The following is a 144,179-nucleotide window of genomic DNA, read 5'->3' as shown; positions in this document are numbered from 1 at the left end:
CAAGTTCCACAGCTGGTTGGTTAGGTGACCTTAAACATGCTTGCTTAAGCTCTTTGGTCATTAATTCTCATCTGCAAGAGAGGAAAGGCTACCCACTCCAGTGTTCTGGCATGGAGAATTTCATGGACAGTATAGTTCACGGGGTCACAGAGTTGGACACGACTGAATGACTTTAAATGTAAACTTCCAGGTAAGATTTTTTTCCCTCTTCCCCAAAGGAAACATTGACGTTTTCCCCCTAAAAATAAAGAAATTCTGAGACCTTCAGAAATTGACTTAACATGAATGAACTAAAGTGTAATAAACATCTGCCCACTACCTCAGAGGACTTTAAAAGAACAAATGAGAAAATACACATAAAAATGCATTTGTTACTCTGTCATGTCCATCTCTGTGACCCCATGGACTACAGCATGCCAGGCTTCCCTGTCCATCAACTCCCAGAGCTTGCTCAAATTCATGTCTGTTAAGTCAGTGATGCCATCCAACCATCTCATCCTCTGTCTTTCCCTTCTCCTGCCTTCAATCTTTCCCAGCATCAGGGTCTTTTCCAATGAGTCAGTTCTTCACATCAGGTGGCCAAATTATTGGAGTTTCAGCATCAGTCCTTCCAGCGAATATTCAGGACTGATTTCCTTTAGGTTGGGCTGGTTTGATCTCCTTGCTGTCCAAGGGACTCTCAAGTCTTCAACACCACAGTTCAAAAGCATCAGTTCTTTGACGCTCAGCCTTCTTTATGGTCCACCTCGCGCACTCAAACGGTAAAGCGTCTGTCTACAATGCGGGAGACCTGAGTTCGATCCCTGGGTTGGGAAGATCCCCTGGAGAAGGAAATGGCAATCCACTCCAGGACTATTGCCTGGAAAATCCCATGGACAGAGGAGCCTGGTAGGCTACAGTCCATGGGGTCGCAAAGAGTCAGACACAACTGAGCGACTTCATTTCACTTCTCACATCTGTACAGGACTACGGGAAAAACCATAGCTTTGACTATACGGACCTTTGTTGGCAAAGTGATGTCTCCACATTTTAATACACTCTTAAACATTCAAAGATGGCTACTTAAAAGTAAAATCCCTACTGGGCCTTCAAATATTAGTAACAATAATAGTAGTTTACATAGTGGTATCGATATCAATGAGTCTGGGTTGTACGCCAGCTTGTATGGATTAGGGAGGCAGAGTGTTAGTCCCTCCCTCAGTCATGTCCAGCTCTGGGATATGGACTGCAGCCTGCCAGGCTCCTCTGTTCATGGAATTCTCCAGGCAAGAATACTAGGGTAGCCATTCCCTTTCTCCAGGGTATCTTTCCCGCCCAAGGATCAAACTTGAGTCTTCCACATTGTAAGCAGATTATTTACCATTTGAGCCACAAATTAAGCCCAAGGCAGAGGAAGGTTGAAAATGGGAGACTCTCCAGTCCTTACCACATTCCCATTAGATTCACAGCTACTTTGTTTTAAACATGCAGCTAAACCAGAGACAACAGCTATGCATTGCTAGGTCAGATTTTTCTACCTGATGCTCCTAAAGTATGTATTAAATAGGTTCAGGATCTGGGATGTAAGGTAAACGGGCAAGAGAGGAGAAATTCTTGGCTGTGCTGTCAAATCTGTTTCAAACTTAATTACCTGGATATGCAGGCTTAATAAAATACTTCCTGGAGCCTCAGTTTTCATGTGCAAAATGAAGGTACTTGTGTCTATCTCAAGGTCATACTAGGGGTTACTTTGTCTCTCTGGGAGACATTTTCTAACAAAATCAAGATTGGTTTGCTAAGTGCATAGATTTCTCCCACGGCAACCTTGATTCCCACAGGGTGTGGTGCACTGCTGACCAATGGTGTTAGGTGAGATTACTTACAGGGGCATTTGAGCCCAGCACCTGGCTTTCCTAACCGCTTCCTCCTTCACCAAACTAGTGAGTACACAGGTCCAACTCTAAAGCAGAATGTGGCAAAGCCAAAGTTTAACCTTTAGAAACTAAGAAGAACTAATTCTCATTCTAGGTATACTACTTTCACTTTAAGTTCTAGACTTCTAGAACAAGAGAACTTGATCTTTTTGTATGTTTTGTCCTATAAAGTGCTTTTTTTTTTTTTTTACCTAAAACCCACCCACACCAAAAGGTATTGTTAATATTGAAATCTTCAGAACTTTTCTTATAAATACAAGTATATGTGATTTTAAGCTAGTCAGTATTTTTTCTTTAGCCATATGAAATTTATCTCTTTAAAAAATACATGTGTGAGAATACTAAACTGCTGTCTGTATATTCTGATATTAACTGATTATCTGATATGTGATTGGCAAATTCTCCCATTCTGTAGGTTGCCTCTTCATGTCAATTCATTTTGAGTAAATTTTTGTATATGGTATAAGGTGATTTTTGTAGATGGCTTCATTCTTTTGCCCCATGGAAAAGAAATGCAAAAAAGCCAAATGGCTGTCTGGGGAGGCCTTACAAATAGCTGTGAAAAGCAAAGGAGAAAAGGAAAGATATATAAACATCTGAATGCAGAGTTCCAAAGAATAGCAAGAAGAGATAAGAAAGCCTTCCTCAGCGATCAATGCAAAGAAATAGAGGAAAACAACAGAATGGGGAAGACTAGAGATGTCTTCAAGAAAATTAGAGATACCAAGGGAACATTTCATGCAAAGATGGGCTCGATAAAGGACAGAAATGGTATGGATCTAACAGAAGCAGAAGATATTAAGAAGAGGTGGCAAGAATACACAGAAGAACTGTACAGAAAAGATCTTCATGACCAAGATAATCACGATGGTATAATGACTCACCTAGAGCCAGACATCCTGAAATGTGAAGTCAAGTGGGCCTTAGAAAGCATCACTATGAACAAAGCTAGTGGAGGTGATGGAATTCCAGTTGAGCTATTTCAAATCCTGAAAGATGATGCTGTGAAAGTGCTGCACTCAATATGCCAGCAAATTTGGAAAACTCAGCAGTGGCCACAGGACTGGAAAAGGTCAGTTTTCATTTCAATCCCAAAGAAAGACAATGCCAAAGAATGCTCAAACTACTGCACAATTGCACTCATCTCACATGCTAGTAAAGTAATGCTCAAAATTCTCCAAGCCAGGCTTCAGCAATACGTGAACCGTGAACTTCCAGATGTTCAAGCAGGTTTTAGAAAAGGCAGAGGAAACAGAGATCAAATTGCCAACATCCTCTGGATCGTGGAAAAAGCAAAGAGAGTTCCAGAAAAACATCTATTTCTGCTTTATTGACTATGCCAAAGCCTTTGACTGTGTGGATCACAATAAAGTGTGGAAAATTCTTCAAGAGATGGGAATACCAGACCACCTGACCTGCCTCTTGAGAAATCTGTATGCAGGTCAGGAAGCAACAGTTAGAACTGGACATGGAACAACAGACTGGTTCCAAATAGGAAAAGGAGTACGTCAAGGCTGTATATTGTCACCCTGCTTATATAATTTATATGCAGATTACATCATGAGAAACGCTGGGCTGGAAGAAGCACAACCTTGAATCAAGATTGCCAGGAGAAATATCAATAACCTCAGATATGCAGATGACACCACCCTTATGCCAGAAAGTGAACAGGAACTAAAAAGCCTCTTGATGAAAGTGAAAGAGGAGAGTGAAAACGTTGGCTTAAAGCTCAACATTCAGAAAACTAAGATCATGGCATCCGGTCCCATCACTTCATGGGAAATAGATGGGGAAACAGTGGAAACAGTGTCAGACTTTATTTTTTGGGGCTCCAAAATCACTGCAGATGGTGACTGCAGCCATGAAATTAAAAGATGCTTACTCCTTGGAAGAAAAGTTATGACCAACCTAGATAGCATATTGAAAAGCAGAGAGATTACTTTGCCAAGAAAGGTCCATCTTTTCAAGGCTATGGTTTTTCCAGTGGTCATGTATGGATGTGAGAGTTGGACTGTGAAGACAGCTGAGCGCTGAAGAATTGATGCTTTTGAACTGTGGTGTTGGAGAAGACTCCTGAGAGTCCCTTGGACTGCAAGGAGATCCAACCCGTCCATTCTGAAGGAGATCAGCCCTGAGTGTTCATTGGAAGGAATGATGCTCAAGCTGAAACTCCAATACTTTGGCCACCTCATGCGGAGAGTTGACTCATTGGAAAAGACTCTGATGCTGGTAGGGATTGGGGGCAGGAGAAGAAGGGGACGACAGAGGATGAGATGGCTGGATGGCATCACCGACTCGATGGACATGAGTTTGGGTGAACTCCGGGAGTTCAGGACAGGGAGGCCTGGCCTGCTGCAATTCATGAGGTCGCAAAGAGTTGGACACGACTGAGTGACTGAACTGAACTCATTCTTTTGCAGTATATTTCTGTATTTCTCCCAACACCATTGGCTGGAAGAGACTTCTTTTCCCCAGTTGCTTGGTCTTGTCATCTTTGATGTTCAGTCTAAGTCGTCCAAATCTTTTCGACCCTATGGACTACAGCACTTCTTGTCCATAGGGTTTCCCTGTCCTTCACTATCTCCCAGAGTTTGCTCAAACTCTTTTCTATTGAGTTGGTGATGCCATCCAATTGTCTCATCCCCTTCTCCTGCCCTCAGTATTTCCCAGCTTCAGGTTTTTTTCCAATGAGTTGGCTTTTTGCATCAGGTGGCCAAACTATTGGAGCTTCAGTTTCAGCATCAGCCTTTCCAATGAATATTCAGGATTGATTTCCTTTAGGATTGACTGGCTTGATCTCCTTGCAGTTCAAGGGACTCTCGGGAGTCTTCTTCAGCACCACAATTCAGAAGCATCAGTTGGCATCCTTACTGAAGATCACTTGACCTTCAGTCAAGGCTGAAGCATCCTTGTGTTGCAGGAATAAATCCCACTTGGTCATGGTATATAATCCTTTTATCATGCTGTTGAATTTGACTTGCTAGTATTTTGTTGAGGATTGCCTCAGTGTATTCATCAGAGATAATGGTGTGAGTTTTTTTAACTGAGGGCTTCCTTGGTGGCTCAGGAGGAAAGAATCCACCTGCAATGCAGGAGGCTGCCTGAAATGTAGGAGACATGGGTTCTGGCTGGGAAAGATTCCCTGGAGGAGAGCATGGGAACTCACTCCAGTATTCTTGTCTGGGAAATCCCATGGACACAGGAGCCTGGCAGGCTACAGTCCACGGGGTCCCCAGAGTTGGACATGACTTAGTGACTAAACCAAACCACCATAATTGACATATAGCATTATATTAGTTTCAGGTGTACCATGTAATGATTTGATATTTGTATATAATCAGTAGTTTTCTTGTAGAGTTTGGTTTTAGTATTGGAATAATGCTGCCCTCACAGAATGAATTTTGAATTATTCCCACCTCTTCAGTTTTTTGTAAGAGTATGAAGAAGATTGTGGTTAGCTTTTCTTCAAATGTTTGGTAGAATTTCCCAGTGCAGCTGTCTGATCATGGACTTTTCTTTGTTGTTCTTTGTTAAAGATACTTCAATGTCCTTACTAGTTCAAATTTTTTATTTGTTCATGATTCAGTGTTAAGAGGTTCTGTATTGCTAGGAATTTATCTATTCTCGGTTATCCCATTTGTTAACATATAAGCATTTATAGTATTCTCTTATAATCCTTCTTATTTCTGTGGCATTAGTTGTAATCTCTTATATTTCAATTCTGATTTTAGTTAGTTTTTTCCTAGTTAATCTAGCTAAGAATTTGTCATTCAAAAATTCAGCTCAGTTTTATGAATTTCTCTGTTATTTCCCTATTCTCTGTTTTATCTCTGCTCTAATCTTTATTATTTTCTTCCTTCTGCTAACTTTGAGTTTAGTTTGTTCTTTTTTTAGTTCTTTGAGATGTAAAATTAGATTGTTTATTTTTCAAGAGTGTATTGTTTAATTTTCACATATTTGTGAATATTCCAATTTTTCCTTTGCTATTGAGCCCTTGTTTCATTCCATTGCAGTCATTTGGTATGTTCATTTCTTTCCTCAAATTTAGAAAAAAAAATTTTTTTTTGCTATTATTTCTTCAAGTAAGCTCTCTGCATACCCCACCCCTTCTCCTTCTGGAACGCCTATAATTATTACATTGATCTGCCTGATGGTGTCCCAGAACCCCCAAACTGTTTCACTTTTCCATTCTTTATCCTTTCTGCTCCTCTGACTTAATAATTTCAAATGATCGTCTTCAGGTCATTTGCTGATTCTTCCTTCTGCTTGATTAAGTCTGCCACTAAATCCTCCTATTGAATTTGTTAATTCAGTTATTGTATTCAGCTCCAGAATTTTTTTTAAGTATAATTTCTGTCTCTTTGTTGATATTCTTATTTTATTCATCCACTATTTTCCTGATTTTCTTTAGTTGTCTGTCTATGCTCTCTTTTAGCACATTGAGCACATTTAAAGTGGTTATTTGGATTCTGTGTCTGGTAATTCATAGACCTCTTGTTTCTTTAGGGTTGGTTTCTGGAAATTTATTTTGATCAGTTGATTGAGTAGTGTGCCCACTCCCCCGCCCCCCAGCTTTTTTTTCTTTTAAGCCATGTGATCCTTTGTTAAAATTTGGGCATGTGAAAAATGGCCATCCCTCCCAGTCTGTTGCTGTTTATTCACCAATTTGTGCCTGACTCTTGCGACCCCATGGGCTGGACTGTAGCTTCAGGCTCCTCTGTCCATGGAATTCTTCAGGCAAGAATACCAGAGTGGGTAGCCATTTCCTTCTCCAGGGGATCTTCCTGACTCAGGGGTTGAACTCGCGTCTCCCAAGTCGGTAGGCAGATTCTTTACCAATGAGCCACTAGGGAAGCCCAGTCTCTAGGGGAAGTCATCTTGGCTGGAGATTTGGGAACCTCTCATACCTTTTCTGGGGGTACGTCTCTCCGGGCTTGTGTGTATGATTTACTAGAGACAGAGACTTGCCTGTTTCCTTCTCAGGAGCCTGTAATCTCTTACTCCCTCTGGTGTCTGTCTGTGGTACTGCATTCTCTGTGGTTTCAGTTCAGTTCAGTTCAGTCGCTCATTCGTGTCCGACTCTTTGCGACCCTATGAACTGCAGCACGCCAGGCTTCCCTGTCCATCACCAACCATGGCAGCTTACTCAAACTCATGTCCATCGAGTCGGTGATGCCATCCAGCCATCTCATCCTCTGTCGTCCCTTTCTCCTCCCACCTTCAGTCTTTCCCAGCATCAGGGTCTTTTCAATATGAGTCAGTTCTTCACATCAGGTGGCCAAAGTATAACTCCAACTGAACATGCCTTTGTTCTCAATGGCCTCGAGTCTGGCAACCACACACAATATACTGCTTTCCCATCAGTGCCCTGAGTTCCAGAGACTGAAATTAGTCCCTTAGGCAGACCCCCAAAAAGCCAGGACTTTGGACTCATGTTCCACTCTATTTTCCCTTCCAAGAGAGAAGCTGGGAGCTTTCTTCTGGTCTCTGTCCTGGACGGGGGTGTGGGTGGGACCAGGGCAGGCAGAACGCAAGGAGCTTTCTTACCTACTGTGACCCTTCTTGGCTTTGTGCTCTCCTCCTGCTGCAGCCTGTTGCCTGGTTCCTGGAGGTGTCACAAAGATGCTGTGGTCTGTGTATCACTGTTAGGTTGGTGTCTGTGTTAGGAGAAGGTCTGGGGCTTCCTATTCCTCTGTGTCGCTGACATCACTCTAATGAATCTTTTTGAAATATAATCAAATATAAATAAAAATAACCTCTTAATATCCTTAAATATCCAGTAGTATTCAAGTTTCTTCAAGTACTTTTATTGTTTATTTATTTGAATAAGGATCTGATTGATGTCTCTCAAATTTCTTTTAATCTAGTGGTTCCTCTTCCATCTAAGAAATCGTTTAGGTGCAGACAAGCCTCGTTTTGAGCAGTAGCATGGGACCAGAGAAAGTAAACATGCAAGCTGAAAACTTGCAAAATGGTCTTAATAATCAACAGGAAAAATTATGGTTGTTCTGTTACCTATAAAGTTTTACAAAAAATTAAGTCTTTGCTTTCAGTTACAAATGTAAAGGAAAATATAAAATGGTAGAACTGATACTCAGTTTGTGTGTGCTGTGCTAAGTCGCTTCAGTTGTGTCTGACTGTTTGCAACCCTGTGGACTGACGCCCACCAGGCTCCCCTGTCCATGGGATTTTCCAGGCAGGAATACTGGAGTGGGTTGCCATGCCCTCCTCCAGGGGATCGTCCTGACCCAATGATCAAACCCATGTCTCATATCTCCTGCGTTGGCAGTCCATTTCTTTACTACTAGTGCCACCTGGGAAGCCTGATATTTAGTGTACTATCATCTAAAACATTAGTAATATTAAGAAAAAATTCTATGCCTTTGTTAAAAAAAAAAAAAAGAACAAAAACCCAAGCTCATCAATAGTAGTATGAACAGTGCTTGCTTTCTCATTCCATAACTTAAGGCATTTTTTTTTCCCTATGCCTTGATGAGCTGTCATATTTCTGACTTTGGTCATGAAGTATTTCTAGTTTCTTTTTAACGTCTAGCTTTTTAATGGTACCCCCCTCTAGGACATCATCACCCTTTCCATCACAGCCACGCTCGTCCTTCACCTCAGTAAGTCTGTCTTCACTGAATCCCTTTGGCTGTGCTTCTGAGTCTCAACATTGCACTGTCAACAGGCCCAGGGTCCACTGTTCGCTCCACAACCCTGTTTACGTTTGATTCAGACTTCACATCCAGCATTCTCATATTGCTTCTTCGCTGTTCTTCTGGCTTTATGCGCCAATTTCCTGTTCTTAAGTCTCCATTTTTGTAAAACAGCACGTGGGTTTATGGCTCCATGCTTTGTTGTCTCTGCTGCCTCTGTGAGGACTGAATAACATGAGCCATCACCAGACTTGGAGAGAAGTGATGTTGTTATGTGTGTGTTGATGATTTGTAGACTGAAGTGCTTGCCACAGAGTTTATCTTCTCTGCAGCTTCTCTCACAATTGATGTACTGGGGTAACTGATACAGGAACTACATCAGTGGGGGCCTAGTGGTGCAGGCCTCTGCTGTGATAACCGTGATAAAGCTCGTGCTTATCAGAACCTGGCAAAGCAAAGACCACCCACATTTGTCTTGGAATTATCTCTGATTTCTCAGGGGCAATTGTCTATTTATTTTGATTTTTTCCTTTGAAGCTATGGGGAATCTTTGGTTTCTTTTATTTGTAGTTAAGAATCGTAATTAAGCTTTTCTTTCTGGTACTGGTGGGGGGAGACCTGTTTCTCTAATAGGCTCTTCTTTACCATTTGAAGGATTTTCAAGGCCTGGAATTCCCTGTAAGGTACACGTATAGGCAGCCAGCTGCTAGACTGGGGACCCTCACAACAGACACCACTTAAATGAAGAGCAACACTCGGTCACGTTTGGTGCTTTTATCTCTTCCCAGGAGTTATTCAGGTTATAGACAGGTACAATCTCCCTCTTGTCCTTAGTGAGGCAGAAGCTTGTGGGGCAGGCTGACAGGTATAGGTGTTTCAACAACACACTCTCAGTTAAAAATTAAGCCCCCTGTTGGTAGCCTTCTTCAAATCCTGCACCCAGGGGTGCACCAGCTCCTTCCTAGCCAGAGCCCCAGGAAGGGCAGTTCCCATCACCAGCCCTACCAGGAACATATTCTAGGGCGTGCCTCCTCCATTCTGTCTCTTCTCATACATTCTGAATCCTAGAAAGCTGTTGAACTCGAAAGTCTGTCCCATTCTCTTTCTTGTTACCGATTTAATCCTTTGTTTTGCTCTACGATAGTTTCAGTGAGGTCTCTAAACAGAGGTGAGGCACCTTCCTTGGCTCAGTGTGCACTCCTGAGCTGATGTCTAGCTGATTCTTACCTGTCCGGGACACATCTCCTGAGGAAGAACAGTGGAGTAGTGTAGTAAGGAGAGTAGGGGCTCCTAGCCAGGCTGTCTGTGCTCGCAATTCAACTCTGCTCTTTTCTAGCTGAAACTTTGAGTTATTTATCCTCTTGTATCTTGCTTTTCTCATCCAGGGTTTCCCTGGTGGCTCAGATGGTAAAAATAAATCTACCTGCAATGCAGGAGACCCAGGTTCGATCTTTGGATCAGGAAGATCCCCTGGAGAAGGGGATGGCACCCCACTCCAGTATTCTTGCCTGGAGAATCCCTGTGGACAGAGAAGCCTGGCAGGCTCCATTCCATGGGGTCACAAAGAGACAGACATGACTGAACAACTAACACTTTCACTTTCTCATCAATAAAATAAGAAAATCCCCCATGGAATTGTTTGAAAATGAAGTGAGTTAATATTTTTAATGTACTTAGGACCGTGGTTAGCACAGAATAAGAACTATTTAAGTATTTGAAAATGAATAGCTTTGAATTTCAAGAGATGAAAAATGAATCTGAAAATGTGGCCCCTTTAATTTCTTGTATCCACATTTAGAACAGAGTTCCCTGAATACAAGGAGGCTTAAGAAAAATTTTTTTTCCTGCTTAAAAATCAGTTAGGTTCAGTGGTGACTGCTTTTGCAGTTAAGTAGGGACAGGGGAGCCTGGTGGGCTGCTGTCTATGGGGTCACACAGAGTCGGACACGACTGAAGTGACTTAGCAGTAGCAGCAGCAGTAGGCAGTTCATAAGAAGTGAATGTGTAAGTCTGAAGGACTAAGTGTATCCCTGACAGGACACACAGGCATCAGAGTAGCAACTGAAATGAATTAACCATACAAACAACTAACAGGGAGGAGACACAGCCTGACAAAGGAAGCTCAAAGACAGGATTCCAAACATCTGTTTGCTTCTATTTTTGGTAATCATTGCATCCTCACAATACTTCAGCCAAAGCTCGAGGAAAGCAAAAACACTACCTATTGAAAGCCCAACAAAAAGACCACAATGAAATATTCAGCAAAAGATCAAGTTCTAACAAAACTGCAATTAAAAAAAAAAAAAAGAACTGTGGACATTGTTTTCCTATGAGCATTCAACAGGTGTTTTCAATCATTTATCATTTGTTCACTTATGATTGAGCACATTTGTACATTATCAAGTCTCAGATGTTTTCATTTCTAAAAGCGTCAACACTGAGCTGGAATCTTTTCCAAATACGAATCCCATTAAACTTTGGTTTAAAGAAAATGATGGAAAACCCACAAGAACAAGAAGTAAATTGTCTCAAAAAAAAAAAAAAGTAAACTGTCTCTTTAAAATAGGAGGGAGAAATAAACAAGTATACTACGAACAGGAAGCCTCATTGATCCCAGTTCTTGTTGGGATCCCAAAACTTGTTGCTGCCATGTCAGAAAATAATGTTGACAAACATATGTTCCTTAAAGAGTCTTTCTTTTATTTTTCCTTTGTAACCACAAACTTACATAAAAGCTGTAAGAACAGTACAAAAAATATTTTGTCACCCATTTGGATAAAGATGATAACATGACACCATCATTCAAATATTTCCCTATGTGTATTTCACCCCTGCCCCCTGACAACCATAGTGCGGCCACCAAAATTAGACCAAGGATGCTAACTTTGGTCTAATCCTCATGACTCATTCAAGTTTTGTCAGCAGTCCTAACTCAGTATCAGGCTGAGTCAGGCATCGCACTGCATTAAAGTTCTGTTTTGCCTGATTTAACCCACCCATTCCTCAGTCTTCCTTTGACCTTCATGACCTTGGCACTTTGGAGGGTTACAGGCACTGTAATTTGGATACCTGCCTTACCTGCTCAGGCTGCAGCCCCACTCAGGGCTCGCTCCTGCAATCTTGCCCTTCTTCTCCACTGAGCCCTTCCCTCTCGGGCGATGTCCTGGGCTGGGCTGAGTGGCTGGTCCCACCACCTCCCCCCGCTGGGTGCTGACACCCTGCAATGAGGCCACTGCCCTCTCACTCCCTCTGGGGGTGATCACACCCATGCTGAGATGCTCAGGGAGAGAGGGATAAAGGATAAAGGGGAAATAAAAGGAAGAGGCCTCTAACAGTCTAGAGAAATACGTTTTCGCGTTGGTCTAACCGTGAACTGTAGCAGGTAAAACTTTGATCCAGTCGATGATCTGAAGTCATCTTAAGCAGAATCACAGATTTTAAACAAAATGCCTTTCCATTTATGTCATGAATCTCAGAGGAATATTTTGAGGGGTTAGGAAGTGGTCATAATTAACTATGATTATTTAAAAAATGCATACAGAGAATTCACATGGTCTTAAACATTTATGTATGTACCCCAGAATGATATTCAATCTATTTTGCCCACACTGAAAAATGGAATCAGTAAATTATTATCTAAAACATTTAAAGTAGTTAGAGGTTATTATGAAATGTGGGTTTATGTTCTGCAGTGATATGTTAGAGTTCTCCAGAGAAATAGAATCAATAATATATAGTATATATGTTGTATGAAATTTATTGAAATTATGAAATTTATTAGAAGTCATCTCACGTGATTATGAAAGTGAAGTGTTAGTAGCACAATCATGTCTGACTTTTTGCGACCCCCAACGACTCTTTGACGTCTGTGATGATTAATTTTATATGTCAGCTTGACTAGGGCATGAGATACCCAGGTATTTGACCAAACATTTTTCTGGGGGTTTCTGTGAAGTGTTTTTGGGTGAGATTAATATTTAAATCTGCAGACAGTAAAGCAAGTTGCCCTCCCTAACATGAGCAGGCTTCAGCCAATCAGCTGAAGGCCTGAGCCTGAACATGGCTTTATTCTGCCTTCAGCCTTGAGCTGAAACACTGGCTCTTCCTGGTCTCTAGCCTGTTGGCCTTCAGACTAAAGTTATTCCATAGATTTCCCTGGTTCCTAGGCCTTTGCGCTCAGTCTGGACCTAAACCGTCAGTGCTCCTGATCTCTTGCTTGTTGCCTTGTCCTGTAGGTCTGCCCACATCCATAGGGGCTTTCCTGGTGGCTCAGATGGTAAAGAATGTGGCCGCAATGCAGGAGACCTGGGTTCAATCCCTGGGTTGGGAAGATCCCCTGGGGAAATGTATGGCTACCCACTCCACTATTCTTATATGGAGAATCCCATGGACAGAGGGGCCTGGTGGGCTACAGTCCATGGGGTTGCAAAGAGTCACACACGACTTAGTGAATAAACAACAAGAGAAATTTAATCCTCTAATTTCCAAAGCGTTTTTATTATTCACTCTCAGGGGAATTCTTCTAATATGCGATATGCTGTTCCCTGCGGTATTATATAGGGTGTACCGATTATCTAGGCTTTATCTGCTAGAGGGCCATCTGAACCTCAGGTGCTAGAAAACTGTCTGTCCTCAAGGGCCGTGGCACCGTGAGGGGCTCTTGAGTTCGCTTAAGGAGCTGCTGCTCTAGTTGTTCTCCTCTTCCAGGAAAGCTTCTCAAGGCTCTCCTTCCCAGTGGCATCATGCTTACTAGAAAAGTTATCTTTCGGAAAGAGTGAGCAAGGTGCCAGAAGGCTGAGTGGAAATGGGCTGGAACACAGCTAGGTCCCTGCTTGGTCCTATAGCCACGTGATTGCATCACTTGCGCTTCTGAGGTTCCAGGAGCCTGTGTGAGGTGCTTGTTGTTTGTTGTTCAGTCACTAAGTCGTGTCTGACTCTTTGTGACCCCATGGACTGTGGCTTGCCAGGCTCCTCTGTCCATGGTATTTGCCAGGCAAGAGTACTGGAGTGGGTTGCCATTTCCTATTCCAGGGGATCCTCCTGACTCAGGAATCGAACTTGAGTCTCCTGCATTGGCAGGCTGATTCTTTACTGCTGAGCCACCTAGGAAGCCCAGTATAAGGTGACACACACCCACTGAACTCCAGAGAGAGTGCCCCTAGCCCCCATCCAGGTCTGGCTATAATGCCTTTCTCAAATTCTGTGTTATCCTATGGTGAGCTTTTCTTTAACAAAGAGCTTTTTTCCTTTCTTAGCAGCTTCGGATTGCTGGACATCTGTGGATGGACTTCAGTGAATTAACTTTGAAATTACAGACAGAATTTTGCGTGGGCTTATGCCTGACCCTTCTGGAAAGAAGATCCAACAGTGTCATTAGATTCTCAGAAGGAATGATATGGGCTGAGATATTACTCCTAAGATGGGCTGGGATCTTACTCCTAAGAAGAGGAAGTGATGAAGGGAGGTCATTAGTCTTCTGAACAGGTTTGGTCTGAGCTGAGCAGGTATAAGCAAACTGATGAGTAAATTGCCAGAGTAACCTTCGTGGATTGAGGCCCCAAGGCACCCAGGTGTGCACATGGAACTCAAATTACAGAGCTGTCTATACAAGGTCCTGGTTTCCATCACTTACATATCATAGACATCATTTTATTTTTGTTTATAGATCTGTTCTAATATTTTAAAAATAATTACATAGGCTTCCATTGTATGGCTATACTGCAATTTATTTATCTAGCACCTCATGGATAGGTATTTATGATTTTTATTCTAGTTATTTTTGGTCATAAACAGTGCTACCCTGCAGATCTTTGTACATATGATTTTGCACAACATATAACAGTATCTTTTTGCTCATTCCCTTCCAGCACAGGATATTGTGATTATCTTTTGGACATTTTCCTGAATGAAAGGTGAAACCTATGTCTTTTACTTGGTATTTATTCTCTGGAAGGTGTTCATTTACTTATGGATTATCTGTGTTTCTTCTTCTGTGAAAGGTATGTTCACATTTGCCCCATAAATACAATCTTTCTAGAGTAAGAAGTGTTACAAGTGAGAAGCCAGAGTGCTAGAGGCACAGCTTCCATTTCACCAATGGATGTGTGATTTGACCCTGCTCCAGGACAAATTGTCCATGTCTCTGTTCTCTCTTTGCAATGATTTTTTGCTGGATCTGTTAAGGTCAGCTGGAAATCTGATAGAAAAGTTAACTGCCAAAAGACTAACATTGCACTGATGCACTGAATAAAGATTTATTAATACCCAAAGTGATATTCCAGGAAATAATAGGAACAGAGCAGATTAAGAGGTCAAAACTTCTATAACATGACCCCAACTTAAGTTGACTATGAACCTACTTAAGGAAATGCTCATAGCAATCATCATAGTTTTTTTTTTTTTAGTAAAGAATGCTTTGTTGTAACCATAGATCTCATTATTATCTATAGAAAAATAATTTAATGTCCTGTAGTGAAAACTATTATAAAACTTCAAACGGGTTGTGATTTTTAAATGCAAACTTTGAGTTTTATTCCTTGAATAATCTCCCTGCAGGTTTTTGGAAGTTAGTCTATTTCTTTTAATGTGTGCTTGATCCTTTAAGAGCTTATTAGGAATTTGGCTCCATAAGAGGTGAAGGGCTGAGCTCTGTGTTGAAGGCAAGCCTTGCTAAATCATATGTTTGTCTGTAAATTTCAACATGGTTATGATAAAATCACGCTTTCAACTCAATACATATTTGTTTTATTATCTGCAAAGCTAGATGTTTCACCTAACTCAGATTTTGGGAATAAAGGTCAGAATAAACTAGATTGTGGATGGGTGCCAGAGGTAGAGGGGGTCAGGGAAGTACTAAAGAGGATGAGAACAGGTGAAGGGACATTCCAGGAACAAGGACCAGCTTGCAGCTGAGAAAGAGCATGGCATGGTAAAGGGGCTGAGAGAAGTCAGGTGTGGATGAAATACCTAGGCTGGGTTCATGTGAGGAGAGACACAGGACTGGTGATGTAAGAAGGGTTGGGTCATACTTTACCCTGTGCTAAGGAATGTAGCATTTATTTTCCAGCGAAGGGGAGAACATTGGAGTGTTTGGTCAGACGCGTAAGATGAGGGGACCTGCTATTAAGAGTGGACTGCAGGGAGGGGGAAGCCTGGAGGCTGACCGCTGATTGAAAGGGTCCAGTCGAGGCACGAATGCAGCTTGAACTAAAATAGAGGGACTGAGGATAGAGGAAGTTCTATCACTATGAGAGGTTTCAGAGGAAAATGCTACTGCAGTTGTGAGTAGGCCGAATAGGAGGAAGGGTAAATAAAGAGCAAGGCAGGATCTTGAGTGGTGAACGGCTGACAGAGCGTTTACAGAGAATTCTGAAGAAGGGTTTGTAGGGCTGGATCTGACATGTTTGAAGTGGCCGTGTGCCTTCCATGTGTAGAAACTGATAAATAGCTGGACAATGTGGATCTAAAGATTAGGAGAGGAATCTTGGGTGGGGAGGTGGACCTGGGAACCTCAGCATAAAGATGATAATCACAACCATAGTCATAGGTGAGATGGCCCAGGGAGTGTGAGACTGGTGAGCTGAGCTGGACGGAGCCCTGAGCAGACAGATCCTGAAAGGAAGGGAACCCATAAGTGGGATCAAGAAAACCAGCAGACCAGACTGAGGGGGACGCAAAAACAATATTTCAAGAATGAGGGAGGTGTTGATTGGTTCTGATTAGACACAAGTCAAGTGAGTCCGTTAGATTTAGCAAAAATTGATAAAGGACAGTTTCACAAAGGTGATGGGAATGTGAGGTAGATTACAGAGGAGAGTGAGAGAACGGAGACCCTGGAGCACAGACAAATCTGAACAGTTAGGCTCTAAAGGAGACAAAATAGACAAACAGCAAGAGTGCAGCAGCGTGTAGTCAAGAGTGGACCTTTGTGTTTCTCAGATGAACTTAAAGGATGTTTAAAGGTTTCTGGGAAGGAAGCAGTAGAGAGGTGAGAGCTGAACACACAGGACGAGGCAATGATGGTGACATCATCACGGCGGGGGCGGGGGAGATGGTGGAAACTAATACAAAGTTCTATGTTAATTATATCTCAATAAAAATACTTTTGGAATAAGATCAGCAATTTCAATTAAGCTTTGCATTTCATCAACAGAAAGACTTTAAAATCCTGCCTTCAGGGCTTCCCTAGTGGTCCAATGATTAAGAATCTACCAACATCAGTTCAGTTCAGTCGCTCAGTAGTGTCCAGCTCTTTGCAATCCCATGAATCACAGCACGCCAGGCCTCCCTGTTCATCACCATCTCCTGGAGTTCACTAAGACTCACGTCCATCAAGTCCGTGATGCCATCCTGCCATCTCATCCTCGGATGTCCCCTTCTCCTCCTGCCCCCAATCCCTCCCAGCATCAGAGTCTCTTCCAATGAGTCAACTCTTCTCTTGAGGTGGCCAAAGTACTGAAGTTTCAGCTTTAGCATCATTACTTCCAAAGAAATCCCAGGGTTGATCTCCTTCAGAATGGACTGGTTGGATCTCCTTGCAGTCCAAGGGACTCTCAAGAGTCTTCTCCAACACCACAGTTCAAACGCATCAATTCTTCGGCGCTCAGCCTTCTTCACAGTCCAACTCTCACATCCATACATGACCACAGGAAAAACCACAGCCTTGACTAGACGGACCTTAGTCGGCAAAGTAATGTCTCTGCTTTTGAATATACTATCTAGGTTGGTCATAACTTTTCTTCCAAGGAGTAAGTGTCTTTTAATTTCATGGCTGCAGTCACCATCTGCAGTGATTTTGGAGCCAAAAAAATTAAAGTCTGACACTGTTTCCACTGTTTCCCCAACTATTTCCCATGAAGGGATGGGACCGGATGCCATGATCTTCGTTTTCTGAATGTTGAGCTTTAAGCCAACTTTTTCACTCTCCTCTTTCACTTTCATCAAGAGGCTTTTTAGTTCCTGTTCACTTTCTGGCATAAGGGTGGTGTCATCTGCATATCTGAGGTTATTGATATTTCTCCTGGCCATCTTGATTCCAGCTTGTGTTTCTTCCAGCCCAGCGTTTCTCATGATGTACTCTGCATATAAGTTAAATAAGCAGGGTGACAATATACAGCCTTGCCGTACTCCTTTTCCTATTTGGAACCAGTCTGTTGTTCCATGTCCAGTTCTAACTGTTGCTTCCTGACCTGCATACAGATTTCTCAAGAGGCAGGTCAGGTGGTCTGGTATTCCCATCTCCAACATATCCTGGTTCAATCCCTAATCCAGGAAGATTCCACATGCCTCGAGGCAGCTAAGTCCCACAACTGCTGAGCCTGTGCTCTAGAGCCCGGGAGCCACCACAGTGAGAAACCTGTGCAGTGCAACTAGAGAGTACCCCCTGCTTGCCTTGCCAACTAGAGATCGCTTGCTCAGCAATGGAGAACAAAAATAAATAAATAAATAAATAAATAAATAAAAATAGAATCCTGCCTTCATACACCATATGCCTTGTCTTTATACAGAAAAAGATATATATCCAGCCACAAACATCCGTGTGAGGAAGAAATAGTTATTGACAAATTCTGTTAGAAGAATAAATGGGCTTTTATATTTATAGAGGTGGCAAAGGAAATAACACATAAAGATACCACAGTTTAAAATGGAAAGCTAACCTCTCTGCTGAGCAAGGAAAATAGCTCTCTGGCTTTTTTTTTTTTTTTAATTGAAGTATAGTTGATTTACATCCATAATTTCTGCTCTACAGCAAAGTGATTCATTTATATACATTCTTTTTCACCTATAGATAATAATACTGCAGTGGACACTTTAAAACCTGTTAAGAGGGTAGATCTCATGTAGGGTCTTTTTTTTACTATAATTAATATTACCATGTGATAGACCAAGAAACCTACAAATGAAAGGGAGGATGTGCAACAGAAAAAGATTCAGATTGTTACGTCCAGTCAGCATGAAAGGAAGCCAGAGCGCATGATGAGCCTCTCATAGCAGCAGGTGAGTTGTGACCGTGCCTACGTGCAAGCCTGCACAAAGGCAGAGCTGAAAGAGCACAGGACTTAGTACTGGGAGGGATGGGCCTCACTTCTGTTCTTCCTTCTTGTTTGCACTTGAGCAAGTGGTTTGACCTCTCTGGGACTCGGATGCCAAGTATATAAAAGTTGAGGCTAAGTGAGATCTCAGCTTTGAACTCTACAATTCTATGATTATATTAAAGAGAAATAGTTTTTTCCTGATCGTAAACAAATGTGATGCGAACTTCCTCCCATGGCTAATTACAAGAGGACTTTCTATTGCTGTAATTCTGACTAAAGATCTGAGAATACTGGCATTGATGTGCTTGGAGAAGTGCCAGGATTTTTGTTTCAAAGTGGCTACAGCAAAGAATCTAGTAACATTCAATAAAACAAGTTTTGTTGTTGTTGTTGTTTGAACGGAGTTTTAGTAAATAAGAGATGCTAACTTATTTTTCATCTTTAAATAAATGTACATAATTGGGTGCTAAGTTGCTTCAATTGTGCCCAACTCTGTGAGATCCCATGGACTGTAGCCCACCATGCTCCTCTGTCCATGGAATTCTTCAGGCAAGAATACTGGGGTGGGTTTCATCTCTTACTCCAGGGGATCTTCCAACCCAGGGACCGAACCCATGTCTCCTGTCTCCTGCATTGGCGGGCAGATTCTTTACCATGTTGCCATGTGGGAAGCCCTAAATAAATGTATGCAGTACTGAAAATCCCAGGAGATGCACAAACTTTCCCCATGTAATTAATGAAACCTCTCCCTTTTACCCCCTCAAAATATCCCAGTTTGGATGCTAAGATGGAAGGGCACCCTACTGTTAGTAGATTCTTTTCCACTTTGCTTAATTCCAAACCCACTTCAAAGATATTCTTCATCTGGTTCTCAAGTGGCTTCAGATGGGCTTTATGAAAATCAATTGCAGCCAGAAGAGTGGGTTTTTCTCTTTCTTTTTCATTTCCTAGCTGCGGGGTTATTAAGAGCATATTTCCAGTGATCCAACACGCTGATGCAGTTTCTGCTTCGACAGGTAAAGAGCTCAGACGTTGTCATTCCCTCCTGTGATAAGAAAAGCTGACCAACAGAGAATCAGAGGATTTCCCTGTACTCATCTTAGAACTGCAGCCACAGGGCACCCTCCTCCCGAACCCCACACTGAATCTGGAGGGTCTTTAACAACCAGAAAAGTCCCTGGAGCAGAAACTGGGGATCCCAAACTGGCAGAAAGATTTAAACCAGCCCTCAGGACCCTCTCTGCCCTCCCTCCCAACCCTGCTTCCTGGAGAACGTCCCTTCCATTCTCCACAATGTTCCAGAACTCACAGCCCAATATATCTTTATGTGTTTTTATTAATTCCAGGGACTCAAGATTGGCATGAAATTTATTACAGCAAATTTAAAGCATTGCACAATTTCACTGCAACTTTGAAGACATTCCCTAGGGATTTTTTTTTTTTTTTTTACTTGAAAATTTAATCAAACAACCCCTTGGTCATGAATCTGCCTGGCCAGTTGATGGGGAGTTGTGTTCACACCTGCAGTGACGTGTACTCCAGACTCGATTCAATTACAAATCTCGGTGACCTCAACTCACCTACAGATGGCACTGAATGGGCAGATCTGCTTGCTCTCTATAATTACAGTGACGTATCCAGTTCTGCAAATCAGTGAACAGCTCCTGAAATTGCTATATAGCAAAATGGTGCAGAGTTACATGAAAACTGAAATCCTACTTCGTTCAGTCAACAGGGAAAGGCTTGTATCATCTCTGATTTTCATTTGTTTTTTTTTTAAATCAACTTATAATGGCTGTAAATGGATGTTTCTCAGAGAAAATTTGACTAAGCTCACTGTCAACTACAAATAGGCACTTGCCATAGGCACTTGCCTCTACAAGGCTGAAATCATGAACCACTGCAGCTGCTGACTTTCAACACCTCCTGATAGGAGCTCAGGGTGGAGAGCAGAAATGAGGAATGCTGTGCTAGGGTAGAGGGGAGAAGGGAAAAACTGGCAGAACAGGTCTTCAGGTAGTTTGGTATTTTCAGGAGCCGATTTTATGAGCCCAATTCTTATATCTCCTCGGGTCTAGAAAAGCACTAAAACCCTTCATGGAGACCACTGCTCCTTGTGACTAGCAGAAAGTTTCTGGGAAAACTTGTGCTTGACTGCATGTACTCTCCCACCACCAAAATCACACACATACTGCCCTTCCCCCACTGTCTCTTTGGAGTGGTCTCTCACAGCTATCTGAGGTGCTGTCTCCCGGGCTGCAGTCCCCATTTTGCCCCCAATAAAACTTAACTCACAGTTCTCACGTTGTGCATTTTTTAAAGTTGACGTCACGGCCCCTTTTGCTATTGGGAGTTGCGGGGCGGGGGATGTTTCTGTTGAAACCTCACTCTCTCTGGAGAACACAGACCACTGCAATCTCTCTTCCTCCCTGAGGACCCAGCATCCTTCAAGAGACCATCTTATCACAGCCAAAGACTACTCCTTCCGAGCACCAGCCTGCTCCTCTTTGAGCTCCAGCTAGTCCTTCTGTATCTGTTGGAGATGATGGTGGCAGCTGTGCCTCTTGGTGCTTCGTCCTAGAAAAGCTGCCTCTCCTCGGCCTCCCTGGGGCTTTCCCATCCTTTCGAAGTCCCAAGACTGATGCTAAGAGATCCTTGTATGTGCTTAGTTACTCAGTTGTGTGCGACTCTTTGCAACCCCATGGATTGTAGCCCACCAGGCTCCTCTGTCCATGGGATTCTCCAGGCGAGAATACTGGAGTGGGTTGCCGTGCCCTCGGATCTTCCAGACCCTGGGATCAAACCCCGGTCTCCTGCATTGCAGGCAGTTTCCTTAGCTTCTGAGCCATCAGGGAAGCCTTTATATCTGTACATATATATGTGTATATATATATATATATATTCTTTCTCAGATTCTTTTCAGTTATGGAAGATGACTTCCTAACCAACGGACACACATCTTACAGACATAATCTCTCCAGGTGTCTATCTTAACATGCCTTGGTGGTTAGAAGACTACAAAGAGTGTCAATCAAATTAACTGAAGTGATTTTTTCCATCTATTCCACATGCCACATATATAGGAAAATATGGGGGAGGGGAATAGATTTTTGCCATTTATATTCTAGGCAATCTGCTACTTCGATTATTTGCAATTGAAATGTGCCAGTTATTTCAGCTGTGTTTCTTTTTTAATGACATATTTTGAAAAAAACATTCAGGTTTATAACCAAGATATGTTAATTAATAATTTCAATTTTTTCCCTTGAGATGTTTTAGACCATAATTGACCCCATTTTTCCTCTTTCAGTCTTTATTCTTAATAAAAGTATAACTTTATGAATAACAATCCGATATTAATATAAGCATGGACTTATTAAACAAGGGAATTTTATGTAAGTGTTAGGGTAAGGTTAAATAACACAATATTAATATATAGCTTTATGGTTTCTAGAACAGACACTTGGAATTGAGAGATCTCAATTCTGCTATCTTAGAAGGCTTAAGTTATTTCGTAACTTTTTTTTTTTTCGTAACTTTTTAAAGTGGCTCTTACTGACTTTTTCATCACTTTGTATTTCTGATGAGATCCTTTCATACACATTATTATTGGACTGAATATTTTAAATATTTAAAATATTTTATAAACAAAGATTCTAGGCCAAGCTTGTAAGTGAAACCAAGTTATCGCAATTGATGGCTCAAGTCATTTGGTATTAAAAGCACTTCTGGGGAAGGTGGGGGAAAGTGCTTCCATTTCATTTTTCTTTCAGTTTTGTATTTGGATGTAGGGTAAGGTATAGCTGATAAAGTAACCAGACCGCCTCTGGTTCACTTATGTGACAGAACACTAGATGGCACTGTCTTCCTCAGGGATTGATCAGAATCCTTTTAGTCCATTTGTCAGGGATATGTTTCTTTTGTGTTTTCCAGAAATCGGATAAAAATATTCCCGTCACTTTGTTCTTAATGAAGTGTTAACTTTGCGAATAAGCCTCTACACTTGAGACAAAGCGGACTGTTTGAATAATGTAACTGAGAAAATGCCGGGTTGGTAGCTCTTTATGGCTTCTGGGAACCAAGACTCCTGGAACTGGTTTACTTTTCCATTGCTGTTGACGCTAATGAACTTTAGAACAGTTTCAGGTTTACATAAGCATCTCAGAGCTAGTACAGGGGGCTCTCATGCACTTTGCCCCCAGGTCCCCATTATCGCTCCCTTACTTTAGTGAGGCACACTTGTCACAGCCGATGAAGTGATGTTAACTTACTATTAGCTGAGGTTCAGACCTCATCCAGTTTCCTTAGTTGTTACCTCATGTCCTTTTCCCATCCCAGGATCCCCTCCAGATGACTTCTGGACATGTTGCCACCCTGTCCCCTCGAGCTCCTCGTGATGGTTGCCAGGTTACTGACTTGGTGAGTGTCTGGTGCTCCTTTGGTTATGGATTTAGGGGAGGAAGACCACACAGGTGCCAGGCCGCCTCCTCGCCTAGTGTCAGGGTGCACAGTGTGCTCAGGCGTGTCCGACTCTGAGACCCCATGGACTGTAGCCCACCAGACCCACGGGATTTCCCAGGCAAGAATATTGGAGTGGGTTGCCATTTCCTTTTCCAGGGTGTACACTATTTAAAACATTAATTTATTTTTAATTGTAGGATAATTGCTTTACAATATTGTATTGATTTCTGCCATACATCAACATAAGTCAGCCACAGGTATATGTATGTCCCCTCCCCCTTGAACCTCTTTCCCACCTCCCAACCCATCCCACCCCTCTAGGTTGTCACAGAGCGCTGCTCCCCATGTCATTCAGCAAATTCCTACCTGCTATCTATTGGATATATGGTGATGTATATTCTTCTGTGCTGCTTTCCCAATTCATAAGTGTCCACAAGTCACACTATCGATGTGATCAATCACTGTGTCCATTGACCTTCCTCTCCCAGCTGAGGAGTGCTTGTCAGGCTTCCTGTTTCCCCACCGTCAACGTGCCTTTCCCCTCCTTTGCTATACTTTTCTCCTTGGAAGGAAGTCATTGCACAGTGAGAACTTGAGGAGGTGGGTGTGATGATTCACCTCTTGGAAAGTGAAGTATCTATTATATTAATCATCTGGAACTCTTCTGCAATGGAAAAATTTCTCTTCTCCTCCATTTATTCACTAGTTTATTTATTTATAACAGTGTAGACTCATGAATATTTATTTTACCCTCTGGGTTATAACTCAATACTACTTTATTTATTTTGTTACTCACATTTTTCCAGCTTCGGCCCTTGGGGGATCTTTCAGTTGGCTTCTGTGTACCTTTGACATACCTCCATCAATGTATTTTTTTTTTTCTTTTTAAGCAGTTCAGTCTACAAATGGGATTTCACACCATTATTCTGTGAGCATGACTTTTCCATTACTAGAGTAATATGTTAATAATGAAAACTGAAAGATAGATGAAAATAGAAAGAAAAAGAAACAGTCCACTTTGTTTAAAAAGCCTTCGTTACTTTGTCAATCTTTGTTACTATTCATGTATTCTCTGAAAGTGTTTCTTTTTTCATTATTATTTTGCATACTTTTTTCTTACATTTCCTCTTTAAAAAACAGGTTTACTCATTCTTTGTAAATAATTTCATATCCTGATCATTTCTATTTAACAATACATCTTGGATGCTTTTCCCATGTTATTACATATATTTTACTTGAAATGTCCTCCATCGAATTAACCTTTCCTTTAGAGTTGAATTGGCTCATAAGTCTCTTCAGTGTGCAATTCTGGATGCAGAACCGACCTTTAACACATAGGGACTGAATAAACTATCTCTCAAAATTATCTGTTTCAACGTTTTAGAATTATAGTGATGAAATGCGTACATTTGAGCCTACAAGTTCTTTAAGCACTTTCTCCTTATTTCACGTATTTAAGATTGCTAAGAGTTGAGATAGGTCCAAGGAGAGCAGCCATATTTTTGAAGCCCTTGATTCATGTTTGGATTTTACAAAACTGGGCAAGCTGTATGAGGGCAGCCTAGGAAAAGGAAGGGGAAGATGTCGTCCAGACTACGCAAATAAGCCAGGGATCAACAGCCAAGAAGCTAAGCAAAATGAGCTGCTTAGTAAGAAACAGGCTTTTTGTAGAAATGATGTCTAATTCAGAGCCTGGGTGCTGACCTTCTCAGCACAAATTCTTACTCCTTTACTGAGAAATTATGCAACTGACTCAATTTCACATAGTTCAAGAAAATACAGGAAGAGATGACTCCACATCCTGGGTGGTACTAGTCACCTTATCCCCTCAGGAGCTCTCCTAAGTGGGCAGAACAGTTAGAACTTGTATTTTTCCCTAAGATCTCTGCTTAATCACGCCACCATGCTATCCGAAATATTCATTAAACAGTTAACACAGGTGACTGAAAACAGAAAACACCAGAGGCTAGACTCTTAGACATTTAACCAGAGGTTGTGCATTAAAGGAATGAAATTCAATTTCTGTCATTTTTTGTTTTAAAATTATTTTTCTCTCCAAGGAGAGAGTTCAGCCCTCATTTTGTATTATGTGGCATAATAACATGGAATTTCTTTGTCGGGTTTCACATTCAGAGGTTAAACCTCACGCACATCGTCTGTGTGTCTGGCGGGGAATCCTCACTGCCCCACTCACCCCCAATTCTCCCGTGAGGAGCTCACAGGGTATTCACTTCATCTTGTCTCAGCTTTGTCCTTGGGGAGCTGGGGGTTCCTATTTTCTCATCCACAGCTCTTGTTCCAGAAATTTGTGTATGTGTGAATTCTCTTCTCAGAGGACTTCCTTGTTATACTATTGATTGATAAGAAGAAAAATATTTATTTTTTATTTGATTCTCTGGAGTTGAGGGTTTTCATCTGATTTTTAAGTTTTTCACACTCTCCTTTTCTTTATTTCCTATTACAGACTGAGCAGCTCTCTGGAATATGATTGGGATATTTTTAAAGCTGTTGACAGATGGGGAGCTGTTGTTCAGAGAGCTAAGTGACAAATAACTGTGGATGTGTGTGTGTGGCGGGGGGCATTCGTGTCGGGGTGTCCTTAGAATGAAGTGCATTCCAACCCGCCAGCACCTGGCATGCTCCCGGGCACATGCAAGTGATCCACACCTACTTGTTGACTGAATAAATGGACGAATAGCTGGTATTGTATTGTGATATGATTCCCGAGCTTGAGATCTTGTGGTTGTTGTTCAGTCACTCAGTCGTGTCCAGCTCTTTGTGACCCCATGGACTGCAGCACGCCAGGCTTCCCTGTCCTTCACTGCCTCCTGGAGTTTGCTCATGTCCATTGAGTCGATGATGCCATCCAACCATCTTGTCCTCTGTCACCTCCTTCTCCTCTCTTGGAGCCAAGGGTGGTCCCAGAGAGGGATCCCAAGAAGGGAAGATGGTGCTCTGTCCCAGAACCAGAAACTCAGGGGTGGGCCAGGAACCTGTGATGAAGAGGCGATTCCAAGGCCTCTGAGACTGAGAGTCATGCCCTAACTCTACAGTCTGGGGGCTCTGTCCTTTGATGTCCACCCCCCACTTTGCTGCCCTCCTCCCCCCTCGCTTCAGCCTCTCTCTGAAACCCCCTGAAGCCTTCTCTTCTGCTGCCAGCACCCTGTCCCTCCTCTAAGCCAATCCTGAAGGTCACTTCTTTACAAAGCCTTTTTGCTGTTTGTCCAGGTCTGTCTTTGTTACCGGCCCCACCACCTCTCCACATGAAGATCCTCTTCACCTTTCCCCCCCTTATAATCGTTTTCCTACACTTGCTTGATCATCACTGCCCTTGTCCCCTTAAAGCCGGCCACCTGAAACTGAATTCAGTGAAGCACTGTAATGAATGACCACTAGTAACTACGGAATAAGGTTCTTTCAAACTAAATACATTGACAAGAAATTAGGAGTGATGATCCACTTTGGGGAAGAAGTGCCTTACAAAGAAGGATTCAAATCCTTTGACAGGGCAAGTGTTTTAACATCTGTCACCTGTATCCCCTTGCTCACATCAGAGTGACTTCCAGGGCAGTTAGATTTGGGAGTCCACCATCAGTGATCAGAATTGACCGGAACGCCCCCTTGTGGTCTTTTGTGAAAGAGCATCTCCTTTTGCTTGCGGTCTTTGCCCGCTACTGCGCCCATTATCTATTTCAGCAACCACAGTTCACTGGCATCTTTGTGGTCACTAAAACCACTAGACATTTCTTCCTATTTGAACTTCGAAGTCCCAGGCCTCCCTGAAGTGCATTTGATCAGAGAGTGTTTTAATGACTATGTTGCTTCAGAGCTTCCCTGGTGGCTCAGACAGTAAAGAGTCCACCTGCCAAAATAGGAGACCGGGGTTTGATCCCTGGGTTGGGAAGACCCCTTGGAGGAGGAAACAGCAACCCACTCCAGTATTCTTGCCTGAGAATTCCATGGACAGAGGAGCCTGTTGGGCTACAGTTCATGGGGCCACAAAGGGTTGGACATGACAGAGCAATTAATACACAAACGTGTTGTTTCAAACAGATGCATAAATATTTTGCATCTTGCAACATAGTGGCATTAAATAAGTTTTGAGTAACCACAACCCCCATGTTGGTCAATTTGAACTGGACACTTCTCTAACACTAAGGCTATCGCCTTAGCCCCGGACGTCCAAAATACCCCAAACCATGCATATTTAAAGAACTCATTTGGTGGTAAAACCTGATCTGAAGCTATGTATAGGCTATATTCACTCCACTTCCTATGAACTCAGGCATTTTTCCTACAGAAATGTTTTATTTGTTTAGTGGTTTCTTCTCCAGTGTTCACTGAGAGAAATCCACCAAATATTAAGTATATTTATTGTATTAAGGGAAGTCGCTCAGTCGTGTCCGATTCTTTGCGACCCCATGGACAGTAGCCAACCAGGCTCCTCCATCCATGGGATTTTCCAGGCAAGAAAACTGGAGTGGGTTGCCATTTCCTCTTCCAATTTATTGTATAAGCCTTTCAAGTAAAGACAAAAAAGCAAACCTTAAATCAGAAACACATCTGACCCTGAGGTTAGCAGATGAGGGCTTAAGAACTTGTCTGAGCCCCAGCATAAAGTGTAATTTAAAAACGCACGGATTTTTTTGTTTTGTGACATGGTATTGACTTTCAGTGCTGTAAATAAAGCCACCTTTGATTCTAGAAGTTCTATATTAACAGAGCACAATGACCAATCCAGATTATCTCTGAAAAATCTTATCAGTGGCCTAGAGATGGAGGCCCAAGCCTGCCCCTATCATTTCCAGATTTAAGGGAAACATTCACGATCACTTGGTGACCATCTTGAGGACCCTGTGACATTTTTGGCACTTGCTCCTACTCCAAGTATTTAGATTCATAAGAATACAGGAAATTAAACTGGAAGGCTTCCCTCTTACACATCTCTCAGATTAGGACTTTCTGGGATAAATTTTCATCAGTTTAATACAACCTCAATGTCATGAAATGGAGTACAAATGTTATCAAAGCAATTCATTCAAAAGCATAGTTTCCATAAGTTGTCTTTTTAAAAAGAGTGAATGGTGAGTTAAATACTTGCATGACTTTTCTCCCCAAATTAAAATTTTTAGAAGACGTTTTTTCTCACATCTGTCTGGACTTCAAGTGGGGCATCTTATACCTGCTTAGAACATCTAGCCAAGTCACGAAGACGCCACTGTAAAGAAATTTCACTTGTTTTATTTTGCAAGAAAATATGAAGAGAAACCACTCTATTCCTTTTGTGGCCCTGAATGCAACTGATTTCTCAGCCGTGAATAAGCAACCCTAATGTCCAGGTATTCCAGAGTGACTGTGTGAGTTCAAGGTGATCTTTTTTTTAAAGTGCCAAAGCACTGAGTGGAGAGAATGGTGGGTGTATGGGTATCTTTGTGTACCTATAGTCATTATTGCCATCAGGAAGAAAGGCAAGGCACCCCCAGTTCATCAGAAAACCTCATATAGTCAAAGCACAGAGATAGAGAACTGATGTCTCATTCAACCAGCAGAAGTAGAAATGCAGGTACAGAATGGGGAAAAAGGTAGGTGGTGTGAGAGAATCTCTGATGGGAATTAAGCTTGGGCATGGAGAGTGGCTTTAAAATCAGAAGGGTGGGGGCTGACCCATAGGATGAGCAATTGTTTTAATTCAGTTGAATTTATTAGATGCTGGTGCTTCGCGTCCTTTTAGCTGCAGCTTGCTCGGCTATAGTTTGTTTGAGCAAAAGGAAAGCCTTCAGCACAGGCAAGATGAGAAATGAGCTCACATTTAACTTCAGTGCCCTTGATCTGTCACATTGTGTAAGCAAATATGGTCCCTCCTCTAATCAACCCTCTTCTATGCTCCTGGGTGTGGTGTGTCCCCTAAAGGCAGACCCAGATATGCTTTACTGGCGGGATTCTGACAGTACCCCAAGAAGGCTTCTAGAGGGCCTATTGAAGCACCGAGTGTCCCCTCCTCCCAGAGACACATGTCAGGGCTACGAGCTCTACTTTAGGTTCAGTGAGCTTCCTGTTTGTAAGAAAGGAAAAAGCCACACTTCCTCCTCCGTCTTCCTCCTCTACTCCTGCAGCCACCTTTGGGAAGGCAAGCCATCTAGGGAAACAGAAGGTCTTCTTCTGAGCAGATCACTTTGCAATACAGGTCAAAGCTGGGGCTGGCTCTTGAACCTGGGCATGCACTGTGCTCACCTTAGATTCCTGGGAAGCTTTTAAGTTCACTGACACCCCTGTATCTCCCCCACCCAGTGGAGAACAACAGAGTCGGGATCTTGAGGGTGGAAGTGGGGTGGCCACTCTGTTTTTCAAATTCTCAATAATGACCTGGGACATGAAGATGTAACCAGCCTGCATGTCTCTGTGGACCCCGAGATTAAATAAGTACCTGCCCAGGCCCTGGTTCTGCCAGTCAGGAACCCTAACAGTGCGTGTTGTCTGCCGAGCACCACCTAGCTGGACGCAGGTCGAGAACAAGCGAGGAAGCCCAGGTGACAGCAGAGACGCTGAAGGCAAAGGAATTCAGACGTGACCTGGATGTGGGGTGAAGGGTGGTGGGACAGTTGAATGTAAAACTGCCAGAGGAAGCAGAGTGGAGAAAAACGAGGTAAAGGTGAATTTAGTCACTTCCTAGAGATGTTGTTTTGCTTTGGGGATTCCTTATGCTCTTTCTTGATGCTGGGTCACGTGTGAGCTTCTGAAATGGAGTGTGAACAGGTGTGTGTATGTAAAAAAATGCAGCGTGGTGAGTCACGTCACCAGCTCTGCAGACATTAGATGGTGATAACAGTTCACCTTTGTGAAGGTGGCTCTTGTGAGTTGAGAATTTTAGAATACTTACAATGGACCTTTAAAAAACATTATATGGGAAAGGAAGTTAAAAGTTAGGGGAAAGCAGAATATTTCGTCCTTTTCTCCAGGCACCCAACACCTAGGCAGCACATACAAAGGGAAATTGTAATGGTGCTTGGTAGATAAGCCCGGTTTCCCTGTTGGCTCAGTGGTAAAGAATCCACCTGCCAGTGCAGGAGACACAGGAGATGTGGGTTTGATCTCTGGGTTGGGAAGATCCCCTGAAGGAGGAAACGGCAACCCAGTCCAGTATTCCTGCCTGGAGAATCCCATGGACAGAGGAGCCTGGTGGGCTGTAGTCCATGAGGTCGCACAGAGTCAGATAGGACTGAGCTACTGAGCACACACACATATACTTTACTAAGCCTATTTGAAAACAAATCCTGCTGGGCCCCCCGACAGGGATGATGGGTGTCCAGGCCACCAACTCCTCAGTTCTCCAATCTGAAAACACTCAAAGGATGGAGGCAGAACTTGTACACATTTTTCAAACGATGTAACCAATGGAATCACCTCCCAACCCCCACTCCCCCACCAACTGGTACCCATTTTTATATTGACAGTTGGAAATGTTAAACATCAGTGAAAAACTTGAGATGTTACTGACCCAGGTGTATTAAAATAAGATCAAAAATAGAAATATTAGGTATATACACAAACAGCATAGGTGAAATGTGATATGACATAGCCTTTTCCATTCAAGCTACAGTAGAAAAATTTAACAAACAAAACCTCTATCTAATTGCTCCAGTGATTCAGAAAAGCCTCCTCACTCATTTAGTTTCCAGCATAGCCTCATATAAATAGACTCACACAGACCACACAAAATTTAGAAAAGATTGCTGAATCACAAAAATAGCCCCTGAATACGGCATTTTTACTTCCTAGAGTACAACTAAAATGAATACTTGATCAATAAAATAATGTTCAGAATCATTTGAAGCAGTAAAGAAAGCTCTGATGTTTTGTAAGGCCCTAGAAGTTCCGCAGAGATTAAAATCATCTTGTTCGTCCAAACTACAAGGTCCAAAGAAGTCTGGATACAGGAAATTGTGGAATTGAAAAGCTGGACTGTTCAAAAACATTCCTTCTATTGGGAGAGCAGTTCCTGAAGCTCCCTTCCAGGGGAGCTGGGCAAACCTGGGTGGCTGGGGAATCTGCGTGGCTTAACACGGTGGCCCTGCCTGCTTGCTGATGACCCTTTCAAGGAAAGAGATTCCTCTGCCCAGCTGGGGTTCTGAGTGATCTCCACGGAAGGAAGTGCTGACCAGTCCAGATTTCAGGGGGTGGGAGGTCACAGAAATCTGGGAAGGACATGGAAGCATCTGACTTCACCTGCAAAATCTAACAGGTTGGATTAGTAGATTTTTTTTTTTTGTTTAAATTAGCTCAAGCACAGAGAACATACAAGGAAGTGCAATGAAGACATCTGGTTATTTCAGTTGTGCTCCTGTCTGTGATCTACTGAAATGGCCTCCAAACCTCTGAGTCACATGCCCCCTTGTAAACAAGAGGCCGATGTGGGTGCACTTTGGTGGGATAGGTGTTTTCTTCTCAGAAACCCATGTCCAGGTGTTGGACTCGCAGAGCCAGTGTGCCTGCTGGGTGCAGGCTGGTGGACATATTGCCCTTGAGAGGAGACTCCTTTCCTGTGGAAGAAGTCCTTCCTGAGTTTTATCCCTGTGTGAAGGAAGCAAGGACAGCCGGGGAAGCCAGCCCAGGAAATAACTAGTGACCGGGGATTGTTGTTTTTCCCTTTGGAGGGAGGCGGCGGTCCCGTGCACGGCTTGAGTCCTCGGCACTACGGCTGCTGCTGGTACTGGCCCTCGGTGGCCGTGTAGAAGTCGTCCAGCACGCTCTGTAGGTAGTCGAACGTCGGCCTCTCCTCTGCCTTTTCCTTCCAGCACATCTTCATGATGTCATAGAGCTCATCTGGGCAGTTCTCCATGCGGGGCATCCTGTAGCCCTGCGACAGGGCGGTCATCACGTCCGCGTTAGTTCTCCCTGGAGGCGAAAAACCCACAGGTACTGTTTAGAAGCCTGACCGAGGGTCACGCGATGCAGTGGTACCCACCTCCGTCATCCCTGGTTGGAGCGAGTGTCGGAGGATGCTGTGGGCTGAACTGTGTTCCCACAGTCCCCGCTCTCCTGGAAATTCCTATACTGAAGACCTAGCCCCCAGGACCTCAGAATGGAACTGTGTTTAGACATAAGGCCTGTAAAGAGGTGAACAAGCCTTTAGGGTGGGACTAAGCCCCATCTGACTGGTGTCTTTATAAGAAGAAGTGATTAGAACTCGGGGATGCAGAGAAAAGCCAGAGAAAAGACAGATGGAGATGTTGTCTCAAGGGCCGAGGATGAGCCTTGGAGAAAGCAATCCCGTCAACACCTTCATCTTGGACCCCTAGCCTGAAGAACTGCGAGAAAATACATTTCTGTTGTATAAGCGATTCAGTTTGTGGTATTTTGTTACAGCTGCTCTCAAAACTGGTAGAGGGGCTAAGGACATTTCTGTAAGCAACGTAATCCTATAAAGGAGGGCAGTACAAAGAGGCTCTAGGCAGCATTCAGCTGCCAAAGTAAAAACCAGTGAACGTGATAAGCAGAAGACAGAGCGAGTTCTCTTTAACGACAAAAGGATGTTGGACCGGACAGATCTTGTGAATAAACAAGCCCAATTCTAACATTTCATCTCACTGTCTTTTGCACGATTTTTTCCCCCCAGCTTCTACTGGTAATTAATTTAAAAAACAAAACAAAACATCATTTTCTCACCCATTATCTCCCAATACTTTTTCAAAATCAGCTTTTCATTGCAAGTTTACTTAAAGAAGTCAGGATCCTTAAGTGAGCTAGACCAACTGTTTCATTTCCACTCCTCAAATTGTCCTCAGGACAAGAAGAGGCAGAGCTTGCAGGCTCTGGGGAGGGAACCAGCGTGCCTGCGTGCTATGTCACTTCAGTTGTGTCCGACTCTTTGAGACTCCATGGACTGTAGCCCACCAGGCTCCTCTGTCCATAGGATTCTCCAGAATACTGGAGTGGGTTGCCATTTCCTTCTCCATGGGATCTTTCTGACTTAGGGATCCATCCTGTGTCTCTTAAACATCTCCTGCACTGGCAGATGAGTTCTTTATAACTAGCTCCACCTGGAAGCCCAGGGCACCCACTATTCCTGCCGGGCTCTGCAGGATTGCTGACTGTGGAGGATGGCTTTTACTCTAATCACTTGTCTCAGGTTAGCTCAGACACTGAACTGTCCATCTTTGACACTGAGAAGAGCTTTAAGGGGAAAAAAAAAAGGTCATTTTAATAGTATTTTTCTCCATCATTAAAATGGGATAATAAAACATGCTAATTCAGCCATTTTAGCAGCCTTCCCTGGTGGCTCAGTGGTAAAGAATCCGCCTGCAATACAGGAGACCTGGGTTTGATGCCTTGGTTGGGAAGATCCCCTGGAGAAGGGGATGGCAACCCACTCCGGTATTTTTGCCTGGAGTACCCATGGACAGAGGAGCCTGGCAGGCTACCGTCCATGGGGTTGCAAAGAGTTGGACACAACTGAATGAATAAACAACAACAACAACAACAGGGGCTGGAGGTGGGTAGGTGGGTCGGGGAGTTAGGGTCTAATGGGTACAGTATCAATTTGGGAAGATGAAGACGTTCTGGAAATGAATGATGGTGATAAGTCCAGCGGGTGAGGGCAAGGTGGCCAGGATTCCGTAGGAGCCAGTGATGCAGCTCTGGGCCAGAATCTCCTTCTCTGAGCCCCAGAGCTTTGTCCACACATCACTGTGGAGCGTGCAATACCTACCACACAACACTTGTGAGGTTGTATGTTTATTGATCAGGTGTCATATATAGGCAAAGTATATAATCTTTCTCTATAGCTTGTAGATTATAGATAGATATCTGGGCTGATTCAGAAATACCGTCCCCATTTTGCGGTGGTTTTATTCATTAACTTCGGTGTCTAGAGCAGAGCAGCCATCAGAATATGAAATCTGGCACCGGAGGGTTTCACGGGACCGTCAGCCCACTGTGTAGGCCCCAACCAAAGGCTTCCCCCTCCCGCCAGCCCTCCAGGCCCAACAGCAGCAAAGGTGACTAGGAGCCTGGAGGCCACATCACTGCTCCGCCCCAAAGTCTCCCATCTCTTGCAAAGTCAGAGGTGAAGCCCCTGGGCAGCCTCTGAGGCTCACATCCGCTCCACATCATCCCCACACCTCCTGCCCCTGCTCGGAACCGGTGCTCTGGCTGTTTCCTCCATGGGACACCCAGCCCCGGACAGCCCCTGGGGCTCTCTGCCAAGGCACTGAGTCCCTGCTGCTACTGGATCGCTTTTAGAACCTGCAACCCACCCCCCCCACCCCAATCCCTAAACCATCATACCCTCCCCCAACAGCATACTTCCCATCCTACATACAGTCCTTATTATCAGTGATTATTATAAATGATTGTAATCAATACTCAACTATTAGCTCTCAAGGGAGGAGCTGGGACTGCTCCATCCAGCACCTTGGGAGTGCTTAGCACCCTCAGATTTTTGAATGAGGGAATGATTTAAACACTAAAGGTTTACTTTTAAACTGGCCATATCCATTGATTTTGTGAAAAGCCCAACATTAACAAGAAAGAGAAGGCTTTGGGGAAAAGTCCCTCTGCTTCCATGTTCTGGAAAAGAGAGAGCTGGCAGAATCTGGCTGGGAAGATGTTAGGCATCTGGAAATACTGAATGACGTCCCCACAGCCAGTAAGTTGAGGATGTGAAGAATCATTTGTTTGCAGACAGAGGTGGTTGTCTCTTGAAGTGGCAGAGACTCCAAAGTACATTATACAAATCTCTGTTTCAGAACTGACCAAGCAAGAGTCACACAGCATCATTTCTATGTCCGTCTCCTCCACCATCCGGTGCGAGGCTCGGGAGGAGCCCCGTGTCTAGTCCTCCAGCCACGTTGCTTCAGCATTATCTGTGACCGCGCCAGGCACATTCTAGGCTGTTAGTGGTGGAATTCATTAGTGGAGCGAAAGATATCCACTCAGACACGAAGGCGGAGAAGTGTCTAAGCATATTTTACAATACCTTCCACTAAAGACAAAGTTATCACACCCTTGTCTTTCCTCTGGATATTTGTTCATCTTTTTTATGTCTCATACCACCCGGCTTTTTTCTCATATATATCCTGCAAATGGAAATTGGTAAGTAAGCAGTACCTGGGTAGGGAATTTTCCCATAGGTGACAATTTCGTACAGGAGAATCCCAAAGGACCACACATCAGACTTGATGGTGAAACATCCGAAGTTGATTGCCTCTGGAGCTGTCCACTTAATGGGGAACTTAGCACCTAGGGGAGAAAACACAGGGGCTTTACTTGGGTCTCTGAGCTGAAACGAAAAAGTCACAGGCATGTGACTCTCACACTTTCCTTCTTTGAGGGGGAAAGTTTTGATGATTTATTTTGAATGGGTAACACATGCATATCCCAGGTGGCTCAGTGATAAAGAAGCCGAATGTCAATGCAGGAGACCCAGGTTCAATCCCTGGGTCAAAAAGATCCCCTGGAGAAGGAAATGGGAACCCACTCCAATATTCTTGCCTGGGAAATCCCATGGATAAGAGGAGCCTAGCAGGCTACAGTCCATGGGATCACAAAGAGTCAGACATGACTGAAGCTGCTGAGCACACAAACACACAGAGGCCTGTCAAATTCTACAAAACCAATAAAATAAATTGATCTCCTGGGTCTGAATCCTGGCTCTCCCACTTACTATATGGCTTCAGAAGCTTCTGAGCCTCTCCTTTCTCCTCATCTACAAGAAGGAAACAATACACTACTTATCATATAGGGTTACTGTAGAGATAAATGAGGTAATGTATGAAAGGCACTTAGAACAGCAGCTGCCTCACTGCCTGCTGTTGTTGACTGCTGGTGCTGTTGTTCAGCTGCTCAGTTGTGTCTGGCTATCTGCGACCCCATAGACCGCAGCACACCAGGTTTCCCTGTCCTTCACTACCTCCCAGAGTTTGCTCAAACTCATGTCCATTGAATAGGTGGTGCTATCTCACCATCTCCTCCTTTGTCACTCCCTTCTCCTCCTGCCCTCAATCTTTCTCTGCATTAAGGTCTTTTCCTTTTACCTACTTCTTCTCAAACTGTTTTCCCTGACCTGCCATTTTGCTGAAGGTGATTAAGGCCAAGGATAAATTATAGTCCACTAAAGAGTTACCGAAACTTGAGGCAGGAGAACCACCTTAAGCGTGACAAATGCAAGAGATGTTTTGCAAATCAAAACAATGTTTTCAGTCTGTTTGTCACAGCTATGAATTCTGTGGGCACCTTCCAGAAATAACACACATGTCGTTAAATTAATCCTTAACAAGTCTTAGGAATGTCAAGGAAGTGCTTGACTCTTTCAGTAGAGAAAGCACTGCAAAAAACCCCCAAACACTACCCACTGAACTTTCAGGAATGAGACTGTCGGAGTCCTCAGATCACAAACAACACAGAACAGGCTCCAGCGGGAGAGGCCAGTGCAGCGCCAGGCAGGCTGGACTCGGGGTTTCCACGTATATTATGGAACGTGGGGAAATAAAGGAGTGTGTTTTTGTAGTGTTACATTTACTTCTGTGTGTGTGTGATAATTTTCATGTTTTAATTTGTATTGGGTTGGCTAGAAGGTTCATTCGGGTTTTTCCACAAGATGCAACGGAGAAAGAAACCTGAACGAAATTTTTGGGCAACCCGACAGTTAAAAGGCCAGAATACAGCCTTGAATAGTATAGTATTCATTACAAATATTTTTTCTACAGTGAAGCAAAGTGTACCTCATTGGGTGAAAAGCTCTGACATGTAATATGAACAAAGAATTACGATTCTGCCAAGCCTCTTCTTGTTTTGCCTTGCTTAATTGAAATACAAATGACAGCATTTTTAAATTTTATAAAAGTATCGTACAGAGACAATCGAAAGAGTAATTTTTTAAAAAGAAAACAATTAGGATATACCACAAACTGCAACTATGGTACATTTTGAATATTGTACCAAATGAATTCTTTTTTTTTTTTTTTGATGCCTATTGTAATTGCTTTGTTAAAAATAGGCAAAAATAAAACAAAAGTAAACAATAACCAAACACCTAAAGATGGCTCTGGGAACATACCTTCTCTGGCTGTGTACTCGTTATCTTCAATCACTCGAGCAAGACCAAAGTCTGCGATTTTGCACATGAGAGACTCGGAGACTAACACATTAGCGGCTCGTAGGTCCCGGTGGATGTAGTTTTTCCTCTCGATGTACGCCATTCCCTCGGCGATCTGGAAACAGAACAAGGCTTTCCTTTAGACGTTCTACTTAGGCCCAGAGAGGAAAATCAGAAAGCTTCTGAGTTCTTGTATGATATTCTGAAGGTTCAAGTTTTTCAAACGGAGGGTAAATTACAATCGCCCCCTGGAGTCCTCTCTAAAATAACTGCTCCTCCAAATCTCCAATGATGACAATCAGTCTCAACATGATTTTTTAAGTTGTCTCAGCCTTTCTGAATGTGTGGAGGCCCTTTTGAAGACACTGTAGATACGAGGACGTCATTGTCCCAGCTTTTCAGAAGCGAAAACAGAGCTGGGGGAGTGATGCGCTAACAGACCCAAGAGCAGGCTGGACCTGTCACCACACATTCATGCAAGAAAAGTTGATTCTAGATTCCATTAGCCAGAGTAGTCTGATTTCTTCCTGCTGCTGCAAAATAGAGAAACAGAGCTGGATTTACTGGTGTCCCTGTCACCACATCCCTGCTGTCCAGGTAGCTGACTGCCCACAGGACCCAGGCTTCAAGCTCTCTCTGCACAATCCCTCCAGGATGAGCAAAAGAGTCACCCAGACACAAAGCTGATGGATGGCAGGAGAGAAGCAATGAGCCAAAGATAAAACAGGGGAGGTGAAACTGCTACGCAGCACTTACTGGAAAATCGGGTTAAGGAATTAAAACAGGGTTGTTTAGGAAAACATTACCAAATTATTAAGATAAGAATCAAAAAGTAAGAAAGGAAGGGAGGGATGGAGGGAGGGAAAGGAAGGAAAGAGAGAAGAATGAGTGAAGGAAGGGAGGGTGGGAAGAAGGGAAGGACCAAGGAGCTGTGTCTGGTGAGCAGTTAGAGGGAAAACTAATTAGGATTACTTCACACAGGAATGAGTGTATTCTGCAGATTCTACCTTGAATTCCAGGCAGCTCAGGGTGGCGGACTTGACTCCTTCCTAACTCCATCCTCAACGGCATCCTCCTTATCACTCATCAAAGGCCAGTTCAGCCAGGCACTGCAGCTCAGCAAAGGCTTAGCTCCTTACTACATGAGATGCTTCTCCCGACTCCAATGACTACAGACTGGGACTATAGACTCCAAAGACTGGACTGGGAACCAGGAAGAGCCGAGGTTTGCTGTGATTCCAACACAAGCTGGACACTGCATCAGGGACCCTTGCCAGACACGTCTCCAGGACGTGACCCACCACTCCGAGGAGCCCAGGGACACAGGCTGAATCTCTAACCGGGGGCACCAAGGACTCACATCTCTCTCATTCTCGGTGACGGATCTGAATGCTCAGCTTATGAAAAGCATCCTGGGAACTTGTTGGTAAGGCTCTTCTTACACACTCACTGAGTTCTGCATTTACACAAACCTGAATGCATTTTTAAAAAACATGATTCTTTGAAATAACAACAGACTTGCAGCAAGTCTAGCTTATTCTGGCTTTCTTTTTCATCTCAGGGTTTGTTAAGAAGCTCATATTGCAAATAATAATAATGGCGCTCACTGAGACAAAGATTCGAAACAATAGCATTCGCCAAGTGGAATAAACAATGGATATGAGAGCGTAACAAAAGCTTTTGGATAGGACTTGTTCTGAGGTCACAAAAGACTACAATTCTCTTTTTATATAAAATGTACTATTTCCCTGGTCTGTATGCATTGGTCTTTCTGGGTTTCTTTCTTTTTTTTAAACCTTAATCTTTTTTTTTTTTTTTTTGGTTGTTGTATTTACTTTGACTAAAGTAAAACCAGCTCTATTTCTCTATTTTGCAACACCAGGAAGAAATCAGAGACCACTCTGGCTAATGGAATCCAGGATCAACTTTCCTTGCGTGAATATGTTCTACCTCCTCTGGGCCACTTAGTCTAGCAGCTGTCAGCACGGAAGAAAGAGCGGTTGCATAAATACATCACCCCCAGGCTCAGCCATTTGCTGGGACCCAAGGAGGGAGGGGCAGTGCTCACCTCCCACTTTCTTTTTAATTAAATTATAGTTTATTTACAATGTTCCAGTCACAATGTACCGCAAAGTGACTCAGTTATACCTGTATATTGGATTGGCCAAAAAGTTCATTCCAGTTTTCATAAGAGCTCACGGAAAAATTGAATGAACTTTTTGGCCAACCCAATACATGTGTATTCTTTTTCAGATTCTTACCATTATAGGTTATTACAAGATATTGAATATAGCTTCCTGCACTCTACAGCAAGTCCTTGGTGTTTATCTATTTTATATATAGTAGCATGGATCTGGGGCTTCCCAGGTGGCTCAGTGGCTACAAAATCTGCCTGCAATGCAGGAAACGGGGAGATGCAGGTTTGATCCCTGGGTCGGGAAGATTCCCTGGAGGAGGGCATGGCAACCCACTCCAGTATTCTTGCCTGGAGAATCCCATGGACAGAGGAGCCTGGTGGGGTATAGTCCCTAGGGTCGTGAAGAGCCAGACACGACTGAAGTGACTTAATATGCATGCATGCATGCACACAGCATGTATCTGTTAATCCCACCAGCTTGGGAAGGGTGAATTGTGAAGGAGTTAGGTGGAGTTGCTCAGGTCTGATGAGGACAGAATCTGATTCAGGAAGATTCCTTTGCACCCAGAGGTATTTTACATAGATGATGATAATAATAATAAGGTGGCTGATTGACAGGTAGATAGATATATAGAGAGATGGTAATAACCATCACTTCTCCCAGCACTAAAGGAGTGCTTTTTATGCACCAGACTCGGTTTTACCTTCATTAAACCTACTTCACATTTCATCTGAAAAACAAATCTATCAGGAAAGTTTTATTTCCATTATACACATGTGAATGAGACTTAAAGAGGCACAGGAACCTCCTGAAAGTCACAGAGGGAGGGAGAGAGCCAGGACTGACACCCAGGAGGGCCGACCTCCAGGTCACATCCCAGAATGTCCCATCAGCAAGAAAGCTCACAATTAGATGCTTCTGGAACTCAAATTTTTCATCAAGAGGAAACTATTTCGCTGAGAAGAGGAAAGAATGCTTTTGATGTTTCCTCTTAGAATTCATTGTTGATAAGCCCAAATTTCACAGCTCTGAAATGCTATCACAAGCCCTCCCCATGTAGAGCTCAGGAAGGACATACAAGCTTGGACACACGTGGGCTGTCTTTGTCTGGAGCAGTGCTTCTCAACCTTTTTTCATTATCACCCTCTAAGGAGAAAAATTGGAGGGCAAGAGGAGAATGGAATGACAGAGGATAAGATGGTCGGATGGCATCACTGACTCAATGGACATAAGTCTGAGCAAACTCTGGGAGATAGTGGAGGACAGAGGAGCCTGGCCTGCTGCAGTCCATGGGGTCACAAAGAGTTGAACATGATTTAGTGACTGAACAACAACAACAACAAAAATAAATACTAAGAAATAGGATTTCATCCAGTAGGTTTGAGCTGTGGAGGGCCACAGAAACATCTAAACTTTCCTCATCCCCCATGAATGAATTCTGACTCCCGTGGGGGCAATCTTGCCCCATTTTGAATTCTTGGTCTAGAAGCTAAATTAAGCAAAGAAGGTATAAAGCCCATTTTTCCCTATGACTCAAAAGTGGCAAATAAGATGGATGATGATATATTCTTGGCTTGGATGAGGTTAACACTCTGTCAGAATGAAAATAACCAGGCTAAAATTAAGCAGGAAAATATTCTTTCATTCAAGTAGCCCTATATATTGTGAAAAAAGCAATAACTATCTTTCCTTTCAGAAAATTCGACAAGGCTGAAAGGAAATTATTTTCCTAGAGTCATGCCACAGGTTAGCGCAATGGTTTGGAAGTGACTTTAATTTCCCTTCTGCTCATTTAATGGTTAAATTCAGTTTTAACCCTTAAGACCATATTTCTTAACTCTGGCTGGCTGTGTCCCTGGGCATCTTATGGTAACCCAGGTCTCACCCTAAACCACCTAAACCTGCACCCCTAAGAGTGAGGCCTCCCTGGCTGGCTGTGATGTGCAGTCCAGGCGAAGAACTGCCTTGGCCCTTGTCACTTTCCAGGAGCTTGACTCCGATCCTGATTTATTCAGTAAGAACCTGGGTTTTAATAAGCTCTTTGTCTACACACTGAACTTGCAGAAGCACTGCATTAGATCCAGTGCTTTTCAACTTCAGCTGTCTTAGAATCTGAAGTTCTACACGGACTGGCATGAAATCCCAGTCTCAGCCTCATGAATGGACGGACAATTGTCCTCCTAAGGCTGGGGAAAGGAGGTCCCCCCACAACTCAACTGAGGAGAAATAAGGAGCATAGCCGGCAGGAAAGAGCCCAGGCGGGGAGGCTAGGGTGCCAAACGGGGGCTGATGGCCCAGGTGGTGGGCAGTGCAGAACGTGTGTCCTGAGCTTCTGTTTCTTTTGTTACTTAGGGAGAACACCAGGCTCATAGCTCAGAGGCAGGGAAACTGGAACCCTTCCTGCACATCAAGTTTCTGGGGTCAGGCCGTTATTGACAGGGCTTAGAAAATTGATTTAACCTCTCAGCTTTAAATAGTTGGAAGGGATTCTCTACCTCTTGAGCCACGTCGGCATCATGCCAGCATCAGGCTCAGTGATGCACAAACATGAGAAAATCTTGCCTTTCTGAACCACCTGCCAACACTAAAGAAGAACTAAAAATGTCTCTTTCTCCATGCGCTAATTTCCAACTCGGTACTAGAGTGTCTGTGTGTGAAGTAAGTGGAAATTTGAAGTAAAAACCTCCCCTATGACCTAAAATGAGAATATTCATACAAGGAGACAAGGTTGGTGATGTGTCTGGACTCTTGGTTTAAAGCTACCTTGATTGACGGTCACATGGGCTGGCCATTTCCTGAGGTCAAACAGCGTGGCAGGCTTACATGTCTAGTTCCTCTTTTTCTATCATCAGTGGAAATATATGGTGACATTTTCTCTCTTTAATGTTTCTGTGTGCAAGTGTGTGTGTGTGTGTGTGTGTGTGCACGTGCGTGTACAGTATCCCAAGAAGACAGGGAGGAACCACTTGGAAGTGAACCGCTGGGACCCCCACCTGAGCAGTAACCCAGCAGCTTCTGGCAACATTTCCCAGGCATCTGGTACCCAGCAAAAGTTCTAGGCACTGAGAAGACATTAAAAATGGTGCTTCCTGAGTTAGAGGTCAATCTCATCTTGCATGCATGCATGCTCAGTCACTTCAGTCATGTCCAGCTCTTTGAGAACCCATGGACTGTAGCCCATCAGGTTCCTCTGTCCATGGGATTCTCCAGGCAAGACTACTGCAGCAGGTAGCCATTTCCCTCTTGAGGGGATCTTCCCGATCTGGGGCTCGAACCTGGGTCTCCTGCATTGCAGGCGGAGACCCGCAATGGCTCTGTACCACTGAGCCGTTAGGAAAGCCCCAATCTCACCTTGGTGCTAAATAAGCAGACCCCAGCCTCTGGCTGTTCTCCAGGGAGGCCTTTCAACATGCTGTGAGAAGGAAAAGTGTGACCATTGGGCGACTGCCAATCAGCTTCCCAGACAGGACCAGAGAGGAGGCTCTGACCCCAAATACTGGGAAGCCGCTGTTCTGAGAAACGGGTGAGTAACAGGTTATCTTCTCAATGAGTGATTTGTAAAATTTTAATGAGCAGAGCCCACATGAAACAGAGCGGATGGAATAAAGGAACCTAATTGACGGACTTGATGTGTTTTCTCAAGCAAAGCTAAAATCTGCCCCAGGAAATTCCAGCCCGAAAGAAAACTGGAACTGAAAACCCAGCCTGTCTTCGAATTGGCCAGTTGGAAAACATTTGTCACTTAGATGAGCAGTGACAGAGAAAGAGCAAGAAGTCTGCCAGAAAGCAGGAAAGACTGAACTTTGGTTCTCTTGTGGCATGTCGTGGCACCTGTCCCATGAGGCATGGTTTGCCTTACTCTCTAGATACATATTTTCTTCCTACACTTGGGAAAAATGGAATTCAAATAATTAATCGCTTGCAAAAACCCTAGGGAGATTACAAAATAATAATAGTGTTAATATTAATAAGCTGGAACTGAACCAAAGGGTAAAAGCCTCTCAAGCCTCTCTGAAGGGTTCTCTCCATCACCCTGGGGTTAATCCTAAATGGATCTGAAAAGACCATTTCGTGACAAAAGGAAAATACAATGAAGAGAAAACCGTCTTCAAAAAGAAAGTTTAAGTAAGAACGCATTTCCTTGGTCCTCCAAACGGCCCAGCATTTGCTTTGTGGCAGGTGATACTTTCCACAGACGTACTTTTCTATCAATATTCACTGAGCCTCCATACTGGATCCCTGCACTCTTTAGTCCATAATTTGGATGAAGGAAGTGATGGCTTAGAGAGCTCATTCCTTGCTATGCTGGAGCATCACATTTCTTAGAAATTATGTTTTAGCTTTATTGGGTTATTAAAATATTCTTCTTTATTCCTCTTTTTCCAGCAAAACTTCTAAGAAATACTGGAAACTATGGCTTTGATGCTGATGGTGATGACAATGGAGGCAACAAGGAGGATGGTGGGGACAGTGACGGCGATGATGATAATAGTGACGGTGATGATGACAGCTACCAGTATTGGCTGCTTACTCCGCCCAGGCACCTTGCCAGGCATTTATAATCCCTAAAATAAGCCTGTGAAGCTGCCAAGATTCCTAGTAAAGATGAGAAAGCGGAGTCTTGGAGAAGTTAAGATTTTTTTCCTACACAGACTTGGATTTGAATCCAAAGCTGGCTGGTCCTACCCCCTCTGCCCTTAATTATGTATCTGTACTAGCTTTTTCCTTTTAAAAGGGCTACAAACAGTAGAATGCTTGCAAGTTGACATCAGGGGAAAGGGGAGAAAGGAGAAATAATAACTAGATCATTTAACAAGTGGCCACACTAAAGTGTGCCGTCTGTAATATCTTCATAGCTGAAAGATGAGGGCAGAGTTTGACACATACAAACTCAGGGCTGGTGAGGTTCTCTGACAGATCAAAATTTAATCGGTTCAGGGACTTCCCTGGTGATCCAGTGGTTAAGAATGTGTTTCCCAGTGCAGGAGATAGGGTTTGATCCCTGGTTGGGGAACTAATATCACACATGCTATGGGGCAACTAGACAGCCCGTGCATTGTAACTAGAGAATTCTTCATGCCTCAGTGAAGACCCAGTTAAGCCAAATTAAAAAAAAAAAAAAATCAATCCAAAAGCATGCAAGTACCCACAAAGCCTCAGGAAGACACAATTTCCACACAGACAACATCACAAAATAATCATACTTAAAGCAGTAAGTTTCCATCAAAGAGATTTACCTTCATTAGCAGAAAAGAAAGAACCATTTGTCAACTAATTCTCATAGACCTTCTGCTGCAAATACTTATTGGACCAGCTCACATCCATTAGGATGGTTGTTATAAACACAGTCAAACAACAACAACAAAAAGAAAATAAACAGTGTTGAGGAAGTGGAGAAATTAGCTATTGCTGATGGGAATGTAGAATAGCACAGCCACTGTGGAAACCAGAATGAATGTTCCTCAAAAAATTCAACATAGGATTACTGCACAATCCATCAATTCCACTACTGGGTATAAAGCACAAAGAACCAAAAGTAAATAGTTAATATTTGCACAGTCTTGGACAGATGCACCCCCGATCATAGGAGCATTATTCACAATAGCCAAAAGGTAGAAACAACTCAACTGTCCATCAGTGGACAAAATTAAAAAAAAAAAAAATTTGCAGTCTATACGAACAATGGAGTATGATTCAGCCATAAGAAGGAATAGAATTCTAACACAGACTACAACATGGATAAACCCTGAGGACAGTAAGCTAAGAGAAGTAAATAAGCCATAAATCATTAAGAAGGGCAAATACTGAACGATTCCACTCACGCACGGTACTTAGAGGATCAAATGCACAGAAAGGCGAATAATGGCTGCTGAGGGCCGGTGGGAGGGAGGAGCGGAATTAACGTTTCATGGGTGCACAGTGTCAGTTCTGCAAGATGAAAAGGGTTCTGAAGATAGATGGCAGTGATGTCCACATAGCAGTGGGAATGCCACTGCCAACCGGATGCCACTGAAGTGTGCGTTTAATAATGGATGAAATGGTAGACTTTACGTTGTGTGTATTTTATCACAGTTGAAACATAAAACAGGGAGCTTCCAGCTGCAGGAAAGCAGGAACAGAAGGTGGAGAGCCTGCTGCATGCAGCAGAGAGGCTGTGCAGTGCATTCTACAGCTTGTGGTGGCACCCTCGCCAGGGACGCCCATGCACACCTGCGGGGACCAAGTCAAACTGGGCAGTGGTCAGGGCTCCTCCCATACCACTTCCTCCCCAGGCCACTCCTCAATCTAACCTCAAATAGACCCGGCCGTGATGTGAATACACAAGCAGGATCAGCAGGAAGTAGACCAGTGACGCCTCAGAAGATAGTCAGCCGGCTGTGACTATGGGTCAGAGACTCACAAGGAGTCATCTTGGGTTTTATACAAAACAGGGGCAAGTTTCTTCTCAAAATCTCAACTTTTCTACTCTGTGAAATGCAATAAGAATAGCATCACCTGAGAGCGTCCAGATGAGACTGAAAAGGAGAATGCAAGACCACTCAATGCAAGATGGAGATGAATGATTCCTAGCATTAATACATCCTACTCTATAGCACATGGATCTCTGCTCAGTGCTACGCGGCAGCCTGGATGGGAGGAGAGTTTGGGGGAGAATGGATACACATATATGTATGGCTGAGTCCCTCTGCTGTCCACCTGAAACTATCATAATATTGTTAATTGGCTATACTCCAGTATAAAATAAAAAGTTTAAATGGTTAAAAAAAAAAAGATGAAATGGGATCATAGCAAATAGTAGTGATTTCCTTTTTTTTAATCAATTTTTTTTTTTTTTACTTTGGGAAAATGGGCACCCACAGGTGCCCAAGTGCAGCCTCGCGCACACTGCCTTCCCTGCTGAGTGGCTGCCACAGCCCTTGGGAGGATCTGGAGCTGGACTCCATGTCCACTGATGGGCTCCCTGGTATCAGCTGCCTGAGGCTGAAAAGGGATGACCTGTTGAGGATCACCTCCTCCCAGTCAGGTCAGGGACTCCCCACGCTGTACCCCCAGGAGAGGGCAGTGAATAACCGACACTAAGATCAGAAATCTCCTTCACTTACTGTCCTCTCTTCTGCATCAGTTTCACTGCCGCTACTGCTATCAAGACGACATACTCTGACCTGCGGCTAATGAACCATGCTTATCACCTTGGAAGGAAAAGAAGGAAGCAAAACATTCTCAACTTATCCCGAGGATGGAGGAATGAGAGAAAAGCCACTGGTTCTTCTCCCCAAGCTTTTGCAGAAGAGAAGAGGTGTGATGGCTGGATCAGTGTTGCCTCTTAGGAGGAATGTGGCCTGACAGGGTTTGCCCCACACACCTCCAGCAGAGGGACAAGTCGCAGGATGCAAACGTGCACATCTGCTCAATGAAAACTAAAACTGTCAATGACTCGAAAACATTCCTACTCTGATCTTATTCTGTGGCAACTGGGGCATAATGAAACAGGTGCAGTAAGTAAAGCAAGGTTTTGTTACTTGTATTAATGGAAAAGTGGAGATTCCCCAAACATAAACCAAAGAATGGTAAGGAAATCACGATACAGTTACAGGAATAGAATATTATACTTTAATAGGTACATACATGTTGATGGAGAATTAAAACTAAAAAAAGGCTTAGTTTATATTTATTTATTTGGCTGTGTTGGGTCTTCGCTGCATCATGTGGGATCTAGTTTCCTGGATCAAAGATCAAACCCGGACCCCCTGCATTGGGAGCATGGGGCCTAGCCACCGAACCACGAGGGAAGTCCCTGGAGAGTTTTTAATTAAATGAAAAACTGTAATATTCAGTTCAATACATATAACACAGCACATATGGTACAAAGCTGATATGCAATGAAAAGAATAGTTAGAAAGGATGGATAATGATGAACTAATAACAACAACAAGAAAAATGGTTAAAAGCTTAAAGAAAGAATTCCCAGAAAAATAAACTGCAAACAAAGAATAAATATAGGAAAAGATGCATGATTTCATCTATACTAAATAAACACAACTGGCAATAAAGAAACAGTGCATGCCTGCTAAGTTGCTTCAGTCATGTCTGACTCTCTTGCAACCCCCTGGACTGTTGCCTGACAGGGTCCTCTCTGTCCACAGAATTCTCTAGGCAAGAATAATGGAGTGTGTAGCCATAGCCTCCTCCAGGGGATCTTCCCAATCCAGGGATCAAACCCAGGTGTCCTATATTGGTAGGCAGATTCTTTACCGTCTGAGCCATCAGGGAAGCATCCTGCATTTAGGGTGGCCCTAAATCAAAACTGAGGCCAGGAGAAGGGGGAGTTAGATGGTGAGATGGTTGGATGGCATCACTGACTCAATGGACATGAATCTGAGCAAACTCCAGGAGACAGTGAAGGACAGGGAGGCCTGGAATGCTGCAGTCTATGGGGTTGCAAACAGCCGGACATGCGTTAGCAACTGAACAACTAAACTGATGAGCAGTGTTGTTTTAAGAGAAGATACATGGAGAGACACACAGAGAGCAGAAGGCCTGTGAAAAAAAAGTGATGCTGCCGCAAGCCAGGGAATTCTAGGAACCACCAGGAGGCAGAAGAGGCAGGAGAATCCTCCACTAGAACCTCTGGAGTGAGCGCAGCCCTGCTGATACACTGAGGTAGGACGTCTGGCTTCCGGAATTGTGAGAGGATAAAAATTCCTGATGGTTTAGCTACCCAGTTGGTGGTAACTGGTTATGTCAGTCCTAGGGAAGTACACAGTGCTCTCAATGAGATCACTCAGGAGGTGAATCTGGAGAAAGAGGAGGTCCAAGAACTGACTTCAGGGACCTTCCAGTGTTTAAATGCTGGGAGCCGAGGAGGAAACGGCCATTGAAGTGGGAGGAAACCCAGAGAGCAGTGTCCCAGAAGTCAAGTGAAGAGGAACGTCTGGGAAGAGAGAGAAATCAAGGACGCCGCTCTGAGTCTGAGGAGTGCCCTTGGACTTGCGTTGTGGGGTCACCGAGGAAGACTTGTCTAGAGCTGTTTGCTCGAGAGCTGGTGGGCTCGAGCGAGAGCCGGAGGGGAAGAATTGTGAAGAGAGAATATGGTCCCTCAAGGACCTTTGTCATGACGGGTGGAGTGAATTGGAGGTAGAGGCAGCCGGAGAGGGGTGTGGAGGAGAAGGGGCGCTGTATCATAGTTCCTATGGGAACGGCACAGAAATAAAGGGAAAACGGCAGGGCAGAATTTCAAGGGCAATACCTTGAAAGGAGGGCTTCCCAGGTGGCTTGGTGGTAAAGAATCAGCCTGCAATGCCAGAGATGTGGGTTCGATTCCTGGGTTGGAAAAACCCTTTGGAGAAGGAAATGGCTACCCACTCCAGTATTCTTGCCTGGAGAATTCCAGGGACAGAGGAACTTGGCAGACTACAGTCCATGGGGTCACAGAGTCAGACATGACTGAAGTGACTAAACGCGCACGTACATCTTGAAAGGAAAAGGGATCAGGACTTGGTGCCCAGTGCAGGCGGCCTCAGTCAGGAAGGAGTGAGTGTGCTGGCTTCTCCTCAGGGAGTGACAGCAAGTGACCCAAGAGAGCGGGAGGGGGAGGGTTTAGGTCTGGGAACACGTGTGTGTGAGTGGGGTCCCTAGGCAGCTCGACTCTCGTCTAGAAGCAGAAGAGCCTGCACCTGCCGTCAGCAGTGGTCACGGCTGGTGTGCACACATGGAACAGGCGAAGGGCTGGGCTTGACGCAAGCGTCGGTGATAAAGGCGGGGTCAGGTGGTGCACAGAAGCCAGGTCAGGAGAGAAAAGAAACATGGGGGGTGTGCAGAGGAGGAAACATGGAGGCCTGGAGCAGGAGCCAGGCAGATGGGGGGTGGGGGATGAGGGCCCGAATGGCGGCCTGTGGGCAGAGCCTCTGGTCATAACCATGGTGGGGCTCTGGCAGGTGAGAACAGAGTCCTGGAGGAGAGGAAGTCAAGAAACAGAAGGACTGAGTGTGAGGGTCTACATGCCTGGGTGGCCACCAACAATGGCTGGGGCTCCGGGGGATGGAGGGGGTGCCTGGGTGAGTGTTGTGCTGAGAGGCAGTGCCCAGGGATCCTGGGATGGACGGTGGGCTGGCGGATCTCAAAGCAGGGGGTCCAGAGAGGGGCAGATGGAAGGTGTGGAAACGATGAAGATCAGCTAAAACATAGGGCTGTCAACCTGAGTATAATATGATGCTTACCAACCAGTGTGCAGGTGGTTCTCCAGCTCAGAGCAGCTCAGATAGTGACGTCATAGACACGACTATGTGTGTGTGTGTGTGTGTGTGTGTGTGTGTGTGTGTGTGTATAACAGGTAACAAGGGCTGGAAACCCCGGTTGCTAAGAAAAGCCTGCCAGCCCCTTCACCCCTTGAATTCCAGCCTCAAAGGAATCTGAATGGCACTAGAGAGGAAAAACTCGTCCATTTAAAAGTGTTTTCCCGATTAAAAGCATCTGCCACTGGCTGCTATGCGCAACATTTCACTTATAGTCTCTCATCCCCCTGGCGTTCTTTATTCCACAGAGTAGAAGCAAGGCAGCTCTTTGTCTTTGCAGAAAGGCCCGGCTACTTCTGTTCTACTTCCTTTTTATTTTCTCTCACTGTGATTTTGACCAATAATGTAAGCTTGGTACAGGGAAGTCAGCATGGTCGGAGGGAGGGGAGAAAGAAATGTACCAGGAACATGTTTCATGGGTAAATCCACAGGAAGAGTGGCCCAGAAAACACCAGAAACACAGGCTCTTCTAATTACTCATTCAGAGCCATGCAAAGCAGGCTCTGTTGTTTTAAACTGAACATGGGCAGCCCCTGCGTGGGTCAGTGCAGTCATTCGACAAATATTTATTGAGTACCTATTGCATGCAAGGCACTGTGCTAAGTGTCTGGGACACAGAGATAATCCAAAACTGCTTAAATATTCACACTGCAGTAGGTGCACTGAAAGAAACAGAAAAGAGAGAGTGGATGGTCTCCAAGAGTGGGCTTGGGAGAGACACTGAGATAGGAGGCTGGTGGGCTCCAAACCTGAAGAAGGCTGGGGCCGTGTGCCCTCAGGCCATCAGGAATTTTTTGGCTTCCCTGGTGGCTCAGATGGTAAAGAATCTGCCTGCAGTGCAGGAGACCTGGGTTTGATCCTTGGGTCGGAAAGCTCCCCAGAAGGAAATAGCAACCCACTCCAGTATTCTTGCTCAACGATAAGCCCACTGCCACTAGGGTAGGGGGCCGGGCAGGACCCATGGGCCCACCATCTGGGGCTACATCCTCAGGCAGGGCTCTGTGGGGGCTGGAGGCTGGGGAACGGGTCTTGGTGCATGGAGGGGGCAAGGCTGCAGGGTAGCACCCGTGGCGGGGCACCATGTGGCCTTGGGCATCACCTCTCTGCTCTGGTGGCCCTGTGGTCACAGAGTTGTCCTTCTGGCCCTTGAGCAGGACCCCAGGCTGAAAGTGAAGCTGGAGAAAGTGCCTCCAGCTCCACCTTGACCTCAGAATGAACGCCAAGGACAACAAACTCCTCTTAAATTGGGGATGGAGTGACTTTTGGCCACTCAGTTTTAAGCCTTCTATTGGATTATATGAAGCCAGGTAGTGAGGTAACACAAGTGTCTTAAAGCAGGTATTCCAGGGGTGGGGAAGGAAGGACTCATCTGTGAAAGGCTACAAAAGCATCTAAAGGTTTTGGGTAAAGGTCATTCATGTAAAGGTCACTTGAAGTCATTTTCTTCCATTATTTTTTCCTGCATAGAAAAAGTCAATATGAACCTGCTTTTAAAAACAACGACCAAACGATTCCATTCAAGAAATACCAGGTATCAGTTGTTTGGAGAGCATGACTGAGAGAGGCCAGGAGGGGAGTGGGGTGGGCACAGGGAGGAAGAGCAGTCAGGTCCAGGGAGGAGGCTCCGAGGCAAAGGAAGGGGATTCCAGGAATCAGGGACAGAGGAGGAGACCCCGAAACAGGGAAGGGGACGAGGCCCCAGCTTAGCCTCCACTGGAATCATCACTGGAAACCATCCAGCTGTTACCGGGGGACTTCCTTGTTGCTGGTGGCATCCGTCCAGATGATTTTGTGGAACTGACCATCTCTGCAGACTGGTGGTTCCAACTCAGAGTTATTATAAGGGATGCCCTGTCTATACCCCATTTTATTGATCAGTAGATACTTCAGTGAGGACAGACTCAGACACTCTAATGTCAAAGACTTTTGTATAAAACAGGCTGAGAATTACATGATAGTAGACTGAGGTATCTGACCTGCCTTGTTCCTCAATTTCCAACTTAAATGTGTCCTACCCTTTAACACGAGAAGGCAAAATGTATCTTAAGCATAATCACTATGCGGCACAAAGACCTGCATCTTGGCAATAGAGATTCTTTGGGGGAAAGAAAAAAAACACTAAAGATATTATTAATTCTGAAAATCAGAATCTATAAAAGGGGAAAATACACATCAGCAAAATGTCAGGTGCAGGTGACCACAGGGCAACTCTGATCATGAAACTACGGTGGGGTGCAGAGGAAAGGACCAGTTATCGAGACTCAGAGGAGCCACGGTGGAGCCCAGCAATTCTACCACTAGCTGTGACCTTGGAGTCCAAGGTCACCCCTCCATGTGTAACATGTATCAAAGTGAAAGTAAAGTCGCTCAGTCGTGTCCGACTCTTTGTGACCCCATGGACGGTAACCTACCAGGCTTCGCAGTCCATGGGATTTTCCAGGCAAGAATACTGGAGTGGGCTGCCATTTCCTTCTCTGGGGGATCTTCCCAACCCAGGGATCGAACCCGGGTCTCCTGCATTGCAGACAGACGCTCTACCGTCTGAGCCACTAAACAACAATATAAATGCTTTCAAGGTTGTTGGGCTTAAGTTAATGATGGAGGTAGAACAGTTTATCATCCAGAAAGAGTTAAAGGAATGTTACTTGCTGCCATGATTATAACAGCAACTTTGATTTTCCCATTCTTACTGCAGTTTTGTTGTTGTTCAGTTGCTAAGCACTGTCTGACTTTTTGTGACCCCATGGACTGCAGCATGCCACAACTTTGTTATGGTGAAGGGGCTTGTGTAACTCAATGAAGCTATGAGCCATGCTGTTCAGGGCCACCCAAGACAGATGGTTCATAGTGAAGAGTTCTGACAAAACATGGTCCACTGGAGGAGGAAATGGCAACCCACTCCAATACTCCTGCCTGGAAAATGCCATGGACAGTATTGCAGCTTTACTCACACATAACTGTGTGCTCTTTGACTTTTGGTACTTTTTATACCCCCCAAAGCTCAAGAAATGCCTTGATTCCCCTGAATTACAAGATGATTTATCTGACCTCCATATTGCAACTGTGAAGTCCCCACTTCCTTTCCTTCTCTGTTTGAGGAGTCTACAAGCCCATTTCCATCTCTGCTGAAGGAAATTCCCACAGATTTCACCCACTCCTCTTTCCAAGTTCATTTTTTTCTCTTAAATGAGGCAAGGGCTGGAAAGCAGTTGGACAAAGTCTCTCTGGTTTGAAAGTATCAAACTTCCTTTGCAAAGGGGTCATTTTTCTACTTCAGCACAAGATGGTTTTAATACAAGAAAAGCACTGGATATGGCTAAGTTGGGATTTCTTAATCTCCACTAAGTGGAGAGGAAGACGGGGGGCTGGAGAGGTGGGTTGGTCGATGACACTGGGGTTCCGAGCAACCTTTCAGAACTCATCCTGAGACAGGAAGTGATGAAATCAGCTCTCACAACTCACTTCCTATCTTGATGTGCCCTGAGGGAGCTTGCGGAGGGGACAGGAGCATGGGGAAGTAGCTGGTGGGGAGAGGGAAGAATTGCTGAGAGGAGAGTCGGGGAAAAGTCCCAGCACTGCCCCTCACATGCCCCACCCCCACCCCCGTTTCCTTATTCTTCTGGGGCTGGGAATCAGTCAACTGGTTGATTTCTGCTCTCAGTCTCCCATTGCAAAAACTACTGAATTTAACCATAGCCTCTTGTGAACACTCAGTTTCCCAGATCTCTGATGCTACTGACAGTGCAAATGGAAGAAAGAAAGTGTAAAAGTATTTTATAGGTTACTGATTCTTGAGTTCAAATACCACTCAGATTCACAATTCTTCTGCTTTGCCCATTTGCCACTTTCAACAGTCTAGTGGAGGTAAGGGTTGAGAAGACTGGATTACTAGGACACTGGCTGTCCCGAGTCACCCTACTGATTATTGGTGTTTAGTCACTGAGTCGTGCCCGACCTTTTGCCACCCTGTCAGGCTCCTCTGTCCATGGGATTTCCCAGGCAAGAATACTGGAACGGGTTGCCATTTCCTTCTCCACGTGTCACCTTGGGGCAGCTTTATGAATATTTACTCTTCTCAAGTTATTCACTATGGGAAAGTGACAATGTTCATTACTGGCACACGATGGAGGGGAAAAGTAGAAACAATTCAGAGATGACTTTATTTGTACAGAGATGGTTTCAGAAAAGCCCATGAAGACGGAGGAGTGTGGGGAATGCCAGTCATAAATAAAGGGAACTGACTATCACAGAGGGATGGGGTGGCCAGCATGGTCGACAGCGATCGGATGCGTGCGGTGTAGGATTTCAAACCGCAACTGAGGCATACATGCCCCACCCTCACTGCCAAGGTGCAGGTCCCTCCAGTGTTACAATAAGAAAAGCCACGAGCAGACGAAATGGATGACAATTAATAACAGACAACAGGAGATCTCAGTAGCTCTCCCTAGAGGGGAGGGCTGGGGGAGAGTCGAGGTGAGGTTTACCCGTGAACAAAGATGGTCTCAAGGAGAACTGAGTGTCTGTGGAGGGTCCCTACAAGGACCTTGAGCTTTGTGCTGACCTCGCCTGCTAGGGGCTCCCTGGTGCTGCCGACCCTCCACAGACACTCAATTCTCCTGCTCTTAAGCTAGACATGGTTCCCAGCAGTCATTGCTGGGAGAGCCAGCCTGAGACCGATGAAGAAGAGCATCATCCTGTGAGCTGGATGCAGGACGCTGGCTTGGACGGTGACCACGGGTGGGCACCTCGATTGCTCCCTGGCCCCTCCTGGAACCCACAATCTGAAAGTTAAAGATTAGAGAAGGAGGCCTTGACTTGAACCTTAAGAACTATGTCAAGATAAGGTTTTATAAGATAAGCTATACAAAACCAGATACAAAGCCAAGTGTGACAAGATAAGTCCTACCCAGACATAGCACACAACCCAATGTGCTAATTTCCACCCTACAGAATGGCAGGCAAGAATGACCCTGAGAACCTGGACAGGATGACCATCCAGGCCTCCAGGCCATGTGCCCTTCTCCTCCACAGCCCCCTTCCCCTTCTGAGAAGCAGGTGCACAAGCTCTTACGACACCCCTCAATGTCCCCATCCAACGGGGACTCCCACGTCACCAGCCTTGGCAGGGCTCCCCAGCCTTGTATAATGGTGCCGAGAGTGAAACAGGCTCCTGAGCCACTGCCTTCTCAGTCTCCTGACTCCCGTCCATGCGGGGTGCAGAGCTGAGCCCAAGTCATCTCTCCTCTCACTGCCCAGCAGTGGTTTTCAAAGCGTGGGTCTGGGGACTCCCCTGGAGGTCCAGTGGTTAAGACTGTGCCTTTCAATGCAGGGGGTGCAGGTTCAATCCCTGGTAGGGGAGCTAAGACCCCACATGCCTCTCGGCCAAAAGACCAAAACATAAAACAAGCAATGTTGTAACGAAGTCAATCAAGACAAAAAATGATCCACATCAAAAAATCTTAAAAACAAACAAACGAACAAAAACTGTTGGCCCAGAGCCTGGGGTCCCACAGAGCAACACAGGGGCAGCTTAGAGAGTTTGAGAAGAGGGTTCAAAAGTCAGGTTGCCTCCCCAGCCCCCACAACGATTTTGCTTCTTTCCACACTAGATATTGGAGTTGCAGATGCCGTCTGAATTGCCTACTGCGATAAGGAACCTGTAAAGAGCCCCAGCTGTGCAGACGAGGTGAGGGCTAAGCAGGACGACTTCCTCACTTGCCTTTACTGCAGGAAGGGGGACAGTCGCCCCCAGAGTCTCTTCAGTGTGCCCCCTCTGGCTCTGAAGCACCCAGTTCACGCCAGCTCATTTGACTCTACCCTCAACACCTCTCCTTGCCACCTAGGCAGCCCGAGGCTAGTACTAGAAGTGTTACAAATGAACATTTCTCAGAATCCTAAAGACACATCCAACAAGAGGGAGTGAAAGTGGGTTAGAGAGGGAAGGAAAACAGTTCTTCTGTTTCCCAGAACACTGAGGCATCAGAACTTAGTAACTTAAACACAACATATACATCACTGAGAAGGTGCCATGCTTATACTGCATGGAGTTCATCTCCAGAATGCCCGAAAGTGATAGCTCAGTGGTGCTGTTTCTATCTTTCATGCAGAAATGAACACAAGTATAAAGAGGTGGACTGGGTCAGACACAAGAGGATCCATGTCAGCACTCAACACGTGCACACACATTCCAAGAGAAACACCCATCTCCACCTCCAAGGACCTGTCCTTCGAAGGTCTACTAGGAAACACAACCCTAATGCTTTCCCCCTGAAAGTGCAGTTCCATCCCGAGTATGAAGCAGGGGGACATTTACAGTACTTTACAGCTGCTTTTTCATACGTCACCTGAGCAGAGAAGTCAATCAACTTTGGAAGCAGCACCTTGCCCCCCTCATCGCTCTTCAGGAAATCCAGCAAACTGCCTGTTGATGAAGAAGAGCAAATCAGTGCAGTTCAAACACACACACACACAAAGAAATCCAAACAAAATTCAAATGATCATTCCTACTGGCAGCGCAGGGAGGAGGGATCAGGTGAAATGACTGCTTCACCATTCTGTGTGGTCACAGTGCCTTTTCCTGGCGTTGGTCAAACCCAGTCCCCTCCTACCTGTCCCCTCAGCCTTGTTGTGAGATGTACACGGGCTCCAGGTAAGAAAGGAGCATTTGTATCTGCCACCGTGGCCCACGTCCTACAGGGCCTCTCTGGGACAAAAACCAGCCTGTCCTCCCGGCTGCGCGCTCCGTGACCACAGCAGGCACTCATCTGTGCCCAGCACGGCTCTCAGGCACCACCCAGGTGCCCAGTGAGGATGTGATGAACCAACTGTGCTTTGGAGGAAAGTAAGATCTCACTTAAAAGGGAGCAAGTGTGCCCACCGCCATCGTCTCCAGCATCCCCGGACTTCATCTCTAAAACACGCCCTGCTCCTTCTTCTAGAACTTGTAGCACCAACTTGAGGGTGACTTTGGGCAAGTTCTATACCTCGTCTGAGCCCCTGTCAAGTGAGCAGCTCCCAGGAACTCTGCCACAGTCCACAGGAGGAGGGGTTTAAAGCATGTGCCAGGGTGATGGCAGGTAGTAAGCGCTCAATGGATCCGTAACACAGAACAGCAGTGCTCAGCCTAGACTGCAAGGAAGATGAGCGCGTTTCTCAGGGAAGACACCAAGTGCCATCTGGCATATAGTAACTGCTCAATACCAGGTGGGCACTGCTACCATTTACATTTATGGTTAAGAAACTATTAATCAATCCCACAAGTATCTGTGAACTCCTGCTTAAGCGTCTGATCCTGAGCCTGGCTCCTGAACGGCAGCAACCTAATAGGTAATAGGGCTTTTCCAAACTGTGTTTATCTTTTTATCTTCGTTCTCTTGGCTGTGCTGTGCGGGCTGCTCTCTAGCTGCGGTACGGGCTTCTCACTGCAGTGGCTTCTCATGAAGCATGGGCTCTGGGCGCATGGGCCTCAGCACCTGTGGCTCCTGGGCTCCAGAGCACAGGCTCAGTATCTGTGGCGCATGGGCGGAGTTGCTCCGTGGAATGTGGGCTCTTTCAGGATCAGGGATCGAACCCGTGTCTCCTGCACTGGCAGGAGAATTCTTTACCACTGAACCACCAGGGAAGCCCTGATAGGGCTTAAAAAAATATTCTTTTTTAGAAGGACTCCAGGGGATATTAATATTCTGAAATATTAACATATATTAAATAAGAAAATGCAATATTCATCTTTCTAACCTATTCAGTTATGGCATCACACTATAATCTCCATTCTCAGGAGGTCACTGTTAATTCTGGATGATGGCTTAGGTATCATCTTCGTTCCTTCTGAAGATTCTTTAGAAATCACGGGCAGTTTAATTAGCACTTCTCCTGAGCTGGAGGAAGAAGGATGATGACTTAAGATCCTTGATCTGAAGGGGAGAGCAGTGGGAGAAAAGATGGCTGCTTGAAATCTCTTCTTCAGGGATTCTGTGATGATGCAGGAACTTGACCTTGCCAAGTTTTTCAAATATTTACGTTTTAAAGTGTCATTCCAAACATTTAGATAATGCTAAAGAGGACAAGGAACTGGTTTTCAGTTTTGAGAACTCACAATTGAAACCCAAAACAATAATACTCTTATTTGATATCTGTATTTACTTATTTGACAAGGATGTCCAGGGGGCCGTCTAGGCTTAGGGTCTCATTCTTGAGGCCAGCAGGTACATTGAGATAAGTACCCAGAAACTGGGAAGACAACATATTCATTTTACAACAGATGACTTCCAGGGAGGTGGCTTATGAAAGGGCTTCATTGTCCTGTGTTTTCTGATGTTTTTGTAATAAGCCTGTGTGCTAAGTTGCTTCAGTTGTGCCTGACTCTTTGTGACCCCATGGATTCTAGCCCACCAGGCTCCTCCGTCCATGGGATTCTCCAGGCAAGAATACTGGAGTGGGCTGCCATTTCCTACTCCAGGGGATCTTCCAGCCCAGGGATCAAACTGACATCTCTTATGTCTCCTGTATTGGCAGGCAGGTTCTTTACCACGCGTGCCACCTGGGAAGCCCTTGGAGTGAGCCTGCTGCTGATAATCTGAATTATCTGAGGAGTCTCTGAAGTGTTCTCTTTCCGAGGGCTGGGCCATCACATGCCTGGGTGTCCTTTCTGAGGGCTGGGCGGCCACAAGCCCGGGTGGGGGCGGGCACTCACCCTTGGCCATGTACTCAGTGATGATGTAGATGGGCTCCTCTCTGGTGACCACGGCATACAGCCGCACCAGCTTGTCGTGCTGCAGCGTCTTCATGAGGTTGGCCTCCTCCAGGAACGCTTGCACAGACATTGTGCCTGGCTTCAGTGTTTTTACAGCCACTTTGGTGCTGTTGTTATAGTAACCTAGAGAGGGAACAGAAGGGAGGTCGTGATTCATCAAAAACTTCACGCAGACTTAGAAGAATATTTAGCTATAGACAGAAAAAACTTCTATAAACCCTATTGTGTTAACATTATCTAAAACCTTTAGGGACTTCCCTGGTGGTCCAGGGGCTAAGATGCTGAGCTCCCAATGCAGGGGACACAGGTTTGATCCCTGGTCAGGGAACTAGATCTCACATAACACAACTAAGAGTTTGAGCCTTTGACTGTGTGGATCACAATAAACTGTGGAAAATTCTTCGAGATGGGCATGCCAGACCACCTGACCTGCCTCTTGAGAAACCTGTATGCAGGTCAGGAAGCAATAGTTAGAACTGGACATGGAACAACAGACTGGTTCCAAACAGGAAAAGGAGTACGCCAAGGCTGAATATTGTCACCCTGCTTATTTAACTTTTGTGCAGAGGACATCATAAGAAACGCTGGACTGGAGGAAGCACAAGCTGGAATCAAGATTGCTGGAAGAAATATTAATAACCTCAGATATGCAGATGACACCACCCTTATGGCAGAAAGTGAAGAAGAACTAAAGAGCCTCTTGATGAAAGTGGAAGAGGAGAGTGAAAAAGTTGGCTTAAAGCTCAACATTCAGAAAACGAAGATCATGGCATCTGGTCCCATCACTTCATGGCAGATAGATGGGGAAACAGTGGAAACAGTGGCTGACTTTATTTTTCTGGGCTCCAGAATCACTGCAGATGGTGATTGCAACCATGAAATTAAAAGAAGCTTACTCCTTGGAAGGAAAGTTATGACCAACCTAGACAGCATATTAAAAAGCAGAGACATTTGTCAACAAAGTTCAGTCTAGTCAAGGCTGTGGTTTTTCCAGTGTTCGTGTATGGATGTGAGAGTTGGAGTATAAAGAAAGCTGAGCACAGAAGAATTGATGCTTTTGAACTGTGGTGTTGGAAAAGACTCTTGAGAGTCCCTTGGACTGCAAGGAGATCCAACCAGTCCATTCTAAAGGAGATCAGTCCTGGGTGTTCATTGGAAGGACTGATGTTGAAGCTGAAACTCCGGTACTTTGTCCACCTGATGTGAAGAGCTGACCTATTGGAAAAGACCCTGATGCTGGGAAAGATTGAGGGCAGGAGGAGAAGGGGACGACAGAGGATGAGATGGTTGGATGGCATCATTGACTCGATGGACATGGGTTTGGGTGGACTCTGGGAGTTGGCGATGGACAGGGAGGCCTGGTGTGCTGCAGTTCATGGGGTCGCAAAGAGTCGGACACGACTGAGCGACTGAACTGAATTGAACTGAAGATCTCACATGCTGCAATTAAAAAGATCACTTGTGCTGCAACAAAGACCTGGTGCGGACAAATAAATAAGTGCTTAAAAATAATAATAAAAAGAAAAACAAAACCTATATATGTAACATTAGGGGGCTTCCCTGGTAGCAGCTCAGCTGGTAAAGAGTCCGCCTACAATGCAGGAGACACTGGTTTGACTCCTGTGTCAGGAAGTTCCCCTGGAGAAGGGATAGGCTATCCACTTGAGTATTCTTGGGCTTCCCTGGTGGCTCAGACGGCAAAGAATCAGCCTGCAATGCCGGAGATGTGGGTTCAATCCCTGGGTTGGGAAGATCCCCTGGAGAAGGGATAGGCTATCCACTTGAGTATTCTTGGGCTTCCCTGGTGGCTCAGACGGCAAAGAATCAGCCTGCAATGCCGGAGATGTGGGTTCAATCCCTGGGTTGGGAAGATCCCCTGGAGAAGGAAATGGCAACCCACTCCAATATTCTTGCCTGGAGAATCCTACGGACAGAGGAGCCTAGTGGGCTACATACAGTCCATGGGGTCGCAAAGAGTTGGCCATGAAATTGGTGACAAAATAACTGAGGACTAAGCACAGAACAGCACCTAACATTAGGGGCAACTGAGTAAAGGGTATATGAGAATTCTTTGTATTACCTTTACCAAAGAACTTAAAATTATTCTAAAATCAAAAGGTTTTTTTTTTTTATAAAACAATGGTAAACAAAGCTCCATATGCACTGTACCATTCTCTCTAATTAATTTGATTTTATTTCATTAGATTTTTTCTAATTGATAAAATGTTTTTATCCCAAGACAAAAAAGCCCACACACCATAAACCTATTAGATACTCTTACATACACATACACACACACACACACACACACACACACACTCTGACAACTGTCTGGAAGAAAATACACCAGAATACACTGAGTACTGGCTTAATTATGAGTGATTTAAATTTTGCTCACCATACCTTTAACTCTTTACCAACTTTACTACAATGAATATGCATTATTTTTATAATCAGAAAGAAAAGCTTTGCACCCCACTCCAGTACTCTTGCCTGGAAAATCCCATGGATGGAGGAGCCTGGTAGGCTGCAGTCCATGGGGTCGCTGAGAATCGGACACGACTGAGCGACTTCACTTTCACTTTTCACTTTCATGCATTGGAGAAGGAAATGGCAACCCACTCCAGTGTTCTTGCCTAGAGAATCCCAGGGACGGGGGAGCCTGGTGGGCTGCCATCTATGGGGTCGCACAGAGTCGGACATGACTGAAGCGACTTAGCAGCGGCAGCAGCAGCCCTTGAAAAAACTTTACTAACTCTAAAGTACAAAGAATACACAGGAGTCAAATAACTATTTCTCAAAGTTTTCAAAGAGAACTGGACACAGTGATTCTATGCGAAGGAAGGGCTCTGGGTTGAGCCACCTGGGAACCCCTGCCTGCCCCATGCCATCTCACCCAGGAGACATAGCAGGAGTGCAGACAGCCCAGCATGGAAGATGCCCGTCTGGCTGGGTTAACCACAGCATTTCCCATGCTATCTCAACCTCAGAACACATCTTCATGTACCTTTTATCTCCCAGAACACACTTCGGGAAACACTGCCTCCTTAATATAGTTCCCCCAAGGCACTGATTTTCTGGGACCTGCCTCCATGATGTGGTTACTTTTTCTTGCTTTAAGATTACTTTTGATGTGGACCCATTTTCAAAGTCTTTATTGAATTTGTTACAATACTGTTTCTGTCTTCTGTTTCGGTTTTTCGTCTGTGAGGCAGGTGGCATCTTAGCTCTCCAACCAGGGATCGAACCCGTCCCCCCTCCATTGGAAGGTGAAGTCTTGACCGTTGAACTGCCAGGGAAGTTTCCAATGATGTGCTTACTTTGGAGCTTGATTTTCTCCTGGAAAAGCCTTTTCTCAGTGGTTTGGAAAGCAGGAATAGAGGCAATCACATGCAGTTTTTCTTTCTGTTTCCCTAGTTCTCTTGGAAGGACAGGAAAAGGTGAGGATGGACTGGCAGATGGTCACCACGAATCACCCTCAAGGTCACCTCTACCTGGTGTGTGACAGCCTGACAGCCCCAGGCCCAAGACAGACACACATCTCAGAAATGCTGATGTGAAAACGTCCAGTCCCTTTTAAGGTCGCACGATTATCAGTACACACACAGCTCACGCTCAGTGAAAACCAACAATGGTGGTCTCCAGAGGACTTCCCTGGTGTGGTTAAGAATCCACCTGCCAATTCAGGGGACATGGGTTCAATCTCCGGTCTTGGAAGATTCCACGTGTCGTGCAGCAACTAAGCTGTGTGCCAAATTACTGAGCCTGTGCTCTAGAGCCCTCGTGCTTCAACAAGAGTAGCCCCCTCACTGCAATGAGAGAAAGCCCATGTGCAGCAACGAAGACCTAAAGCCAAAAAAAAAAAAAAAAAAAAAATCTCCAGGAGAAAGAAACCACCACCCAGCAAGACAAAAATGACAAAGTCTGACAATCTTGAGCGCTGGCAGTGCTAGCCCCTTAGCAGGACAGCTGGGGCAATTCCTGCAGGTCCTTTCTGGGTTCTCGTCTGAGCATCGCTGAAACTGAGTTGTAAAGCTTCTATCTTCAACAGTATCCTCAATGGCCCTGGAAGGATGCTGACAGAGCAGGCTCCTTTCTAGAGCAGTTATACTGAGTGACCGCCCGCCTGACCGTGAACCTGTGTACACGGGTGGGGAGGGTGTAACCCAGAACAGCATCTATTGGAACTGAGGGCTTCCCACGTGGCTCAAGTGGTCAAGGATTCAATCCCTGGGTCAGGAAGATCCACTGAAGAGGAAATGGCAACCGACTCCAGTAATTTTGCCTGGGAAATCCCACGGACAGAGGAGCCTGGCGGGCTATGGTCTGTGGGGCCTCAAAGAGTCAGACATGACTGAGGGGCCGAGCACTGGAACTGAAGATTCACATACCTGTGATCCAGTAAATCCACCCCGCTCATCTAGAGAAACTCATGTACCCTGGCACCAACCAGTGCAAAAACGTTCACAGTAGCCTTGTTCCTAATAGCCAGAACATGGGAGTAACTCCAATGCCATTGATAAATGATAGGGTTTCTTTTATATAAAGTTTAAAACCGGGCAAAAGTAAACTACTCTGGGTGCACACAGCCCCATACACAAAAGCAGCAGAACTACAAAGAAAAGTCAGGAAATGATCACAAAAGCCAGAACGGCAGCTGCCTTCGGGGGACAGGTGGGGTTGTGGTCGGGAAGGGGAGAACAGGGGCTTCGGGTGTGATTCAGTGGTCACCACACAGGTTTTCATGCTGTCAGTAGCTGTGAAAGCGAACGGTCGTGTGGTAGGCACTTTTCCGACTGCTTCTTATACTGCATGTTACAGCGACAGGAGAGAGGGAAGCAGGGCTAGCTGGTCTCCTTTTGTCATCACAAAAGCCATGGGACTCACCGAGACTTTTCACAGAACATGAAGTTATGGGTCAAGGATGAGGAAAAAAAAAATGCTCTCCAAGCGTAGGGGAAAAAAATCACCAGGAAATACTGCAGCTGCTAAAGATATTAAAAATGCTGATAAGGAGTTTGAAAAGAGCAGCGATTAAAACAGCTGTGTCAAACCCAGATGAGTGCAGGACAGCAGCTTCCACTCATGGCTGCTCAGGGCTGTGACGTTTGCACGACAGGGCAGCTTTCCATCTACACCAAAGGCATGAGTTTTACTCAGCGCTAAGCACCAAATCGTACTTTACCAGTACACTGCCCGGTATTGGCAGGTTCACAGGGGTCACAGAGAGTGGCATGATAGATGGAAATATACACATGCTACTATGTATAAAACAGATGAATAGCAAGGACCTACAAGGAACTCTACTCAATATTTTGTAAAGACCTGTATGGGAAAAGAATCTGAAAAAAGATTCTTATATATAACTGAATCGCTTTGCTAAACTACCACAACACTGTAGATCAACTGTACTTGAATAAAAAATAAATTTGTAATAATAAATAAATAAAAGGAAGCTGCAAAAATTTTTTTAAATCTTTTGAAGGAAGTAAATAATTTTTTGTGGGTGCTGCTTTGCCATAGGTAAAGCAGAGAGCGCTCCAATGCAGGTATGGCTGCCTTGCTACACCACAGGACGAAGGTGGCTTCGTTAATACAAAAAGATGAATGCAGTCGCTTTTAGAAGCTGGCTGGTGAGTCATTCAGTGCAGTTGGGTCCCATGAAGATGGATCAAGCAAACTTCAACGCAAAATCAGTTTCCGTTCTTTCCCAAAGTCTCTTCAGAGACTGAGCGGGAACAGGAAATGTCACGCTTTGTGTCACTCATGGGTCAGTTCCCTCAGTGTCCAGCAGCCCGAAGAGGAAAACGGGTCCCCGAACCAGACGGCCGAGGATCACACGGACCAGAGGAAACAGCTGGAGGGACAAACCCTTCTCTCTTTTCTCCCCACCCCTGCTCCCCCCAGATCAGGGCATTTCCTAGTATTTGTCCACTGTGCTTCGGACGAAAAAATCCAGACCATAAAGTGTGCCTGGGAGCCTCTGAGTCATTTCTCATGCTTCACAATAATGTTCACTTACTTGATTAACAGGGATGCAATTTTTAATCTGCTGTCCTTTTTCTATCCATGAGCAAAGGCAGCCAGCTTATTTATCCCTCAAGAAGTTAAAGCTAATTGCCAGCAGCTCTAAGCTGCACAGACAGACCTTGCTTTTACACAGAGCCTTGATCAGAATGAGACGTGCAGACACACAAGGGAGGGGCACATCCTTTGACCTGATTCGTAGCACATCACTCCCCTCTGTTCGTTTGGTTTTATTTCCAGCATTCCCCTGCTAAATGCATTCAACAAACTGACGTAATTTCAGCAGCGAAGGAAGAGCTCCCTGGCTGGCAGCCAGGTTCACAGAACCACACTTGCACAAGACCCCAGAGCAAAACTATTTTTCTCCTCTTCTTTCTTTCCCTTCCTTCTCTCCCTCCCTCTCTTTCTTTTCTTTCTTTAACACAAAACTAGGGGGAAAGCACCATTTAAAAACAAACAACTTTCAGCATCAACATTCCAGCGGTGATATTATACCATAGTGTTGCAATATGTTACTTTTGGGAGAAACTGAGTAAAGGCTACATGGGACCTCTCTGTATTATTTCTTTTACATCTATAATAGCTTTATTGAAATATAATTTATATGCCACATTACCTTCCCATTTAAAACATACCATTCATTGGTTTTGGTATATTCAGATTTGTGGTACCATCACCACAATCAACTATAAGGACATTTTCATGTCCCCACCCCCAAAAAATGGTCCCTATTAACAATTACACTGCCATCCCCTGCACCTGAACCAACCACTCATTTCCTTTGTCTCCACAGAACTGCCTTTCACAGACATTTCACATAAATGGGAGTCATCTAACACATGGTCCTCTGTGTCTGGTTTCATTTCTTTATTATTGTGTTTTCAAGAGTCATCCATGTAGCATGTGTCAGGGCTTTCTTTTTATTGCCAAATAATATTCCGTCACAAGGAAACACCACATTTTGTTTATCCATTCATCAACTGATGGACATTTTGGTTGTTTACACTCTTTGGTTGCTATGAATAATGCTCTTACTTACGAACAGTTGTATAAAAATGTTTGTGTGAACAAATATTTTCATTTCTGTATTATTGCAGACAACTGCGTGTGAATCGATAGTTATCTCAAAATAAAAAGTTTAATTGAAACTACCCAAGAAACAGCTCATGTTGAGGGGGGACATTCTGGGCAATTTCTCCCCTCTATGTCATAGTCTTTGCTCTAATTTATCAGACTATCTTCATAATATAATTATTTAAAATAATAACAATAGCTCTTAAATGCTGTCAACTATATTAAATGATTACTTGCATCACCTCATCTTGTTTTTACACCATCCCTATTTTATTGTTGCTGAGCCACTTGAGAGTAAGTTGCTGTTGTTCTGTTTGATTTTAAGGAGGTCTACCAGATTTCTCTATTTTAAATGTAACATTTTAATTCCCTATTGTAACTGATGTATTCATTACCTTAGGGGAGATTCTTTAAAATTGTTTAAATATCCAAAAGCGCTTTCCCCAGATGGTTTCAGCATCACGTGCTCATCTGATTCTCAATCCTCTTAGAGGCCATCACCTCTCTAAAAGTGGCAGCCGTCTGTCCTCTGACCCGCCTCCACCCTCCCCGGCCCCCCCACCCAACCCCGAACACGGTTATTCCAACCTGCGGCTCAGACTGGGAACTAGGGACTCTGCCCTCCCTCCTTGGCCTGTAGGCAATAATGGAGCCAACCATCATTCTGTGCCTCTGAGGGATGCAGGAAGACACAGCATCGCTTAGTACTTAGATGCTATTCGTGACCCAGGGCATAATCTGGATGAAGTCATGGTAAACATTGGGAAATTCAAATGAGAGACGTTCTACAAAAGGACAAACCTGCCATGAAAGATGGAGACAGGCCAAGGGACTCTTCCAGATTCAAGGAGACTACAGACAGATCAGTTAAAAGCAAACTCTAGATTCCAACAGCCCCGGAGACATCCCTGGGACAATGAGGGGAATTAGGATGTCGACTCTACACTAGACTCTGCAGATCAGTGCAGAACTTCCTGAATGTGACCACCGTGCGGCCTGTTACCACAGTCCTCTGAGGAGACGCCTGTGTGAGCGTTCAGGGGTGAAGGGCGTCGCATCTGCACCTTACTCTCAAGTGGCTCCGCAAAAATAAAACATGTCTGTGTGCATATGTATAGAAATGATACAGGAAATATCCCAAAATATTAACTGGTGAATCTAGGTGAAGAAGATACAATGTATATTATACCTGCTCCTATTCTGTGGACTTGGAAAAACTATATTAAGAAATAAATGCAAATATCTCAGGGGAGAAAGAGGTGACAATTTTTTAAAAAATGAGTAGATCCCAGTTAAGACAGTTCCTTAAAAAGTTAAGCACAGAATGATGTGACTCAGCAATTTCACTGCTAGGAGAATGTATATCCCTAAGAAAATGAAAACACCTGTCCACACAATAATTTGTGCATGAATGTTTGAAGAAGCATTATTCATAACAGTCCAAAGAAGGAAACAAGCCAAAGGTCCACCAACAGATAAGTAGATAAGCTGTGGCATACCCATACATGGAATAGTGTTGGCTCATAGAAGAAAGAAATTCTGACAAATGCGGGTGAACCTTGAGGACATCATGCTGAGGGAGATAAGCCAGTCACAAAAGGACAAATGTGTGTAGGATCCCACTGATGTGAGAGCCCTAGAGTATTACAGTCATAGAGACAGGAAGTAGAGTGGTGTCCAGGGGCTGGGGAAGTGGGGGTGGGGGTAAGTGTCTGCATTATGGGTACAGGGCTTCCTTCTGGACTGATGGAAATATTCCGGAACTAAACAGAAGTGGTGACTGTACAACATGAATGTGAATTGTTCACTGTAAAATGACTGACCTTATGTTACACGAATTTTACTTCAATAAGAAAGGAAAGGTGGACAGAGCAAGGAGGAGGAGGTGATGATTTAGGCAGCAGAGTGGGGACAGAGACACACCCAGAGCAAGATCACGCCCCCGGTCTGTGGACCCGACTGGAAACAGAGTGCCATGTACTCACACAGACCCCAGTGAGCAAGGTGAGGCTGTGTACTCATGATTTAGCCTGATTCCATTATCATGTTCCCAGAGAATTACAGCACAGTAAGAATTAACTATGGACTTCCCAGGTGGTGCAGGTGGTAAAGAACCTGTCTGCCATTAGAGGAGATGCAAGAGATGCAGGTTTGAGCCCTGGGCTGGGAAGACCCTCTGGAGGGGGGCATGGCAACCCACTCCAGTGTTCTTGCCTGGAGAATCCCATGGACAGAGGAGCCTGGTGGCCTACGGTCCATAGGGTCGCAAAGAGTCAGCCTCGACTGAGCGACTGAGCACAGGCACCCAACTGTTGCTTTCCCCGAGATGCCTGCACTTAACCGTATGTCCAAAGAATCTGCTGATGAGAGAGTCAGAAAGAGTAGACAGATAAACCAGGATAAGCGCCCACTGCCCCTTCCTTGTAAACATTCATCCAACAAGAGAAAGCCTAAGTCTCAGGGAAGATGGAGAGTCTAATCATGAGGACTGTGTGGGCTTGTTCTTGGCACCGGGTGGACAGAGGGAAATGAAAGCATCAGTGCTTCTGAGAAAACTGATAGAAATCAGCTGGAGCCCTTACTTCTCCAGAAGGGACTCAGGCTCCAAAGCCACACACTCACCCATCCAGACTTCCCCGAACTGCCCGGCGCCCAGCCTCTTCACCAGCTTGATGGACTCTCGGGGGATCTCCCAGGCATCCTTGTCCCATGGCTTCTGTGGTTTGGGGCTAATGCACGCCTTCTCCAATCTCCGGCACAAGCCATCTGACTGCTCTAATTTCAAAGAGAAAGTAAATGTGGAAAAGTCATCCTTTGTATTTTACCGTTATCTACAGAGAAATCTGGACTATGAGTTTTATCATTTCCAACTCGCCAAGGTCTACAAACTTAAAATGTTTATGGGTGTATCTTCTGTGAAACCATGACTTGAAATTCTTAAATGAAAGACAATGTAAGATGCACTTGATTTGATTCATCAGTAATACTAATCTATGAAAACAAAAACAATAAAATAAATAGACAAACATAGGCTGGCAGGTTGTCACAGTTAATAGACTATAGTTTTAATTACTGAGTCCGTGTAAACTCTTCAGAGCACAATGGTGGGAACTTGGTCAGGTCACCAGGGGACACCCCCCCTCCCTGCCCAGCCTCAGAACAGAGCCAGGGCTCCACAAGTAATCAACACATGTGCCAGATGAATAACTTGATGGGGGTACAGAGAGGGAAGGACTTACTACTCTAGAGTACTTGCTCTCTCCATACTTGGGGATAGCAAAGTTTATGTGTATTACCTTAGAGCAGCTTGAAGAAATAAGCAGTAACAGCTTCCCACTACAACTGATCTCAAACACAAAGGGAATATACCTAAAGGCTATCCAGGGGATCAGCCTAGCAAGGCTGTAGGGCAAACTGGGGACGAAGGACCATTGACTGGCCACTTCTAATTGTTTTGGTGTTATTGTTGTAATTTCTGGTTTCTTTTACCAAGGGTATGTATTACTTTTACACACACACATATATATATCTACACTAGAACACAGATCTACAGATCTGTATTCCTGGTCTAGATATTTAAAGATGTGTTGTAAAATCATGCACTATATGAAAATAATAGTCATTTCTATCTTTGTAATTTTTGAACATTAACTGTTAAACAGCACAGGCTAGGTGGGAAGGACTAGGATAATTATACACAAAGATCAAATCTGACTTTGAATGCTTGTGTGTGCTCAGCTGCTCAGTCGTGTCTGACTCTTTGTGGCCCCATGGACTGTATAGCCCACCAGGCTCCTCAGGCCATGAGCTTTTCAGGGCAAGAATACTGGAGTGGGTTGCCATTTCCTCCTCCAGGGGATCTTCCCAACCCAGGGACTGAATGGGTATCTCTTGTGTCTCCTGCACTGGCAGGCAGATTCTTTACCACTAGTACCACTGTTGAATGTATAGTTATAGGTTACTTTAGGACCAGTTACAGAATATGATCCTGCAACTTTATCCAAAAGAAATATGATTCTTCTTTCTAAAGAGGCTACCAGGAAAACTACTGGAGTTTGTCAATGAATTCTGTAAAGTTTCAGGATACAAAAATTTTTTATATAAGTTTGACATAATATATGTATCATAACAGATGTATCTTTCTTTTCTTGTCTGACCTTGTGTTTTCACTTACTTTGATAATGCTTAATCATGTCACTGATACAAGGAAAAGTGATTCGTGGGGAGATGTAATAACCCCCATTGTCCAGACTTCTGATTTTGTAGTGCTTAATCACATCACCGTGCACAGGGTCACAGTCTCTGACAGACAGAGAATAACTTCCTGCAGAGAAAGAAGTACAAGCAAAGATTACACTTATATTTTGTAAACAAGATTGGCATTATGGGGAGGGAAGTTTTGGGAGTTTGGGATTAACAGATGCAAACTATGACACATAGGACAGATAAACAACACAGCCCTACTGTATAGAACAAGGAAGTATATTCAGTAAACTGTGATATACCAGAACAGAAAAGAGTATGAAAAAGACGGCATATATGTATAACAGAATCACTTGGCTATACAGCAGAAATTAACACAACACTGTAAATCAACTATACTTCAATAAAACAAGGTCTGCCCACAATTCTTTTTCAACAGAATTCTAGAATCATTTCTAAGAACGATTTCCTAAACAGCATTTGATAAGAGGCCTTATGTCACTTCCTACCTTTTAATGTCTCGCTTTCTCTGATAAGGAAAGCTCCAGCGCTGTTCCCTGGGGCCAGAAGCTGCCTTTCTGCATCTTTCCTGGTTATATCCTTGAAAAACCACCTGTGAAGACATATTAACATCCCATGGCTGTTGTAATCCCGGGGAGAAAAAAGATGAAGAAAACGCAAGAGATCCAGCATGTCACACAGAACCACTCCAGACCACTCCAGGAGAGGACTCACTCTTCCGTTTCCAAGGTGTTGACTTTGGCCACATAGTTGCTGGGAATGAAACCTTCTTTCTTTGTTGAAATGGACTTGGCTTTCCACCACTCTCCGTGCCTGGAATAGAAACCTGCATCAGAAAGGGTTTGTTGGACTTCCCTGATGGTACAGTGACTAAGAACTACCTTGTAATGCAAGGGATGTGAATTCAATCCCCCATCAGGCAACTAAGATCCTGCACGCCATGGGGCAGCCAAGCAAGTGCTTGTGCCTCCAAGAAATGGGCCACACGCCACAGCTAAGACTCGACGTGGCCAAATAAATATGTATTAAAAAAAAGAAAAAAAGGGTTTGTATTCAATGACTCAAGAACTACAAGAGCAATTGTCTTAAGGTGTTTGTCTTGAGGGGTGTGGGACAGTGGGGAAGACCCTGGGACCCCAGAATGCAGGGGGAAAGTTGATGTGTCCTGATGAAATACAAATATGTTTAGTGAAGGATGCAAAGGAAAACAGCCTCAGGACTGAAGTGTGGGTCTCTGTGCTCAGAGCTGCTGCATAAGAGTTGGTGAAAATGGTTTCCATCTTTCAGAAACAGAGTTCTTAACTCCCCCGGGGATATCTACAAAATGGGCTTCCCTGGTGGCTTAGAGGGTAAAGAATCTGCCTGTAATGCAGCAGAGCTGGGTTTGATATGTGGGCTGGGAAGATCCACTGGAGGAGGGCATGGCAAACCACTCCAGTATTCTTGCCTGGAGAATTCCAAGGAGAGAGGAGTCCATGGGGTCACAAAGAATTGGATACCACTGAATGACTAACACTTTCACTTTTCACACTTACAGAAATGGGAGTCAAGGAAATAAAAGGTCATAGTTCTTAAGTTATAAACGCCTTTGGTGAAATAGCTAGTGTTCATAGGCTGATGCCATGGGAAAAAAAAGAAAACCATAAAACAGTCCCAAGCAGATGGGCCTCATTACCACCTCGCATCTCCTGCGAGAGGCATGGAGCCAGGGAAGGAGCTGGGGAAGGAGGAACGGATGGGTCGCCAACGGATGAACCTCACCTGTGTTCCCGTCAGGTTCCCACACCCAGATGGGACCCTCATCTGGCAAGACGTGAAGGACAATTACAACTGGCACTCGGCTGTGGTACACTACATGCCTGTGCCATATTTAAAAAGGCACACACACACATAAGCCATTTCTAGTTTCCAAGCGAGACACTAAGATACAGAGTTGAAGTGACTTGTCACGGTCACACAGTGATCAAGTGGCAAGGACAGAATGAAGCTCAAGTTCACATTCAGCCAGTAATGGACAACCCCTCTCAGCTACTCAACACCTTATACTTAATAAGGGCCTCTCTCCTCCAGCCAACCAAGGGTCTCCTGTTGGCAGGCCAAGGTGATGCTATATGAAGAGCAGTAGAATTACTGAAGTTCCTTATTCTCAGCTCAGTCCTGAGCCCTGTGAGTCAACCTGGAGGGGTCAAGAAAATGATGTCCAAGCATCTTCACAGAAGCACTAAGTGCTGAGCAGGGGCTTTCCCAGAGATGACCGCTGCCTCGGTGCCCCACCCTGATGACTCACACCCAGTTGGACCCATACACTCAGTGTGAATTTGAGGAAAATAACAAAGTAAAAATGGCATTAAAAGAACATGCAGGGACTTCCCTGGTGGTTCAACGATTAGGAATCCACCCACCAATGCAGGGGACACGGTGCGGATCCCTGGTCTAAGAACTTAGATCCACGTGCCTGGAGGCAATGAAGCCCACCCGCCACAACTAGAGAGCCCGTATCCTGCAACTACTGAAGCCTGTTACACTCTAGAGCCCATGCTCTGCAACAAGAGAAGTCGCTGCAGTGAGAAGCCTGTACACTGCAACTAGAGAGTCGCCCCTGCTCACGGCAACTAGAGAAAGCCAGAGAGCAGCAACAGAGACCCAGCACAGTCAAGAATAAAATTTAAAAACATTAAAAAAAAGAAATGCAAATTCTACATAGATCTAAGCCTCTTAAGGCAGCACAGATGGATAAGGAAAGACAATGGTGTTTGGTTTCAAAGGAAAAACTCTTGGGAACTGCTCACAGTAAAGCTGAGGAGGAAAATCCCTCTGGCCCCGCTCCTTTTGGCAGCAACAAGGCTGGAGTTCCATGCCCACCCCCAGAGGGATGTCTGCCATGCTGTGCCACTGGCGGCCAAGCCCGAGGAGGGGGATAGGCTTTGGGACTTGGTGCCATAGAAGAGGGACATCTGGTTGCACTTACTGCTCCAGGACTTTCATCTTCTCCCCTTTCTTGAAGGACAAGTCGTCTGGGTGGATGCCATCGTACGGATACAATGCGATCACGATGTCCCCTTGCTCCTCTGGATCTGAAAATGAACAAGGCAAGCAAAGACCTTTAAGAATCCACAGCAGAATGTTTAAAATGGATAACCAACAAGGACTGATTGTATGGCACAGGGAACTCTGCTCAATGTCATGTGGCAGCCTGGAGGGGAGGAGAGTTTGGGGGAGGATGGATACATGTATACCTATGGCTGAGTCCCTTCACTGTTCACCTTCCCTGTTCGCAACATGGTTAATCGGCTATACCCCAATACAAAATATAAAGTTTTTTTTAAAAAAAGAATCCACAGCAGAAATGTTGTAACAGCTTGGGGCACAGAGTGCAGGGATATACTGAGGAAACAGGCAGCTGGAAAGAGGACCTGTTTTCCTCCCAGATGGCTCGGGGTCCACATGGTCCATGGTTGGCCACACACTGTGCACACTGGTACAATGTCTGTCATCTCAAATCATAGAGACCTATGACCTCAATGACTTCCAGCTCTAGGTTTAAAATGTGATACACCTGTGCTCACAGCAGCGTTGTTTACAAACGTTAGAAGGGGAAAACCATCCGAAGACACTGTGTATACATACCACAGAATAAAGGAAGCAAAATTCGGACACCTGCTACAACATGGATGAACCTTAAAGACATTATGCTAAGTGACAGAAGTCAGCCGCAAAGGACAAATACCATTTGATTCCACTTAGGCGAGATCCCCAGAGCCGTCAAACTCATAGAGACAGAAAGCAGAATAGGGGGTACCAGGGGCCGGGAGGATGGGGGATGGGAGTTTGCGTTTGATGGGCACAGAGTTTCTGTTTGAGATGATGGAAAGTTCATCATCCCAGATGGAGAGATGGATGGATGGAGGTGATGGTTGCACAAAAATGAGAAAGTAGTTAATGTTACTGACCTGAACACTTTCATGGCTAAAATGATAAATTCTATGTTATGTCTATTTTTCCACAATTAAAAAAAAAATCGGAGACACATAGTTCTTCAAGGCAGAAGCCTAGTGTGTCTCCCTTTGCCTGGCAAAGCAATAAAAGTATCATTTTCTACCTCACCCTGCCGCCTGCCCCCCCAAAATCAACAAAGACACCCAGGACAACTACTTTACAGAGACTTGAACAGTAAAGAAAAGAAACTACCATGGCATTATGAAAACATACCTTTAGTCTGAAACCTCTGTCCTGGTAAAAGCTGAGAGTCTGGAACCTAAGAGAGAATATTCATTAGAAAAATATTTTCTATGTTTAGTGTTTTATGCTTACATTCACACTGTATGTTATGTCATTTTTGAACAGAAGCAAATAGGATTTAGATTTGTTAATTTATTAAGCCAGAAAGAAGAGGAGTGCAGAGGAACAGTCCTGCGGAGCTGTATTCCAATCCTTGCCCCCCGCCCCAACCATTGAAGGGCTTTTCCTTCTTCAGCAGCCACTGGCCTGGGGGTGACAGGACATTCTGAGCCGCTGCTGAGCCAATCGGCTCCCTCCCCTTGATTCAGTACCAGAGCCCAAGTATCCTTAGGAGTGGCGGTTTGCCCAGCTCCATGGTGATGCTTCTCAATTCTCCAGCCTTCTATGCAGATGGCAAGGAGTTGACCTGCAGGCAGGTGATGGGGCTTTGGGATCGGCTTTCTTATTCCCTGGGCTGCTTCTTTCTGCCCAGAAGCAAGTGATGAGCTGGGCTTTCAGCAGCCATGGATACCAGTGACCAGAGAGCAGAGCAGAAGATGGAGAGCGGTCCTAGGGGCCACCTGGGTCCTTGGTGACCTTGTGGAAGTGCCACCCAGGCCAGGACTGCTGATCTTCACTTTTCCCAGACTTGTTTTAAAAGCTGCTGTAAGGGCTTGGTCACTGGCAGCTGAGAACAAGTCCTAACAGATCCAGGCTTCCTGTGGCTGACCCCGATTCTGCTATGGGGACAGATGGCATCCCTGTTATTTTAGCTTGGAGCTGAATGATCAGGAAGGGCCTGGTGGTACAAAAGGCCACCCCAATCACCTTGGAAATCAAATTCCTTTTCCCTTTGTTGACATGGGGAGGATGTGTGAGACTTCCCGGGTTTTATCGTGTTTCTCTTTGATTAACGTGACTGAATGGAATATGAACCAAAACAGCTTGTACTGAAATTTAAATTTCTGATGGAAGTCAGCCCATCAAATCTCCAGGGGCGGGGAGCAGGGGATTACGTTTTTCTGGTTCAGAAACTCTTGGCTCCGGATGATTTTTCAATACTTATTTCAAGGAGTTCTATACTGATTTTTAAACTCATTCAGATTTGCATAATTAGAATGTATGATCAATTTTAAAGGAGTTAGAGGAAACAATTAGAAGATGAGAGACTGATTAAATCATTTTGAGAGCAGCAAGCTGATTTTCACATGTCAGAGTCCTTAATTGACAAATGATTGAACACATTCTTCAGAAGGCCAAAACATATGTATAGACCTCATCTGTCACCACTCTCCTTCTCTAAAACGTCTTTTCCTTAGAGTGTTATTGAATTTTGTCAGTTCAGCCTTGCTGTCACACAATACAGCCTGTAATCAATCCAGGGGTGTGTTTCGGGCACATCTGGCTGGAACTGAATGTTATCCATGGAATAAGGCCCAACTGCCCAGTTACAAACCAGGGCACCTGTGACCAGAGAAGGTGGAGTGTGCTGCGCTCCGGGGGTGCATGAGGGAACTGAGAGATTTCAAATATCCTTCCTACTTCTGCTTTCGAACTTATCTTTTAACCTCCTTTACTCTTAGCAAGAGGAAAAATGGTGCGTAAGTTTGTACTGGTCTCCTTTGCTTTTCTGAATGAAGGACATCTTCTTTCATTACATTAACAAAAAATGGGGGACTGTAAACCATGTAAAATCTACAGCACATGACACTAGAAAAAGTCAGGCCCTTTTTAATGACGCCTTTGAAGTCTATAATGAGAAAATTATCTGTGACTTCAAGTCCTTGTATCATTTCATTTTCTGTTTGTCATATTTCCATAGCATAGCTCCACATCTATACCTATTTATGTGATGTCTTTTTGAATATTATATTTATAGGTATTTATAACTAAATTATAAAACTTATTAATAATCTTGTACATTTTGAGTTTCTGTTATAAAATTACAACAGTTAAAAAATCTTTTTCTTCATTTTTGGCTGTGCTGGGTCTTCATTGCTGTGCATGGGCTTTCTCTAGTTACGGGGTTACTCTCTAGCTGCAGCGTACAGGCTTCTCACTGCAGCGGCTTCTCTTGAGCATGGGTTCTAGGCCCACAGGCTTAACTGCCCTGTGGCATGGGGCTCCTTCTGGACAGGGTATCAAATCCATGTTCCCTGCATTGGCAGGAGGACTCTTAACCAGTGACCACCAGGGAAGTCTACAATGTTTTTCTTAAATTTCTTTTTTGTTTGTGCACCACAGCCTATGGGATCTTAGTTTCCCAGCCAGGGATCAAACCCTTGCCCCCTGCATTGGAAGCACAGAGTCTTAAAAACTGGACTGCCAGGGAAGTTCCTAAAATTAACATTAATTTATCTGTCTAGAAATATGTAGGGAATTAACAGCATAATGTACTCACTTTTCATCTCTACTTTTTTGCAAGAATGCCAACACCGACTTACCAATCTCAACAATGACATGTGACCTTGACACACACCATACCTGCAGGATAAGGGCGAACGTGGGGGAGGGGGCTGGTACAGGGAGTGACAACAATGATATACTTCTAGAATGCCAAGGCATTTAAAAACATGTCAGATTAGAGAAACAATAAAAACTCTTAATGAAGGCATTTGGACTCATGCGGAATAAGCTGCTTTCAGCTTAAACGCTAAAACACTGATTTCCATAAAAACCAGGCAATGGGGGATGTACATATATACAGTGAGCAAACAGGAAGGACCTAAGATCTGAAGTAAAGTGCATTTAAGGTTGCAATTATCCAACGCTCTGTTCCTTTCTTCCATGAAATGTGGTATTAGTTCTTTGCCAAGCATTTCTCAAACACATCAGAGAGCACATCCATCATGTAAAAATGCTGGTACAGATATTTGTCCTAGGTTAGAAGGCTTAAATCTTTTAATTCTCTATAATAAGTCATGACAACTTCAGTGTTCACACTAGTTTGAATTAATTGAAGAACAACATGATGGGATAAAGTATGATGGCTACCCTGGTGGCTTAGCGGTAAAAAATATGCCTGCCAACGTGGGAGACACAGGTTTGATCCCTGGGTCAGGAAGATCCTCTGAAGAAGGAAATGGCAACCCACTCTGGTATTTTTGCCTGGGAAATCTCATGGACAGAGGAGCCTGGTGGGCTATGGTCCACGGGGTCTCGAAGAGCTGGACGTGACTGGGCGACTAAACAACAACAACATCTACCAAAGGGCATATTAGCACCTATTTTGGCTTCCGACTAGAATTCAGCATTTCCTTCTGCTTCCAGACCACTAATCTTATTGCCCATCCTAAGTCACACAAGCTCGTATACATGTCTTTACATATAAAGAGAGGGTATTTGTACCAGTGACAGGAAAGGTGATAATCGCCACACATAAGAAGGTGACCAAAGTCCCCTTTATTGTACATTAAGTGGCCTGGTTGTCTCGAATATATTTATAAACTCTTTAAAGGATTAAGTTACAAAGTATATCAAAAATTATTTGAGGCCCAAGTAATTAACATGATTTTTTTTTTTTTGGCACGCACATGGTACAGATTTGGAGTTTAAATTACGCAGCCATGTTTTGATCCTGCCGTGGGAACGCTCCCCTGAGACTATCTACTTACTGGCCTTTGGTGTTTATTGGACGTTGGATCTCTCACATAAATAGTTCGGTCAGTATTACGTACTGGTTGCGTCTTCAAATCTACTCCATCGTCATTCAGATTGTCTTTCCTTTTTGACTTTATACATCCCATAGTTCCTGTTGGAATACAAAAGCAACGGCATCGTTTTACCATTCCAGAACTGGCTTCCAGCCACCGAAGCTTCTCCATTAATAGAGAGAAGGTAACAGCGACTCAACAACAGCAAGCACACTTCTAGTCTTCATCGCTGATGATTTAACCAAGTCAAAGAGGTGAAGACCGTTCACAAGCCAGGTGCTTGTTCATAATCTGTTCACTCAGTCATTCAACAACCATTCATTGAGCATCAATTTTACGTCAGCATGAATTCCTGCCCTACAGACGCTCCTGTTCTTGTGGTGAAGATGCGTGAATTAAAACAACAATGTGACGTGGCAGGTCAACGACAGAGGATGCACAGGACATCGGAAAGGACACTGACCTCAGGCAAGAGGAAAAGGATGTGGGCAGGGGAAGCGTCCTGATGGAAACGCTTCGAGTCAGAATGGGAGTGATGTCAGCTAGGTGGCAGAGTCAGTAAAGGGATTCCAGGAAGAGACAACTTCACATGCAAAGTACTGGCCCCGGGAACACGGCCCCTTCGGGGAACTAGTTCAAGTCAAACCCTTCAGGGAACAAGTAGGGAAGTCCAAGAGTTGGGCTGGAGGGGGAGGCACGGCTGAAGACGAATGTCACTGTGCAAGGTGAAGTGAGGGGACCTGGGGCTTCAAAGGCAAACATGATGAAGAGCCAGGAAGCATAAAGGGTGGCTCCAACCTTATGTGGTTTGGGGCCTGGGACAATGGTGGTGGCCTTCACGGAGATTGGAAATCAAAGAGGAGACACAGGTATGGAGAATAGATGCTTGTAGGAACACCCACACGATCACATCTGTAGACGTCCCAGTGAGACGTGTGAGTGTGGAAAACAGGAGAGATGTCGGAGCCAGAGGCACAGAGGGTGCCGCCAGCCAGCTGAAGGCTTCAGGAGAGACACCTCGACAGAAGGGGGCTTGAGCACAACCAGTGAGACAGACGGAACCACCCTTCTAAATGCTAAACTCTTTATCTGTCTATTCAGTTATACTAGGATGTGTAGAGTGCCACCCAAAGCAAACTGGGAACTTAGATCTAAAGGCGACTTTAAAACTGAAATTGGATATGACTATTCCTCACAGCACAGCCTCATGGTCAAATTTATATATTAAAGACAAAACAAAATCTGTATGCACTCCACTACAAGGTTCGGGAGGGTGGTGTTCCCAAACCTAAAGGCACACAAGAATCGCCTAGGTTCACAGAGCAGATTCCCTGGACACAGTCCTGGAAGTTCTCCAGGGGCACGGTGGGGTGGGCACTCCAATGTGACTGTCATTCTCAGGCACTGCCAAAGGGGACCCCTGCCCAAAACATCATAGAACAAGGACAGTTTCACATGGGGAAGGCAGGTGATGGGAGTTAGGAACTCCTCCTAGAGGAGGAATGGGTCAAAGAAGCCTCAGAAGCTCGTCTTGTCCCCATTGCCCCAGCTCGGCCTGCCTTTGGTCCCACAGGCATCAGCGACCACCGCCTTGTTTATTTTCTCATTGGCTGACATAGGAAGCCTCTGAAGACGGTCACGCCTCTTGCTGAAACTAGCGAGCTGTAGTTCCCAAAATAAAGGGGAAGCAAGTACTTCTTTGACTCAAAACAGCACAGTATTTTTTTTTCTTTCATGTGCTAAAGTTTCTGAAATGGGATGGGTTTTCTAGTTGATCTGTAAATAACCAGGGGAGCTCTTTTTTGACCCATCCCACCTCCACTCCTACTCCTACCCTTCAAAAAAAAATGTGTTTTTAACTCATTTGTATTAAAATGGGGCTGCATGAAGGAGAGAAGTTGGTATTGGAAAAGGCCAACCCTAGTGGACACCAGTGGCTCCCTGAACTGTGAAAGGAGCAGCCCAGCGGGTCCCCAGGACACACACATCCCTCGTCTGTGCACCTCTCCCCAGGATGTTTCCCAGGAGCCCACTTGTCTCCATAGACCCTCCCAGACTCTAACACACTCCAGTTCTGTCTTTTTTCCAGATCTGGACCCAAATGTTGCCTCCTCAGATCTTCCAAAGCAGACAGGCCAGGCTCCCAGCCTGTTTCTTCTCTGTAATACCACTCCGAGCAGGTGCTCCACGAGGGTTCGTGGAAAGAAGGGATGCACCAAGTGCTCAGGCTGCTGCACTCTGGGCTTCCAGCGTGCTCATCCCAGCCCCTCCCGCTCAAGACAGACAAGGAAAGGGAAAGGGGACATCCCTGACCCAGTCGTTGTTGTTGTTTTATTGGAGATAGAGACATAGAGACCTGTAGAACTAACTACTAGTTCATAGGAAACAGAGGTTAAACGGTCAAAATAATCAGACAGGTCCATGATGTGTCAAAAGGTGAATGAGCTTTGAATGAATAGGTGAGTGGGGGAGGACACGTGGTGGGGATCATTGGAGATATCTGAATACATGTGGACTTGATCCCGGGGGATTACACTTTTCATTGATGTGATGATGGTACTGTGGTCATGCAGGGGAAGATCTACATCTGAGAGGATGCTCATGAGGCGGGTAGAGATGTGGGCTCGGGGTATCTGCCAGCTGTCAACATTTTCACCAAAATGAAAAAGAAAAAAGGGGGACAAGGGAGCAAGAGGAGAGGACAAATGTGGCAAAATAGCTTTAAAAAAAATTAGTGACTCTAGGTGAGGATTTTTTTTTTTCTGTAGATTTGACATTTTCAAAATAAAAAGTTGGATAAGGGAGAACATAGAAGGACAGTATAAACGACTTTATGCCAAAAAATTCCCAGGAAAATATTAGCTACCCCTGTAGTGTGTGCGTGTGCACACACATTTGTGTGTGAAGGCAGATGTGATTAGAAAGTCACTTTGTAGGTGTTAGTGATATGGCACAGATCGGGGAATTGGTGGTTTGGTCCTCTGAAGGGGTGATGGCAATCGTCTGAAGGCTGTGGCCATGGGAAGGGAAACAGAGAATGAAAATAAAAAGTGGGAGGATGTGTGAGGGGTTGTCTAATTTGCAGTATTATTTATTTATGCATATTTCATGATTTCCCTCTCCCCATCACATGGGCTTCCCTGGTGGCTCAGATGATAAAGAATCCGCCTGCAGTGCAGGAGACCTGGGTTCAATCCCTGGGTTGGGAAGCCCCCCTAGAGAAGGGAATGGCAACCCACTCCAGTATTCTTGCCTGGAAAATTCCAAGGAAAGAGGAGCTTGGTGAGCTACAGTTCATGGGGTCACAAAGAGTCAGATACCACCGAGTAACTCTCATTTTTCATCACACAGATAACTGAGACACCCATGTGCACACTGGAGACGAAAACCCTAACCCACTACCACTGAGCTTTGAGTTTGGGTCCCTGCAGTTCAAACATTCCAGCAAAAGAGCTCAGAGAGCATCCTGTTGCATCAGAGGATAAACACTGCCAGGTCTTCAATTCTTTTCACTGAGCCACGGTACCAGAAAAACACAAAACCCAGTGCACTCCCAACAAAAACTAAGAGCCCAGTTACACATTTGCAAGTGACAGGAGCTACGCTTTATAAGCATTTACACCTTAGTATTTATTTTTCAATTAAATATCTGTAATTTTCTGAGCATCTCATCTAATCCTTGAAGAAACCCCATGACCCAGGTATTATTAATCCCATTTTACAGAGGAGTAAATGGAGGAGGCATGCAAAGATTACATAGCTGGCCTCAAACCATCGCACAAGGGAACGGTGGACTCACATAGCTTTCACCTGAAGTACGTGCTTTTTTTTCCTTACCCTTTTGCCAAACAATGGCTATTTTGAAACATGTTTTATCTCATTATTAATGATGCTAAAGACACTGTTCTTTACAGCCTGCTTCTTTCTCAAAAAGGATTTGAAATGCTTTTACCAAAAAGTGAGTTTAACTAATTGGAAACAGAAAACTCTAGGCGAGGAAAAGAAGACAAGTCAAATGTGGATCCAGACTTCAGTAGGAGCTCTCCGGCAGGAGGAGCCAGGGCCAGCATCGCAGGGCGCTCTCCTGGGAGAAAGGAAGCCGACCTGGGTCCTCAGTGGACGGGCACGCCCCGGCATAAATTTCTAAAGTTTCATAGGATGGGCTTCACTTAAAGTGCTGTTGGCAATGTCTTCGATATTTCTTTTTTAACAGTAAATGAAAGCACATTTTACATGTGGACTCTGTTGTTGTTCAGTTGTTCAGTCATGTCTGACTCTTTGTGACCCCGTGGACTGCAGAACATCAGGCTGCGCTGTCCTTCCCCATCTCCCGGAGTTTGCTCAAACTCATATCCATTGAGTCAGTGATGCCATCCAACCATCTCATCCTCTGCTGACCCCTTTTCCTCCTGCTCTCAATCTTTCCCAGCAGATATGAATTAATCATGATAATACCTGAGGGCCTCACATGCAAATACACCCCTAGGATGTTGTTCATCATAGAAGCTCAAGTAGATGATCTAACCAGACACAGACAGCAGGTGACCCTCTGTCACAAAGGGACCTCCACCAACATATCCAGAAATCAGGATTGGGCGACTTTTCTGTACAGACGTTCACTGGGGCAAATATCCATTAGTGGTGCCTCATCCTCACTGAAGGGCCTTCGAATACCAAAATCTTTGTTTAAAAAAGAAAAACTGGAAGAAACTCTGGGATAAAAGGCTAATTATGACTCCTCGTTTATCATCAGGCTGCTCATGGTCAGACCAAATAATGTCCCACAGTTATCGACATGCTCAGCAAGGAAGCAGCTGTCCACCTGGAATTGCACTTCTGAAAGGCCGTTCTTTTCCCTCTCTCTCCAGCTTTTTTTTTTTTTTTTTTTAACAATCTTATTGATTTACTGGTTTTGCTGGGTCTTCGTTGCGGCATGTGGGCCTCTCTAGCTGCAGTGCTTGGGCTTAGTGGCCCTCTGTCAAGTGGGATCCTAGCTTCCCGACCAGGGCTCAAACCCCCGTTCTCTGCATTGGAGGGTAGGTTCTTTACCAGCGGATCACCAGGAAAGTCTCTCTCTCCAGCTTTACTGAGATATAATTGACATATACCACTGTATACGTTTAAGGTGTGCAATGCGATGCTTCGATATGCTTTCATATTGTGAAACGGTTACCTCAAAGCAGTTAACACATTCATCACTTCACATTTTTAGGGGTTTCTGTTGTTGTTTGTTTGTTTTTTATGGTGAAAACTTGTAGAGAATTTGTTCTTTAGCTATGCTTACACAGAGCAAAAGGATGTTCATACTGGTGTTATTTATATGACAGACACACAGACAATCTAGATGTCCATCAATAGGGGTTGTGTTGTTGTGTGTTAGTTGTTTAGTTATGTCTGCCTCTTTGTGACCCCATGGGCTGTAGCCTGCCAGGCTCCTCTGTCTATTTCGTTCTCCACGCAAGAATACTGGAGTGGGTTGCCATTCCCTGCTCTAGGGGATCTTCCCAACCCAGGAATTGAACCCAGGTTTCCTACATTGCAGGCAGATTCTTTACCATCTGATCCACCAGAGAAGCCTGATAGGGGAGAGTTCATTAAATTAAGCCAAACTAACATATTACATCACATGGATCACAGCCTTGTCTAACTCAATGAAACTAAGCCATGCCGTGTAGGGCCACCCAAGATGGATGGGTTATGGTGGAGAGTTCTGACAAAATGTGGTCCACTGGAGAAGGGAATGGCAAACCACTTCAGTATTCTTGCCTCGAGAACCCTATGAAAGCAGGAGGAGAGGGGGATGACAGAGGATGAGATAGTTGGATGGGATCACCAACTCAATGGACATGAGTTTGGGTAAACTCTGGGAGTTGGTGATGGACAGGGAGGCCTGGTGTACTGCGGTACATGGGGTCGCAAAGAGTCAGACACAACTGAGCAATTAAACTGAACTGAACTGAGCATATTATAAGAGTGAGGCGGGTTAAAAAGAGAGATTTGCATAACTTGGATGCTCTTGACCACCAATCATTATGAATTGAAAAAAAATTCATATATCCATCAATTTATGTAATCAATCAGCACACACACACATGTGCGTGCACGTGCACACATCCATATATAATTAATGTGCACAGAAAATAGTCTGAAAGGATCCCACCACCATGTTGCTTAGGTTCTGAAGTTCACTTGTAAGATGCAACAGCCCATAAAGAAATTTTCTCTTAAAAATGTCTAAGGAAGGGAGTTTCCTGGTGGCCTAGTGGTTAGGATTTGGTGCTGTCACTGTGGTCACTCGGGTTCCATCCCTGGCCCAGGAACTGAGATCCCACAAGCCCCACGGTACAGCCAAAATATATATAGTTTTAAAATTTCCTAAGGAAGACAACACAATTTGCACAATATTTTGGAGAAAAGAACTGTGAAGTCAGATTGCTAAACTCAAATCCTGCACCCCTTAATTATTAACTGTGTGATCTTGGCAAGCAACCTAACCTCTGGGCTTCAGTTTCCTTCTGAAAAAAATGGAGATCACTTCATCTAGCTCATCAGTTTGTTATGAGGGTGACATGCTTTAAATCAGTAATATTTGTAAAGTGCTTAGAAGTGTACTTAAGCAGCGCATAGTAAGAGCTATATACATCTCTGCTAAATAATACATAAATAAACGTAGCCCAAAGGCTAGGTTTCCCTCCATTACTGGGAGAGAGAGAATTCGTGATGAGAAGCATAAAGAAACCCCATTTCACCCCAAAGAGGGACCCGCAGCAGCACACTTCCCAAATCAGCTTCTGGCTGGCACATGCCCCACTTCAGTTCAGTTCAGTTCAGTCACTCAGTCGTGTCCAACTCTTTGCGACCCCATGAATCACAGCACGCCAGGCCTCCCTGTCCATCACCAACTCCCGGAGTTCACTCAGACTCACATCCACCGAGTCAGTGCTGCCATCCAGCCATCTCATCCTCTGTCGTCCCCTTCTTCTCCTGCCCCCAATCCCTCCCAGCATCAGAGTCTTTTCCAATGAGTTAACTCTTCTCATGAGGTGGCCAAAGTGCTGGAGTTTCACTTACACCTTCTAAATGGAGCTTTTCTCCCCTCTCCCTCCTCCCCTCTGTTAGGCAAGGTAACCTAGACGTCAGGTCACTCTGTTGTCTACTTTTTTTAAAAAAATTATATTTATTTAGTTTTGGCTGTGCTGAGTCTTTGTGGCTGCATGGGCTTTTCTCTAGTTGCTGGGAGCTGGGGCCAGTCTCCAGTTGCCATGCTCGGGCTTCTCACTGTGGTGGCTTCTCACTGCGGTGGCTTCTCTTGTTGTGGGCGCTCAGACTTCAGTAGTTGCAGCTTGAGGGCTCAGTAGTTGTGGCTCCTGGGCCCTAGAGCACAGGCTCAATAGTTGTGGTGCACGGGCTGAGTAGCTACGCAGCATGTGGGATCTGCCTTGATCAGCGATCAAATCCATGTCTCCTGCGTTGGCAGGTGAATCCTTTACCACTGAGCCACCAGGGAAGCCCTGCTGTCCACTTTAATAACATGATGATGTGAACATAAATGTGTGTATTCAGTTCAGTTCAGTCGCTCAGTCATGTCTGACTCTCTGCGACCCCATGGACTGCAGCACGCCAGGCTTCCCTGTCCATCACCAACTCCCAGAGCTTACTCAAACTCATGTCCATCGAGTCGGTGATGCCATCCAACCATCTCACCCTCTGTTGTCCCCTTCTCCTCCTGCCCCCAATCCCTCCCAACATCAGGGTCTTTTCCACCGAGTCAACTCTTTGCATGAGGTGGCCACAGTATTGGAGTTTCAGCTTCAGCATCAGTCCTTCCAAAAAAATCTCTGGGTTGATCTCCTTCAGAATGGACTGGTTGGATCTCCTTGCAGTCCAAGGGACTCTCAAGAGTCTTCTCCAACACCATAGTTCAAAAGCATCAATTCTTCAGTGCTCAGCTTTCTTTATAGTCCAACTCTCATATCCATATAAGACTACTGGAAAAACCATAGCTTTGACTAGATGGACCTTTGAGGGGAAGGAATTCTGCAATGAAAGAGGTTCCTGAGCTTGGATTTATATAATATACCATTCAGGTAATATTTTGTTTTTCACCATAAGTTTCACAAATTTAAAAGATATTCCATCATGTCCATTTCAGCCTGAAGTTCATATAAATTCACCTCTCGGCTATAGAAAGATTTTTAAATCACCAATTTCTCCTATTCTGAGAGCTAAAAGAAATAAAAACAGCAAACTGGATTGCTACTTCCCCTATAAAATCTGAACCCACATTTTAACAGCTATTTCACACATTTATGCTCAGAATCCTAGATCTTAAAATCAAAAAACAAAGCTACTAGAATTTAATCCCTGAGAACATAAATTTCTTTCCTTTATAAAGTGCTACCAAAGAAATTGGTTTTTTTTTTGCTTAGTTTTGTTTTTGTTATGACAGCATTTTCTTTTTATGATGACCGATGTATTTGCTTTCTTTAAAGACTGATGCCTTTATCCCAGCAGCCACATAGAAACTCAACAAAAACTTTTTTTTTTTTTCCCACTTCACTGCAACTTCCCAGACTGAATGTGCACATTTGCACTGCGCTTTCCCAGGAGCTAGTGAATAACGCACCCAGAGGTTCTGAAGTCCCCCTCCTGGCCCACCTTGGCCTGACATTGCGAAATGTAAGTGGTCATTCTGGAGTGACCAGAAGCATCTCTAGGGCAGGAGATAGATAGCATGGGAAATGAGAGGAAGATGAGGACTTGCTTGCTCTGTGACTGGCACAGTGCAGACCAGGAAGACACTACCAGAGATGGACCCATGCCTGGTGATCAAAGGTCCCTGAGCCCAATGGCCTTGGAGTTGCACTTCCAACCACCCAAGGCCTCTTGCCTGACCGTGCAAGGAGCTCACCTCCAGAAGAGCTGAGTGAGGGAGCCTCAGGAGAGAAAGGAAGCCCCAGGAACATAGGGATGGGTACCTACAATCCCAGACAAAAGTGGTCTTGAGCTTGCAAAGCAGGTTGAGCTTGGTACCAGGATCATTCACAGGGACTCATCCCCAGGACAATTCTTATCTGGGCCACTTGGTACTGGTTATGTAGCTTGAGAGATGTACCTTGCCTGCCCAAATAGAAACCTTTCAGATGCCCTTTGACTGTTTTCCTTTTTCCTTTACTTTCAAGAACGAGACTTTGGAGGCTTTTTTAGAGATGCAAAGCCTAGGGAGGAGTTGGGATCTTTTCTCCAAACTGCTTATAAGAGAGAAAGGGGTCAGAAAAGCCTCCTGGGTGTTCTGGGGAAGGAGGGGGACAGAAGAGGAGGGAGCATCAGAACTCAACTGCATGACCAGCACCATCAATTCCAACTTAAGTAGCTGTCTTTCTCTACTATAAAGCCCCCACTAAGGTCTAAATCACTTTAGACTGACATTACTTTTTGAACAAAGGTCCATTTAGTCACAGCTATGGTTTTTCCAGTAGTCATGTACAGATGTGAAAACTGGACCATAAAGAAGGCTGAGTGCCCAAGAATTGATGCTTTTGAACTGTGGTGCTGGAGAAGGCTCTTGAGAGTCCCTTGGACAGCAAGAAGATCCAACCAGTCAAAACAAAAGGAAATCAACCTTGAATACTCATTGGAAAGACTGACGCTGAAGCTCCAACACTTTGGCCACCTGATGTGAAGAGACGTCTCATAGGAAAAGACCCTGATGCTGGGAAAGATTTAGGACAGGAGGAGAAGGGGATAACAGAGGTTGAGATGGTTGGATGGCATCACCGACTCAATGGACATGAGTGTGCAAATTCTGGGAGAAAGAGAAGGACAGAGGAGCCTGGTGTGCTGCAGTCCATGAGTCGGACATGACTTAGTGACTAAACAACAATAGGCATTGCTTGAGGTGGGGGATGGCTTCTTTCTCCCCAAATAACACAAGAGAAACCTGCATCTATCTACATCTTGGAAGAGAGCAGAAGAAACAGGGACAACTCTTATCTTGAAGGTGCAGTCACAATGGAAAACAGACTGTTTAAAATGGAAATAATTTGACCCCTGTTGGTCAACTTAAGGTTGTTTTCCCACCTGCTGCTACTCAGAGTGCTGGAGAGAGAAGAGTTAGACAATGAGAAGATTTCTTTTCCCTCCTTTTTCCTTTTTTTTTTTTTTTTTTTGCATAGTTGAACTGCAGTGTGCAAAATCTGCAAGCCTGTTTCACAGAAGATGCATCAGTTTCCTGAATTAGAGAGTGGTGATGGTTTTACAACTCATGAGTATACTAAAAGTGTATCAATAAAAAATCAATTTAAAAAAGCACCTCCCCACCCCCGCCATACTGAAATGAGAGACTCCAGTGCATTACGGCTGATTCCCTCTTCATTAACTCTTCTTCAAGCCTTTGAAATAAAAATCTGACCTATTTTAATTTACTCACGTTTGCTGATGTCTTTATCCAGTTGGAAACCATTTCTTTATTTTGTGCTCTAAGACCCAGGTGCGGCTTCAGGAAGACCCGGGGATCAGGCAATGAACTATAACATCAATGTGTGGCATAAAAATGTGAACCTAACCTGACACAGAGATCTTTCGAAATAACAGTCAAATACGAAAGACAGCAAACTGACCATGTTTTTGGAACTTTAATAACCTGGTACAATTTTTATCACTACATTAATTAGAGTGAGTCCAGAAAAGAAATGCAAGACAGTTTCAGAGGTAGATGAAATTCAAACACTTGGAGGTTTGGTGTCCAGCACAGAGAAAGTGGAAGAGAAATCTAGCTCTTGCCTGGAAGAGAGTGGAGAAGTGACAAAGGTGTGGGGAAGTTAGGAATCTGGGAGTCTAGCTGGACAGTCCTGTATATGGACAAGACTAAGCCGGTCTCAGGATTCTAGTCTTCTCACCATGAAATGAAATCGGTGGGTGTGGTGGGAGAGAGTATGTGATACTCTTCACCTTGACAGCAGGTAACAAGGGCCTTTAAAACATATCCACTTCTCAACACAACGCCCATACCTCTCCCAATAAGAGATTTCTAAGAAAATAACTGGGTAGTTACACAAAGCTCTGAGAAAGGGATTTTTACTGTGAGACTGTTTGTATTATAATACCATCCAATCAGAAATAGGCTTGTTTAATGTGTAAGAAACCTAATGTCCATCAACAGACAAATGGATAAAGAACATGTGGTACACATGGGCATATATATATATACACACACCATATATATGCAAGTGGAATATTATACATATAGAATAGAATATTACTCAACCATAGACAGCATGAGACAATGTCATTTACAGCAAAACAAATGTACCTCGAGATGATCATACTCAGTGAAGTAAGCTAGGCAGAAACAGACAAATATCACACATCACTTATATGCGTAATCTGAAAAAAGGACACAAATGAACTTATTTACAAAACAGGAAAAGAGAAATAGAAAACACACTTTATGGTTAACAAAGAAGAATGGTGATAGACAAATTAGGAGTTTGGGAGTAACATATATACACTACCGTATATAAAATAGATAATCAACTGGATCTGCTGTATAGCATAGGGAACTATACTCAGGATTTTGAAATAACTTATAATGAAAGAGAATGTAAATGTAGACTATATGTCACTGTCATTTAGCTGCTAAGTTGTGTCTGACTCTTTGTGACCTCATGGACTGCAGCCCACCAGGCTCCTCAGTCCACGGGATTTCCCAGGCAAGAATACTGGAGTGGGTTGCAGTTTCCATCTCCAGCGGATCTTCCTGACCCAGGGAGAGAACCTGTGTCTTCTGCATTGGCAGGTGGATTCTTTGCCACTAAGCCACCAGGGAAGCCCATATATATATGTGTGTGTGTGTACGTGTATGTAAAACTATATATAACTGAATTGCTTTGCTGTACACCTGAAACTAACATAACATAGTAAATTAACTATACTTCAATTTAAAAAAAAGAAAAACAGATTTGTTTGCCAGATAATAGGTCAATGGTTAAATAAATGGAGACTAGCTCTTGAAATTCATTTCACACAAAACCAATTCTCTGAAGATTTTCACCTTACAAGATGACAAATTCACCAAGTTTTGTATCTTTTAACTCTTTGTGTAGTGTATATAATTTCATATTTGATGTGATGTTTTAACAGCTAAAGTTTACTGCTGGTTTGTGTTAGTATTCAATAGCTTAAGGGTAAAATAATTATTATCCAATGTAATTGTTTTAAAAGCTTTTGAAGATTTCTATGATGCTTTTTTAAAGGAATGTTCTATTTTTAGAAACTAAGACTTGTTGAGTCTTCTTGGAACTATATTAGTCTTGTGCTTGCATGCTCAGCCATTCAATCATCTCTGACTCTGCAACCCCATGGACTGTAGCCTATCAGGCTCCTCTGTTCATGCGATTTTCCAGCCAAGAATACTGGAATGGGCTACCATATTAGCCTTGATTAATAGTAATTGGTAGACAAATTATTAAGAATAATTATGAGATAACTGGAAAAAATTTGATCATTTATTGAATATTTGATGATAAGGAATTATCACTTTTATGTTTAATAATGGTCTTAAATTTATGTTGAAAATGTGATTCTTTATCTTTTAGAGATTAAAATTGAAATATTTATGGATGTAATTTTGGAAACAGTAATTAGCTTCAGTGTAATAGGAGATATACTGGAGAAGGGAATGGCAACCCACTCCAGTATTCGTGCCTGGAGAATCCCGTGGACAGAGGAGTCTGGCGGGCTACAGTCCATGGGGTCGCAAAGAGTCGGACACGACTGAGCAACTAACACACAATGGGAGATACGGATTTTCCTACAGTTTCCTACTTCATTTCTTAACTTTTAGGACAAGTTAACTTTTAAAAATTCTTTCAGACATGACTGAGCAACTAACACACAACAGGGGATGTGATTTTTCTGTAGTTTCCTACTTCATTTCTTAACTTTTATAAGTGTAAGTGTTAGTCACTCAGTTGTGCCCAACTCTTTGCAACCCCATGGACTGCAGCCCACCAGGCTCCTCTGTCCATGAGATTTCCCAGGCAAGGATACTGGAGTGGGTTGCCATTTCCTTCTCCAGGGGCTGTTCCCAACCCAGGGATCGAACCCGGGTCTCCTGCACTGCAGGCAGATTCTTTACCGACTGAGCTACAAGGGAAGCCCTTGAAAGTGAAAGTGAAAATGAAGTCACTCAGGCGTGTCCAACTCTTTTCGACCCCATGGACTGTACCCTACCAGGCTTCTCTGTCCATGGGATTCTCCAGGCAAGAATACTGGAGTGGGTTGCCATTTCCTACTCCAGGGGATCTTCCTGACCCAGGGATCAAACCCGGGTCTCCCGCATTGGAGGCAGATGCTTTAACCTCTGAGCCACCAGGGAAGCCCTTAGAACAAGTTAATTAAAAAAAAATTCTTTTGAACATAGTGGCATGTTTTTTGCTATGTCTGAGGCTCAAATCTTCTGCCTCTTTCTACAAATTCCTCTATACATCCTCACTTCCTTTCCATATCTCACGATTCTTCTATCCTTTCATGTCAACTGATTTTACAAACAGTAGACAGATCAACACAGCCTTACTTATCCTTAGAATCCAGAGATTTATCATGCCATATGTGTTGGGAATGTTTTTTAAAAAATATTCATTCATTTATTTGGCTGCACCAGGTCTTAGTTCTGGTATGCGGGATCTTTAGCTGTGACATGTGGCATCTAGTTCCCAGCCAGGGATCAAACCTGGGCCCCCTGCATTGGGAATGAGGAGTCTTAGCCACTGGACCACCAGGGCAGTCCCTGTGTTGAGAATGTTTGATCACTTCCAATTACTTTCTGATCCTTCTAAATTTAAATTTAAACTTAAAATTCTAAGTTTTTAATTTCACAACTCTCAGAGTTGATATGCCATTTGAAGAACTAGCAGGAGAACATTAAAATGCTTAAAGATTCTTTAAAAATAGAAAGAATATTCAAATAGTTCAAAGAAGCATGTCTTCTGGTAAACTGGAACATTTGATAACTTCATCAAACTGGCCTTCAGGCAACTGAGTTTTATAAAATTGGTCTAGAACATGATACCTCAACAAAAAAGAATACTAGTAGTCATTAAAACATTGTACATTATATCTGTTGACATAAAAGATATTCATAATATATTTAAGTTAAAAAGCAACACATATAGCCAGATGCTATTTTTTTTGTGAGGAGAAATGATATAAACAGGTAGGAGAAGTATCTAGGAAGAAATATCCTAAAATATCACAATGCTCATCTACAGGTGATGAGTTTTGCAGGTATTTTGGGGTTTGCCTTTTTCTTCTTATCATATATGTATATATATTTACATGTATGTGTACATATGTGCTAAGTTGCTTCAATCGTGTCTGACTCTTTGTGACCCCATGGACTGTAGCCCACCAGGTTCCTCTGTCCATGGGGATTCTCTAGGCAATAATACTGGAGTGGATTGCCATGCCCTCCTCCAGGGGATTTTCAAGACCCAGGGATGGAACCTGTGTCTCTTATGTCTCCTACACTGGCAGGCGGGTTCTTTTCCACTAGCACCACCTGGGAAGCCCTACATGTGTGTGTATACATATATAGGGCATATATATAATTTCCTATTCATATATATATATGCATACACAGACATATCAGAGTTTGAAGAACCTTAGGTCATGTATTTAATTACCCTTAATCTAAAATTTTAAAAGATATTTTTATTTTGTGTAAATTATACATACATATACAATGTCTCTATTATATATAAGTATATATATAACATACAATATGCACACATATACATAAACTTGTACAAAAATGGATGGAAATTTTAAAACAACAGAATTTGAACCCATAACCTAAGGTCCTTCAAACCCAGAGAATCCGTAGGAGGAAAGAACTTGGGGAGACTCCAGCTGGAGCCATCGTCCATCTACATTTCCTAAGATCACTTGGAAATGAAATGTCAATCATGTAGACAGTTACAGACATCAGGAAAATGGCTCCATGTCCAGGAGGCGCGTACCAGCATGCCCTGGACAGACAGAAGGCGCCTGCTGGCTATCTCAGGAGGCGACAAGCACTCAGTTCCTCACGTGGACACAAGAGGTAGGTTCCGTGGATACCTACAAGCCTTCTTCTCTTTGATTCCAAGGCAGTTGGAAGGTCATGCCAAGATCCATGCCGGGAATGAGGAAAGAGACGGGGAAGGAGTAGGTGCAGCTGGAAGAAGGCTGGGGCTGAGCTTTACGAGAGGAGGCCAGGGTCCTGGCTCTCTCATGACAACAAGCCCACCAAACGTGCCGGTGACAGTCCCCGGGATTGCGTACACAAAGCTGATCCTATTTGCATAACTCTTAGTTGAGCAAGTTCACCCAGAGGAAGACACGGGGGATTGCTGAAACAAGTGGGGGTTTTTGGTTTCATTTCTCTTCACAGTAAAAGGGAACACTATGAAAACAAGATGAGCTAATGGAAAGTTAGGTATCACAGGGAAAACGTGTAATTTCAAGGACCAGAAGAGGAAATTCAAAGCAGAGTCTGAATTCTGTTTGCACAACCCACCAAGAAGCAGATGGAACATCAACATTATTTCCAGCCTCAGAATTTTAGAATCAGTGGTCCAGCCACTTCTCTTTAGAAATATATAAAATGATATGTTTAAATTCTACTTGAAGAGTTAGTCAGGTTTTACTGTACAGCACAGGAAAGTCTGCTCAATGTTATGTGGCAGCCTGGGTGGAGGGGAGTTCGGGGGAGAATGGACACATGTATGTGTATGGCTGAGTCCCTTCCCTGTTCACCTGAAACTACCACAACATTGTTTGTTAATTGGCTGTACTCTAATACTAAAAACAGTTTAAGTCGGGATTGCATAAATAGATGCAACAAAATAGAAATTATTATGAAATTGAGAAAAAGTGAAACTAAGCCCAAGATAGCTCAAAGCTAAAGGTCATATTGTCATATTTTAAGTGGTCTGCACAATTGTTAGAGCAGACCAAAAATCTCCAGAAGTTTAGGTTTTCTTGAGGCTAAAGCAAGAGGAAAACATGCCCACAGATATAAATAAGTCTGCATCTCTGCAACAGGCTTTCTCAGCCTCAGTACTACTGATATTCTGAACCGACAAATTATACGTTGTAGGGGCTGTCCAGAGCATTGTAAGGTCATTAGCAGCATCTTTGGCTTCTACCCACGAGATACCAGTAACACCCCCGCCCGCTCCACATGGCCAGATAGAACAACAAAAATGTCTCCAGACATTTCCAAATATCCCCCCATGGCAGGAAATCTGGTGTTTCAATTACTGGTAATGAGCTTATGTATTGATATGTTCTGTTAAAGACTGGGACAGAGAAATATGCTTTGTCACTCATCAGAGAAAGGCAGGCCTACTATTCCTTTATAAAATGTAAAGGACATTCATAGCAAAAAATTGTGTCCAATAGATGTCTGCCACTCTGCTTACACACACAGATACAGACTCACAAACACACACACAGGCCTGGTGTTTGTTGGACTAGACCCAGAAACTTCCTACGAGAAAATCGCCACCCTGGCTCCATACTTAAATACAATACAAACTAGTCTCATGAGATAAAACTAGAACAGTTGTTGTTCAGTCACGTCCAACTCTTTGCGACCCCATGGACTGCAGCAGGCCAGCCTTCCCTGTCCTTCACCATCTCCCAGAGTTTGCTCAAACTCATCTCCATCAAGTCGGTGATGCCATCCAACCATCTCATCCTCTGTCGAGAACGATCTAGTCTACCCACTTCCTCTTATGAAGAAACTAAGGCTCAAAGAAGTCAAGCCAAGAGTAGCTACCAATAGATTCTATTTCCACTGAAGGCAACAACAACAGCAAAAAACCCAAACACCTATACTGTAAAAGTATAGTAAACACTTCAACAAACAGCCTAAAAACTGTAGTACTATATGGATAAACTGTATAGATTATAGTGGAAATACCATTTTGAATAGCATAAAAAATTAAAAAAATAAAGTAGAGTAAACAGAATAGACAGTCCAGAAATAGTCAATTTGTCTTTTACAAAGGAGCAAAGGCAACTCCATGGAGAAATGACAGTCTTTTCAATAAGTAGTGCTGGAAAAACTGGACACCCAAATGCAAAAGGAAAAATTATTCTAGATCCATATCTTATACAAAAATTAACTCAAAATGCATAACAGAACTAAGTATAAAATGTAAAACTATAAACCCCCTGGAAGATGGCATAGAAGAAAATCCAGGTGACCTTGAGTTTGGCAATGACTTTTTAAATAAAAAACCAAAAGCATGAGCCATAAAGTTGGACTTTATTAAAGTTAAAAGCTTCTGCTCTGCAAAAGAAAATTAAAAGACAAGCACGAGCTGGGAGATCGTTTCAAAACACAAATTAAGAGTTGGTGTCTAAAATAATACACAAGAATTCTTAAAAATCAATAATATGAAAACAAACATCCCAATCGAAAGATGAGTATGAGATTTGAACAGACACCTCACCAAAGAAGGCAGAAAGATGGCCACTAAGCCTGTGAAAGACGGTCCACATCATACGTCATGAGGGAGATGTGGATTAAAACAGTGAGATACCACCACACACGTACGAGAGTGGCAAACATCCAAAACACTGACACCACCCAAGTCTGGACAAAAGGCAGAAGGAGAGGAAATTTCATTCAATCATGGAGAATAAAAAATGGTGCAGCTGCTTAAGAAAATAGCTGGGCGATTTCTTACAAAACTAAATATACTCTTAGTACCTGATTCAGTAATTCTACTACTTGCTATTTACCCAAATGAACTGAAAACTTAAGTTCACGCCACAAACACGCATATGGATGTTTATAACAGCTTTACTTATAACTGCCAAAACTCGGACACTACTAATATATCCTTCAGTGGGTGACTGGAGGAACACACTGTGGTCCAACCAGACAACAAAATATTATTTATCAACAAAAGGAAATGAGCTATCAAGTCATAAAAAGGCATAGAGGATACTTAGATGCATATTGCTAAGTGAAAAATAGCCAGTATGAAAAAACTACATAATGTATAATTCCGATGACATTCTGGAAGAGGCAAAACTGTGGACGAGGAAACAGTTAAAAGGTCACTGGTTGCCAGTGGTTCAGAGAGAGGAAGGAATGAATGGGTGAACACAGGGGATTTTGTGGGTACTGAGCTATTCCGTATGACACCGTAATAGTAGACACATGTCATTATACATTTGTCAGACCCACAAAAGGTACAGCCCCAAGAGTGAGCCCAGTGAAAACAGCGGATCTGCATTCATCACAATGTATTAATATTAATACTGGCTCATCCATTGTGATAAATGCACCACACTATGCAAGATGTTAATAATTAGGGGAAACCGAGAAGGTGGTGAGTACTACATGGAAAACCCTCTGTACTTTCCACTCAATGTTTCTGGAAACCTGAAGCTACCCTGAAAATTAAAGCATTAATTTTTAAAAAATTTAGTAGATTAAAATTTGTGACAGAATGGGCATGGAGCCACATACTTCTGAGTTGATATTTCAGAAAAATGTATCCTCAATTTTGAAACGACTGTATTACCTTAAAATATTTCTGCTGAGAAAAGTTGTCCACAGCTACTAGCGTGTCCCTTCCTAGCACCCAACAGTCTTTGCAAAGATCGCAATGATCAAGGGCAGGCTGCTCTGCCTTAATCATCGTTATGTAAAATACAACAGAATTTTGTTAAATCCTCTTAACTGAATCCCCAAACTTCTACAATGTTAGCTTGGAAAAATTACTGATAAAAGGTAGAAGTTTACTAATGTTTATTAAACTCATATTCCTAATGATACGCCTGTAGCTATCTACAATCGACGAAAGATACAACTAAATTAGACATAAAAACAGAGAAACAGAGACCATCAGATGAGGCAGCCCTGAGTACACACACACATATTTGCATAATGAACAGGATTTTATCAGAAATTAGCAATCCTGAAGAACCACTGCTGTCAACCAATAGTTCAGTAAGTTGATTAAGTAAAAATAGGACGGTTCAGTTCAGTTCAGTTGCTCAGTCGTGTCCGACTCTTTGCAACCCCATGAACCACAGCATGCCAGGCCTCCCTGTCCATCACCAACTCCCAGAGTCCACCCAAACCCATGTCCATTGAGCCGGTGATGCCATCCAACCATCTCATCCTCTGTTGTCCCCTTCTCCTCCTGACCTCAATCTTTCCCAGCATCATGGTCTTTTCAAATGAGTCAGCTCTTTGCATCAGGTGGCCAAAGTATTGGAGTTTCAGCTTCAACATCAGTCCTTCCAATGAGCACCCAGGACTGATCTCCCTTAGGATGGACTGGTTGGATCTCCTTGCAGTCCAAGGGACTCTCAAGTCTTCTCCAGCACCACAGTTCAAAAGCATCAATTCTTCGGTGCTCAGCTTTCTTTATAGTCCAACTCTCACATCCATACATGACCACTGGAAAAACCATAGCCTTGACTAGATGAACCTTTGTTGACGAAGTAATGTCTCTGCTTTTTAATATGCTGTCTAGGTTGGTAGCAGATACCTAAACTATATGGTAACATTCAAGATACTCCAGCCTGGTGTAAAGCAATTGGATGGTGTATGCTAGGATGGACGGGTGAGCATCTGAAGTTTCAAAGTGTTTCAGTTGTTTTGGTTTTTAAATTATGCACAAGTATCTCCTTGAATGATGTGAGTTGGACCATAAAGAAGCCTAAGCGCCAAAGAATTACTCTGTGACAAGTGACACTGCTTTACTTTCATAGAAGTATGATCTTTTTATTTAAAATTGATAACCAACCAGAACCAGTACAGTACAGGAACTCTGCTCGATGTCATGCAGCAGCCTGGATGGGGAGGGGAGTTGGGGAGACTGGATACACGTATATGTATGGCTGAGTCCCTTTGCTGCTCACCTGAAACAATCATGACATTGTTAATTGGCTAAGTCCTAGTCACTCAGTACTGACTCTTTGTGACCCCATGGACTGTAGCCTGCCAGGTTTCTCTGCCCATGGGATTCTCTAGGCAAGAATACTGGAGTGGGTTGCCGTGCCTTCCTCCAGGGGATCTTTCTGACCCAGGGATCAAACCTGCATCTCTTATGTCTCCTGCATTGGCAGGCAGGTTCTTTACCGCTGGCACCATTATTATTTTTTAAAATGGTACTGAATTGTGATAACGAATGCATATGAAGTGGTTTGACTCCCTAGGGAATGGGACTCTGGTGCTCCTGCTCTAGGATTGCTGTGAAAGACTTACTGAGACCCTCAGGGGGTTGTGAACCAAGGGGGTTGGGGACCTATGAATCTGTAACTTTACACAGTGAGCAGCAGCAGGAGGGGGAAGATGCAGCAGGTGGGTGCTGTCAGCTGAAGCAGCCAGGCTGAAAGAGGGTGGAGGGTGGAGCCCCGGCAGGTGCACGTGGGGGGAGGGGGGCTGGGGTGCTGCCGCTGGAAACCCACCCCGTCACCTTCCAGGCTGCCCACTGAGCTCTAAGCAGAAACCACTGATTCTCAGGGAGTACTGATGCTGGGCTGGGTGCCCCCTGGTCACTTCCAGAAAATTCTAAATCAGTTAAACAGCATGATGGCTATTCTGTTGAATTTCCATTATTCATAGGGCAAATTTCTCATTTTCCCCACCATCCTCGTCACCCAGGATCAAAACCTCTGTCATCTCTGCAGTCCCATTTTATCCTCCATTGGGCCCTTGTCACTTTCTGTGTAACCTCGCTGGGTTTCTAGGCTTAGGGAAAGGCACGGACAAGGCCAATAGCATCATTCTGATGGTTTCCCCCTACATTAGTCTTCTTTCTCTACTAAACCCTGTGTGCATGCTCAGTTGCTCGGTTGTGGCCCACTCTTTACGACCCCACTCTTGGTGCCTGCCTGATGCCTCTGTCCATGGGATTCTCCAGGCAAGAATACTGGAGTGGGTTGCCATTTCCTTCTCCAGGGAATTTTCCCAACCCAGAGATTGAACTGCGTCTCCTCTGGGTCTTATTGCAGGCGGATTCTTTATCCACTGAGTCACTGGGGATGTCCCCTACTAAACCTTACATGATATTAATGACTAAAAGGTCCACTTTAGATGTGACTATGCTGGGTAGTGTGGTTGCCTCCTGGCCAGTCTCTGCGGCATCAGGCTTTTCCCAACTCTGGGCTCAAATTTGTGAATTATCATCTCATCTTTTCATTTACATTCAGGATCCATCAGACCCACCCTCTGCTCTTCACCTGATTAAATGAATGAATTCTACCTTTACTCAGAGGCAAGCTTCAAAACTGAGATGTGCTCTCATTCACCCACTCCCTGCCCAGCACTCTGTATTCACAGTTCTCCATGGCATGACCATACGAATTTAGCTTACAGGATCTATTTCAGCATTTGCCTTGTCCCTCCTTGATGAACGGCAAGCCCTGTGAGAGCAGGGATTTTTGTCAGGTCTGTACCCCGTTGGACTGCCAGTCTGGAGAACAGAGCTTGGCACTTGGAAATGCTCATTCATATTCATCATGGCACGGAGGACACAGTAGAATAAACGCTCAGAAAGTGTTAAGACACCATTATTACTACTATACCATCATCTCAAATTCTGCTTGCAACATCTCTGGTACTGTCAACAGGAGAAAACTGCAAGTGTTCTGCCCCACACAGCTCCTCACAGCCTGGCTCCACTCTGTCTTGCCGTTCAGTGTGACAAGGACGGAAACTTGCATTTATTGACATGGTAGCGCCATTCTGCCTCCCCATGTAGGCCATCCCACTGATTCTCCAAAGCCTAATTCAGACCGAGTCTTGCCTACATCCTTCTCTCCCTGACCACTTCTCTCCATCATCAATTTGGGATGTAGCCACAAGCCCCAGGACACCACCAACCGTCCTGTTTTATGTGGGTCTGTAACTCCTGCATTAGCTGCTGTTAATGTGTGTGTCTCTCTCCTCCGTGGAGACTGTAAATTCCTTGACATACTATCTGATCAGCCTCCTTGTACACCACTCTGCTTCCACCATTGAAACACACACAGTCCCCTGACCTCATCACCATAACACAGCAAAACACCTCGGTTGAATTGAAGTTGAACTTAGAAATCCCACGGACTATGCTGGGAAAGATTGAAGGTGGGAGGAGAAGGGGACGACAGAGGATGAGACGGTTGGATGGCATCACCGACTCAATAGACGTTTGAGTCAACTCTGGGAGTTTGTGATACACAGGGAGGCCTGGGGTGCTACAGTTCATAGGGTCGCAAAGAGTTGGACACAACTGAGCGACTGAACTGAACTGATACAGTAGTTTGCAGTCAGAAGCAATTCTGTAGGTAGATCCCATTATTTTTATTACCCACAATATATCTGGTTTATAATAGATCAACAAATGTTAGTTCCCCAAATCATTTTCGTTTCAGACAAATCTGGACCATGGCAGCCACTTATTCACTCAGTCTGTGACCATTCAAACAATCTGGGCTGAAATCTCAACTCAGTCATTTCTCCCAGATGAAGGTGCCAAGAGCTTTAGGATGAGGAAATTTGGGTCCAACCTGACTCTTGTATTTCTTGAGAGCCAAACAAACGCCAGACAGTTACTTAATTGAACTTCATCCTATTCATCTGTACCACGCAGATAACACTACTCCTTCAAGGGTTATTGTGAGGATTAAACACAAGAGCATATGTTAATCCCTCTGCCTCAAAACAGTGAACAATGCATTATTTCCCATTTTCTCTCCCCATCCCCCCAAACAGGGAGAGCCAGATTATAGAGAAGAAAGGCTCATGGGACCTTTGGCACAAACAAAACTGCTAAATAAAAATCACTAGGGAGTCTTTACAAGTGTAGGTTTCACCAACTAAAGTGTTACAGTTTGCACAGCACCGCAGACAGGCCTCTAAGGCACCCCACACTCAGCCCCATCCCAGACTTTTGTTCTCTTCCCTGAGATGGAAGCGGGCCAGATTACAGAACCCTCCCCACTCACACAGGGCTCCCCTCACTGAACTGCTCAAGCCTCTCACTGTCTTACAGCCCCCACTCACCCATCTGGCAGACAAACGAGTTCTGTACTTACAGGTCTTTCTTTTTCAACTGGCTTTGGATCTCTCCTCTGATTTGTCACCAAAAGAGTAAAAGCCTGAAGAATTCTATTTTTGGCTTCCGGGTGTGGTTGGCTGAAGGACCCAGAGGACTAAGGGGCAAACAGCGGGGACACAGTTCAGTCCCCCGGTCCTTCACTCCCCAGGTTTACATCGAATGAAAAGGCAGCTTTGGTGCTTCAGATTCCAACGCCCAAGCCTGCAGCCTCAGCTACCATGTCCAGAGTTCCTCCTACAAGCAGCCGTTCTCTGCCTATCACCCATCCACCTCCGGGAAGCCCTCCAGCCAGCCTCACGCTGAGCTGGAGACTCAGACGGGCACAGCAGGCCTTTCAAGCAGCCCCAGGAGGAGGAAGTTTCTTGTTCCCACGGGCCTGGGTTTTTCTCTTTTGGGTCTGTTTTCTCTTTCTGAAACCAGGAAGCTCAATTTGCCTAATGGTTAAACCCAAAAGGATTACAGATTTTTTTTTCTGTAAGAACCCGCAGTCCCGTGGTCCATCCCTCCTGGTAATAAGCAATCCATTTCCAAACCATCCCGACACAGGGGGGCTTTCTGTTCTCCCCAGGGAAGACTCTTTCATGCCACTATTTGGATGAAAAGTACAACATTTACAGATCATTCATATTTTTGTTTTCCCCTCTCACCAAAATGCTAAAAGTGCAACCACTGAATTACATCTCAATTCCCTAAAGAGACAAAACCTAACTCTTTCTTTTCTCCCTGTCTCTGTTTCTTTCTCTGCTTTTAACCAAACTGCTTTTAGGTTCAGACTCTCACACTTAGATCCCTCACATTTCCGTTCATTAGCCCTGAACGCCCAGCGACTTCTGCTTTTCTTGCTGTAACTGAGGTTCTCCTTCTCGCCTATGGTTTTTGCTAAAAATGTGCCCTCCCTTAGTAACACAGCCAAACCTTCAGCAATCCTTCCTTGTGCCATCAGCTCCCCTGGTTTTAACCTCTAGGCAAGGGAATAGGGGGCCTCACCCACGGCCCCCAAGTGGCCCCAAGAGGGAACCACGGAGAAGAGGGCGTCACTCAGGATCAGAGAGGTGTGGCTGAATGTATGACTGTTGAGCTGCTGGTCGATCTTGGGAAGTCATTTACTTCCCCCATCCTCCGTGGACTTACTGGGAACCGGGGCCACTGCCCACTACCCCCAGGGCACCTGCTTTGGGAGGGCTCTTGTCAACATCACTTGAGTGTGCTTACTCACAACTGCCTGATTCTTCCCAAAGAATCCTTTCTACATGAGTCACTCAATTCTTTTGTTTAAAAGAAACTTTTTATTTCGTATTGGAGTATAGTTGATTAACAATACTGTCATAGACTCAAGTGGACAGCAAAGGGACTCAGCCATACATATAATGTATCCACTCTCCCCCAAACTCCCCTCCCATCCACGCTGTCACATAACACTGAGCAGAGCTCCTTGCGCTGTACGGTAGGTCCTTGTTGGTTATCCATTTTAAATACACTAGTCTGTACATGTCCATCCCAAAATCCCTAGCTACTCCTTCCCCTCATCACCCGTAAGTGTTGCTCAATTCTTTTAAACATATTTTCAGCTGTGCTGGTGACAGGAGTACATCCTGTGTTTGCTCTATCACTGTGTTTATTCAGGCCACAATTCCTTTATTATTATTATTATTGGAGTTTAGTTACTTGACAACGTTGCATTAGTTTCTGTTGCACAGCAGTGACTCAGCCATACGTATGCACATATCCTCACTCTGTCAGCACAGAGCGCTCAGTGGAGTTCCCTGCGCTGTACAGCAGGTTCTTGTTATTTATTTTCTGTGATTATCTGTAAGGCCCACTTAGGCCTTGATTCTTAACCTGAGCTAGGCATTGAATACCATGGGGCTTTAGGGAAAACACAAGCTCCGGTTCCATGCCAGACCAGGCTCTCTGAGAGTCAGGCCTGGGCACCAGTATTTTTAAATCTCCACAGGTGAACAAGTAACTCTAAAACTTTTTAATCATTCCTTTTAAAAAAAGATTTTCTAGATGCATACCATTTTTGAAGTCTTTATTGAATTTGTTACAATATTGCTTCTGTTTCATGTTTTGTTTTTTTGGCCCCAAGGCATGTGGTATCTTACTTATCCCACCCGGGATGGAACCTCAACTCCTTGCATTGGATGGCAGAATCTTAACGACTGGACTGCCAGGGACTCCAACTCTAAGAGTTTTAGGTGGTGGTGAGTGTGACGCAGAAAAAGCAGGGTAACAGGAGGTGAGGGATGGGACGGTTGGTGAGCAAAGTCTGGGTGAGAACATGTTCATGGCGAGGACCCCACGGAAGGGAACAGAACCACTGAGCCCCATATGTGGATCAGAGACGGAGTGGGCAGAGGGCTGGGCTGCCCAGCATCCGAAGTGGGAGGTCTCGAGATGCCCTTGTCCCTAGCACCACAGACTCGCTTACTCAGCCCTTCCTTTGGCTCAGGGCAGTTTTGTGTAAGACCTCAGCTTCCTTCCAATATTTCCTCCTTTCTGCTTACGCTGTGGCCAGAGCAGGTTTCCATGGGAACCCAAAGAACTACTAATGCCACAGGTTATGTAGTTTAGACTCATCTTATTTGTGGAGCCATAGCTGACAAATTCCAATCAGGGAATCTGGGGGGAACCGAGTACAGCAACTACCACTGAGGATCCCGGACGCACTATTCCTTTACCTGGTCTAGACAGCCACTGTCTCCTCATTCACAGTACTCGTGGGTCAAACAAAATGTCCCCATTTCCAGCTCAAATTCCATGCACCTGGGGTCACTGTCACTTGTTGAATCTACCGTAAGAGACACAGGAGCTGCAGACACCTTCCAGACATGGGCCTCCCCTCAAGGAGCACTCTTTTCTTCCCTTCTTTCTTCAGTTCATGTCACCAGCTCCCCCTCCTTCACTTTCTCAACAAGTTTGACACAATATCATTAGTGTATCCAGTGGTAAAAATGTTTGAAGAGCAACTGCAAAAGAATGACTCTTGCTGATCGCAGCATGCTCAGTCACTTCAGCACGGCTGCCCCTTCGTGACCCCACAGACTGTAGCCTGCCAGGCTCCTCTCTCTATGGAATTATCCCGTCAAGAATACTGGAGTGGGATGTCATTTCCTCCTCCAGGGGATCTTTCCCACCCAGGGATCAAACCTGTTTTCCTGCATTGACAGGCGGGTTCTTTACTACTGGGAAAGTCATCTGGGAAGCCCATCATCATTCCAAATGAACAGAAACCTGGTCTTTTATTTTTCTGTCTGTGTACACACACACACACACACACACACACACACACACACGCACGGATTTCCCTTGGGGGCTCAGACAGTAAAGAATCTGTCTGCAATGCACGAAACCTAAGTTGGATCCCTGGGTTGGAAAGATTCCCTGGAGGAGGGCATAGCAACCCACTCCAGTATACTTGCCTGGAGAATCCCCATGGACAGAGGATCCTGGGGGGCCACAGTCCATGGGGTCACAAAGAGTCAGACGTAACTGAGTGACTAAGCACGGCACGCGCACACATATACACACAGTGTTACCACCCCCACATCTCTAGGTCAGTGTGTGCTTGTCCCTCAGGGGTGGGGCATCGTGACATGCAGGACATGATGAGGGGTTTACACCTTCTTCACATCTGAAGGAGTCAGAAGTCAGCATCAAAGGTAGGACGCCCACCTAGAACCCCTGTTCCAAAGGAACCATCTCCACTGCTCTGGGATCTGTACCTTGCACACACACCCTCCCAGAGTGGCGTCAGGTCTGGAAATAAGGCATAAACCTTTCAAAATCACCCCTAGTAATCTGACAAAGTCCAGGAGAAGCACAAAATTTAGCCTGAAAAGTACTATTTTTATTTTTTAACTTTTTGTTTTATATTGGAGTATAGCCCTGAATATTCATTGGCAGGACTGATGCTGAAGCTAAAGCTCCAATACTTTGGCCATCTGATATGAAGAGCTGACTCACTGGAAAAGACCCAAATGCTAGGAAAGATTGAAGGCAGGAGGAGAAGGGGACTATAGAGGACGAGATGGTTGGATGGCATTACTGATTCAATGGACGTGAGTTTGAGCAAACTGGGAGGTAGTGAAGGAGAGGGAAGCCTGGTGTGCTACAGTCCATGGGGTCACAAAGAGTCGGACACAACTTAGCGACTAAAGAACAAATAGCTGATTAATAGTGTTGTGATAGTTTCCGGTGAACAGTGAAGGGACGTAGTCATATATATACCTGTGTCCTTTCTTCCCTGCACTTCCCTGGTGGCCCACAATGTGGGAGACCTGGATTCGATTCCTGAGTTGGGAAGATCCCCTAGAGAAGGGAAAGGCTACCAACTCCAGTATTCTGGCCTGAGAATTCCATGGACTGTATAGTCCATGGGTTGCAAAGAGTTGGACATGACTGAGTGACTTTCACATTCTTCCCTGAACCATCTGAACTCACCTGAACCCCTGTCTCATCCAGGCTGCCACACAACCCTGAGTAGAGTGAAAAGCACTATTTTTAAATGAGAAAACAGCATACCATGGGAAACACAACCTCATCAGTTCCAATTTACTGGTTTCAAAGCTAATATCTATGGAACTCTTACTGTGTACTTGGTACTGTGTCAAGTTCTTTACATGGATTGTTTCATTCGATATTTAGAACAGTCTTTCAGATACTATAATATTATCTCCATTTAACAGATGAGAAATTTGAGGCTTTGGCAGGTAAAGTAACTCCTCCAAGGTGACAGAGATAGTAAGCCTCGGAGCCCTAGTTGACTTGCTTGCTCTCAGGTCAGCACCACTTGCCCCCAAAACCCCGAGAGTCCACACCTGGGAGCATGCTGTGCAATTGAGGACCACTGTGCCCCATTACCCACCCAGAATGGCTGCCCTCTGTGCATGGGTAAGATTGGCTCTTGGATGCTGACAGGTAGAGGGTTTCTTAGCAGGTGGGGTGAGCTGTTGGAAAAGGGAAACAGGACCACAAGGGGTGAGCTTGGCAGAGGGCAGGAGAAGGAAGGAATGATTACAGAATATACCTCTGAGGGCAGAAACTGGCAGATAGAAACATCTACTTAAGAAACGTAACAAATCCCCCCACCCCCTAACCCCCGACACTTTACAGACAACAGAGTCAACATTTCTGAGCTGGGGAGACTTAAATCATCTAGATCAGCAACTTCAGCATCTCCTGGGAAATGGGTTACAAACACCACTTCCCAGCTGGAACTGGGGCATCACTGTCTTGTCAGTAAAACAGGGAGGCTGCGCTAGTCAATCAGTGGTTCTGGACCTTACCACAGGTGTTAAGGATCGCTGGAGGTTCTCTCAGACCCAGACTGCTGGTTCCACCCCGAGAGGGGCTGTTTCTCTGGGGGTAGAGGGCAGGGGGTTGGTGTTTCTACCTAGCCCATGTCCAGAACTGCAAAACAAAATCGTGGAAGATGGGGCAAAGGACAGTAAGGGCTGCAGTGGAAAGCAGGCAGCAACCAGTTCTAAAATTCAGAGAATTTAGAGATCTTGGACCACTGCAATGCAGTGCAATGGAAACTGAAATGAGAAGACAACTTTCAAAAGGAAGAGCAGATAACAGATGAGGCTTCAAGACGAAGCACAGCCTCAGTCATCAACCCCGCGTTAATGTGTGTTATTATAAAATGGTTCTTTTACATTTAATTAACAAACCCATCTGGCTTCCCAGGTGGCACAGTGGTAAAGAATCAATCCCTGGGTTGGGAAAATCCTCTGGAGAAGGGAATGGAAACCCACTCCAGTATTCTTGCCTGGGAAATCCCACGGACAGAGGAGCCTGGCAGGGGGGCTATAGTCCATGGAGGTGCAAAGAGTAGGGCACAACTTACTGACTTAGCGCACACACACACCCATCTGAACTCCCCATCTACGTGGATGTCATTCACTTCTCCTAATTCCAAGCAGGGGAAACCTCAGGCAACAGAGGGTTGAAGCCCCTCCCTAGGCTGGCAGCCCAGGACCCCCCGACACCAACCCACTGTCATTGCTCACCTCCTCCACCTTCCTTTCAAACTGGGTTCCCACGTTACAAACACAATGAACAAGGTCAGGGAGTGAAAAAAAAACCCTAGCATTTTCCTTGGTCTTTCTCCCTTCACCAAGTAGGTGAATCTACTGGCTTTTGTTCTGAGATAGTGTTTTCTCACGTCTGGAAGGGAGAGTGGGGCGGGTGCAGCGGAGGGACGAGGAACACAGCTCACACGGAGATGCAGATGTGTGGGCTCCCTGCAGAATCTGGATGACACCCCAGGGCTTGGGCTGGTGCCTAGACGCCTCAGCTGGTCCAAGCAGCGCCCAAATCAAGGCTGCTGGTTGTGCCAACCCACCTGCAAGGCCCCTACCGCCCTGAGACCCAAGGGACCAAAGCCTCTCACACGTGGAGACTGGAACATTCTGGCTTTTTCTTCTCTACTCTGACTTGAAGGGAATATTCGCTCCCTGAGGTATGGGGTCATCCCAGCAGGTTTCATGTTAATACTTCAGACGCTTCTAGGGAGCAGAGGGCTGGCCTCCCGGGGACTCACTGTGCTCTCTGTGCCTCACACTCCCACCAGAGCTGAGTTTGAAACTCTCCACCCTGGCTTTCAGCCCTCTCGTTTCCCCTCTACCCCAACCCGCAGCCCATCCGCCATGCTGGACGGTGCTCTTCCAGTTCTCTTTCCAAAAACAACTGCAGCTCTCTGCCGTTTCCTCGTTCCTCACACGACAGAGCTTGGCAAGACTCTTCCTTCACAGCAGCCTACATTCCTGGTTCCACAAGCTGCTCACCTCACCCCACCCACCCTAAGGACCAGCTCCATGGGAACCCCACACCTGAGGGCCCCATTCTCCTCTAACCATCACACCTGCTCCTTCCTGGAATAACAACCCTCCCCCCATCCACCCCACCAGCCCATAAGCAACCTCCTCCTTCTGGTTTCAAATGAACCATTTCAAATGCCTCGTCCTGCGTGCAAAGCTGTCTGGAGCTACCGGGCAGAACTGACCGTCCCTCCTGGCTCATGTCTCGTCCACACAGCACTGTCAGTGCCCAGGATGCTTTCAAGCCCATCGGCAGACATTCAACAAACTCTGATGAACTGTGTAACTAATGAGACCACTTATGTGCCATTATTTCTCCTCCAATCTCTCAAAAGGCTCTTTCACTCACATCTTCAAGACAGTTGGAATTCAATGATTGTATTTTATTTTAAAAATTATTTATTTATTTATTAACTGTGCTGGGTCTCTGCTGCTGCGTGAGGGCTTTCTCTAGTTGCGGCGAGCAGGGGCGACTCTTTGTAACGGTGCCTAGGCTTCTCATCGTGGTGGCCTTCCTTGTTGAGGAGCACAGGCTTTAGGTGTGGGCTCAGTAGTTAGTTGTGCTCGGGTTAGGTTAGCCAGAAGCATGTGGGATCTTCCCGGACCAAGGATGGAACTCTTGTCTCCTGCATTGACAGGTGGATTCTTTACCACTGAGCCACCAGGGAAGTCCTCAATGACTAATTATTTCACTCAAGCCAGTGTTTTCCAGATTTGCCAGCCCACGAAAATGGCTGGCGTATTTGTTAAAAATACAGATTCTTGGACCCTGCCCTAGGCAGACCACTGAATTCAAATCTATGTGAAGCAAGTGAGCATTCATAGCGAACATTACAGGTGATTCTCCAGGTTTGACTTAGGGGACATTCTGTCCCCCAGTGGAAGCCGAGCAACTTTGGAAATAGAACAACAGCAATAAGCCTTATTGACTGGCCATACGGAATTTCTGGTAAAATTGTTTTACTAAAAGATTTAAGTAGAAGGAGTGGAGAAAAAGACAGAGTCGTGGCATATGTCCAGTTTTCACTTTTCCAAAACATTCTCTGGGGCCATTTTACATCCAAACCCTCTGTAATCAAAATATTTATTTAATCAAGTGGCTTCACCCTACAGAAAAATAAAGTCAAGGAGAATGAACTTTTTACAAGGACCATTTTAAAATAAATCTTAATATTTGTAGTCCAATTTAAAAAAAAAAAAGATGTATCTTTTTAATCAGGAAACACAATGTCACAGCTGTGCTTGTACACACTTGTTTTTTCTTCATAAAAATAGAAATGAGAAGGCTAAAATTCTTATTTGGGCTAAAATTTCAGAAAATACTTCAGTGTAGCCATGCAGTTAGTTGTAATGTTTGTTTGGTTGCCAAGTCGAGTCTGACTCTTGTGACCCCAAGGACTGTAGCCCACCAGGCTCCACTGTCCCGGCAAGAATGCTGGAGTAGATTGACATTTCTTCCTCCAAGGGACCCTCCCAACCCAGGAATCAAACCCACGTCTCCTGCATTGACAGGTGGATTCTTTACCACTGAGCCACCTGGGAAGCCCAATTGTAATGTTAGATATTACAGTTGTAATGTTTGGTATAATTGTAATGTTGGATTTTATAAAAGCTGTGACTAAGACACTTCTGCACCCAGTTTATTTCGCCTGTCCTCGGTTGTCCACATAACCACTTCATTGCAAAAACTGTCCTGTTTGTCCTGTTTCATTATGCCTATCGATGGATCCTTAAAGACACATTGCAAAAGAGGCGCACAGAAATGTTACACAAGGAACTATTAATAGAAATATTCTGTAGCCCAGTTCCCAGGACGCACATTTCTGTTTTCCCACCATTTCCCTTAGTAGCAGCTTGAAAGTGTGCAAGTATTAGTTGCTCAGTCATGTCTGACTCTTCATGACCCCAAGGACTATAGCCCACCAGGCTCCTCCATCCTTTGGATTCTCCAGGCAAGAATACTGGAGTGGGTTGCCATTCCCTTCTCTAGGGGATCTAAATGTTTATTTAGAAAATAGCTTGTCCCAGTCACCTGTGTCCTGGACTGCTTTTCTCTATTCCTTTGGAGCAGAGAACACAAGTTGGTTGGGGGAAGGAGGAAGGGGAGACAGTTGGAGGGGTGGGCCTGTACAGAGAAGCGGGGGACAATTCATGAAATGTCCATGTCTTCCTGTTTACACGCCCTTAAACAAGGCTCGTCAGCATCACAACACACACACTTCCCACCCCATCTTCTCCAGCCCAGGTTAGGGCCTCCCAGGTGCTGAGGTTGGAGACCCAGAAGTCATCTTGTACTCCTCTGTCTCACTCCCCAGATCCAGCTCATCAGTAAGGCCTCCCCATGGACATCCACTGCCCATTCTCAGTCTGACCTCCCGGTTCCAGCCCCACAGCCTCCCACTGCCAGAGAAAACGCAGGATACCCAGCAACACCGGCATTTCACGAAACAGCCAATCATTGTTTAGTATAAGTGCGTCCCGAACATTGCATGAGATATACTAAAAATTCATTACATGCCTGAAATTCAAGTGTAACCTGGGTATTCTCTATTTGTATTTGTTAAATCTAGCAACTCTCTCTAGGGCTTCCCAGATGGTACTAGTGGTAAAGAGCCTGCCCGCCAATGCAAGAGACAAGAGAATTTGGTTCAATCCCTCGGTTCGGAAGATCCCCTGCAGTAGGAAATGGCAACCCACTCCAGTATTCTTGCCTGGGAAATACCATGGGCAAAGGAGACTGGCGGGCTACAGTCCATGGGGTCACAAAGAGTCAGACACAACTCGGCAACTAAACCAAACCACTAAGACATATTGCTGATGAATGAATGAATGAGTTTCCTGTCTGTAAAATGAGATTTCCTTACATTGTAAGCAGTCTTCACTGCAGCATGTCCAACTTTCATAATAATATGTTGACATCCCCAAACAACCTTTTCTGCCCCAAACTCAGACTTTTCCCTCTCAAACAGTGAATGCACATTCCTGCCTGTTGCATGGTGCTACTGCCTGCCCTCCAAGTTCAGAGTCACCAGGAGCTCCGTCCCAGCCCCAACAGGTGATAGATGGGACAGTGTGTTATTCGAGAGCGTTTCATTGTATTTTAAAGTGATAATTTAAAAAATGTAGTAGGAAGCTAAAAGTCCAAGGTGTTGATATGAATGCTAGGAAAAGACACGATGAAAATTACAAGGTAGGTTGAAAGCAGGAACTCTTCAGCCTTAAGCAAAACACTCTTTTCAGTGTAAGCTGGTTGCATTTTCTGGTGAAGAAAACGCATGCAATTGAGACCATGGACGGAAATGCTGAACACATATTGAAAACTGCGTCTGAACAGGATTATGCAGTTTTGAAATGGTACAAACTGTTCAGCTGTCCGGGAATGGAAGCCCTTATCACACACTCTATTTCTGGCTTTGGGATTCCGGAGAGGAAGAAGGGCCTGCAGGGGACCATCTGTGACTCAGCTGAGAAGCAAGGCGGCCAGGTCCTCCCACTGCAGCATGCAAAGACCCCTCCCCTTATTTTACAATCCTTCTGATTCCTGGCAATTGTTGGAGTTTCTGAAGAAGAAAAACATGAGGTCTTAGTTTGGACTTTTCTGAGCTGCTGGAGGAATGGCTTATTTGCAGTTGAGGCCCTTTGGGCTGGGTAGATAGGCAAACCTGAAGGCGGGCCAGGAAACCACAGGACAAGGAGGAAGGGAAGTGCTGAAGGCCCCATGTCGGGTGGGAGAGCCTGAGAGTTGACTTCAGCGAGAAGGAACAAGAGACATGGAACGCACATGCTAACCAGAAGCAGTGGTTCCAGGAAACCGTGCAAAAGGCTCCCCATTTCAAGACTCTAAATCGCACATGGTTTCTTGAGCCATTTAACAGATGCAGCACTGTTTTCTTTGAGAAAGCCTTGGAAAGGTACCAGGGTGCGTGCTGACACGAGGACCACTAGGCGTTCAGCACACGTTCACGGGAGCCTTCCTCACGTGGATGACGGCAGAGGGCGATGAGCAGGACTATCTCGACCCTCGGGAGCTCTCGGTCAGTGGAGAAGCAGGCAAGTCTGTGCTGATGTGGAGGGCACAGGTGTCCAGCAGAGCAGTGTCCACTGCTCTTGGTAGCCGCAGCAGGAAGCAGATGGTCCTGTGTGTCCAGACATTTGAGGCCAACACCTCAGTTACAGCTGAACTGACCTCACCACATGACAGTGTTTTTAGTGTGCTTTTCTTACTGAGGCAAAATATAGAGTCTCCTGGAGACAAACGGTGGTGAGGGTTGCAGTACAGTGTGAATGTTTTTAATGTCACAGAATACTTAACAGTGGTTAAGAGGGACTTCCCTGGTGGTTCAGCAGTTAGGATCTGTGCTTTTACTGCCAAGGGAGCAGGTTCCATCCCTGGTCAGGGAACTAAGACCCTGCAAGCTAAGCTGTTGTGGCCAGAAATTTTTTAACTAAAATAAAATTAAAATGGTGAAGACAGTAAATGTTGTGTTAGGTATACCACAATAAAAAAAAAAGAAGAAAAATAAATTTTAATTATTCACCACCCCCACCCCCACCCCACCCCCCCGCCAAAAGCTATAGAGTAAAATGCACAGATCTTAAATGCTCTGTGAGATCAATTTTTTGATAATGTCTCCACCCACTATCCCAGCTTCCAAAGCAAGATGCAGAACAGCCACGTTCTGTGTGGACACAACCTCAGCACCCTTTGGTCCACTTCTAAGTCACCTCCTCCCCATGACCACTGTTCGTGACCTTCGGAGAAACAAGATCAGACAGTATGTATTTCTTTCTGTCTGACTTATCAGTCCTTCACTTAATATGATGTTTTGGAGATTCAACCAGTCATTGTTGGAGCAGTGTCTTTTTTTTTTTGGTTTGAGTAGTCTTACTTTATGAATACATCATCCAGCTTTATTGAACCACTTTCTGATAATGAATATTTGTTTTATGTACAGGGTTTTTTGTTTTATGTACATATTATGAAAAGAATTGCTATATACATCACCGTACACATCTTTTTGTGGACATGCATCTTCATCCCTCTTGCATAAATACCCAGAAGTAGAAAGGCTTGCCTGTGAGGCATTTGTATGTGGAATTTTATTATAAACCACTGAATGGCTTCCTGCAGTGGCTGGGCCATTTCCACTCCAGTCTCCCCACACCCTCGCCTTCGCCAGCATACTGTGATTGTCAGTGATTTTTTTTTTTTTAATGGACCCTAATCGCTCATGGAACCAACGTGAATGATGCCAGAAAAGGGTAACAGCTTTCAGCCAGGGCTACTAGTTTCCCAGAAGTTTGTTCCTTCCCTCAAGAAGAGAGGGCCAGCACCCCAAGCTAGAGTTTGAATGGGGTTCCTTTCTTTTCTTTCCTTTTCTTAACAAACCATTTTCACATACTCTTTCACAACCAATCCTGATAATAAATTCTAACAGATGGTGAAAGAGCAGCTCAGAGATGCGGTAATTTGCCCAGAGCTCACAGGGTAAATCTCACCACCCTGGTCCTCTGCCTGAACAAGCACCCCGTCTCTGAGACTTAGGTCAATCTGGATGTTAAAAAAAAAAAGAAAAACTTGTGAACGAGCTACAACGGCACTATGCCACTTCCTGGCTCCTACATGGACTTCCTTTCTCACTCATGGGTCGCTTTGACAGAACCTTGCTCTATAGAGGTCACGAGCGACCCTCAAACCTTGGAGTCCTGGGGAGAGGGGAGTGGTCCCCTCGTGCAAGGGAGAAGCTCAGAGGCGGGAGGAGCTCTGTGCACTCACACACCTCACAACACAACCAGGACTTGCTGTGTTGGAGGCTGAGGCTCTCCCAGCAGGTAGAGTATCCCACCCCACCCTCAAGCTTCTGGAGTATGTGGGGGGAGACTGGAGGCAGAGGCTTTCTAAACCCAGGAGACACACCATCCTCCTATCTGGTGCCCAGGGTGGTGGCCCCTTCTCTAGGGACAGGGAGCTATTCCACACATCTCAGCTCTCAAGACATTTGACATTCAGGTGGGAACTGACCAGATTTTAATAAGACATCTGAATTCACTGATCTGAACTTCAACCCATAATAGCCCCAACATCCTCAACGGCTGGATCTGGTGAGTGGTTCAATCTTGGTACACAAGCAGGGTCTCGAGAAGAGTGCTAAAAAGCACCAATGGGGACTTTTCTGGCGGTCCAGTAGTTAAGACTTTACCAGTGCAGTCTGCGCGGGTTCAGTCCTTGGTCAGAGAGCTAAGAGCCCATATGCCTCTCAGCCCAAACACCGAAACATAAAACAGAAGCAATATTGTAACAAATTCAATGAACTATTTTAAAAATGGTCCACATCCAAAAAATCTTTAAAAAAGAATAAAAAGCACCCATGCCTGGGTCCTCCACTATCCCCCTTTTATTAGCTGGGGTGTAGCTTGGGTCCAGGGAGAATTAAATTGCTCCCCCATTGACTCCAGTGAGCAGCCAGGGCTGAGAACCACTAGAAAAACCCTATACTTTTGACTTCACCTGCTCTGAAAAAGACTTTACAGTCCAATGGTGTTGGGATCCTTTTATCAGATACTGAACTCCACTTCAGAACAGAAATCATAATAATAGACATGCCATGTGTGTGGTTGCGTTGTATTCAGTTGCTCAGTCATGTCTGACTCTTTGCAACCCTAGCAACGACAGGCTTCTCTGTCCATAGGATTCTCCATGCAAGTACACTAGAGTGGGTTGCCATGCCCTCCTCCAGGGATCTTCTCAACCCAGGGATCGAACCCGCATCTCCTGCATTACAGGCGGATTCTTTATTGCTGAGCCACTGGGGAAGCCCAGATGGGCTATGTGGAAGTGAAAGTCACTCAGTTGTGTCCGACTCTTTGAGACCCCATGGACTATACAGTGCATGGAATTCTCCAGGGCAGAATACGGGACTGGGTAGCTATTCCCTTCTCCAGGGGATCTTCCCAACCCAGCGATAGAACCCAGATCTCCCGCACTGCACGGGCATTCTTTACCAGTTGAACCACAAGGGAAGCCTGAGAATACTGGAGTGGGTAACCTATCCCTTCTTCAGCAGATCTTCCCAACCCAGGAATTGAATCAGGGTCTCCTGCATTGCAGGCATATTCTTTACTAACTGAGCTATCAGGGAAGCACAAAGCAAAACTCGTTCAGTCATGTCCAACTCTTCGCAACCCCTTGAACTATACAGTCCATGGAATTCTCCAGGCTAGAATACTGGACTGGGTAGCCTTTCCTTTCTCCAGCGAATCTTCCTGACCCAGGAATCAAACCCAGGTCTCCTGCACTGCAGGTAGATTCTTCACCAACTGAGCTATCAGGGAAGCCAAGGCAGGCCACAGATGGTTTCATTTCAGATGTCCTGCTGGCTAGCTGCTACAAAAACCATCTCATATTGCATTACAATTTCATGCTCTTGTGCAAGGGTGGACATTGGAATTTATCCACCACCAACCTAACCCCATACCTGAACTCAAATAAGAAAAAAAAAAAAAAGCTCAGCATGGGGGCAAAAAAAAAGCACTGATTAATAAATGGAGCCCACTATTAAAAATTTGCTGGTGCAGCAAAATTGACTTTCCTATCACAATTTGTCTTCTGTGAATTTAATTTTTATTCTAGAAACCTGTTAATTTTTTATTTTATTCTATGAACTTTATTTTGTTCTACCTGGCCCCAAATGGAAAGTTATTTAGTCCTGGATTTGGTTATACTCTAACCACAAGAAAATGGTAGTATTTGCAAAGTATTAACTTTGGGGCATATTTTATGAAAAATATTAATTCACTTATACTTATCTCAGATTTATCTACTATAAAACTATCACTATCATTTTCTTTAGTTCAAGAGTCCTTCTACCTTATAGGTTATAATCAATGCTCAGAGAATGAATGTTTTTGAAAAGCAGAGCTACTTCAAGTTTCAAACCTCAAGATCTACATAAACAACAAAATAGCTTAAGTTCTATATAAATGAACAATAAACTAATCATGGCTTATAATGATGAAGTCTCAATAAACCCAGTGAATTCAGATTATACTATCAACACAGAAATAGAAAGAACTTACAGTAAAGAGCAGCTTCCTAGGAAATAACTTTTCTCCTGACCTTAAAGGTAAAACTTAGAACAGCAGAAAATTACCAACCAGTTCATTTCATGAAACATTGGCAGTCAAAAACATCAGAAGCATAGTTGACCCTTGAACAGGGTGGGGCTAAGGGTGCTGTCCCCTTGGAGAGGAAAATCCACGGACATCTCTACAGTCAGCTCTGGTTTACCACATCCACAGATTCAACCAAGGCAGATCGTAGTACTGTAGTATATACTAATGAAAGAAATCCAGGTATAAGTGGACACATGCAATTCAAACCCATGTTGTTCAAGGGTCAACTGTAATTCAGTTCATTATTCTTCTCTTATTGGGGTTTATTGCATACTTTTAAATTTTATCTCACAGGTCTGGCATATGGGAACCTCAGTCAATTTCACTGGGAAGCTTTCCTAGCGGCTCAGTGGTAAAGAATCCACCTAACAGTGCAGGGGACAAGGGTTTGATCCCTGGCCCGGGAAGATCCCACATACTGCAGTGCAGCTAGGCTCGTGTACTGCAACTGAGCCTGCGCTCTGGAGCCTGAAAGCCGCAACAAGAGAAGCCACCAAAATGAGACGCTCTCGCACTGCAACTAGAGACTAGTTGAAACTAGAGAGAAAAGCCCATGCAGCAAGTAAAACCCAGCAGAGCCAAAAACAAATAATTTTCACTGTTCCCCACAAGCTCACAATTGTTCTCTTAAAAACTTGAAAGAAACAGTCAAACAAGGGCTCCATCTAACATCTGGTCTACCGTCTGCATAAACACAGTGAGACATTTTTTAAATGACAACACATCATCACTCACTCATTCAGCTTTTCTCACCCTAGACTCAATCCCATGTCCATCCAGGAATGAGCCCATTATGACCCTGGGGTAGTTTATTACCCAAGTCACAGTCCTAATGCCCTTTCTGGCTTAGGTTCTTCTCATCTGTTTACATTTGGTTGAACCAGGAAGTGCAATTAGACAAAGAACTAGCACAAACTACTCAGCAAGGAGTTCTTTCCTCTGCATGCTGCCCAGCCTCCGAAAGCTCTCAAGCAAGTGGCTGGTCCTGGACGGAGCAGAGGTTCTACAGCCCAGAGGTTCTTACACGACCAGCAGCGGGTCCAAACTGTCAGTCAATTTTGTTTATTTCAGTGTATGACTCATGTTGCTTCTGGATAGGCATCAAAAATATGGACACAAGACTCCTCCAGCTCTACCCTCCTGCCCACAGAAAGCACAGATGACACACAACCTCTGCTAACGCCCAGCCTTCAGGTACCATATTTGGAGACTATTTGTCCTGGAAAATCCCCAGAAGTGGTTCCAGCCAGGCCACAAGGTAGACCAAAAGAGGATCCTGTAGGGGCCCAAGAATGAACACAAGGACTGATGTGGAGATTAAACAGCAATGTTTATGTTAACGTCAAGGTCAAAACACTTCATCAAGACCAGAGAAAATTAGGATTTTACTTCAAGAGTCGCCTGGCACCCCAGGAATGGAAGGAAATCTAGGGATCCTAATACATTTTCCCTTCTAAAGAAAGTTTAAGTCTCATCCACTTTCCTTTTATTTTTGGAGAACAATCATTCAGAAATGGAAACAGCCCATCGAGGAATCTTAGAGAGACAGCAAGCAAGGGGTAACCAAGTGCTGAATGCAGACACTGTCCAGAGGGTTGACACACTTCCCAGGGAATAAATCGGTTTAGCCAAGGCTTAACCATAGATGATCTTGAATTCATCCCTGCAAATGCCACAAGAAACAGAGGAAGGTAGTGAGCCAAGGATGGATGTATGACTCATAGATCCGTATTCTTTGCCTTTTATCTAGCCCTTTGCCATTAGTAATCTATTAACTACAATCTTAATAACTTTTCAAAGTCCAAGGCTTTGTAGCTGCATTTTAAAGAGGTGTGGTAACGTAAGATATTGCTTCATTAGGAAGAAAAACACAAGCTAGATGAGTACTTAGCAAAAGAAAAATATGAGGGAACTATGAAGAAAAGGCTAATCCAATCATGACTCAATCTTCTCTACAAAACAACTGATTTGCTTTGCTTGGCCAGCAGAGGAAAATCATTTCTTTCCCAACAAATGGTGACGAGGACACTAGAGAGAAATGGAGTCACCAGCTGAAGTTAATGCATATAAAATCAACTGGCTTTATCCTAATCACACTTAAGCTCTCAATTTAATGTTCATATTTTCAGCTCAATTTCAATATTTCAATTTTATTTGTCTTTGCAAGTTGTGATCATAGTAACAATGACACCAAACTGTCAGAACTGAGGGCTCTCTCTTGCTTTGGCTGGTTGTGAGTGTCTGGGTTTTTTTCTCCCTCAAGTCAAGAGGTTGCACGTTGGAATCGCACAGCTATAGAGTTGGCCTTAAAAGTCAGATTTCCAGGATTCAAATTCGAGCTCTACCCCACAGAGATGTGACATTGAGCAAGTTAATTAACCTTCAATTATCCACCAAAAAAGGGGATGATAACTGTACTGATTTCATAAGGTTGTTGTGAGGATTAAGTGAATAAAAACTTAGCAATGTTTAGAATAATGGATGACGTACAGTCTGTGCCCAGTAAATGTCCCCGAGCTGTACTTATTATTGATCTCTCAGGAGGAGTTGCATTCCTGTGTTTGCATTCAAGTTAATGTATAAAGTCAACTTGATAAACTATCTAGGATATTACCTTACATATATTATAACCATGATTTTTAAAAAAAAAAATAACCTTTCAAAGTTAAATAAAACACATCAGCCTGGGAGTCGAGCTGTCTCATATTCCATTTACTTAGTAACCAAAGAAGAAAGTGGACTTCCCAGGTGGCTTAGTGGGTAAGGAACACACCTACCAATGCAGGAAACACAGAAGACCGAGCTGGATCCCTGGGTCGGGCAGAGCCCATGCAGGAGGGTATGGCAACCCACTCCAGTTCTCTTGCCTGGAGAATCCCAGGGACAGAGGAGCCTGGTGGGCTATAATCCATGGGGCCACAAAGAGCTGGACATGACTGAGTGACTGAGCATGCATACATGTCAAGGAGAAGGTATTTATTATCTCTAAGCCTTGGTTTCCTTAACAATACCAAGAATATCAATAACAAGCCTTGTAAGGAATGGTCATCTAACAGAGGACACACACTCAATACATGACTGCTCTTTTTATTATATTTTCTGTAAAAGGTAATTATGGCCTGATATAAAAGTCAGGCAAGTAATAACAGTGCTGGCATCATTGTAAGATTCTTCTGGGAAATCCCTGGCGGTCCAGTGGTTAGGACTTGGCACTTTCACTGCCCCGGCCCAGGTTCCAGCCCTGGTCAGGAAACCAAGATCCTGCAAAAGTGTGTGTTAGTTGCTCAGTCAGGTCCACCTCTTTGCGACCCCATGGACTGTTACCCAACAGGCTACTCTGTCCATGGGATTCTCCAGGCAAGAATACTGAAGTGGGTTGCCATTCCCTTCTCCAGGAGATCTCTCCCACCCAGGGACTGAACCCAGGTCACCTGCACTGCAGGCAGATTCTTTACCATCTGAGCCACCAGAGAAACCCAAAAGCCTGTGGCCAAAAAGAAAGAAAGAAAAAAGAAGATTCTTCCAGTTAAGAAGGAAACTGGCTTTCATTCTGCCAATTTAACTACTGTGCCCGAACTAATCACACCCAGCTCCTTTTCTCCTTGGGCCTTGGACATCAGTCTCCTCCACCGAAAGAAAGTTCAGAGTGGATTCCCAAGCTCACCTTGACCTCGTCTTTAGTAAGACAGTCTGAATTTTGGGACCTGTGAGCTAGAGATGCCCTTTAGGTCCCTATAGAGGCCAGGCAGCATGGAAAACGTAAGTCATCAGGTGTGGTTCCTCCTCTGTCCATCGCTCATCCAAACATTTTCTCCCTTTCAGCCACACATGGTGTTTCTGAGCTTGAAAAAACATTTCCAAATGCACTTCGGGCTCAAGTCCTAGCGCGCACCTAAGTTCTGACGACCACAACCCTCTCAAAATCTCTGCAGTCACTTCCATATTGTTGCACAGAATCAGCTCCCCAAAACCTATTATGGCTAAAAAAAAATGATCACTTGAACGAAAAGAAGAGCAAATATGAAATATTTGTTAGGTCTCTATTATGTTTCAAGTACATCCATGCAAATAAACACAGCTGAACTTCAAAAGACCTTCTGTTATGAACTGTCACCTAACAGATGGCCACAGGGAGACGTGGAGAAGTCAGACGACTTGGTCGAGATGACACCTTTGACAGGGAGGACTCACACTTGTGAAGGTGCAGCCAGGTCATGTGACCTGTCCTCTGTCTGTCCCGCCCACAGGACATTCCTCCTCTCACAAAGAAGAGGAAGCACTGACTCAAATGACCCCATCTTCCTTGATGTCAGTGACAGCCTGAGAGAGGCAATGGCCTTAATTGCTCTCCAGGTGAGGAGCCTGGGCTCATGGACGCTGCTGCCCAAAGGAAACTCGGGAGTTAAGAGCAGGGCCATCTCCCCTGAGGCAGCAGGGTTGGGGGAGCGGGCAGCAGAATTCTGTATTTGTTCAGTTGCTAAGGCATGTCCGATTCTTTGTGATTGAACGGACTGCAGCATGCCAGGCATCCCTGTCCTTCACCACCTCCTGGAGTCTGCTCACACTCATGTCCATTGAGTCAATGATGCCATCCAACCGTCTCGTCCTCTGTCGCTCCCTTCTCCTCTTCAATCTCCTCCCTTTTCCTCCCTTCTCCTCTTCAATCTTTCATAGCATCAGGGTCTTTTCCAAATAATCAGCTCTTCACATCAGGTGGCCAAAGTAGCGGAACTTCAGCTTCAGTCCTTCCAGTGAATATTCAGGGTTGATCTCCTTTAGGATTGACGGGTTTGATCTCTTGCTGTCCAAGAGTCTTCTCCAGCAACACGATTTGAAAAAGCCTCAGGTCTTCGGCACTCAGCCTTCTTTACGGTTCAGCTCTCACATCTGTTCAGCAGCAGTGCAAATGCCCAGAGTTCACCCCTAGAATCTGTAGCTCAGCTTCCCAAGGTCTGCTCCTTAGTAACTTCCATCCAGGTTGAATAACACTGCCCTGTACCATCTTGGAGGATTCTTCTGGAGAGGACTTTTACTCTTCTGGGGTAGGAGATTTAAAGAAAATAAGTACTACGAGTATCCTTCTGCTCCGCAGACACCTCAAGGTCATCCTGGAGCAACGTGGTTCTCAGAAGCTGCTAGATTGTTGCCAACACACACCATAGGTAAGGAAGCTGGCTAAACTGCTTTTCCATCTTTTCTTTTTTTTATTCTCAACTGAGGAATGCACTTCTTCCCTGGAAAACTGCCCTGCTCTGGCCAGTCCCCTTGCTAATCCTCCTCTCCCTCCATCCCCACCTTCCCTCCCGGTTCCAATTCTTGTGGATCATCCAGAGGTGAAAACACAGACGCCAAACATCAGCAACTGCAGCTGGAGGAAGATGAACCTGGGGCTGGAGCTGTGGGCAGTCTAACCCTGGGCTCAGCAACCACCCCGGCGTGGGGTCATTCCCAGCCTTGACCTCTGGACCACAACCATGACTTCTTCGCAGGAAGATGGGTACCTCTGTACTCTGCTACCTGACTGTATTCTTCATATTTCATATGAAATAGAGAGTTACATTCTTCAGCCCACTTTAAAAAACATTTTAACTTCCTCAGCATTTATGGAACAATTCTGCTATTGAAAGGTGATGGATGGGAGGGCAAGTTGTAGGCCTGCACATTCATGACCAGGGAGCATCTGAGAAATGTTTCTGAATCATGAACAGATGAACATTACTTCATGCGTTAATGCATCCTGCAGGTCAAACGACAGTGCTCTCTCACCTCCAACCAAAATAAACGTCAAAACTACAAGAAGCGGAACAGTCAGTCAGTCATAGGGTGCTGTGTTCCTTCACATCAGAAAAACGAGTCCCCTTTTATGAGGACTCTCATAACTGAATTCACAAAGCCAGTTGGCACTTTCAAATGTCTGTGTGCACAGCAGGATGTTTGATTACTTGTGGGTCACTGGAAACCACCCTTATCACACCCACATTTCCCCATTTGCATTTATACATTTACTGAGCGATGCAGAGATGGGTAGAAAAACAAGCTATATATGGTAAGTGCTATCTAATTTTACTAACTAATGGTTGGATAAACAGGTATTTAAATAAGACTCTGATCAAACCCACAGTGTGAGAATTTTGGCAGCTGAATATCCAGGGTATAAAACCTGACCAGGACCTGCCCTCGATCCTGCTGAACTGCAGTCATGCCTGTGCCAGCCAAACCCACAGCTTGAAAACTTGTTCATCTGCCAAGCCAAATGGCTTTGTGCTGCTCTTCAGTGTCTTACACTTTATTGTGAAAAAGCCAACATGGGAAACTAAACCAAAACTTGAAGCAGGAAGGCAGATGCCTTTGAGGAGAGAAAGCAGCATGTATCGGGGGGAGGCACCTGGAGATGCTGGTTGTGTGCATCGTTCTGCTTCTTGATCTGGGGTGGGGGTTACAGGAGGATCTGCTTTGAGCTAGGTTTGCCATTTCCTTCTCCAGGGGGAACTTCTAGACCCAGGGATCAAACCTGGGTCTCCTGCATCGCAGGCAGATTCTTTACTATCTGAGCCACCAGGGAAGCCCTAGGCTTGTCTGTGTTTTGGTATTTTGCTCCATATACATTATACTTACCTTAAAAGGAAAAAAAAAAAAAAAACAAACTATGCTGGGAAAGTTTAAAAAAAAAACCTCTTCACATGTATTAAGAAATCCACTGAAAATATTCTTTCCTATTATGTAATTTGGAATTGAGGGTCCGTGGCTAGAAATAACATAACTATCAAATTAGAAATTGCCTTTTAGAGCCATCCATTTCATCTTTTCTAAAAGGCCCTGAAAGAAAGTCACTTAGCTTGTCCTTGTGTGTGTTAGTCTCTGAGTTATGTCCAACTCTTTGGGAAACAATGGACTGTAGCCTGCCAGGCTCCTCTGTCCATGGAACTCTCCAGGCTAGAATATTGGAATGGGTAGCCACCCCCTTTTCCAGGGATCGAACCCAGGTCTCCCGTGTTGTAGGCAGATTCTTTACCAGCTGAGTCACCAGGAAAGCACATGCTTACAAGCTTCTAACTTGTTTCCAGACCACCCTCATCTATTAATATTTGTACACAGTTCTGCTTACCACGGGCTTCCCTGGTGGTTCAGACAGTAAAGAATCTGCCTCCAACGCAGGAGACATGGGTTCAGCCCCTGCATTGGAAAGATCCCCTGTAGAAGGAAACATCTACTCACTCCAGTATTCTTGCCTGGAGAATTCCATGGACACAGGAGCCTGGTGGGCTACAGTCTATGTGGTTTCAAAAAGTTGGGCACAACTGAGCAACTTTTACTTTTCTGATTACCAAGTTAACTTAAAAAAATTTTTTTTTTAATTTTTAAAAGTCTTTTTATCGAATACTGACTCTTTGTTTAGTATTTTAATTGCTTCTTTTTTTTTTTTTAATGTTTTGGTTGTAGGGCCATGAGTCATGTGGGATCTCAGCTCCCTGACCAAGGTCAAACCCACACTCTGCATTGGAAGGCAGAGTCTTAACCATTGGATCCCCAGAGAAGTTCGACAACTTTTTAAAAATGATTTCTAAATTGTATTAAAATACACATAACAAAATTAACATCTTAGCATCCTTAACTGTACAAATAAGTGCCTACGTAGTCTAGTGTGACCGTCATTATGCATCTCCAGAACTCTTTTCATCTTACAACGCTGAGATTCCAGGTCCATCAAACAACTTCTTTTCTCCTTCCCCCGCCCCTGGCAAACACCATTCTATTTCCTGTCTCTATGAATTAGATTTCTGACCAAACCAGTCAATCCTAAAGGAAATCAGTTCAGTTCAGTCACTCAGTCGTGTCTGACTCTTTGCGACCCCATGAACCGCAGCACGCCAGGCCTCCCTGTCCATCACCAACCCCCGGAGTTCACCCAAACCCATGTCCATTGAATCAGTGATGTCATCCAACCATCTCATCCTCTGTCGTCCCTTTCTCCTCCTGCCCTCAGTCTTTCCCAGCATCAGGGTCTTTTCAAATGAGTCTGCTCTTCGCATCAGGTGCACAAAGTACCGGAGTTTCAGCTTCAACATCAGTCCTTCCAATGAACACCCAGAACTGATCTCCTTTAGGATGGACTGGTTGGGTCTTCTTGCAGTCCAAGGGACTCTCAAGAGTCTTCTCCAATACCACAGTTCAAAAGCATCAATTCTTCAGCGCTCAGCTGTCTTCACAGTCCAACTCTCACATCCATACATGACTACTGGAAAAACCATAGCCTTGACTAGACAGACCTTTGTTGACAATGTCTCTGCTTTTTAATATGCTGTCTAGGTTGGTCATAACTTTCCTTCCAAGGAGTAAGCATCTTTTAATTTCATGGCTGCAATCACCATCTGCAGTGATTTTGGAGCCCCGAAAAATAAAGTCTGACACTGTTTCCACTGTTTCCCCATCTATTTCCCATGAAGTGATGGGACCAGATGCCATGATCTTCGTTTTCTGAATGTTGATCTTCAAGCCAACTTTTTCACTCTCCTCTTTCACTTTCATCAAGAGGCTCTTTAGTTCTTCTTCACTTTCTGCCTTAAGGGTGGTATCATCTGCATATCTGAGGTTATTGATATTTCTCCTGGGAATCTTGATCCCAGCTTGTGCTTCCTCCAGCCCAGCATTTCTCATGATGTACTCTGCATATAAGTTAAACAAGTAGAGTGACAATATACAGCCTTGACATACTCCTTTTCCTATTTGGAACCAGTCTGTTGTTCCATGTCCAGTTCTAACTGTTGCTTCCTGACCTGCATACAGATTTCTCAAGAGGCAGGTCAGGTGGTCTGGTATGCCCATCTCTTGAAGAATTTTCCACAGTTTATTGTGATCCACACAGTCAGAGTCTTTGGCATAGTCAATAAAGCAGAAATAGATGTTTTTCTGGAACTCTCTTGCTTTTTCAATGATCCAGCAGATGCTGGCAATTTGATCTCTGGTTCTGCTTCTTCTAAAACCAGCTTGAACATCTGGAAGTTCATGGTTCATATTGCTGAAGTGTGGCTTGGAGAATTTTAGGCATTACTTTACTAGTATGTGAGATGAGTGCAATTGTGCGGTAGTTTGCACATTCTTTGACATTGACTTTCTTTGGGATCGGAATGAAAACTGACCTTTTCCAGTCCTGTGGCCACTGCTGAGTTTTCCAAATTTGCTGGCATATTGAATGTAGCACTTTCACAGCATCGTCCCTGAATATTCATTGAAAGGACTGATGCTGAAGCTCTAATTCTTTGGGCACCTGATACAAAGAGCCGAGTCACTGGAAAAGACACCGATGTTGGGAAAGATTGAGGGCAGGAGGAGAAGGGGGTGGCAAAGGATGAGATGGTTGGATGGGATCACCAACTCAACAGACATGAGTCTGAGCAAACTCCAGGAGATAGTGAAGGACACAGAAGCCCAGCAAGCTGCAACTCATGGGGTCGTAAAAAGTTAGATAGGACTTTAGCAAATGAACAACAGCAAAAGGACCTCATAGATGGAATCATACAATATTTGTCCTTTTATTTCTCTTAACATACTGTTCTCAAGATATATCTGTGTTGTAGCCTGCATCAGAGTCTCCTTCCTTTTCAAGGTTGTATGATATTCCCTTGTATGTATACACCATATTTTGTTTATCCATTCACTTGTTGATGGAGACTTGAGTTGCTTCCACCCCCTGGCTATTGTGAATAATGCTGCTAGAATGTGGGCATACAAATATCTCTTGGAGACCCACTTTCAATTTTGGGGGGTCTATACAGACAAGTGGAACTGCTGAATTGAAAGGTAATTCTGTGTTTAATTTTGGGAGTAACTGCCATACTGTTTTCCAAAGGGTCTGCACTACAGTCCCAACACCAGTTCAGAAAGATTCCAATTTCTCTATATCCTCACCAACATTTATTATTTTCTGGATTTTCTTCCTATCAGTTTGATTTTTTTGGTAGTAACAATCCTAAGCAACTTTCTTTTGTTCATAACAATGACTACCATTGGCTATGTGCTTCAAACATAGTTTAGTTCTGAACCTATCACATCCTGGAATCCCCGCAACCAGCCTCTGAGGTTTAAATCTGAGGTCAGCAAAACCAGCACCTTATGCCTAGGAAGAGACAGACCTGGAATTTGAGCCCAAATGTGATTAATTTCATATACTGTGCTCTAACCACTTCACACACTGCCTTCCTTCTTTACCAGAACTCTTGGTTTCTGTGCACTGATTCAGATGCCTAGGGATTTCCTGAGCAAGGTGACTGTCCCACCCATGACCACAGCAAATTAATTTGTCAGCCTCTGGTGTGTGAACAGCCCAGACAGACTAGAACACAATAAACTCTTTAGGACAGGAAGTTCACACTTATTAAGGTTTATGTTTTCCCCAAGAACCCACCACAATGCCTGACACACAATACTCAATAAATGTGCTGCTGTTCAGTCGTGCAGTCGTGGCCAACTCTTTGCGACCCCATGAGCTGCAGCACGCCAGGCTTCTCTGTCCTTCACTATCTCCTGGAGTTTGCTCGAACTCATGTCCATTGAGTCGGTGATGCCATCCAACCATCTCATCTCTGTCACCCCCTTCTCCTCCTTCCCTCAATCTTTCTCAGCATCAGGGTCTTTTCCAATGAGTCGGTCCTTCGAATCAGGTGGCCAAAGTATTAGAGCTTCAGCATCAGTCCTTCCAATGAATTTCTGGGTTGATTTCCTTTAGGATTGACTGGTTTGATCTCCTTGTTGTCCAAGGGACTCTCAAGAGTCTTCTCCAGCACTACAATTCAAAAGTGTCAATTCTTCGGTGATCAATCTTCTTTATGGTCCAACTCACATTCATATGTGACTACTGGATAAACCATGGCTTTGACTATATGGACCTTTGTCGGCCAAGTGATGCCTCTGCTTCTTAATCACTATCTAGGTTTGTCATGACTTTTCTCCCAATAAATATATATTTTAAAAAATCCACTGTGATTACAGAAGCCCAGTTATCAGCATTAATTCCACACTGGTCTGTGCGACTAGGACAAACACAGAGCAGACAACCACACACAGTACAGATGACAAATTACTGATCAGAATAACTTAAACTATCTCCCTTCCAATTTCCAGGTTCCTGACTTTCACAAATTGTGTTGTATTTCTTTATCTTTTGTCCAGGTCTGACTTTCCTTCTCTCCTCTCTCTCCTACACCTTTTCTATTTGTAGCTTAGGACCATCTATGGAGCATCACTTTTTTCATCGATTACCATTCAACCCAAAGTACACCACTCATGAACCAATCACTGGTAAGAATAGTAGCATTTGACCAATCAGAGCCAGTTTATATAGATGGGGATATGGAAAACTTCTGCAGAAACTTCCATGGAAAAGCTGGATCTTGATATAATCTGGGCTCTGTTAGAAGAGAGGTGAAGTAATAGTGCTGGGTAGACAGTACAACAATTATGTCCCTACACATTCCATACTTACAGTCACAATGGTTGGATAGTCAGTCCAACAGTGGCTGGCTTCAACTGTGCAGAAACAGTGTAGAACTAGAACCAACAAGCAGAACAGTACAAGACAAAAAAGGTTTTGAATATCCACAGCTGGACAAAAATGAAATGGGCCACTTTGTCCAACAGGGATATGCCTGTCACAGTGCTTCTCACAACGTGACCTCCTTTACCACTGTTAGAATCACTGGGACAGACGCTAACTTTTGAGACCCAGTGCTCAAGAGAAAGTGACTGCTTGATAAGGCCTATGTTCAAGAAACACAGCCAAGATATCTTCCTCTTCTGAGAGTCTGATTTTCATGTTGGACACCAAGGTAGACAGGTGATGTCCAGAGTCCAGTGGCTGACACCAGAGGGGATGAGTCATTTGTTAAAGGGAGCTGTGCAGCACAGCCTTAGCTGAAGATAGAACTATAGCAATAAGGTAACATTCAAGTCATTTACCAAACTGCTCAGAAATTTTTTCTATTAAAAATTTGAAAGGTTGTCCACAGATAAAGGAATTTATGGAAAATGACCATTAATTTCTCATTTAGTGTTATCTTCACTTATTTAAAACTTTTAAAATAATTGAAAACCATAAAATAAAAGGTATGTGGACAGTTATGTAACTGAACTGTTGAATTTTGTTTTTTTATGTACACTTGCCATGCATTAAAGTTGAAACAGTTGGAAAAGTCAACATGGTCCAGAGAGACAAAAGCCAACTCTTGGGGTGCGTGTTTAATTATCCTGATGACCATAAACTGTGTATTAGCAACTTATCTGAAGCCGGGAACACATCCACTATTGTATTGGTCCATCACTCCTCGGATGATAAAGTCTCTCATTATTTAAGGATGCCTTTCTCTAAGGTCTTCAAGTGGTAAATTCCTTCTCCCCCAACCCTACATGACCAAGCATCATCCCCTCACTGTCACCAAGAGTCCTGTCCTGTTTGCAGAATGCTGTGTTCACCTGTCTAGGGCAAAAACAATCTCGCTCTGAGAACCAGGCTATGGCCCCATGTCCCACTCCTGAGGGCATCTTTGAATCCCAAGAACACCAAGCTCACCCCGTAGCCTCTGGTGATTCCTGGTGCCCCAGGCAGATCAGAAGTTCACCTGTCTTCTGATTTGTGTCACCTGGAAGACTATCTTCTTTCCACCACATTACACTATCTCTTCTCAAGGTTAAAACTAATAATCCCTCAGGGGCTGCAGTCCATAAGGTCGCAAAGAGTTGGACACGACTGATGCAACTTAGCATGCAGCAGGCACTGAACACAGCATGTATTCAACAGGCCATGTCTGATTATGCAAAGGCATTCCTTGCAGAATTGCCCAATTATCCCGTTTTCTCCAACTGTTGCCATTCCTGGTTATAGTGATGTTTTTAGACACACTAATTTGTACATGGTAAGAACAAGGCCAACACCAAGCCGCTGCTGTACAGCAGTCTCCATTTGTTTATTTACTTATTTATTGGCACACTTTGGGAATCTTAGTTCCTCACCAAGGAATTGAGCCCATGCCCCCTGCACTGAGAGCCCAGATCCTGACCACTGGACTGCAGGGAAACCCCAACTTAAATCTGCATTTAAGTCAAATGGAAAATACTGATAACCCTACAGAAACTTAGAACTCAACTCCTTTTTCCCCTCAGCAGTGTTGCCTCATCAGGAAGAGTCAGATAAATGTTTGGAGAAGGTCATCACCTCCCAGGGGAGTGACCAAGTATCTGCTCGCTGATGACTACAAACGAGTCTTAGGTCATGTACAAAGGCAATAGATACTACTTTCTAGCCCCCAGTTAGTCTCCCCGGAAGTCCCTGTTCCTCCCCGTGTTAATCATCCACCTATTCAGAGGATGACACTCACCTATTCAGAGGACACAGCCATTACTGAGTATCTCTGTGTCTCTACATTTTTTGGTAACACATCAATACTTTGTTACAGAAGAGTCTAGCCAAGAAAGTGATTGTGATGGGGGAAAAAACAGTTTTCCACAGAGACTTTCCACAAGATTCACCTTGGTCTACACAGTGAAATCCAACACTGAGGGTCCTGGGGGCATGGCTCCTTCGCGCCTGCACGGAATGCCTCATCACTGCCTGGCCACCAGGGATGCTGTGCAAACTGGTCTGTTCTCCCCACCCCAGACCCCTTCTCCCCTTCAGGGCTTCCTCCCCGAAACTGGGGCTAACGGACGGTAGGTTTTCAAGAAACTCAGTACTAAATATGAGTAAATATCAGTAGACACTTCTTTAGGAAAATATTCTGCCTGCTTACACCGTCTGCAGTGCATGAGTTCCTCTAGGGTCGGTCTGCCCACACGATATCCACACAACCATCAAAAGGGCCACTTTTCCCTTAAAGTTTCCTGCTGTCTCGCCAGCTTATTACGCGTCATTGCCCATCACACCACTGTCCTAAAACCACATAAGTCATAATCTTTGTAACAAAAGAAAGATGTAAAAAAGTAAAATCAGCATTCACCTATCACCCAGAAAAAATCAGTATTGAAAACTTTAGTATAAAAAAATCATTGATATTCATAGTTTATCACTATGTCAACATAACTATTGTATTTCAGAAATGGTAATATATATTACTGTTCAGCTTGTGTTCAGCTTTTTAAAGAACATCTTTCACACTAGTAAGTATAATTTAATTCTAATTTAAAGATATTTACAAGGTATAGCATTCATTGTATGCCTGCTAAGTTGCTTCAGTACTATTCAATTCTTTGTGACTCCATGGACTATAGCCCGCCAGGCTCCTCTGTCCATGGGATTCTCCAGGCAAAAATACTGGAGTGGGTTGCCATGCCCTCCTCCAGGGGATCTTCCCAACCCAGGGATCAAACCCTCATCTCTTATGTCTCCTGCATTGGCAGGAGGGTTTTTTTACCACTAGCACCACATGGAAACGCAGATGTATCTTAATTTGTGTTTGTGTAATAAACCTTATTGGACAGGAGCTTATAGAATAGCTGGGCTCACCTCTGTGCATTTTACTTTCCTTATGTAGTTATTTTGGGGCCAAGCTGCTTGCTGGATCATAGTTCCCAGACCAAGGACTGAACCCAGGCCACAGCAGTGAAAGCAGAAAGTCCTAACCACCAAGTCACCAGGGATTCCTCACTTCTGTGTATTTTACATCTCACCAAGCTGGCCTCAGAGGACTGCCTGGGGTCACACTCCCCACCCGCTACAAGCTGTGGGGAGGGGCTTTTCACCAAATTTTCTTTTCTCTTCCTCTTTCTTTCTTTGCATACAGATGGATGTGCATTCTGGCACAAGATAAAACATGATGCTTCTTGATATGGATCAAGGTCAAAGAAGTTTGAAAGGTCACTGATCTACCCCAAGTATTTAAGGAGAGGCTGGTTGCTCAGATAGTAAAAAATCTGTCTGCAAATGCAGGAGACCCAGGTTTGATCCCTGGGTCAGGAAGATCCCCTAGAGAAGGAAATGGCAACCCTCTCCAGTATTCTTGCCTGGAAAATCCCCTGGACAGAGGAGCCTGGCAGGCTACACCCATGGGTGTCACAAAGAGCTGGCCATGACTGAGCGACTAACACGCAGAGCTTAAAGAATTTTTAAAACAGCACTGATCCACTGTAGTTAAGATTAAGAAATAATTATACTGCCTGAACATTAAAGATTTCAAAACCTCTACTCAAGAGTTTTGTAATGATTTCCATAATGCAGAATTTCAAAACGAACATCTTTCTGTGGCTGAACAATCCAGCATGGTCATGGGGGTCTCCCCACCCCAGGAGGCTCTGCACTGAGGACTGGCTTCATTCGCTCCTCCCTCCCCTCCCTTCCCTTCCGCCTTCTCAAGGACCAACTGCAGAGAAGATGGTAGAAAGAACCCCAACCCAGAGGAAAAACCAGGGCTGGGTGGTGAGGAAGGTGGGGCTGCAGGCAAATGACGGGCCTGGGCCTTCGAAGCAGAAGGAAGTATCACTTTCTTGCGGCCTCCTGCTGCAGTTCTGCGCTCTGTGACCCAGCTTCCCTGTGGAAAGCAGAAGTGGGCCTCCCTCTCCAGACGGTCTCTCTGAGACAAGCTTCTCAGCTGCCCTCGCCCCTGTGTGGGTTAACATTTCCAGGAAGACTGGAGGCACCCAGAAGGCCCGGCACCTGGGAGACATCTCTACTCTGGCTGAAGGCAGGATGAACCCAGACCTGCCTTATCGTCTCACTGGGGACCCACACCAGTGCCGAAAAGCCACCATAGCTCCCACCAAACACTGGACCAGTGGAGAGAGAACTGGGGAGAGCTGACAATGAGTTTCCAACCAGCATGACTCGGGATCAATACAGAGAATGACGTTAGATGCTTACCGGAAGGGAGGAGTGTGCAGCCATTAAAAAGAATGAAATAAGGCTATTTGCAGCAACATGGTTGGACCTAGAAAGTCACACTGAGTGAAGTAAGCCAGGCAGAGAAGGAGAAATACCATATGACATCCTTTATATGTAGAATCTAAAAAAGAAATGGTACAAATGAACTTACAAAACAGAAAGAGACTCACAGACTTAGAAAACGAACTCATGGTTGCCGGGAAGAAGGGGTAGTTAAGGACTTTGGGAAGGTCATGTACACACTGCTATATTTAAGAAGGATAACCAACAAAAACCTATTATATGGCACAAGGCACTCTGCTCAATGTTATGTGCCAGTCTGGAGGGGAGGGGTTTTGGGGGAGAATGGATACATGTATATGTAGGGCTGAGTCCCTTTGCTGTTCACCTGAAACTATCACCACATTGTTAATTGGCTATACCCCAATACAAAATGTTTTTGGTGTCAAAAAAAGAAAAGAAAAGAAAAGAAAAGAAACGGAGGAGTGTGGGCAGTCCCAACAATATCTGACTGTGTCTCAAGTGTGAATGGTAAAAAGGAAATGAGACACTTAAAGACCCTCTGAACCTCTCGATGAAGACTTCTTCCCCAAGTCTTATAGCTCATCAAGAGCAGAGCCCACACCAAGAAACATCCATCCAATGGTCTCTGTTAACATATGCCCATTCATCCATCATTTTATGGAGCATCACTTACACATCTAAGCACAATGCAGAAAGAACACAGTCACACTGAGGTTAACCAATAATGGTCAATTCCTATCAATGCATGGCTTGCAGGCTCTGTATGACAGTGAGAAAGGAGTTGAAAAGGGGAGTTAGAGAAGAGAGACTGGACATACGTTGATGGTGAATAAAGCAGAGATAAGTAACCAACACTTTGGAAGAGTTCTATAAAAGGAAAATTGTATTCTGATTATAAATACAACTGTCATTAAACAGCTTGGCAGCAAATCAGGAGTGTTGATGGTTAGTCAGTACTAAGATGCAGACAGTGACTGCAGCCATGAAATTAAGATGCTTGCTCCTTATAAGAAAATCTATGACCAACCTAGACAGCATACTAGAAAGCAGAGACATTATTTTGCCAAAGGTCTGTATAGTCAAAGCTACGGTTTTTCCAGTAGTCTTATACGGATGGGAGAGCTAGAGATGGCTGAGTGCCCAAGAATTGATGTTTTTGAACTGTGGTGTTGAAGACTCTTGAGAGTACCTTGGACTATAAGGAGCTCAAATCAGCCCTGAATACTCACTGGAAGGACTGATGCTGAAGTTCCAATACTTCAGCCACCTGATGCAAAGATCCGACTCACTGGAAAAGACCCTGAGGCTGGGAAAAATTGAAAGCAGGAGGAGAAAAGGGACAACAGAGGATGAGAGGTTGGATGGCATCACCAACTCAATGGACATGAGTTTGAGCAAGTTCCGGAAGATGGTGAAGGACAAGGAAGACTGCTGGCGTGCTATAGTCTGCGGGGTCAGGAAAAGTCTGACACAACTGAGCTACTGAAAAGAACAACAAGGCAAAGTGAAGGTCAGGACAAGACTGAAGAGAAAGCCCAAGAATGAAGAACCAGGGTGATAACAGCCCCTGCAACCTGCCAGCATGGATGAGCCTTTTCCACACATCATCCCAAGTAACTCCTGAAACTTGTTGTTCTAAATGACAAGACAGCACTTCCAGCTAATGTAGTCAAGAGAATCTGAAAGAAGGTCCGAGTCTTTAAACTGGTGTGTTTCAAAAATTTGTATCCCTTCATGGGCAGACTTCCCTCGCAGCTGTCAGTAAATAATCTGTCTGCAATGCATGAGGCCTGGGTTTGATTCCTGGGTGGAGAAGATCCCTTGGAGAAGAGAATGGCATGGATACCCACTCCGGTATTCGCACCTCAAAAATCCCATTGACAGAGGAGCCTACAGTCTGTGGGGTCGCAAGAGTCAGACGGGACTTAGCAACTAAACCACTACTATGGGGAGATTTCCATACTATTTTCTATACACGGGCTTCTCCCCCAAATGGGAACTTACTCAAAATAAATGTCAGAAATGATGAGAGACTGAACTCAAGGTTTCACAATTTAAGTATCAGGAAACCAGGCAGCTGTAAGAAATCTTTCAGTACTTCTGATCAACTTCCTCTTCCTTGTCCTTCTTCTCATCAATCTTAAAAGCTGGGAGGAAATGTTTATCCATTATAGGAGTGTGGACTTAGGATGAGCCTGGTCCACAACAGGAGCCCAGGAAGGAGGCTACGTGTCTCCACGTGCATCCCATGGGCCCTGTCTCCTCACCTTGTATATTCCCCTCGAATGACACCTCTCACTGTTATAACAACCATACAAGGAGGCTTGTAGGGTTTATACAGAAGCTAGAGGGAACTTTTTTAGAAAGTATTATTGAGTACTTCTATACTGTCTCAGAGGCTTTCCAGGTGGCTCAGTGGTAAAGATTATGCCTTCCAATCTGCAGGAGACTCCAGTTGGATCCCTGGGTCAGGAAGATCCTCTGGAAAAGGAAATGGCAACCCGCTCCAGGATTCTTGCCTGGGAAATCCCAAGGATAGAAGAGCCTGGTGGGCTACAGTCCACAGGGTCGCAAAAGTGCTGGGCACGACTTAGCGACTAAACAACAACACACTGACCCATAAGCATGGGACAGTCCTGAAGGCAGCCACTAGTGCTGCTCTGACAGTGACCAGGACAGATGTCATCTGGGGAGTTATCAGGGCTCCCCCTTCCCTGAGCAGGTAGCAAAGTTGAAAGGCAGAAATTCAGCTCGACAGAACAGCCTCCGCACCCTGCTCACTGGTCCACCTGCTCATTTACTCTGACAGTCCCCTCGTGCAGACCATCTCCATATGATAGAAGAAGATGACCTTGTGATTCTGTCCTTAAAATGTTTCTTAAATGATGAGTTCGTTTCTTTACTTTTAAGTAATGGAGTACCTACTACAGATCCAAAGGCAGAAAAGTGGGAAAAGCTCTCAGAGCTGGAGTGGGAAAACATACCTACTAGGCCCAATGATGTCACTTAATCAGGCCTGTGACACTGGTCATGCCAACCTCCCCACCCCCTCTTTTTTAGGTCCCTGCCTACTGTGCAGGGTCCTGAGAGGTTTGGAGGTTATCAGCGTTCAGAAGGCTTCAGAGCCCTGGATTGGCAAAAAATCATCAGTACCACCATTGGCAGAAGGAGCCAAGGAAAGGTCTGAGACTGTCTCTGACATCAACATGTCACTGATAGCATCCCAACTAGTGATGCAGTGACCTTTTCTTTTCAACTCTCCCCATGCCCGAGGACGCGGAGGTCACAGATCAATGGTGTGAGTGGGCCACAGCAATGTTCCATGCTGAGGGGCAGGTGCTCTCATTTGTGCAGATTTTAAATGAATATGGGTTCGTTTATGGATAATATGATTTCACGTAATTTACAAACCCATATATTCATTTGAACCAGTTTGCATCTCAAAAGTTTTGGTGATTTTTTTCTAATACAAAAATAATGGAACTAAAAGGCTTTGGGAATCATTGAATCACTACCTCGCTGGACCATTTTCTGCTAAGAGAATGCCATGAGCAGCATTCAGGTATCACACAAGTACTCTACAAACCTTTCCAACATTGATGATTCTAGGATGTTGTGTGTCTTTTTGATTGCATAACGGCTTGCCCAGATGTCAGCTTTGCAGGCTGCATCTTACCACTTCAAATCAAGACTTCTCTCTCAGTGTTAGAAGTATGGAAACTAGCCCTGAGTGGAGAACTCTAGCGCTGGGATAACCTGACAGTCAACTTCCTCCAATTCCCATTTTAGAAGCCAGGACTAGAGGGCCAGTGGGCTACACATGCCTTAGGGGCCAGCCCTGTTCCTCAGACTTGCACGGAGTGAGGTTTGGAGGAGACCCTCCTTCCTTCTTCCAAGCAATCTTGACCACGTGACAGGCACCAGGGCTGGCGTTCTGGACAAACCAGACAAAGCTGTTTGCACAGACATTTCCTTGTAGTGGTGAAAACGGACTATACACTTATGGGCAAATCATAATATAATTCCAATTACCATTGTGAAGGAGATGTTGATGGGATAAATGGTCCAAGTAATTTATCCCAAATCACAGTTCTGAAAAGTGATGGAAGACACCCAAACTCAGGCTTCCTGGCTCCTGGTTTCTCTCCCTTCACATCAGCTGCTCTCTATTCTTCTCTCAGGAAGAAGGCTACCCCATTCTGCATCCAAAGAGGACCAGTCACCAAGAGTCTCTTGTGATCAAATTAAATGACTTCAAGCCTCAAAAGACTGACTTTAAGAGAGAACTAGGAGCCACCTGAATCCTACCCTTTTCTATCAAAGCTTACCTTATCAGGACAGATTGGGAGGACTCAGTAAGTGCCTATTCCCCTCCAGCCTGCTTTAGAAGGTGCTGGAGAGAGAGACCCACCCCCTACCCCCATGATGGCCCTTCTGAACCCTACAGCCAGCTGGAGGTAGCCAAGAAATCAAAAGTAAGTCAAACCTCCTCATTGGCTTGTTCTTAGCCTGGGTCAGACTCTGGGCCCTGCTTTGGGACAGTAAATCACTGGTGTATTTATTATGCAGTGTATCAGTAAGGTCAAGTGGCTAAATTGGATAAGCTGTCTTAGGTTTAAAATCTTCAAATTGCAAAGAACCAGGGAGCCTCGTTGTTATGGATAGAATTATTTGCAATAATAACAGCACTGTTTATGGAATGCCTAGTATGTGCTTGGGGCTTTACATGCAATAAATAGCTCAGAAGATAGACAAGGAAACCCTAACCTAGAATTTCAGCAACGGGCCCCAGTTCACACTTAGCTAGGAAACTGAGAAGCCTGGGTTCAACGAGTTTCTGAGATCACAATAAGTGGGGTGGATTTGGGGTAATTCAAACAGACAGACACACACATACATACACACACCCCACGATCACGCTTGCTATTAGATGGAACATAACAAACGCACAGCATCTCGAAGACACCGCAGTGGCCGAGATAACGCAGGAAAGGGGGAACTGACGCTCACACCCTTCCCCCGAGGCGAAGGAAAGGCAACCCCTGAATTCTTAAAATAACTCTCGCTTCCTCTCGGCCGCAGGGGGCTCGGGGCTGCGGCTCCGCAGGACGGGAGGCGCCGGGCTCGGCGGGAGGGTGCGCACCGCCTCCTCCGCAGAGCCCGGACCTCAAGCTCCGCCCGGGCCCCGAGGAGGGCAGATGCCCGCGGTTCGCGGACGGGCCCCGGGCCCGGAGGGGATACCGGACTGTACAGGCCTGGGGTCCCCCGGGGATCCCCGCCGCGCGCGCGCTCCGCGTGGAGACAGGCTTCCCCGCCGGCGCGGGGACAGCATCCGGCCCTAGGGGCAGCGCCGGAGGGCCCCGCGGTGCGCCCGCCCCGCCCCTGCGGCCGGGGCACTGAGACACCTGCGGAGCCGCCCGCCCCCGCGATCGCGCTCCCGGGGCCGTCTCCGCAGGCGGAAGGCATCCGAGCGTACTCACCGCCCCGCCGCGCGCTCCCCACTCCCGCGCTCCCCACTCCACCCTGCCCGGGTCCCGCCCGAGACTCACCAGCTCCGTGTGTGAGTCGCGGGGCGGCGGCGGCGCTCCACGGTGGCCGGGGATCCGAGCTGGGGCCGCGACGGGGCAGCCCGGCGGGGTAGGACGGGGCGGGGGCGCGCGGAGTGCGGAGTGCGGGCGGGGGCCCGGGTGGCACGGCCGCCCCGCCTGCCGCGGGCTGGAGGCTGCAGGGCGACCGGCCCGGAGGCGCCACGGCCCGGAGCGAGCGGCGGCGGCGGCCCGGAGCAGCGGAGGAGGAACTGGCCGTCGCCGAGCTGGGCCGGGAGGTCCCAGCTACTTCCTGGTGCTCGGATTTGCATACCGCGCCTGGAGGGCGGGGAAGTGACCGTTTGGCCCCTGCCCAAGGTTTGGGGCGCTGGCGTGGCTGTCGCGCAGTGCTTTGAAGGCACGGAGACCTGCGTCCCGGTGCGCAGAGCCGGGGAGTCTGGAGACGGACTGAAGGGTCTTCCAGGAGTTCGCCCGGCGCCTGGCGTCCTCACAGCGAAGCAGCCCCTCGCGTCTCCGTTCCTTCCCTTCCAGCCTACTCCCCAGTGTTAGGAAGAGGGGTGCTTCTGGCAGCAGAGGGGGCGCTCAGGTCCCCCAACATTTGGAGTCCTCTGGAAAGAGGATGCTCCAGGTCTCCGTTAGTTCTTAACCTGTAGAGTCTCTCCTTCATGGTGTACTCGGGGGCGTACTGATGAGGGTGGAGGTGGCCGTGGCGTTAGATGGTCTGGCAGTTACCCGGTTCCTTAAGACTTCAATTCCCTCCTGGAAAAATGGAGACAGGGCTGCTGGGAGTTTATAAAGGGCACTGCGCCTTGCACAAGGTCATGGTCGCTGTAATCTTTCCCTCCTACCATCTCTGCATCCCTGCGTGCTGCACATACCTGACCAGTATTTGTTGAAACAAGACTTCATCTTCAAGCTCATGGTTCAACTGAATAAATACCACTTACAAACCCAGGATAGAGAATCAGTGTCCGACGCTGTGGATACCCACGTGTTCTAAGCGAGATTCCTGCTCCCTGGAATCCCAGCATTGCACTGCAGCTCAGAATTTACACGGAAATAATTAGTACCCTGTAGTAGATTTTGGAGTTTGTGTCAATAGCAGACACCTGCACAGGGCCTATTGGGAGCCAGACATTGGTTTGACAAGCCTAAGCTTGTCAGACGATAACCTTTTGTTAACAATGTTCTTAGGAGGCTGGCCCCACCTGAGTCTGCAACCACAGTCCTAGGGGCAAGTCTAACATCTTGTAACGTAACCATCGAGTAGTCACTTATTACTGGTATCAGAGGACAAAGGTCTGCAAACTACCGCCTTATCCAACAACACTAAGGAGTGTCATTTCTACTGATGATGATCACTGGTATGTAGTCAGTTTCTTGCTGAAGAGGAGAGATTGGGTGACCTGCTGGAAGTGTTGACTATCTTGGATCCTACTGAGTAATTCACTATGTGAGAGCCCGTTTCCTGGACTTTTCTTCAGAATGACCTCTCAAATATCTTGGCTTTAATTTAAAATATCTGCTATTACCAGTGAGTCCTTGAGATCCTGGCTAAAGGCATCTGGCAGATAAGAACAGCACACAGAATGTTTGGTATTGGTTAATCCATCTAGAAGGTCTTGCCAGTTTTTGTTTTTGTTTTTTTTTTTGATAAAAGGGCTCTTGAAGTAAGAAACAAAACATCATTAGGGAAGGTCCAGTGGTTAAGACTGTGCTCCAAATGCAGGGGGCACAGGGTTTGATCCTTGTTCTGGGGACTTAAAAAATGAAACCATCAGGCAGAGCTAGGCTTACATCAGGCTCTACCATTTCTTCTTCTTCCGCCTTTTTTTTTTTTTTGGTGGTAAAAGTAAGAGATCCCCAGAAGTGTTATTTATTTATTGTCAATTAAAAGCTGAGTGCTGAAGAATTGATGCTTTTGAACTGTGGTGTTGGAGAAGTCTCTTGAGATTTCCTTGGACCGCAAGGAGATCCAACCAGTCCATCCTAAAGGAAATCAGTCCTTGGGTGTTCATTGGAAAGACTGATGCTGAAACTCCAATATTTTGGCCACCTGATGTGAAGAACTGACTGATTTGAAAAGACCCTGGTGCTGGGAAACATTGAAGGCGGGAGGAGAAGGGGACGACAGAGGATGAGTTGGTTGCATGGCATCACCGACTCAATGGACATGAGCTTGGGTAAGCTCCTGCAGTTGGTGATGGACAGGGAGGCCTGGCATGTGCGGTTCATGGGGTCGCAGAGTCAGACATGACTGAACGACTGAACTGAACTGAACTGACTGAATTTTATTTTTATTGAATGATTCTTTAAATTCTACAGTGCTTTACAGTTTTCAAAAGTTTCACACACACGATATAATCTCTTAATAATCACTTTTTGTTAGTCCCCTGCCCCTAAAATGACCCTCCTCAAGCTCAGCCACTTCTCGCTCCCCACACCCAAGTGTCCTGGCTAAATTCATCTCTATTCATCCAGAGAACGTACAGTGTGCGATACTCACCACTGTCACAGCGTGGACTTTCCCCAGTGCCCCTGTTCCTCTCTGGAGCTGCCCTCAGGGGTTCAGGCTCCTCAGCGCAACTCTAGGACTATCTGCGGAGGGCCCCCAGGTTGGCTTTGCCTGGAGGGGCAGAGTGGAGGCTAAGACTCTCCATCTGACTCTCGCAGTCATAGCCATGGACCTGAGCAATAATGCAAGTCAGTTGTGCTCAACTGAGTGGCACCTGAAAATCACCAGTCCAGGCCTTCCCAGGTCTTCATCTGTTTTTTAAATTTTTATTATTTTATTTGTTTGTTTTTGGCTGCCATGCACAGCATGCAGGATTTTAATTCCCTGACCAGAAGTCAAACCCGAGCCCCCTGCAGTGGAATTGCTAAGCCCTAACCACTGGACTCAGAGAAGGTGATGGCACCCCACTCCAGTACTCTTTCCTGGAAAATCCCATGGACGGAGGAGCCTGGTAGGCTGCAGTCCATGGGGTCGTGAAGAGTTGGACACAGCTGAGCGACTTCACTTTCACTTTTCACTTTCATGCATTGGAGAAGGAAATGGCAACCCACTCCAGTGTTCTTGCCTGGAGAATCCCAGGGACGGGGGAGCCTGGTGGGCTGCCGTCTATGGGGCCGCACAGACTTGGACACGACTGAAGTGACCTAGCAGCAGCAGCAGCAACCACTGGACTGCCACAGAATTCCCTTCCCAGGTCTTTAAAGGGAAGTCTGGAGGGGACCCAATCATCAGATTGTTCCAGTGAGTAGCCATGTTGGGGAGCCACTGGGAAAGACCCCCAGCCAATTGTTCTGGGAGAATGTGGGGCAAACGTGCAAAACAGATGGGTTTCTTCTTCTCACCAGTGTTTCTAGCAAAACACACTGGGAGGCTTTTCATCTGATGCATTTAGCACTGATGAATCAAACAAGTTGTTTGAAGTGAGGAAATCATAAAAGTGATGTAAATGTGCCTTAAGTGTTTTACTTGAACTTCAGCTAAAGTGCATTCATCCAGGGAATTCCCTGGCAGTCCACGCTTCTATTTCAGGGGGCATGGGTTCAGTCTTTGGTGAGGGAATGGGATCCTGTATGCTGTGCAGTGAGGCCAAAAAAAGAAAACAGAATTAATTAAATAGTACATTAATTAAATAGTACAAGTTAAAAGTACATTCATTTACCTCAATGTCCCAGCAGGGCGTTTCCAAATTCACCTTGCTTAGGTTGCATGCGCTGGAATTGAACTCTGACTGATATCAAAGGTCAGCTCAGACCCTTATATAACAAGACTGCCTATGAAGTTCAGGCTTCTCAGCCTGAGACACCTCAGACACAGCACAGCAGGCCTGGAAGCAAAGAGAGAAATGAAGGCTGAGTCCTCCTAAGTTCCTTTACATTTATAAAGGAAGATCTAAGCTACCTGAATAAGAAACTAATAAAACTGAGCCAAACAGTACAAAACTAGGATTGGAACCTTATCAAATTTACAACAAAGTTAATTTGTTGCTCAGTGATAGGCAAGATTGTTCTACATGGTAATGAAACCAATAATAGTAACTATGTCTAAGAAATTATCTCCTTGGAATGCTATTCAGCCATAAAAAAGAATGAAACAATGCCATCTGCAGCACCATGGATAGACCTAGAGATGACCATATTAAGTGAAGTAAGTTGGACAGACAAAGACAAATACCATGTGGTGTCCCTTATGTGTGGGATCTAAAATATGACACAAATGAACTGCTCTACGAAACAGAAACGGGCTCACAGATACAGAGAACAGACTTGCGGTTGCCAAGGAGGGCATGCGGGAGGGATGGATTGGGAATTTAGCGTTAGCAGATGCAAAGTATTGTATATATCTATAACCGAATCACTTTGCTATACACCAGAAACTAGCACAATATTGTTAATCCACTAGGAGCTTGGCAGGCTACAGTCCAGGGGTCACAAAGAGTCAGACATGATCGAGCAACTAACACTTTTGTTTTCATACTTTAATAAAATAATTTTTCAAAGCAAGAAATTATCTCCTATAGTCAGGTTGGGGGTTCTTGGAATCTACCAGGGAAAACCCAAAAGCTAATTGCTTCTGACTTCATTTCTCTGAGGAGGGGGTCACATTGCCACCTCCCCTTCCTTCCTAGCTTCTGGTCGTCAGCAAGGATGCCCAGACCCTCAAATTAAGTTGGTCCCAGGACCCTAGGATCTGCCCTGATCTCATGTTTAGAGGTGCTAAACCCATTTTCTGAGTGCTCCTCTGGTGTCTAGGAACTCAGGTATTTGGCTTTTCCTGATTTCAGATGTAGAGATAAGTTCCAAAGAGAGCACAAAGGCTTACCAGGTGTCTTCTGCCAGATTCTTTGTCTGTGTTTAGCCATCTTTGCTCTCTGTGTCCACTGTAAGGTTCCTATTCTTCATCAGACTTCTCCCCAGACAGCATCCTTTCATGATTCTTGCCTGAGTCAATGGTCACTGTGATGGTTGCCAAATGCTCTATCCCATGACTTTTGAACTAAAAGAACTTTCTGAAACTGGATGTGTCAGTTAAAGGAGGTGGGAAGAATTTGGAAAACCAGATGGCAAGGATCAGACAGAAGGGCATAGAACCACTTAATTTTCATAGCAGTTTCACGATGTTGTCTAACCAGAGAGCTTTCTTAAGGCTGGTCAACATTAAATACTCTAGCAGTTTAGATGGAGGGATAAGGGGTCACATGGTGCCCGGGTCACCATGAAGGAAGGTGGGCTTTGAGGGGAGTAATCCAGTGTAGTTCAGAAAGCAGGGCTGGACCCTGAGGGAAGCGCTGGGGGGAAAGGCTGCAGAAAGAGACCTCCCCCTGGAACAAACGTGGTCTGCTGTTCCGGGCGTCCAGGGGAGCATCGTGCAGACCTAAATCTTGAGACCTGGCTGTGCAATGTAATTCCTGCTGGAAAACGCAGCTCCACTGGTCACCTGTAATGGTAACAGCAACAAACAAGTTGTTTAACAAAGGGGAACAGTGGATGGGGGGTAGCCAGTCAACTCCACGGTCAGAGCGGAGCACGAGTCCCACTGCAGCAGCTGGGCTGGGGTGGTGCCCGGGGTTGGACCAGCCTGAGCTCTTCTGCAGCACTGCCAGGCTCTCCTGCTATGTTTCTATTCCACCTTCTTGAAGGTCTCCTTCACCTGTTCTGTGGGGAAGCATTCCTGGTTACACTGGTTTAGGGATCTCAAGTTCACCCAGTTTCAAGGCTCCATGTGGGAACTCCAGGAATGGGCTCTGGTGTGTGTCACACCTCATGGAACCAGGTGACGAGTGTGCAGAGAGATGCTCCTGTCAGGGGAGACCCTCCCCGCTGCTCGGTGATGGTGGGGGTCATGTCTGAGGCCCTGGCATCTCTCATAGACATGACGGAAAATTAGTTAAAATCGTGAGCATGAAAGGGCTACACAGGGATGTCTGCCCTGCATGAAACAAGCCCACCTCCTTCCTAGAGCTTCCTGTCACTCTATGTCAACAGAATTGTCCATTGCGAGCTTTCATGATGAACTATCAGGGGCCCTTCAGGGGTGCCTCAGGCTGGAACCCCTCATTCACCCAATGACCCCTTCAGTCAGCCTGTGTTTCTTTCCAGGAGTGAGAAATAAGACAGTGCTCTGAACTCGATTGAGAAAAACAGTGTCAGGTGAAGACACGGCCCGATGAGGATGTCTGCACAAAGCTGATGACTTCTCTCATCTTTTTAATTGGCACTGCCACTTTTTAAATTCATTTTTTATTGGAGTATGGTTGATTTACAATGTTGTGTTAGTTTTTGCTATACAACAAAGTGAGTCAGTTATAGATGTACATATGGTGGTGGTGGTGGTTTTGTAGCTAAGTCATGTCTGACTATAGCCTGCCAGGCTCCTCTGTCCATGGGATTTTCCAGGCAAGAACACTGGAGTGGGTTTCCATTTCCTTCTCCATAGGACCTTCTCGACCCAGGGATTGAACCCAGGTGTCCTGCATTGCAGGCAGATTCTTTACTGACTGAGCCACTGGGGAATCCCACACACACACATATATGTATACATATCCCACATATATATATATACATATATATATATGTATATATCCACTCTTTTTTAGACTCTATTTCCTTAGTGGTCATTATAAAGTATTGAACAGAATTCCCTGTGCTATGCAGCAAATTCTTAATATTATATCATTTTTATGCACAGATGTGTGTCTTCAGTTTGATGACCATTTTAGATGTTTCTACACTGCCTTTGAATGATCTCAGCCTCAAATGAATTCGGCTTCTGTTGTTTGCCCTGGTAGAAAGAAGCAACTGAATTCCCCCAGATCTCTTTAGAGTCAGCCTGATAACATGATTTGGCTATTACCATTTCTTTTACACACACAGCCACCTTTGCTGTAAGGAGAGAAGTGTTTCATAAGACTCTCTAGATTCTAACTTTGTGTGATGTGTGTTAATATGAGTCCCACGGGCTGGTCTCCGTGCCAGTGTTAGGGGAGAGCCCTATGGCTCATTCGTTATCGTATTCCTTTCCTTACCTCCACTTTCAGAAAAAGTCCAGGGAAGGCAGAGTATTCCTCCAAGTCAGTAAAATCTCAGCTGCC

General features: G+C 44.8%; 1 protein-coding gene across 4 annotated transcripts; it reads right to left on the bottom strand.

The window, feature by feature from the left end:
* Window positions 1-28,100: 28,100 nt before the first annotated feature.
* LYN (LYN proto-oncogene, Src family tyrosine kinase) lies at window positions 28,101-137,190 on the bottom strand. 4 transcript variants are annotated; one of them, XM_068983926.1, is made up of 13 exons: window positions 137,080-137,190; window positions 77,493-77,629; window positions 73,870-73,915; window positions 72,629-72,734; window positions 70,375-70,473; window positions 70,149-70,279; window positions 69,611-69,760; window positions 68,059-68,211; window positions 58,276-58,458; window positions 55,931-56,007; window positions 37,118-37,271; window positions 35,170-35,301; window positions 28,101-31,956 (listed from the first exon to the last, which is right to left on the bottom strand). In XM_068983926.1, exons 2-13 carry the CDS (start codon window positions 77,622-77,624, stop codon window positions 31,754-31,756), a joined length of 1,566 nt encoding a protein of 521 aa, XP_068840027.1. In that variant the 5' UTR covers window positions 77,625-77,629; window positions 137,080-137,190; the 3' UTR covers window positions 28,101-31,753. The 4 variants fall into 4 exon arrangements, with proteins under 4 accessions (XP_068840027.1, XP_068840028.1, XP_068840030.1 ...); XM_068983927.1 differs by having other exon boundaries at window positions 70,149-70,252; XM_068983929.1 differs by having other exon boundaries at window positions 77,556-77,629.
* Window positions 137,191-144,179: the final 6,989 nt, after the last annotated feature.

The sequence above is a fragment of the Capricornis sumatraensis genome, chromosome 11 (assembly GCF_032405125.1).
Source record: "Capricornis sumatraensis isolate serow.1 chromosome 11, serow.2, whole genome shotgun sequence".
NCBI classification, from domain to species: Eukaryota; Metazoa; Chordata; class Mammalia; order Artiodactyla; family Bovidae; genus Capricornis; species Capricornis sumatraensis.
Note: the sequence above shows the minus strand (reverse complement) of the source record. Positions and strands in the feature narration are given on the sequence as shown.

Excerpts from the sequence above, each read along its gene's own strand:
- LYN (XM_068983926.1), bottom strand. The coding sequence starts at position 77,624 with ATGGGATGTATAAAGTCAAAAAGGAAAGACAATCTGAATGACGATGGA. Across the intron at positions 70,474-72,628 it reads AAGATGAAAGTCCTGGAGCA|GCACGGAGAGTGGTGGAAAG; the intron begins GTAAGTGCAACC and ends TTTCTATTCCAG. Across the intron at positions 35,302-37,117 it reads CGAGTACACAGCCAGAGAAG|GTGCTAAGTTCCCCATTAAG; the intron begins GTATGTTCCCAG and ends TTTCTCCCCTAG.